The 121,896-nt window shown below is 47.4% G+C and overlaps 4 protein-coding genes and 1 long non-coding RNA gene across 8 annotated transcripts; 3 read left to right on the plus strand and 2 right to left on the minus strand.

Annotated features, from left to right (window-relative positions):
- The first annotated feature begins 9,088 nt into the window (after positions 1-9,088).
- LOC102410234 (zinc finger protein 689) lies at positions 9,089-14,847 on the plus strand. The gene is made up of 3 exons (XM_006070428.3): positions 9,089-9,575; positions 9,786-9,899; positions 11,876-14,847. Exons 1-3 carry the CDS (start codon positions 9,371-9,373, stop codon positions 13,057-13,059), a joined length of 1,503 nt encoding a protein of 500 aa, XP_006070490.3. The 5' UTR covers positions 9,089-9,370; the 3' UTR covers positions 13,060-14,847.
- Positions 14,848-29,365: 14,518 nt separating this feature from the next.
- Positions 29,366-52,856, plus strand: LOC102411901 (zinc finger protein 764). The gene is made up of 8 exons (XM_044935834.1): positions 29,366-32,241; positions 32,555-32,668; positions 33,601-34,119; positions 41,221-41,318; positions 47,572-47,799; positions 47,975-48,206; positions 48,362-48,475; positions 49,247-52,856. The coding sequence occupies exons 1-8, from the start codon at positions 32,046-32,048 to the stop codon at positions 50,158-50,160; spliced, it is 2,415 nt and encodes an 804-aa protein (XP_044791769.1). The 5' UTR covers positions 29,366-32,045; the 3' UTR covers positions 50,161-52,856.
- Positions 52,857-55,121: 2,265 nt separating this feature from the next.
- LOC112581738 lies at positions 55,122-56,642 on the minus strand. The gene is made up of 2 exons (XR_003106329.2): positions 56,517-56,642; positions 55,122-55,354 (listed from the first exon to the last, which is right to left on the minus strand). It is a non-coding gene; the product is annotated as an uncharacterized LOC112581738 (long non-coding RNA).
- A 310-nt stretch (positions 56,643-56,952) lies between these two features.
- Positions 56,953-59,678, plus strand: ZNF768 (zinc finger protein 768). Its single transcript, XM_006070429.3, has 2 exons — positions 56,953-57,272; positions 57,563-59,678. Exons 1-2 carry the CDS (start codon positions 57,185-57,187, stop codon positions 59,158-59,160), a joined length of 1,686 nt encoding a protein of 561 aa, XP_006070491.1. The 5' UTR covers positions 56,953-57,184; the 3' UTR covers positions 59,161-59,678.
- Positions 59,679-66,104: 6,426 nt separating this feature from the next.
- On the minus strand, positions 66,105-114,506 carry ITGAL (integrin subunit alpha L). Of its 4 annotated transcripts, XM_025275590.2 has the most exons (31): positions 114,287-114,504; positions 112,865-112,967; positions 112,050-112,141; positions 111,880-111,947; positions 105,430-105,547; positions 105,175-105,305; positions 104,300-104,445; positions 102,376-102,508; positions 102,066-102,216; positions 96,937-97,010; positions 96,724-96,856; positions 89,788-89,939; positions 87,797-87,934; positions 86,940-87,137; positions 86,666-86,796; positions 83,131-83,291; positions 82,890-83,041; positions 80,147-80,236; positions 77,150-77,206; positions 76,982-77,055; positions 76,320-76,461; positions 74,054-74,164; positions 73,570-73,649; positions 73,378-73,464; positions 71,784-71,859; positions 70,184-70,294; positions 69,879-69,935; positions 69,685-69,783; positions 68,946-69,041; positions 68,003-68,113; positions 66,105-67,513 (listed from the first exon to the last, which is right to left on the minus strand). In XM_025275590.2, the coding sequence occupies exons 1-31, from the start codon at positions 114,339-114,341 to the stop codon at positions 67,343-67,345; spliced, it is 3,498 nt and encodes a 1,165-aa protein (XP_025131375.2). In that variant the 5' UTR covers positions 114,342-114,504; the 3' UTR covers positions 66,105-67,342. The 4 variants fall into 4 exon arrangements, 3 of the variants coding, with proteins under 3 accessions (XP_025131375.2, XP_044791614.1, XP_044791613.1); XR_006548176.1 differs by lacking the exon at positions 66,105-67,513 and having other exon boundaries at positions 69,740-69,783; positions 114,287-114,505; XM_044935678.1 differs by lacking the exons at positions 66,105-67,513; positions 68,003-68,113; positions 68,946-69,041; ... (1 more) ...; positions 69,879-69,935; positions 70,184-70,294 and adding an exon at positions 70,301-70,679 and having other exon boundaries at positions 114,287-114,506.
- Between the last annotated feature and the right edge of the window lie 7,390 nt (positions 114,507-121,896).

Below are 121,896 nucleotides of genomic sequence, written 5' to 3' on the forward strand. Positions count from 1 at the left end.
GGGGGAAGGAGAAGATTGTGCATCAGTCAGTACAACTGTGCAAAGGAGCAGAGGATAAAACTCAGGAGGCTGCAGATAATTTTTGAGTGTCAGCCTTCCACAACTAATCCACATGGGCTTCCCTAGCAGTCCAGTGGTTAAGAATCTGCCTACCAATGCTGGGGACACAGGTTTGATCCCTGGTCCAGGAAGATCCCACATGCTGAGGAGTAACTAAGCCCATGTGCCACAACTAATGAACCCAAGTTCTAAAGCCCGAGCTCTGCAACAAGAGAAGCCACTGCAATGAGAACCTGTGCACCACAATAAACCTCATAACCCTTGCTCATGGCAACTGGAGAAAGTCTGCATAGGGCAATGAAGAAGCAACACAGCCAAAAATAGCATAAATAAATCTTTAAAAAATATAAATGTATAAAAAATGTCTTAAAAAGAACTAATGCACACCTTTTAGAATAAATGTGTTGAATATATGCTCCTTTTACTATGATGAAATAAACGAGTAGAGAAATAACCCATCTACAATCCTATTTTCTGAAAATCACTAACCCTTAATACAATTTAAAAGAAAAAGTCATTAACTTAAAAATACGTATCCAGTGGTAACCTGTACGTAACCTAGAATAAAAATTACAGCTATAGGCAACAGTGAGTGAATTTTGAAGCAAAAGAAGGCAGATGTTAAAATGTGTGTGTGTGTACAAAATGATTCCATTTGTATTATGTTCAAAAAGAGGCAAAACTAATCTGTAATGTTAGAAATTGGACTAGTGGTTATCTTTGGGAAGAGTGGCAACTAAAAGGTGCATAAGAGGTTTCTAGGAAATGCTTTGGTTTCTTGATCTGGATACTGGTTGTGTGGGTGTGTTCATTTTATGAAAATTCATTGAGCTTACACTTAAGATTTGTGCACCTTTGTGTATATTATGCTTTAAGTGTAAAAAAAAAGTATATCTCAATATGTAAATGCTTGGGTAAGGCTTTTCCAAAGGATTTAGTGAAGTGTTCATATAGAAATATGCTTGCACCTACACAAAAGGCTTCCCTGCTGGCTCAGATGGTGAAGAATCTGCCTGCAATGCGGGAAAACCTGGGTTCAATCCCTGGGTTGGGAAGATCCCCTGGAGGAAAGATGGCGACCCACTCCAGTATTCTTGCCTGGAGAATTCCACAGACAGAGGAGCCTGGTGGGCTACAGTCCATGGGGTTGCAAAGGGTCAGACATGACTGAGTGACTAACACTTCACATATAGGATTTTTTGTTTAACTTTTTTAATTTTTAAAAATTAAAAAAAAATGTTATTTATTTATTTAGGCTATGCTGAGTGGCTTGCAAGATCTTAGTTCCCCAACAAGGGATTGAACCAGCACCCTCGGCAGTGAAAGTCCGAACCACTGGACTGCTAAGGAATTCCCTAGAATTTCTATGAACACAGCAGCTACAAAGCCTTTGACTGTGTGGATCACAATAAACTGTGGAAACTTCTGAAAGAGGTGGGAATACCAGACCACCTGACCTGCCTCTTGAGAAATCTGTATGCAGGTCAGGAAGCAACAGTTAGAACTGGACATGGAACAACAGACTGGCTCCAAATAGGAAAAGGAGTACATCAAGGCTGTATATTGTCACCCTGCTTATTTAACTTATATGCAGAGTACATTACCCACTCCAGTGTTCTTGCCTGGAGAATCCCACGGATGGAGGAGCCTGGTGGGCTGCCATCTATAGGGTCGCACAGAGTCGGACACGACTGACATGACTTAGCAGCAGCAGCAAAGTACATTATGAGAAACGCTGGGCTGGATGAAGCACAAGCTGGAATCAAGATTGCCAGGAGAAATATCAATAACTTCAGATATGTAGATGATACCACCCTTATGGCAGAAAGTGAAGAACTAAAGAGCCTCTTGATGAAAGTGAAAGAGGAGAGTGAAAATGTTGACTTAAAGCTCAACATTCAGAAAACTAAGATCATGGCATCTGGTCCCATCACTTCATGACAAATAGGTGGGGAAACAGTAGAAACAGTGGCTGACTTTATTTTTTTGGTCTCCAAAATCACTGCAGATAGTGACTGCAGTCATGAAATGAAAAGACCCTTACTCCTTGGAAGGAAAGTTATGACCAACCTAGACAGCATATTAAAAAGCAGACACATTACTTTGCCAACAAAGGTCCCTCTAGTCAAAGCTGTGGTTTCTCCAGTAGTCATGTATGGATGTGAGAGTTGGACTGTAAAGATAGCTGAGTGCCAAATAATTGATGCCTTTGAACTGTGGTGTTGGAAAAGACTCTTGAGAGTTCCTTGAACTGCAAGGAGACCCAAACAGTCCATCCTAAAGGAGATCAGTCCTGAGTGTTCATTGGAAGGACTGATGTTGAAGCTGAAACTCCAATACTTTGGCCACCTGATGCAAAGAGCTGATTCATTGGAAAAGACTGTGATGCTGGGAAAGATTGAAGGCAGGAGGAGAAGGGGACGACAGAGGATGAGATGGTTGGATGGCGTCACTGACTCAATGGACATGAGTTTGGGTAAACTCTGGGAGTAGGTGATTGACAGGGAGGCCTGGCATGCTGAGGTCCATGGAGTTGCAAAGAGTTGGACACGACTGAGTGACTGAACTGAACTGAACTGAGCAGCTACAAACTCAAGCTGTCACAGATGGGTTGTGTTGCTGATTCAAATTCAAGTGTAGCCATTTATGCAGTGATTTTCCAAAATGGCAAACAATTCTCAGCAAAATTCAAAACTAAACAAAATACAATCTTCCCTCCATATACACAGGCTTTCCTGGAAAGGTCAGGATTAAAACTGTACTTGTAAGTTTGTGCTTCTATATAAAGTAAATCCAGGTTCTGTACTTAGACAATCACAAACCTATTTTTACCTACAGAATGTCCATGGAGCATTCTGACAATGATGGGGAACAAAGGACAGTTTTTCACTGAGCAGGACTATCTGGTTCTGAGCAAGACAACTGATACCCTTGGGCCCACCCTTATCTATGTTTATTAGAAATTGACCATTCTCCCACTGTGGAATGTAAGCATCTTGAGAGGACCTTTGCCTGTGTTTTTTCACAGATTTATCCTAAGCTACAGGATACAGAATAGACTGGAACTGGCAGGGAAAAGCCATGAGAAGGAAGGACTAGGATAACAGGATTTTACATCTGATATACTAGCAACACGAATGAAGTGTAGTTGAATAATCAACTAAAATGTTTAGGAAAAACAACAAGCTCTCTTGACTCAACAAATATGTGAAAATATTTAGCAGCCAGTTAGATGTGCAGGCCTAGAGGAGGATTTCTCAACTGCAGTTGGATGCCTGAAACTTTGGAAAATTTACATTAAAAATACAGGGTGTAACAAAGAAGACAGAAAGATGAGCTGAAAAATAAAACCAACAAAACAAAAAGGGATTCAGAAGCCCCTGGAGGAAAGTGGCAGAGTGTTTTAACAAAGAGGTTGGCAGGACTTGGAGAGAATTGCTTTAGCAGAACAATAGGACAACAGCCTGTTTGGCATGAATTTGTCCTAGGTGGACAGATGATGAAAATGTAGATGTAGCCCAGTAGCCAGTAAGAAGGGGAAAACAAATAATTTTTTCCCATTATTTCAATATTTTTGAGAAACTGCTGTGCCCGGAGTAGCTGTACAGGAGAATGGTTAGGATACATGGGCTTGAAAATCAGATACATTGGATTCTATTGCTTGTCCTTCATTTAGCAGTGTTGGGCTTCCCTGGTGCCTCAGCGGTAAAGAATCTGCCTGCAAGGCAGGAGCCGCAGGAAGCGTAGGTTTAATCCCCGGGTGGGGAAGATCCCCTGGAGAAGGAAATGGCAACCCACTCCTGTATTCTTGCCTGGAGAATCCCATGGATAGAGGAGCCTGGTGGGCTATATAGTCCATGGGGTCGCAAAGAGTCAGACACGACTGAAGCGACATAGCACACACAAATGTTACAGTAAAGAGGTTCTTACTCGACTGAGCTTGAGCGCCCCCATTCCTAAAGTCCATGGAGTCGCAAGAGTCGGACACAACTTAGCGACTAAACCACCAAACCGCACAGTTGCTGGCACATGGTGTGGGTTGTTTTTCTTGTTACACTATAGTTATTAGATGCTCAGGAGCAACAAAAACTAAATTCTGACTTTATCCACTCAGCTCTCAGAGCGGTGGAGAAAAGGGAAGAGGGCTCTTCTGTAAGTCACTGAAGTCCAGCTAGTGTGTCAGGGACTTTATGCCAAGACTGTCAAGAAATGGACCGTCTCAGGGCCAAGATGTCTCAGAAGGAAAAGCCCTAGTGATTAGGTCGGAAAGAGCACTGGACTTGGAGCCAGATAGACCTGGGTACCAGTCACCCAGTCTCAATGTTTTTTTTTTGTTTTTTTTTTTTAATCTTCTTATTCTTAAATAGGGCTTCCGTAGTGGCTCAGACGGTAAAGCGTCCACCTGCAATGCGGGAGACCTAGGTTCGATCCCTAGGTTGGGAAGATCCCCTGGAGAAGGAAATGGCAACCCACTCCAGTACTCGTGCCTGGAAAATCCCATGGACGGAGGGGCCTGGCAGGCTACAGTCCTTGGGGTTGCAAAGAGTCTTTAACAGGGACCACACTCCCTGCCCTCACATGGAGCATTGCTCAGGGTTAGATGATTCTAATGAGAAGGCTGTTTTGCACCTGGAACAATGTAGAAATTTCATAAAGGTGCTCAGTTCCATAAAATTGGCATCTCTCAGGACAGGAACCCAGTTCATTTTGCTGTCAGGACGCACTCTCTGAGGCCTTGGGGGTCAGCAGAACAGAGTCGACGTAGAATCTCCCAGAGGGCGCTGACCAGTGCGGGCTCCCTGCATAGTAACCTCCTGGGGACGCCTGCTGCAGATCTGCGAACCCGGCCCCCTGTCAGGCGTTACCTAGCAACAGCGTCCTGGAGGCTGGCCCAGGAGGCCAATCAGCGTGGACTTCGTTATTTCAGTGATGTAAACAGTCCAATCACTGGGCGTTGTCAGAAGACACGTCTTCCAGCTAATCTCCGCAAGCACCAATGAGGGGTTAGGAGTTTTAAAAGCTGGAGCTAAATATTTGGAGCTGGCTCTTATTTGATAAGATCATCTGAAGGAAACGAATGACTAGCTTCCGACTGTATTTGAATGATGGTTGTGAAGGCAGTCGCCGCCATATTCTCGTAGGGCATTTTCCGATACCTTTGTTCACTCTTGAGTCCTAGAGTGACCCACGACGCTACGATTCCTCTGTTTTGGCCGCAGCTTGGCCCCATGCGTAGCCAGATCCGGGCCGACTCAGACGCCGGGTCTAGCAGGGCAGTGCTCCTTGGCTCGGAAAAGAGAGTGGCCCTTGGATTGGGGCATCCAGGACTTGGGGACTGGAAGAATTCAAGCGCCGCACCAGCACCGTTCCGCACTTGAAGCCCAAAGCCTGGATCTCGCCGAGGAGGCTGTGAGCTGTGAAGGTTTACCGCCGCGGCCGAGTATTTCTTGCAGAAGTGAAATCTGAGGCGCAGAAGGCTCTTTACCGAAAGTGATGTAGAGACCTACGGCCACCTGGGGGCGCTCTGTGAGGGCCTTTCGTGGTCTCCCTGTGCCTAATTTTGCTTTTTATTCGTCTATTCATAGCGTACCTAATTAAGCGAGTTCTTAGACGAGAGCCGCAGAAGCGGATTACTCAAACCGGGCAAAATGCCTGAAGGGGAGAGGAAAAGAGGGCGCAGTGAGCTGAAGCTTGGGGAGGGGCTGTCCTAGAGTGTCTAGGAAGCCTTTTATAATTATTTACCACGATCATCTTGCTATGTCTATGACTGCTGCTGCTGCTAAGTCGCTTCAGTCGTGTCTCTGTGCGACCCCAGAGATGGCAGCCCACCAGGCTCCCCCGTCCCTGGGATTCTCCAGGCAAGACATAGTTTTTTTTTTTAACGGCTTTATTGAGATATTATTCACACACCATATAATTCACCCGTTTAAACGTACAATTCAATGGTTGTGGGGGTTTTTTTTGGTATATTTAGAGTTATGAAACCATCACCACAATCAACTAAGCACATTTTCATAACCCCTGAAAGAAACTCCTCAGCCATCACTCCTCCTTCTCTCCTCCCTCAGCTCCTGGCAACCACTAATCTGCTTTTGGTCTCTGTAGATGTGCCTTTTCTGGACACTGCATGTAAAGGAAATGTAAAAGATTTTGTCAAATTCTTTTTGCACATCTGTTAAGATGATTCTGTGGTCTTTATTTTATTGACACATGATGTATTACATGAATTAATTTTCAGATGTCATGCCAACCTTGCACCCCTGGGGTAACTCCCATCCAATCATGGTATATAATCCTTTCTATAACCCCACTAGAATGACAAAAAAGAAAACAAGAAAGAGGGGAAAAAAAGAAAAAAAAAAAAAAAAACCTTCCTATTCCCGTGGCCTCAGCCCATGATAATCACCCAACCACCATGCTACTTTGTTTCTATGAAACTGGCTACTTTAGATACTTCATATAAGTGCAGCCATACAGTATTTATCATTTTGTGACTGCTTTATTTCACTTAGTATAATGTCCTCAAGTTTCATCCAAGTTGTAGCATGTTGCAGAATTTCTTAATTTTTTAAGACTGGTTAATATTCCACTGTTTGTAAACACCACATTTTCATTATCCATTCATTGGTCCACAGATACTTGGGTTGCTACCACCTCTTGACTATTGTGGATAATGCTGCTATAAACACGTGTGTGCATAAATATCTCCTTAAGACCCTGCTTTGACTTCTTTGGAGTATATACTTAAAGTGGAGTTGCTAGGTAATAAATTCTATTTTTCAATTTCGGAGGAACTGCTATACTGTTTTTGGTGGCACAGTGGTTAAGAATCTGCCTGCCAATGCAGGAGATGCACAAGATGGGGGCTTGATCCCAGGGTCGGGAAGATCCCCTGGAATAGGAAATGGCAACCCACTCCAGTATTCTTGCTTGGAGAATTCCATGAACAGAGGAGCCTGTCGGGCTACAGTCCATGGGGTCACAACAGTTGGACACAACTGAGTGACTGAGCATAGCTAGTTCACCTCTGGACTTGATGGCTTCTTATAACCAAATCACAACTAGCTATACTAATCATTGAAATTTGTTCTCTTTTTGCTGTTTTCAAATCATGTATGCTTTGTGTCTCTCTGCTGTGCTGTGCTTAGTTGCTCAGTCATGTTCCATTCTTTGCAACCCCATGGACTGCAGCCCATCAGACTCCTCTGTCCATGGGGATTCTCTAGGCAAGAATACTGGAGTGGGTTGCCATGCCCTCTTCAAGCGGATCTTCCCATCCCAGGGATCGAACCCAGGTCTCCCTCATTGCAGGCAGATTCTTTCCTGACAGAGCCACAAGGGAAGCCCTGTCTCTCTGCTGTACTATAATCTTATTAGTATTACTAGCTGTATTACTTATAGCCTATCTATAAGATTGTTGCCTCTTGCATTACCTAATGTATAACCAGGCCTCCAACAGAATTAATGGTGGCTAAATGTCTTGAGGCAATTGATCATATATATATAACTCTATATTAAATAATTGTAACAGTGTGACTCTAGGTATGAAGAAGCAACAGGGGAAAACATTTCCTGGTCCTATTCCAAAAATAGCACATTGGGTGGCTGATCAATAAAATCCTCCTCTGACCTAGGAATGAAAATTCCTGGTGCCATGGGACAAATTGATCATGAAATGCCTCTTAAACCTTACTTGAATTTATGACCAAGAGGGGGCCCTGTATGGGGGGTGGGGTGGGCCCTGTATTGGGAGTTCCCTGGTGGCCAAGGGGTTAGAATTCCAGGCTCTCGCTTGTGTGGCTAGAGTTCAATCCCTGATGGGGGAACTGAGATCTCACAAGCATGGGGGGTTACACCCCCCCACCCCCACCAAGAGGGCCCTACGGAAAGGGAAGATACCCTGCTATTCATGCCACAATGTTAGCATGAATAAATGAATAATGCATGAATGAATAAACCGCAAATGTTGCCCACCATCAAGCCATCAGCCACTAAAACCGCCAAGTCCCCCTGCTCCTGTCCTAAGGGGCACCCTGAGGGGAATTCAAGACGGAAAAATACAGGAAACATTCTATTCTTTAGGTACTGGGCTAGATAGATACAATAAGTTGCATATCTAAAGAACAATTTCAACAAGTTCCGATGCTCTTCCAACAGAGAAAAGCACAATATCATTAATTTGAAATGTCGGGTTTTTTTTTTTTTGTGATCAGCAATAATCTTTTGATTTTATAATTATATATATATATATATATTTCCAAAATATAAATATTTCCAAAAATATTTCCAACAAAATCTGTTATATATACTGGCTCCTTCCTCGGAGCAGTTCCTCAGAGCTATCGGAGAGAATATAGTCCTCAGTTAAGGTCCTTGAATAAAATTCAACTCACAAGTTTTAGGCTGGTGCGTTTTTCTTCAGTACCACAAAATCTTTGTTCCTTCTGCTTACTAGCAAGTACCCTCTGAGTTTTTCCTCATCGGTAAAACCAGGATGATAACCATCACTTCACACAGAAGTAGCAAAAAATAAGTTACAATGTGTAATATGTTGGGCGTGGTACCTGCGCACAGGAAACACTAACATTAATTCCCTTCCCCAAAGGGCAATAAGGAACTAACCCACTATCGGAAGAGAAAGCCAGGAAAGACAACCCAGGGAAATCGCGGCCCCCGGTTGGCCAGAGTGGCTCCGTCGCTGAAATTCTTCCTTCCCTCAGCTGGGCTGCACCTCTAGGGAATAGGGCCCGTTCCTGACCCCCGACAGGTTCGGCCCTTTCTGCCTCAAGACTCCTGGCACTCATCCGACCCGAGGGTCCAGCTTTTCTGCCCTTACGCTTCCGTTGGCTTCGTTCAAACTGGCCGCTTTCGGCATCACCCAATCAGAATGCTCGATCTTCGGCCGCCGCCCAATGAGCACGTGGAACGGAGGGGCGGAAAAGGGCGTGAAGCCCAATCGCAGCGCCATCACACTTGAGGGCAAAGAGGTTAGGCAGCCCGCATGGCGCTCCGGTCAATAAAATCGATAGCTGGAAGCTGCCTGTGTTTCAGGCAAAGGCGGTGCAGTAGCGGCGCCGCCATTTTCCCCGAAGGCATCTTCCGGTGCCTTTCACCCAAGTTCGGGCAGGAGTTTCCTGAATAACAGCGAAAGGTTTCCGTTAGCCCCGCAGGCGGCTGATTCCGGTTCCCGCCGGGCCTCCCCAGCACGCTCCGCACGGGTCTGGCGGGGGCTCCCAAATCCCCGGCCCCTCCAGTCCCCAGGGGCCGACGCTGGGACGGGCAAGGCCGTGGTGCCGGCTTCTCGGGTCCAATGGCGCGGCCTTCGGCTCCGCTTCCTGCGCGGGGACCAGGAGAGGCCAGACCCGGCCGGAGAAGGGGAAGGAGACCGAGGGCGGTGAAGTTCGGGGACGTGGCCTTGTACTTCTCCCGGGAGGAATGGGGGTGTCTGCGGCCCGCGCAGAGGGCCCTATACCGGGACGTGATGCAGGAGACCTACGGCCACCTGGGCGCGCTCGGTGAGGCCCGGCCCAATCTGCTTCCGCGGCCCGAAGGGATGGAGGAGCTGGGGGTGGGAGGAGGCAGGGAGTCTAGAGGTCCAGGGTCCTGGCCTGCGACCAGGTTGTGTCAGGGGAGGAGGACGGGGGCTGGGCAGATGATGCCACCGGGTAAATCAATCTACCCAGCATTGTGTATGAGCTGGGCCTGACTGGTTCTCCTTCCCCCAGGGTGCGCAGGTCCCAAACCAGCCCTCATCTCCTGGTTGGAACGAAATACCGATGATTGGGAAACGGCTGCCCTGGATCCACAGGAGTGCCCAAAAGGGGTAGCAGTCCAAAGAAGTGAGTGAAAAATGCCTCTGGAGGGCTTGCAGCCTCTAATGATGACTCAGTCCAGAGTTTTTCGGTGCCGAGGGGTGGTAGCTATGACCCCATCTGGAATGCTCTATTTACTGTATTTATTTTCACAACTTCAGGGTTTTTGTCTCTTTGATGGTGTCCAATTCCTGTTGTCAATGTCTAAACTGACCACATGCAGTTGTCTGTTGTGTAAATGGATCAGTGAACTTTTAAAAAGAGTTACCACCCTCTTGGGGCTTCTCAGGTGGCTCAGTGGTAAAGAACCCACCTGCCAATGCAGGAGACCCTGGTTGGATCCCTGGGTCAGGAAGATCACCTGGAGAAGGAAATGGCTCTCCATTCCAGTATTCTTGCCTGGAGAATCCTATGGACATAGGAGCCTGGTTTGCTACGGTCCATGGAGTTGCAAAGAGTCAGACATGACTGAGCAACTAAACCTCCACCTCCACCACACTCTTGCCTCCTTCCCAGGATTCTGCCTCCAGCCTGTTTTAAATTGGGCTCCAAGAGAGCTTATAGGGCTTCCCTGGAAGCTCTGAAGGTAAAGAATCTGCCTGCAATGCAGGAGACCCAGGTTCAATCCCTGGGTCAGGAAGATTCCCTGGAGAAGGGCATGGCACCCCACTCCAGTATTTTTGCTTGGAGAAATCTGGACAGAAGAGCCTGGTGGACCGTGGTTCATGGAGTTGCAGGGTCAGACAGGACTGAGCAGCTAACGCTGAGAGAGCCTATAGCTCTGAGTTTTCCAGGTTTGGATTGAAAGGATCCAATGGGGAAGAGTGGTCTGGCGTGCACTGGCCTCTTTTTGCCCTTCTGGCCAAGTGACCCCGATCAGTGCAGGATTCTTTAGCCCTCAGGATGAAGCAAGGCTCTGATTAAGGCCATTCAGGTAGAAGGAGCCCAGATCCACCTACAGGGGCAGATGCAACTCTGGGCTGGAGTTTCTTTGCCAGGTTCTCTAAGAGCAGGGATTTTGCTAAGTTCTGACATACTTCCTTGCTTAAAACTTTTCAGTTTAAAAAAAAAAAAAACAACTTTTCAGTTTTTGCCAAGGCAGTTGTCAAATGGTTAGCAGTTATATGTAAGTCAATTGGGGAATTTGGTGAAAATACCCATTTCTGGACCCTATCCCAGAACTATTCATATACTCATATAGATGTGTATGTGTGTGTGTATTTTCAATAGCCCCAGTTGATTTGGCTGTATATTTAGGTTTGGTTCTCAGAGTGTGGTCTCAGACAACCACCAGCAGCAGCAGCATCACTTGGGAGTGTATTAGAAAATGGAGAATCCCAGGCCCCACCTTAGACCTGCTGAATCCCAAATTGGGAGTAGGGCCCAGCAGTCTCTTTCATGCCTGCATGCTCAGTCGCTGAGTCATGTCCAACTCTGCGACTCCATGGACTGTAGCCCACAAAGCTACTCTGTCCATGGGATCCTCCAGACAAGAATACTGGATTCAGTTGCCATTTCCTCCTCTAAGGGATTCTTCCCAACCTGGGAATTGAACCCTCATCTCCTGAATTTCCTGCATTAGCAGGCAGCTTTACCACTGTGTCACCTGTGAAGCCCTAATGTGTTTCATTAAACCCTCCAAATGATTAGGATCACAATATAATTTGAGAAGCATGGACTTAGAGGGCCTTATGACCTAGTTACTGCCAGATCATACCTCACTTGTTTTCATTTCCTGCCTTAAATTTAACCTCTTCAAAAATGTTTTAGTTTTTATAGTCAGCTTAATCTTTCCAAGAAACCTTCCCTGACTTCTCCAAGCTGGATTAGGGGCTTCGGTAATACCCTCCATATTCTGGAGCAGTATGTCTCACTTAGTTGGTTGTCTGTGTCACTGACACTCCTTGAAGATGGCGTTGAGTCTGATTGTTTTATAACCTGTAACACTAATAGGAAAGAGTAGAAGCCCAGTATTTGTTAATTTCTCCTTTGTGTCCATATAGAAACCAGAAAGAAGAATGAAGAGAAGGAAGTATTCCCACCTAAGGAGGCGCCCCGAAAGGGGAAGCGTGGCCGGCGGCCCAGCAAACCCCGCCTGATTCCCCGGCAGACCTCAGGAAGTCCCATCTGCCCTGACTGTGGTTGTACCTTTCCCGATCACCCAGCCCTGCAGAGGCACAAGTGTGCCCAGAATCTGAAAAAGCCTTACCCTTGCCCAGACTGTGGACGCCGCTTTTCCTACCCGTCCCTGCTGGTCAGTCATCGGCGGGCACACTCTGGGGAGTGTCCCTACGTTTGTGACCAGTGTGGCAAGCGGTTCTCCCAGCGCAAGAACCTCTCCCAGCACCAGGTCATCCACACAGGCGAGAAGCCCTACCACTGTCCTGACTGCGGCCGCTGCTTCCGGAGGAGTCGGTCCTTGGCCAATCACCGGACCACGCACACGGGTGAAAAACCCCACCAGTGCCCCAGCTGCGGGCGTCGCTTCGCCTACCCCTCCCTGCTCGCCATCCACCAGCGCACACACACCGGAGAGAAGCCCTACCCCTGCCTGGAATGCAACCGGCGCTTCCGCCAGCGCACCGCCCTGGTCATCCACCAGCGCATCCACACGGGCGAGAAGCCCTACCCATGCCCGGACTGCGAGCGGCGCTTCTCGTCGTCCTCTCGCCTGGTCAGTCACCAGCGGGTACACTCTGGGGAACGTCCCTACGCCTGTGAGCACTGCGAAGCCCGCTTCTCGCAGCGCAGCACGCTGCTCCAGCACCAGCTCTTGCACACGGGAGAGAAGCCGTACCCCTGCCCGGACTGCGGCCGCGCCTTCCGACGGAGCGGCTCCCTCGCCATCCACCGCAGCACTCACACGAAGGAGAAGGAGAAGTTGCACGCGTGTGATGACTGTGGTCGCCGATTCGCCTACCCCTCACTGCTGGCCAGTCACCGGCGCGTCCACTCGGGCGAACGGCCCTACGCCTGCGACCTGTGCTCCAAGCGCTTTGCCCAGTGGAGCCACTTGGCTCAGCATCAGCTCCTGCACACAGGGGAGAAGCCCTTCCCTTGCCTGGAGTGTGGCCGCTGCTTCCGCCAGAGGTGGTCTCTGGCGGTCCACAAGTGTATCCCCGGCGTCCAGAACTGTGGCCCTAGATCTGCCATAGGGGCGCCTAGCCAGAAAGGCCAGGCCCTTTAGAAGGGGAGGGACTGTGTAAGTTCATTTCACTTCATGGAGGGGGCCCAGAAAAGGGAAGGAGCCCCCTGATCATACAGGTCAGAGTCAGAACTAAAACCCTGTTGCTACACAGAGCTGAAGTTTAGTGTATTCTACCATGCTGGCTGCCTTAATACCTGCGTCTAGAACAGACAGCCTCAGTGACAAGAGGGGACATTATGCGGTAAAAATTTTTCAACGTGCCCTGTCCTAAAGGACTTGTTGTGTGTGGGGTATCAGGCTAAAGGTTCTCCCCATCTAATTTAGGGGCTGTGTTTTCTAGTTTGTGCATGCAGTCAGGAGGATCCCATTCATGGGGTGCAAGATCTTCCCCCTCCTCTGCCTCTTCTTCCTTGCTAGGTTTGAAACAAACTTGGTTTAGCCTCCTTTTGACAGTATTCCTGCCAAGTGATCTGCCCTTTAAAACCTCCCTTAATGCAGCTCTCTACCTCACAAGGTGGGTCCTTTCACTGTGGCATAGCTCTGACCTTTAGAAGGGCCTTAAGTACTACATTGTCCTTCCCTGGAAGCCTTGCCCAGAATATGTTTAAAACTTGATCTACGTGGCAGCCCTTCAGAAAACTTAATCACAGATACGTTTCCATGTTTTCAGGTTCAGTTCAGTCGCTCAGTCGTGTCTGACTCTTTGCAACCCCATGAATCGCAGCACGCCAGGCCTCCCTGTTTTCAGGTTAAATAGCATTAATTTGGTCAATCTTTCCTAAAAGACAGGCTTTCAGTTCCCACACGTGATCTCTCCCCAGGCAGGTGCTGGTTTTTCGATGTCTTTTTAAAAAAGTCATACAAAACAAGCCAGCATCATAGTGTGCACTATACCCCCTTGGTCTGTACTTGTTTGAAGAGGTCTAGATTGTACTGGATTTGGAGGTGGTGACAGTGTACCAGGGCTTTATTGGGTTGCAGACACCTATATATCTAAGCTTTTTCTTTTTAAACCACATGCTGTGAAGCTAAGTCTTCTGCATCCTGCGTTTGGAAGTTTGGTTCGAGGTAGGTCTGGGACATAAGCACAGTGAGCTTTGGGAGACTGATTTTAAGGAAGAGCAGGGTGGGGGAACTGTGGTCTAGCAGCAAGAAGTAAAACCAGGACCAGCTTGTACTTTATCTGATGGATTTGAATTTCTTGGGAATTGGGTCTCACTCCTCCCTAAGTCTCATGAGAATAAGGAGACACTAGTACAGAACCTTCTTTTGATTCCTCTGTCAGCATCTTTCATGAAATGAGGCGAGGCCATTCAGGGAAGTTAGAAAGTTAGGTAATTGAATATGAAGCAGAAGTCTAGTCATCAAGTTATGTTCATCCCTGCCTCCCTCACAGAAGCTCCATATGGCAGCAGCAACATGTTTTAACCTTTGATATGCCTTCATGGCACCCATCCCTAAGTATTTACTCAGTAAAACTTTACTGAATTAAATAAACAAGGCCTACCACTTGGCCTTGGGGAGCTGCACCAAATTGGAATTTCCAAACATGATGTATAGTCCAACCTTGGAGTTGGTCATCCTCCTGCCCATTGCTTCTTCCCTCATTTCTTCTGCCATCAGCCCCAGGGATGTGTGGCTGGGGCAGAGTGTTTGTAATTACCTCTGTTCTGGTTTTTAGCAAGTTGAATTGTAACTGTTTCTTCTTGGATTGATGGGCTACCCCCAAAGCAGAGGTGTATCAGATTGGGATTCATTAAAATGTCTGATGAGTGACTATGTTCCTTGTGGAATTATTGTTTATAAAATATAAATCTAGTTCCTTGACTGAAGAGACATTTTTATAGTTCTGATGGAAACCTTGCCCTTCCCTAGCAGAGACCTATTAGAATTCTGCTTCGCCTTCTGTTGTAGAACTGATTCTTTTACCTACTTTTATCACCAGGCTAACCCAACTATTTCCTTTCCTAGGAATTTTAGAAATTTCTTTGGACCTCAATTGTAACTCATAAAATTTCAGAGCTGTTGGTAGGCAATCCCAGTATGTGGTCTGTAGAGGGCTGAGATGAGACAAGTTCTTAGGTTTACCTCATCAGTCCCAGGATCCCAACTTCAGCTGGTTGATCTTCAACCAGCTGTAGCCAGGGGGAGAGCTTTTGTTTTTGGCTGTGCCATATCGCTTGCGGGATCTTAGTTCCCTGACCAGGAACTGAACCTATGACCCTTGCAGTGGAAGCCTGGATTCTTAATCACTGGACCGTCAGGGAAGTCCCTGTAGTCAGTTGTTGATCCCAGTATTCTTCCAAGTAATTCTTTCTTCTGCTTCTGGTAGTTAAGAGTTTGTTACTTGTGACCAAAAGAATGAACTAATCTACAATGCCATTATGGATCTATCTCCCATCTGTCTTTATGCCTGTGTGTGGGCTATGAAGGAAGACAATTACAATGCTGCTGAGAGGAGCCAGCCTTTCCACTCCATCCTCAGCTGAACTTTCAACATTATTGTCTTTCATAGGTCCCAAACCACTGACTGCCTTCTCTTTCACTAAGAAAACAGGGTGTCAAATAAGAATTCCTGTAACATTCCACTCTATTGTCACTCCAAAAGTTCTGTGTGATCACTTGTTCTTACTTGCTGTCAGGGGAGGCCCCTCATACAGTGCTTCCCAATACAGGTATGCCTGGATTTCCTCTACTTCTGCCCCCTCATGGACTTTGCTCCATCTATTATTCTCTTAAGTTTTACATTTTCAGAGTCTTGTTTTTTTATTAAGGTACAAACATACCTTAAAAAAAAAATTCATTATTTATTTGGCTATACCAGGTTTTAGTTGTGCATGCAGGCTCTAGTTCCCTGACCAGGGATTGAACCTGGGACCCCTACACTGGGAGTGGAGTCTTGACCCCTGGACCACCAGGGAAGTCCTAGTTTCAGAGTCTCTTTTCTGGAACATACATACCAACCTATAAACATGCTAAAATCTGTCTTTAAAAACAATAAATTTCCCTTGGCCTCTGTCCTAATCTGTTTTCAGCTAAATTTCTTGAAACAGTAGTCTACATTCACTGTATCCACTCTGTTTATTCTTTGGCCCATTGCCATAGTATTCTAGCCACTTTGTTAAGCATCTGTGATGTGCTGTGTACTGTGTTAAGCACTTTATATACATTCCTGTCTGTAGTTCTTACAAGAACTCCATAAAGCCAGTGTTAGGAATTGCTCCTCCTTGGGGCTCTCATGTTGCTACACATCTTGTTGCGTATGCAAAAATGCAAGGCCCTGTCTTCAACAAATTCTCAGATTTGTGTCAGTTCCAAAGCTGGAGCCTTTTGATAGGAGGTTGGGTCCCTGTGATGAAGGACCTTGTTACATTGGCAAAGGCATGCTGTAAGTCTTCCTACTCTTTACCAAATATACCTGCACCCGTTTACCAGGGTGGCTGGGCATGGGAGAAGGAAAGTAACTAGAATTTTCAGGGTTCTAATTCTTAAGAGATCCAAATGAGAGAAATTTTATTAAATAAGAAAAAATGTTCTTCCAGAAATTAACCCTAATAGTTATGATTAATTGATTTGCAACAAAGGTGCCAAGACAATTCAAGTCTCAATCTTTTCAACAAATGGTCCGGGGACATCATAAGAAAGAAGTTGGACCTCTAATCATATACAAAAATTAACTCAAAATGAACCCCAGAACTAAACGTAAAAGCTATAAAACTTTGAAGGAGACATAAGTATGTTTGTGATTCTGGATTAGGAAATGGTTACTAAGCTATGACACCAAAAGCACAAGTGACAAAAGAAAAAACTGATTAACTGATCATCAAAATCAAAATTTGGGGGGAGTTTCCTGGTGGTCCAGTGGTTAGGACTGTAGTGCTTTCACTGCTGTGGCCTGGGTTCAGTCACTGGTTGGGGAACTAAGATCCCGTAAGCCATGCAGCACAGCCAAAAAAACCCCAAATTTTAAAAACCACTTTGTGTTTCAAAGGACATCTTGAAGACTGAAAATCCATAGACTGGGAGAAAGTATTTGCAAATCACAGATCTGAAATGGAATTTGCATCCAGCATATATTTTAAAAACTTTTACACTGATACCAAAGACAGGCAAAGACACTACAAAAAAATTACAAATATCCTTTGTGACTATTGACATAGAAATCTTGAACAAAATACAAGCAAACCAAAGCAGTACACTAAAAGTTTTATATACCATGACCAAGTGGGTTTTATTCCTGGAATTTGAGAATGTGTCAACAGACAAAAATTAATCAATGTGATATGTCACCTTAATAGAATGAAGGAAAAAAACCCCAAATCATCTCAATTAATGCAATAAAAGAATGACAAAATTCCACATCTTTTCACAATAAAAACACTTAACAAGAAACAGAAGGAAACTCACTATGATAAAAACCATACCTGAAAAACCCACGGCTAATAACATACTCAGGGGTCAAAGACTAAAAGTTTTTCCCCTGGAATTAGGAACAATGTCTGTTTTTGCCACTTCTAGTCAATATTATATTAGAGGTTCCAGGCAAAGCAAGTAGGCAAGAAGAAGAAATAGGCATTCAAATTAGGAAGAAGTAAAATTATCTCCATTCACTGACAACATGATCTTATATCTAGAAAACCCTAAAGATTACACACAGTAAGAGCTAATAAATGAATTCAGCAAAGTTTCAAGATACAAAATCAACACACAAAAATCAGTTGCAATGAACAATCCAAAAAGATAACTCCATTTACAATAGCACAAAAAGAATACTTAGGAATAAATGTAACCCTGAATCACAGTCTCGATGGTGATGAAGCTTTGAAACTAGAGACGTGGTGGTTATACAACATTGTGAATGCACTAAATGCTGCCTGACTGTACACTTTAAAATGGTTAATCATGTTTTGTCCAGGCAATACCCAGCTTGCTTCTCTTTTTCTTTTCCTCCCAACATTTTACTTTTAGAATTTTCAGTGAACACCCATATACTCATCACCTATTTTCTACCCATTAGCATTTTACTATTCTATTCTTTACTATTCTTTATCACATAACTACCTATCTTTCTGCCAGTCCACTTTATTTTCTGATGCATTTCAAAGACATTGTCATCATCAGTACACTTCGCCCCTAAACATTTCAGCATGCATGTCATCAACTAGAGCTCAGTATCTGTTTTACATATTTTTGAGTCAAACTTACATAAAATGCACAAATTTTAAGTGTATTTTGCTGAATGTTGACAAATGCACCCATCTGTCTAACCCAACCCCCTATCAAGACACAGAACATTACCATCCTAGAAATTTCCCTCAGGCCCTTACTTAGTCAATCCCAACCACACCCCACCAGAGACAACTACTGTTCTAATTTTGTCCCAACCATACATTCATTTTCCATTATATTAAACTTCATATAGTTGGTATCACAGAACATGTATTCTTTTGTCTAAGGCTTCTGTCATTCAGCATGATGTCTTTGAGAACTGCTTCTCTTTTAGACCTCCAATTTTTGAATTCAGAGCTAGGAGGATGCTCCCAGACCCATTAAAAAAAAGCAGAACTATACGTGCTGAGGAGAAGGCAATGGCACTCCACTCCAGTACTTTTGCCTGGAAAATCCCATGGACAGAGGAGCCTGGTGGGCTGCAGTCCATGGGGTTGCTCGAGTCGGACACGACTGAGCGACTTCACTTTCACTTTTCACTTCCCTGCATTGGAGAAGGAAATGGCAACCCACTCCAGTGTTCTTGCCTGGAGAATCCCAAGGACGGGGGAGCCTGGTGGGCTGCCATCTATGGGGTCGCACAGAGTCGGACACGACTGAAGCGACTTAGCAGCAGCAGCAGCATACATGCTGAAATTGAGCACTACACAAGAGATATAAAGTGAAAGGGGGAAAAAAAGCAGTGAAGTGCGATTCATATGGTACTTGTGAAAAAAAAAGATGTAAGCTTTTATATGCTTAAAATAACTCAGGAAGGACACAAGAAACTGGTTATAGATGTTGCCTCAAGGGATGGGAAAAACACTAGAGATTTTTTTGCTAAAAAACTGAAGCATAATACACATACAAATAAGTTCACATATCACAAGTGTACAGCTCAGTTTTCACAAACTGAATACATCTGAGTAACCAGCACTTAAAACAGGAATTAATCTGTCAGCACCCTAGAAACAAAAAAGATAACCCTCTATCACAATTCTTTAGCAGGGGACTATGCTGGGTCTTCCATGCTCTGTGGAATTTCTCTAGTTGTGGAGTATAGGCGCCACCCTCTAGTTGCCGTGCTCAGATCTCTCATTGGAGTGGCCTCCCTTGTTGCGGAGCACAGGTTTCAGGGCACACGGGCTCCAGGAGTTGCAGCTCCCGGGCTCTGGAGCACAAGCCGAATAGTTGTGGGCTCAGTTGCTCCAAGGTATGTGGGATCTTCCTGGCCCAGGGACCAAACCTGTGACTCTTGCATTGGAAGGTGGATTCTTTACACTGAGCCACCAGGAAGCCCACTTCTGTTGTTTATACTCTGGTTTTTTGGCCATGAGGCATATGGGATCTTCTGACATTTTAACTGTGTCTTGGTGTGGGTCTCTTTGGGGACATTGTGTTTGGGACTCACTGCTTTCTGGACCTGGTTGTCTGGTTTCTTTGCCAAACTAGGCAAGTTTTAAGCCATTATCTCTTCAAATAGGTTTTCTGTCCCTTCTTTCTCTCTCCTTCAGGGACCTCTCTAATGCGAATGTTCATCTGCTTGATGTTCCCTCAATGGTCCCTTAAACTATCCTCATTTTTGTTTTGTTTCCTTTTCTTCTATAATTGAGATTTTACTGGTTGTTTTGAGGATCAGCGCACAGATGTTTCAATTTGTACACAATTCTTAAGGTACATACTAAAAATCTAAAAAAATCATTTAGTTGTGATTCTTTTCTGAACAGTATTCCAGTGACTTTCCAGCTTGAAATTTAGAGGCAAGTTTTCCTTAACAGGATGTGCTTAGTCGCTCAGCTGTGTCTGATTCTTTGCAACCCCATGGTTCCTCTGTCCGTGGGGGTTCTCCAGGCGGGAATACTGGAGTGGGTAGCCTATCACTTCTCCAGGGGATCTTCCCGACCCAGGAATTGAACCAGGGTCTTCTGCATTGCAGGCGGATTCTTTACCAACTGAGCTATCTGGGAAGCCCCCTCTACACTCTATCCACTCTTAAGTTTCTCTAACACAAATATTCCTATCAGGGGAGTTTACTAATATCTAACCCTTGACATTTATAGAAGAAATGCCACATCCAAATTTGCCACTATGCAAAAAATGTTCATTGAATGGAATTTAATGCATTGAGCTCATAAAATGACTTGCTCTCATTTTGTCACAAGAAAAATGCCATCTCCAGTAAGAGTGTTCCTGACCTAGGAAGCAGCAGCAAATGAGTCACCTTGGAACATGATTTGCCATAAATGACAAGATACAATAACTGTAAAACCCTATTATCATAGTGTACTTACACGTATACATTTACTGATGATATATAATATAAACAATACACTACATGCACAATATACTATAACTGAAGTACTAAACTATCTCCACCAAGGGGAAAAACCGTACCTCATCAACAATGGTAAAAAAAAGAGCAAAGCAGAAGCACAATTACACTAAAAAAACCATTAAGGCTCCTTCCATCCTTATGTTCCATGAAACATACAACCCAATGATACTGCAAAAATGATAAATATAACCTAAAACTAATCAAATTTTGATGAACAACATTCTCGCATTAATTTTAAAGATAGGATTGCTTTTATCACTTAGATTTCTTAAGATTTCAAGAGGAATAACAACACTACATGTAATGATCAAGAGTTCAATCCAGAAAGAAGATATAACAATTATATATGCACCAACACGGCTATGGACGGAGGTTCATGACATTGTGCAGGAGACAGGGATCAAGACCATCCCCAAGAAAAAGAAATGCAAAAAAGCAAAATGGCTGTCTGAGGAGGCCTTACAAATAGCTGAGAAGAGAATAGAAGTGAAAAACAAAGGAGAAAAGGAAAGATACACCCATTTGAATGCAGAGTTCCAAAGAATAGCAAGGAGAGATAAGAAAGCCTTCCTCAGCGATCAATGCAAAGAAATAGAGGAAAACAACAGAATGGGAAAGACTAGAGATCTCGTCAAGAAAATTAGAGATACCAAGGGAACATTTCATGCAAAGATGGGCTCAATAAAGGACAGAAATAGTATGGACCTAACAGAAGCAGAAGATATTAAGAAGAGGTGGCAAGAATACACAGAAAACTGTACAAAGAAGAATCTTCACGACCTAGATAATCACGATGGTGTGATCACTGACCTAGAGCCAGACATCCTGGAATGTGAAGTCAAGTGGGCCTTAGAAAGCATCACTACGAACAAAGCTAGTGGAGGTGATAGAATTCCAGTTATGGAATTCCAGTTGAGCTACTTCAAATCCTAAAAGATGATGCTGTGAAAGTGCTGCACTCAATATGCCAGCAAATTTGGAAAACTCGGCAGTGGCCACAGGACTGGAAAAGGTCACTTTTCATTCCAATCCCAAAGAAAGGCAATGCCAAGAATGCTCAAACTACCGCACAATTACACTCATCTCACACGCTAGTAAATTAAAGTTCAAAACTCTCCAAGCCAGGCTTTAGCAATACATGAACCGTGAACTTCCAGATGTTTAAGCTTGTTTTAGAAAAGGCAGAGGAACCAGAGATCAAATTGCCAACTTCCGCTGAATTCATCGAAAAAGCAAGAGAGTTCCAGAAAAACATCTATTTATGCTTTACTGACTATGTCAAAGCCTTTGACTGTGTGGATCACGATAAACCGGAAAATTCTGAAAGAGATGGGAATACCAGACCACCTGATCTGCCTCTTGAGAAATATGTATGCAGGTCAAGAAGCAACAGTTAGAACTGGACATGGAACAACAAACTGGTTCCAAATAAAAAAAGGAGTATGTCAAGGCTGTATATTGTCACCCTGCTTATTTAACTTATATGCAGAGTACATCATGAGAAACGCTGGGCTGGAGGAAGCGCAAGCTGGAATCAAGATTGCAGGGAGAAATATCAGTAACCTCAGATATACAGATGACACCACCCTTATGGCAGAAAGTGAAGAGGAACTAAAGAGCCTTTTGATGAGAGTGGAAGAGGAGAGTGAAAAAGTTGGCTTAAAGCTCAACATTCAGAAAACGAAGATCATGGCATCTTGTCCCATCACTTCATGACAAATAGATGGGGAAACAGTGGAAACAGTGTCAGACTTTATTTTGGGGGGCTCCAAAATCACTGCAGATGGTGACTGCAGCCATGAAATTAAAAGACGCTTACTCCTTGGAAGGAAAGTTATGACCAACTTAGACAGCATATTAAAAAGCAGAGATATTACTTTGCCAACAAAGGTCTGTCTAGTCAAAGCTATGGGTTTTCCAGCAGTCATGTATGGATGTGAGAGTTGGACCATAAAGAAAGCTGAGCACTGAAGAATTGATATTTTTGAACTATGGTGTTGGAGAAGACTCTTGAGAGTCCCTGGGACTGCAAGGAGATCCAACCAGTCCATCCTAAAGGAGATCAGTCCTGAGTGTTCATTGGACTGATGTTGAAATGCCAATCCTTTGGCCACCTGATGCGAAGAGCTGACTCATTGGAAAAGACCCTGATGCTGGGAAAGATTGAAGGCAGGAGAAGGGGATGACAGAGGATGAGATGGTTGGATGGCATCACGGACTCAATGGACATGAGTTTAGGTAAACTCTGAGGGTTGGTGATGGACAGGGAGGCCTTGCATGCTGTGGTTCATGGGGTTGCAAAGAGTCGGACACGACTGAGTGACTGAACTGAATGGGTTTCCCACATGGCTTAGTGGGTAAAGAACCTGCCTGCCAATGCAGGAGACACAGGAGATTAGGGTTTGATCCCTGGGTCAGGAAGATTCCGTGGAGGAGGGCATGATAACTCACTCCAGCATCCTCACCTGGAGAATCCCATGGACAGAGGAGCCTGGCAGGTCACAGTCAATAGGATCGCAAAGAGTCTGACACAACCAAAGCGACTGAGCACGCACGCACACACGCACCCAACAAAGGAGCACCTCAGTGTGTAAGGCAAATACTAACAACCACAAAGGGAGAACTCGACAGTAACACAATAATAGTAGGGGACTTGACTACCCCACTTTCACCAATGGACAGATCATCCAGACAAAAAATGAATGAGGAAACACAGGCCTTATGTGACATTTTAGAAGAGCTGGACTTAAATGACATTTAAAGAGCATTTCATCCAAAAGCAGCAGTCTACACATTCTTCCCAAGTGCACACGAAACATTCTCCAGGACTGACCACATGGTGCACCACAAGGCGAGCTTTGGTAAATTTAAGAAAACTGAAATCATACCAAGCATCTTTTCTGATCGCAATGCTATGAGATTAGATATAAACTACAAGAAAAAAACTCTAAAGCACAAGCACACCGTGGCTAAGCAATATGCCACTAAACAATCAATAGATTTCACTGAAGAAATCAAAAAGGAAATAAAGACCTAGAGATAAATGAAAATTAAAGTACAGGGGTCCAGAACCTATGGGATGCAGCCAAAGCTGTTCTAAGAGGAAGGTTTACAGCAATATGACCTTACTTCAAGAAACAAAGAGAAATTTCAAATAACCTTACACCTAAAACAACTAGAAAAAGAAGAAAAAACAAAACCTAAAGTTAGTAGAAGGAAAGAAATAAAAAAGATCAAAGCAGAAATTAATGAGAGACCAAGAAAACAACTGCAAAGATCAATGAAACTAAAAGCTGGTTCTCTGAAATGATAAACAAAATTGATAAACCTTTAGCCAGACTCACCAAGAAAAAAAAGAGAGAGAACTCAAATCAGTGAAATTAGAAATGAAAAAGAAGTTACAACTGACTCCACAGAAATACCAAGGATCCTAAAAGACTACTATGAGCACCTATATGACCAATAAGGGATTAGTCTCCAAAATTTACAAACATCTCATGACATCTAACAGTTAAAACGAACAACCCACTCAAAAAATGGGCAGAAGACCTAAGTAGATATTTCTCCAAAGATGACATACAGATGGGCAACAGGCACATGAAAAGATGCTCAACATTGCTAATTATTAGAGAAATGCAAATCAAAACTACAATGAGGTTATCCCCTCACATCAGCCAGAATGGCTATCATCAAAAAAGCCACAAACAATAAATACTGGAGAGGGTGTGGAGAGAAGGGAACCCTCCTACCCTGTTGGTGGGGATGTAAATTGGTATAGCCACTATGGAGAACAGTATGGAGGTTCCTTAAAAAACTAAAAACAGAGCTACCATATGACCCTGCAATCCCACTCATGGGCATATCTCCAGAGAAAAACATGATCTGAAAAGATACATGCACTGCAATGTTCACTGCAGCACTGTTTACAACAGCTAAGACATGGAAGCAGAGGAAGCAACCTAATGTCCATTGACAGCGGGCTGGGTAGAATAGATGTGGTACATACATACAATAGAAAATTACTTAACAGGATACACCTACCAATATCTTCAAATGTTGATATGTTGTCACATCATCAGTTCAGTTCAGTCGCTCAGTCGTGTCCGACTCTTTGTGACCCCATGAATCGCCAGGCCTCCCTGTCCATCATAAGTCCCACTAATTCACAATTTAGTATCATATACAATACATACTCAAGTTTTTCAAGTGTTCATAGCACATAACAAAGTTACTAGGAAAATTATACTACCATGACCCAAGATGTTATAGAGTGCACAAAATTCTGACCCGAGAGCCAAGATCAAGGAGTGGTTTGCTTTGGGAAACAATTCTACTCAAAAACAACAGGGAAAGAGAAGAAATTTAAAGTGTTCAATGAGACTGTCCTGGCAGTCCAGTGGCTAAGACTCCATGCTCCCAACACAGGGGGCATGGGTTTGATCCCTAGTCAGGGAACTAAGATCCTTCATGCTGTGTGTCACAGCCAAAAAAAAAAAAGAAAAATAGCGTTTACTGACTCGATGGACGTGAGTCTGAGTGAACTCCGGGAGTTGGTGATGGACAGGGAGGCCTGGCGTGTGGCGATTCATGGGGTCGCAGAGTCAGACACGACTGAGCAACTGAACTGAACTGAAGACATTAAATGCACTACTGACTCCAAATTGCCATTTAATATGCTTCCCAAATTCAATATAATAGTATTTTCTGGTTGTACTGAAAAAAAAAAAAAAACCAGCAAATAATTTCAACTTTTAAATAAAAATTATTTTATAGCAGCAACATGGATGGACCTAGAGATTGTCAAACTGAGTAATGTCAAAAAAAGACAAATATATGATGTCACTTATATGTGGAATCTTAAAAAATGGTACAAATAAACTTACAAAACAGAAATAGAGTCACAGATGTAGAAAACAACCTTATGATTAGGGGTTGGGGGGAGGGAGGGATAAACTGGGATTGACAAAGACATACTATGTATCAAATAAATATCACAGTATACAGTATGGTACAGGGAACGCCACTCAATACTCTGGTTTAGCCCTATATAGGAAAACAATCTAAAAAAAGAGCGGATATATGTATACCTAAGTCACTTTGCTGTGCACCTGAAACTAACACAACAGTGTAAATCAACTAAGCTCCAATTAAAAAAAAAGTGCTTGCACTTTAAAAATGAAGTAGGATTTCTACTTTCTTAAAAATACTACTAGAGCTACTAAAAAACTTTGCATTTACAAAATAATTGATAAAAATACTCCTCTGGATTGTATGAGAAGGTAGACAGGGACCACTGATAGACTAGGGTGTGTGATATTAATCACACGTAACTTCTTTCTTTCCTTGTTTTCAGTCTCTCCATTTGATGCAGGTAAATCTTTAGTCTTTTGGGTGGCCATTTCCACCTGTTTTCCCTTTGCTCCCTTTTTCCCTTTTGTATCTGAAGATTCATCCTTTCCTGTTGCCTTTTTTGGCTTTGTTTCCACTTTGGCAGGAGTAGATTTAGTTGACAACCTCCCAGGTCTCCTCTTCGGCTCCTCCTTCCACACCCCCGATGAGCAGCTGACCTTCCTCTGGGGCACCCTGGCAGCAGAGTGGGCACGTGCTGGGAGTGGGGAGAGGAGTCTGGAAGCTGGTCTGCCTGCCCATGGCTGCTCCTTCCCCTGCCGGAGCAGCTGGGACACCTCATGGGCCCTGTTTTTGTTTTTTTTTTTTGTTTGTTTGTTTTATTCTCTTTCCTTTTTGTTGTTCTGATTGAGTGACTTTTAATACCCTTGTCACCCAGATCACCGGTCTGTTTTTTTCCCTTCTCTGACTTCCTGCTGGTTTCCACTAGTGTATTTTGGTGTCAGTAAATGAATTCAAAAGTTCTAAATCTTTCTTTTTTATAGTTTCTAGCCCTTTGCTGAAGGAGGCTTACTCTTCAGGTCAGTTCTCAGAGACGGCGGTTCTATATGTGGTTGTAGTTTTGGTGTGTCCTCCACAAACTTGATATGAAACTGAACAAAATTTTTAAGAGATGGTCTGCTTCATTCCCCAGTGTTATTAATCATTTATGAGCTGTAATTTGAATACAGGCTTTCAGTTCGAGGCCTGTCCAGTTAGTGTTATAATTACAATAACAACTATAAGCTCCTATTTATTGAGTACTTACTTTGTGCAAGGCGCTATCCTAAGCACTTGGCTGAAATTAAGTTCAACCTAAGGACTCCGGAATCCAGCTCTGCTGCCCCTTGAGCAGTCACTTGCCCCGTCACTTACTTTCAGTGTCTGTAAAAGGGGAGACATCTGAGACCTTCGAGCATGGGCCAGATCAAATACAGGTTAGGAACCTATTTCCACAGCCCAAGGAGCCAGCCCTGCCCGAGTACCAGGGCTCAGCGTTGGGATAAGCCTCCCTCCACTCCCTTACCTCCAGAACCCGCCTCAATCTTGCCCTTGGGCTTTTACCCACCTCCAGTTCCCGGATACCCTCAAGAGATCTCAAGAGAGTAGCAGAAAGGAGTACCTTTACTCCATTAGAACCTCTCTCTTAGATGCCAGAAAGGCCAGATCAAGAGCGATCTCACGGCCTTTCTATGCCGACCACCTTCAGCTCTGCGTTACTGTACTCTCGGCCTTTTAAACAAACCGCCCCAGAAAGTCCAATCCGAGTCCTTCGTCTCACGGCGACCCGCGCTGTCCAATCAATGCACGTTATCTATAGCCAGGGTTTTAAGCCTTCCGGTTTGTCTCCTGGTACGTAGAGGACAGATTGAAAAAAGCCCGGATGTTGACGTCGGAGAGGCGCCATCCAAGTTAAGGGCAGGCCTGTGGGCCCTTCTGGCCTTTTTCTGAGGCCGGGCGGAAACAGCTAACAGCATTTCCACATTTCCCAGAAGCCTCTCTGCGAAGCACAGAAGTTTTCCGTGGTGCTGCCCCCAGTCCCGTTGAAGGTGGCAGATGTGCCCTGGGAGGCCGGGACCCAGCGGACGAGGGAAATCAACCGAGGGGCCGGGAGGTTCGGTGGATGTGGCGGGGTACTTATTCCTGGAGGAGTGGGAGTGTCTTGCGGCCTGCCCAGAGGGCCATGAACCTGGAGACTTACAGCCTCCTGGCCGCGCTCCTTGCGGCCCCGGCGGCCCAGCAAGGACGCTGTACTTTGTGGGAGGGGAGGACTGATGTGCCCAGAGGCGAGTGGGTTGGAAGTGTGGAGCACTGGGCAAGCGTCCTCAGCTCTCCTCTCGGGTTCTCAACGAAGCCCGGTGTTTCCCTTTGAAGTGAAGTGAAAGTCGCTCGGTTGTGTCTGACTCTTTGCGACCACATAGACAACTATACAGGCCATGGAGTTCTCCAGGCCAGAATACTGGAGTGCGTTGGGTAGCCGTTTCCTTCTCCAGGGGATCTTCCCCATCCAGGGATCGAACCCAGATCTCCAGGATTGCAGGCAGATTCTTTACCAGCTGAGCCACAGGGACCCTTTTAGGAGGTAGTTAAGACCCCCACACCTGCTTCTACCCCTCGGTGGAAGGAGAGGTGCCGACTCAGGATCCAGATCTCAGCTGCTGTTAGCAGAAACGAGAAAAAGATGAACGCCTCCCCTACTCCTATCCTTTGCACGCATTCCCTTCTCCAGAGCCCCTCCGTGTCTCCCTGAACCTCATCTCCAGAAAGCTTCCTTTCTCACTGTACAGTGGCCCAAGTGAGCGAAAGTCGCTCAGTCATGTCCGACTTTCTGCAACCCTGTGAACTGTATCCAGGCCAGAATACTGGAATAGGTAGCCTTCCCTTCTCCACGGGATCTTCCCAACCCAGGGATCGAACCCAGGTCTCCCACGTTGCAGGCGGATTCTTTACCAGCTGAGCCAGAAGGGAAGTACAAGAATACTAGAAAGGGTAGTCTAGCTCTTCTCCAGGGGAATCTTCCCGACCCAGGAATTGAACCGGGGTTTCCTGCATTGCAGGCGGATTCTTTACCAGCTGAGCTATCAGTGAAGCCCTGGTATCACGGAAGTTATCGGGGAAGCACAATGGCCCAAGAGAACACCTAAATTAGGACTAGCAGCACTCTTGGGCGGAGAAAGCAATGGCAACTCACTCCAGTACTCTTGCCTGGAAAATCCCCTGGATGGAGGAGCCTGGTAGGCTGCAGTCCATGGGGTCGCTGAGTCGGACTCGACTGAGCGACTTTACTTGCACTTTCATGCATTGGAGAAAGAAATGGCAACCCACTCCAGTGTTCTTGCCTTGAGAATCCTAGGGACGGGGGAGCCTGGTGGGCTGCCGTCTACGGGTCACACTTTGTCAGACACGACTGAGGCGACTTAGCAGCAGCAGCACTCTTGGGACTGCGTTGCTGCCATCTCTTAGGAGGGCACCTTCAGCCACCTGCTCTTAGTGTTCAGCCTGAAGGCTGAACCCATTTCCTTTTTTTGTTTAACTTTTTATTTTGTAGTGGCTCAGGTGGTAAAGAATCTGCCTGCAATGCAGGAGACCCAGGTTCCATCCCTGGGTCAAGAAGATGCTTGGAGAAGGGAATGGCTACTCACTCCAGTATTCTTGCCTGGAGAATTCCATGGACTGAGGAGCCTGGCGGGCTACAGTCCAAGGGGTCACAAAGAGTGGGACACAATTGAGCGACTAACACTTTCAGTTTAATAGCAGATTAACAATGTGATAGTTTCAGATGGACAGTAAAGGGACTCAGCCATACATATACATGTATCCGTGTGTGCCTGCTAAGTCGCTTCAGTCGTGTCTGATTCTTTGCGACCCTATGGACCATAGCTCCACCCCCAGGTTCCTCTGTCCAAGGGATTCTCAATGGATTGGGTTTTCGTGCCCTCTTCCAGGGGATCAAACCGGTGTCTTTTACATCTCCTGCACTGGCAGGTGGGTTCTTTACCACTAGCGCCACCTGGGAAGCCCCTAAGTGTATCTATTCTCCAAACTTCCCTCCCGTCTAGGCTGCCACATAACCTGGAGGAGAGTTCCCTGTGCTACACAGTAGGTCTGTCTTGGTTATCCATTTTGAATACAGCAGTTGAACCCATTTTCTGAGGCTCCTGCTCACACTTGGAAACTAATTCACCTAACTGGCTTTTCTTTCTGGATTATTTCCTCCCTTAGAGTGTTCTGCTTTCTGAACTGCAGCTGGAAATATGCTGGGGAATTTTTAAGAAGGAGTATATTACTTGCGATTAGAGTTGAAATCACGGCATATTTATCTTCCATCTTTATTTTTACCATAATGTTTGTATGTGTCAACAGTTGAGAGGTCTTTTTGACCCATTGAGATCTGCTAGCCCTACTTTAGAACAGGAAACTCTTAAAAGAATAAACACAAGGTTGGTGGGACTAAGTATGTCTGCATGTAAGGAGTGGTGCTGGAGGCTCAAATATTGGTATCTCTTGACCAAAGTCTTCTTCTCTGAATATGTTTTCCAAAAACGATTATTAATGGGAACTGCGGGTTACTTTTACTTTGCCACATAAGCTCTTCTGAATTGGTAGACCTGGATTCCAGGTTCAACTCAGTCCCCACTAGCTGTGTAGCCTTAGGCATGTATTTTTAAAACATCTTAGTTATTCTTGGCTGCGCTGCTTCATTGCTGCACGTGGGCTTTCTCTAGTTGCAGAGAGCTGGGGCTACTCTCTAGTTGCAGTGGGAGGGCTTCTCATTGCGGTGGCTCCTTTTATTGTGGAGCATGGATTCTAGGGCGCAAGGGCTTCAGTAGCTGAAACACATGGACTCAGCAGTTGTGGCTCGAGGGCTTCATTGCTCCACAGCTTGTGGAATCCTCTCAGACCAGGGATCAAACCACTGTCCCCTGCATTGGTAGGCCTGGATTCTTAACCACATCCAGAGACATCCTGCCTTAAGTAGATTACTCAACATTTCTGAGCCTTAGTTGTCTCACTTGCAAAATAAGACCAATTTCACTTCACAGAGTTGTCTAAGATAAAATGTGAAGGCATCTATCTAGGCATATCTTTATGATTCAAAGAATGAATAGCAGAGCTGCCTCCTCAACATTTTAGTGTGAAAAATTTTCAACATTTCTAGAGTTTAAAGAATTTTATAATAAGACTTCTCTGGTGGTCCAGTGGTTAAGGATCCACTTTGCCAACCAGGGAACTCCCGGTTGATCCCTGGTTGAGGACCTAAGAGCCCACATGCCACAGAGCAACTAAGCCAGAGCGCTGCAACTACTGAGCCCAGGAGCCACAACTAGAGAGTCTATGCACTGCAAAGAAAGATCCTGAATGACGCAATGAAGATCTCCCATGCCACAACCAAGACTCAACACAGACAAATGAAGAATTTTATGGTAAACACTCATATGTTCATCATGGTGTGGTTGCTCCCATGACACAGGCAGGATCTTAGTTTCCCAACTAGGGATCCAACCTGGGCCCCCTTGCATTAGGAGCGGGGAGTCTTAACCACTGGACCACCAGGGAAGTCATTATATTAACTTTTAAAAGCCATGCACAGTAATCATTTCGGAAAAACTTGAACCGAAATTTGGGTGGGAGGGTGCTCAAGAGGGAGATTATATATATATTATGGCTGATAGCCCTTATTGCACAGCAACACCCAACACATTATAACGCAATTTTCCTCCAATTAAACACACACACACAGGTAATTTAAAACTTCCTAATTCCAGCTTCACCAAGAACCTTCCTACGTCGACTCCAGTCCAGAGATCAAGACAGCCGAGCCGCTGGTGCAAGGAGTCGGGTGTGCCCCGCGGCGGGGGAGAGAGTAAACCAGTACGTGGTCTCTACCTCGGCGACACCGGGTTAGGACAGGTGTGCGTCTTGCCGCAGGAGCCAGGACCCGCTTCCGGATCCGCGGTCGGGAGGTGTTGGGGCCGTTGGGACACAGTGCAGGGCTCCACAAACGCCGAGGTCCTTGGTGGGTTCCACATCCGGCTCACCGAAACTTATGGGCGAAAACGCCGCACAACCTCTGTCTCGCGGCTCAGCCGCTTCCTGCTGTCGCGGCCAATCACCCGCCGCCGTGCGACGTGGGCACGGAGAGTGCTAGAAGGCCCGGGGCCTTCCATCTTTATTGAAGGCAAGAAAACTACCCTTTGCCTTCCAGTGCTTTACAAGTCCACCTGCACAGCCATTGTATTTAAGGGCAAGTGAAAGATGAGAAGCCAGACGGACGCCATGTTTAATACGGTCAAAGGACGGCGCCCTTAAGGGCAGACAGAATTGAAGCCACGGTGTCGCCATATTTTCTAGAGGCACCTTCCGGGTCCCTTAACTCTGGTGTGTGTCCAAGCTGCCATGAAGTGAATAAACACCGAGGCGGTGTATTTGTCCCCATCAGAATCCCGAATCCCAGCCCTGCTACTTCGGTTCCCTTGGCTGCGTACGGAAGCCGAGGCTGGGCGGGGCCTCGGGCTCGGGAGCCCTTCTTGTGGACGACGAGAGCTGAGGCCGGGCGCGGGGACCAGGCGGCCGCTGCTCGGGGCTGGGAGGCCCCATGGCGCCGCCCCCGGCCCCGCTCCTGGTGCTGAGACCGGGGGAGACCGGGCCTGGTTGCAAGAAGCCCTTGGCCGTGAGGTTCGCGGATGTGGCCGTGTACTTCTCCCCGGAGGAGTGGGGGTGTCTGCGGCCCGCGCAGAGAGCCCTGTACCGGGACGTGATGCGGGAGACCTACGGCCACCTGGGCGCGCTCGGTGAGGCCCCGGGTCAGAGCCCCCCTCCTGCTTCACTGGGGTTCACAGGGGAGATCAAATAAGGACCCGGAGGATTGTAAGCCTTAATCCCGCCCTACCCCACCAACAGCACCAGCCATCTCCCATCCGTAACGCTTCAGGTACCCCCTCGGGAGTCCTTCCATCCCACATCCGCTTCCTTCTGGAAAGCGCACTGCAGACCCAGTCCAGATAGAGCCTAAACTTCGAGGAGATGCCCTCACCCTGACGTGGGGGGCGCCGTCTTCCCAGGGCAGCCTCTCAAGCCAGCACCGTGATCCCTGTTCTCTCCCAGGATTCCCAGGCCCCAAACCAGCCCTCATCTCTTGGATGGAACAGGAGAGTGAGGCTTGGAGCCCCGCCGCCCAGGATCCTGAGGAGGGGGAAAGCCTGGGAGGAGCTCTGAGAGGTGAGGGATGGTCCCAGGTCTTCCCTGCCTGGCGTTCCAGAGCTTCCTGTCTAGCAGTGTTTCCTTTCAGATCCCCACCTCCGGCACCCCTAAAGGAATGAAAGAGCCAACCGATGTTGGATTCTAGCTAAGGAAAAAAAGGCAGACCTGATACAAAGTTTTCAGAACTTGAGACCAGAATAAGAATCAGGAGCCCAGACTCCCTCTCCTAGAAACGCTGCTCATTCTCTCATTTTCAGGAAAAACTAAAACTCCCTAAGAGGTAAAGCACCTGCCTGCCAATGCAGGAGACACAAGAGACAGGGATTGGATCCCTGAGTGGGGAAGATCCCCTAGAGGAGGAAAATGGTCACCCACTCCAGCCAGTATTCTTGCCTGGAGAATCCCATGGACAGAGGAGCCTGGTGGGCTACAGTCCATGGGGTCTCAGAGTTGGACACAACCGAAGCAACTTGGCATACAAGAATGAAAACAGCTTCAGGTCTGCCTTTTACATTCCTCAAGCAAAGCAAAGTGGTACAAGAGAAAATACCCAGTAATTGACAGCTTGGCTCTTCACTCCCCACTGGCCCTCACCAGAATGCTCCTCAGCAAATGTCTTTTCTCCTCTGTAAATGCCTTAACCCTAGCAAAAAAAATGAGAAACCATAAAAATAATAGCTACTGCTTATTAAGCATTTACTAAGTGATGTTTCTACTCATGTAATCCTCCCAACAACCCTGTGAAGTAAAGAAAGCATTATGATTCGCATTTGACACATGAGGAACCAAGGCCCACCTAAGAGATTTGAACCCTGCTTATGGTTTTTCAAAGCCTGTGTGTTATTCAGTGGGCAGTACCTTTCTGGCACTTCCCTGAGGAAAAGCATCCTATAACCTGAGACAATATAAGCAAATGTGTTTTAAAAAGGAACTTGATTCCTGTTTCCTAGGAGCTACCCCCAACAAAAAGGAAGAGGAACCCGAAGCAGGACTAGGAGCCAAAGCACCGAGAAAGGCTCCTGGGAAGGAGAGGCCTGAGGAGCTGGTTAAACACAACCCTGGCACGACCGTCAGCAAAACCTCGGCCAGAGCACAGCCACCCAGACAGGCTGTCTGGGACCAGGGTGCAGGTGCTCAGTCCCCAGACCCTGTACCCAGCGCGGATGCTCAGGCCAGCCAGCGGCGCCACGTGTGTGCAGACTGCGGCCGGCGCTTCACCTACCCCTCGCTGCTGGTCAGCCACCGGCGCATGCACTCGGGTGAGCGGCCGTTCCCCTGCCCCGAGTGTGGCATGCGCTTCAAGAGGAAGTTCGCCGTGGAAGCTCACCAGTGGATCCACCGCTCCTGCTCTGGGGGGCGGCGGGGCCGGAGGCCCGGGATCCGGGCTGTGCCTCGGGCCCCGGTCCGAGGTGACCGGGACCCTCCGGTGCTATTCCGGCACTACCCGGACATCTTTGAGGAGTGCGGGTGAGCGGCTTCCGCTGACAGGGTTTGAGCCAGACCTCGGCGCTGAGGACTCACTGGGTCCCAAGGGAGGCTCCTGAGTCAGGGCTTTGGGACCCACAGTTCATCCCTTGGGCTTTCCTCAAGGATCCCTCAAGTTTCCAAGCTTGTAAAAAGAGAAGTGCCTGTAAAAAGATTCAAATAGATTAAACTCGACACCCCCTCTCTCCCCATCTTTCAAAAAAAAAACAACAAAAAACGAAGAGAGTGAGATGCTGGACTTTTCTCAAAGTGTTATCTCAGTGGCAGGTGCAACTAAGATCAAAACTGTCTACGAAAATCCCCACTGCTTATCTGCAGCAGAGGTAAATGCCGAGGGGGACTAAGGCTGAGGAGGAGGCCTCAGATGGAGGGCCTGGTCAAGCCCTAGGTAACTGAACCAACAGGAGGCCCATGCAGTGAAGTGCGTGGAAAGTGCACAGAAGCACCAGATGCAGACCTCATCTCTGTAGCTTGCTCTCAAGGCACAGCTGGTAAGTCGCCCACCCTCCCTGAGCCTCAGCTCCCTCATCTGTAAAATGAGGATCAATAATATCTACCTCAAAGGGTTACTGTGAAGATTGACATTGTAACAAGATAATATGTGTGACAGAGTAAATGTGCAATAAACATTTGTTGAAAGAGTGAAAATGACTATTGATATTTTCCACTTCAGATCATGAAAAGAAGTCTGCTAATGAAGCAGGGATGGGTATCAATAGCTGTGTTTCCAGATGAGTCACCTGGGGCTCCAAGTTTCACTGCTACAAGGCAGCAAAGCTGGAAACTGGCACTGCCCACATATTTCTACTACTTCCTATGAGCAGTCAGATTTGGGGAGAACACAGATCAGGGGCTCAGGTAAGAGTGAAGTGAGGGAGCCAGCCTTGCCTGTCATGCAGTCTCATCAGGAAAGTGAGAGCCCCACCGTAGCCAGAGACCTTTCACTGAGAAAGGGCTGTCCAGGGACTTCCCTGGTGGTCCAGTGGTTAAGACTTTGCCTTCCAATTCAGGGGACTAGGGTTCAATTCCTGGTGGGGGAACTAAGATCCCACATGCCTTGTGGCCAAAACCCCAAAACATAAAACAGAAGCAGTGTTATAACAAATTCAATAAAGACTTTAAAAATTATCTAAATAAAGAAAAAGGTCTTAAAAGAGAAAAAAAGTCAACATTCAGTGACCATATTGAATGACTTCTGTTGGAGACACTGCCAGGTGATAAGGGAATCCCAAGATGAGGAAGACTAATTTCCCTCATTCAGCAACACCATCTGTGGGATTTTGTGTACGGCTCCAGGGACACACTGATTCAGGTCCAACATTCAAAAGATTGATTGGGGCTGTAATGGAGGAGTCCAGCGGCACCACCATCCTGGTTGGTGACATGCCAGGAACTGCAACTTGGAAGAAAAGGAGTGGTTGTGCTCCCATAGCATTATGTAAGAAATGGTTGTAGTGAGATTTTTCAGGCAGAGGAAGTAGTGATGGAGGCTTATTTCCTAGAAAGGATAAAAGACGGACACAGTGTGGAGTGGAGGTTAGAAGCATGGGCTCTGAAGTCAGACTGTCTGCCTTCAGATCCTGACTCAGCTGCTTTATAACTGTGAACTTGGGCAAGTCACTTCTTGCTCCAAGTCACCTCTCTATGCCTTACTTTCTTCATCTATAAAACCTGGATAATAATAGCATCTACCTCATAAGACTGATGTAACGATTAAATGAGATAATACAGGATGACGCCTGGTACATCAGAGTTTAACAAACATTGGTTATTGTTGTTATTCAAACACAACACAAAATAGTATGTGAGCAGGACCAAGAGGAGACATGGGCAGGTCTTCTGAATCAAGGAAGTCTTCCTAGAGGAGGTACTTCCAACTGTCCTTGAAGGATGAGAAAGATTTCAACCAGGATGGGCATGTATAGGGAATGATCAGCAGCTCCACTTGATTGAAACATAAAGACTGAAAGTAAAGAATAATGGATACCAGATGCAGCCAAGAAGCGGGAGCTATCTGGGAGGACCACAGATCCTAGTGGGGGATCTTGAGGTTCACCCTGTAGCCACTGAGAAGCCATAGGAAGTCCCTAAGTAGGAGCAAGTTCCTGCTGTCAGAAACTGTCATAAAATGTCTTTGTCTGGACTTCCCTGGTTGTCCAGCAGTTAAGACTCCAACTTTCCAATGCAGGGGCTGAGGGATTGATCCCCGGTCAGGGAACTAAGATCCCACATTCCCTGTGGCACAGCCAAATTAATATATATATAGGTCTTTGTCAAGCTGTGTGCAGTGTGACCCATGAGAGGAGCCTGGGCATGAGACATGAGAAATCTACTGGGCAACTGCTCCCAGGTAGAAACAATTAGTAGTGGGACCAAGCTAGAAAGCAAGACTTTTTTTTTTTTTTTTTTTTGCAGTTGTCCTTGTCTGCTGACCTTGGAACTGGAAAGAAAGGTACTCCTGAGAGACTTCTGTCATAGAACCTGCATGGTTCAGTGAACTGACCAACATGAGCTGTGAACAAGTAAGTCCCAGAAGTTTCAAGTGTGGAGAGCGGCAGCAAAGGAGCCCAAGCACTGGGGGAGGGTGTGAAGGTCCAGGGGTGACCAGTACTAGATGGGGTGAGTTATGGGGGGCAGGGGGAGAACTGAGAGGAGGAGCCATCAAGGAGAGGGGAGCAGAACCAGACATAATGTGTCAAGCAGAACTGCCCAGGTCAGCACTTGGCACAGAGCAAGTGCTGTCTACTCTTTCTCGTTTATCCAGTTAACACATATCTACTAAGACTGGAAGAAACACAAACTGGAATCAAGATTGCTGGGAGAAATATCAATAACCTCAGATATGCAGATGACACCACCCTTATGGCAGAAAGTGAAGAGGACCTCAAAAGCCTCTTGATGAAAGTGAAAGTGGAGAGTGGAAAAGTTGGCTTAAAGCTCAACATTCAGAAAACAAAGATCATGGCATCCGGTCCCACCACTTCATGGGAAATAGATGGGGAAACGGTGGAAACAATGTCAGACTTTATTTTTCTGGGCTCCAAAATCACTACAGATGGTGACTGCAGCCATGAAATTAAAAGATGCTTACTCCTTGGAAGGAAAGTTATGACCAACCTCGACAGCATATTCAAAAGCAGAGACATTACTTTGCCTACAAAGGTTCGTCTAGTCAAGGCTATGGTTTTTCCTGTGGTCATGTATGGATGTGAGAGTTGGACTGTGAAGAAAGCTGAGTGCCGAAGAATTGATACTTTTGAACTGTGGTGTTGGAGAAGATTCTTGAGAGTCCCTGGGACTGCAAGGAGATCCAACCAGTCCATTCTGAAGGAGATCAGCCCTGGGATTTCTTTGGAAGGAATGATGCTAAAGCTGAAACTCCAGTACTTTGGCCACCTCATGCAAAGGGTTGATTCATTGGAAAAGACTCTGATGCTGGGAGGGATTGGGGGCAGGAGGAGAAGGGGACGACAGAGGATGAGATGGCTAGATGGCATCACTGACTCGATGGACGTGAGTCTGAGTGAACTCCGGGAGTTGGTGATGGACAGGGAGGCCTGGCATGCTGCGATTCATGGGGTCGCAAAGAGTCAGACACGACTGAGCGACTGATCTGATCTGATCTCTGATAACGCCCAAGCACTCAAACGACATACTCGTTTCCCATGACTTGACCTCTAAACACAACCCTATTATGTACTTTTGGTAAAGAATCCACCAGCAATGCAGGAAACCCTGGTTCGATTCCTGGGTCGGGAAGATACCCTGGAGAAGGGCTAGGCTACCCACTCCAGTATTCTGACCTGGAGAATTCCATGGACTACACAGTCCATGGGGTTGAAAACAGCTGGACACAACTGAGCAACTTTCACTTTTTCTATTATGTACTTTTAATATTTAGGGTCCATGTTAATGTTTGACAGAAAACAACAAAATTATGTAAAGCAATTATCCTTCAATTAAAAAAAATTAATTTAAAAAATAGTTCAGTTCAGTCACTCAGTTGTGTCCGACTCTTTGTGACCCCACGGACTGTAGCACACCAGGCTTCCCTGTCCATCACCAACTCCCAGAGTTTATTCAAACTCATGTCCATTGAGTCAGTGATGCCATCCAACCATCTCATCCTCTGTCATCCCCTTCTCCTCCCGCCTTCAATCTTTCCTGGCATCAGGGTCTTTTCCAGTGAGTCAGTTCTTCACATTAGGTGGCCAAAGTATTGGAGCTTCAGCTTCAGCATTAATCCTTCCTATGAATATTCAGGACTGATCTCCTTTAGGATGGACTAGCTGGATCTCCTTGCAGTCCCAGGGACTCTCAAGAGTCTTCTCCAACACCACAGTTCAAAAGCATCAATTCTTTGGCACTCAGCTTTCCTTATAGTCCAGCTCTCACATCCATACATGATTACTGTAGCTTTGACTAGACGGACCTTTGTTGGCAAAGTAATGTCTCAGCTTTTTAATATGTTGTCTAGTTTAGTCATAGCTTTTCTTCCAAGGAGCAAGCATCTTTTAATTTCATGGCTGCAATCACCATCTGCAGTGATTTTGGAGCCCCCCAAAATAAAGTCAGCTACTGTTTCCACTGTTTCCCCATCTATTTGCCATGAAGTGATGGGACCAGATGCCATGATCTTAGTTTTCTGAATGTTGAGTTTTAGGCCAACTTTTTCACTCTCCTCTGTCACTTTCATCAAGAGACTCTTCATCAAGTGAAGTTCTTCTTCACTTTCTGCCATAAGGGTGGTATCATCTGCATATCTGAGGTTATTGATATTTCTCCTGGCAATCTTGATTCCAGCTTGTGCTTCCTCCAGCCCAGCATTTCTCATGATGTACTCTGCATATAAGTTAAATAAGCAGGGTGACAATATACAGCCTTGATGTACTCCTTTCCGGATTTGGAACCAGTCTGTTGTTCCATGTCCCGTTCTAACTGTTGCTTCGTGACCTGCATACAGATTTCTCAGGTAAGGTGGTCTGGTATTCCCATCTCTAAGAATTTTCACAGTTTGTTGTGATCCACACAGTCAGAGGCTTTGACATAGTCAACAAAGCAGAAACAGATGTTTTTCTGGAACTCTTGCTTCTTCAATGATCCAGAGGATGTTGGCAATTTGATCTCTGGTTCCTCTGCCTTTTCTAAATCCAGCTTAAACACCTGGACATTCACGGTTCACGTACTGTTGAAGCCTGGCTTGGAGGATTTTGAGCATTACTTTGCTAGCATGTGCAATGAGTGCAATTTTGGGGTGCTGCTGCTGCTGCTAAGTCGCTTCAGTCGTGTCCGACTCTGTGTGACCCCATAGACGGCAGCCCACCAGGATCCACCGTCCCTGGGATTCTCCAGGCAAGAATACTGGAGTGGGTTGCCATTTCCCCCTCCAATGCATGAAAGTGAAAAGTGAAAGTGAAGTCGCTCAGTCATGTCCGACTCTTAGGGACCCCATGGACTGCAGCCCACCAGGCTCCTCTGTCCATGGGATTTTCCAGGCAAGAGTACTGGAGTGGGGTGCCATTGCCTTCTCCGCAATTGTGGGGTAGTTTGAATACTTTTTGGCATTGCCTTTCTTTGGGATTGTAATGAAAACTGATCTTTTCCAGTCCCATGGCCACTGCTGAGTTTTCCAAATTCGCTGGCATATTGAGTGCAGCACTTTCACAGCATCATCTTTTAGGCTTTGAAATAGCTCAACTGGAATTCCACCACCTCCACTAGCTTTGTTCATAGTGATGCTTCCTAAGGCCCACTTGACTTCAAATTCTAGGATGTCTAAATAAAAAAAAAATATTTAGAGGTCATCATTTTAATTTTTTCTCTCTACATGTAATACAACAGAATGGAATCACATACCCACTCCATTATTCTTTCTGGGAAATCCCATGGATAGAGGAGCCTGGTGTGCTAAGGTGCATGGAGTCACAAAGAGTCAGACATGACTTGGTGACTACAGAACAACAGTGGAATGGCATAGGTGACCAGAAGAAGTATTTCTGACTTCCAGGTCCCTGCTTCTTGCCCTACCCCACATACAACTGCATCTTCATGACCTGGCCTAAAATCCCACCTCTCTCAGGTTGCTGAGATTGTGTCTTCAGTAACCCATCATGTCATGGGTTCTGGAGTCAGAACCCTCACTAGCTGTGTGGCCTGAGGTAAGGTCATTCCCCCGGGCTGTGGTCTACTGATGCAGAAGGGTACTTATCTCTTAAGTGTTCTGAGGGATTAAATGAGTTAACAGGCAAATGCACTTAGAACAGAGTCTGGCATGTATTAATAGTAAGTGATTGATCAAGGTAAGCTAATAAATATTATTGATGTCTTAGTCACATCACAGAACCAACTGCAGTTCTTGTATAATTGGCCACTGTTCTGTTAGGACAGCTTGGAATTGGAGGCACAGTGAGATGGAGCCTTGAAAGCAAATGAGTCCTGTCATCCCTTAATTCATCTCACGTTTTTAAACTTTTTTTTTTTCATCTAACTTTTTTTACTTCAATCATGACTTAATAACTTGAGAATCCAGTTCGTTTTCACAATGTCAGCAGGGACCCGTAAATTCGAAGCGTTAATGTTGCATTTCTGGAAGGCGTCTGAAGGAGGCAGCGCCAGGAGGAAAGGCTGTATTAGGAGTCTGAAGACCCAGAGTCACTAACCGTCTGCCTGACCTTGGGTCTTAACTGGGCTTCAGTTTCCTCTTCTGTAAAATGCCTGAACTCTAAGGCACTGAGAAGCATGCGTCCAGTGTCCTCAGTAAGATACAGTAAATGTGTGAAAATATGATAGATGTCTCTGCAGGGCGTAGACAATCACTGTAGGGAATATTTAAGAAACCGTTAGTAGAGGTGGGGGCTGGAGCAGAGGACATTCGCTGAATATTCTTGTGTAACCTTCTAGATGAAAAATAAACAAAGATCTGATAAATAAATTAGTTTGCTAAAAAAATTTTTTAAACACCAGGCCACTGAATAGGCCTTCTTTCGCGGATTGAGAAGGGGACGTCTGTTCGTACCACCCCTGATTCCTGGCCCTGTGGCCACTCTCCCTCGCGCCGCGCACCCGCCTCACCTTTCACCCGCCAGATCAGAGCGCGGACGCCGAAGCAGCTGCGGCCATCTTAACTATGGGCAAGAGGCCCTTGCAAGGCCACCGGCAGAACAGCAAGAGAAGACAACTCGAGGTGGGAATAAACCAGATCATCAATGCCTTTCTCTAAAATGGACGGTAGAGTGCCACCGCCTCTTCTGAGGGCGCCTTCATTTCTTGGCCCACGGACCAATGAGTTCGGTTAACGGGCCGTTTCCCGCCGTCCTAGAGGGACCCCACCACAAGCTACTTCCGGTTGCCTGGGCCTGGAGGGACCGACCCCCACCCTGCACCGGAGGCCGAGTCGCTAGTGTCTCTCCCGGGAGAAGTGGGGGTGGCCGTATGACTCCACCCCCGGCTCCTGATCTGGGCGCCCAGCGGTGTCGGTGAAGACCCGGCGGGAAGAAGGTGGGAGAAGGCCGCGGGCATCGTGAAAGTGGCCCTATATTTCTTCCCCGAGGAGTGGGGTGTCTGCGGTGAAAAACCTGCACCTGGGCGCGTACGGTGACACCCAGCGTTCCGGATCTCCGAGAAGGGAAGGGAGTGGGTGGGATGAGCTGGGCTGGGTGTCTGACTCCACTCCTGCCTCATGATAATTGGTTCCGGGGATCCTCTCCAGATCAGTCTGATTGAAATTCATGAATTACCCTCCACTGTTAGATACCAATACTGGCTCCCCAAGACTTGTGCAAAAACTCAAGAACCTGTACTGGCCTTCAAGGCCCATAATACTCTTAACATCTTCCTCTTTCTCTACCAGCACGCCATTTCATTGGCTCCTGCCAAGTAGAATCTTTGTTTTTTGGACATGTTTCTAGCTTAGTCAGTCTTTGTTCTGCTATTCTGCTCTGTTACACACTACCCTCCAACTCTCACATCCTTCACTGCCTTTCTCAGATGCCATCTTCAAGAAATTTCTTGGGAGAGGGATGAATTTGGAGATTGGGATTGACAAATACACACTACTATATATATTAAATAGATAACTAGAGCTTCCTTGGTGGCTCAGTGGTAAAGAACCTGCCTGCCAATGCAGGAGACATGAGTTCAGTCCTGGTCTGGGGAGATCCCATGTGCCGAGGAGCAGCTAAGCGCAGGTGTCACACCTACTGGAGCCTGCTCACTCTAGAGCTTGTGCTCTGCAACAAGAGAGGCCACCGCATTGAGAAGCCCTGGCACTGCAACTAGAGAGTAACCACCACTCACCGAAACTGGAGAAAAGCCCTCCCAGCAACAAAGATGCAACACAATCAATCAATAAATAAAATTTTAAAAATAAAATAGATAACGAATAGGGACCTACTATAGAGCATAGGGAACTCTACTCAATACTCTAATGATCTATATGGGAAAAGAATCTAAAAAAGAATCAATGTACATGTAACTGATTCACTTTGCTGTACACCTGAAATTAACACAACACTGTAAATCAACTATACTCCCAATACAAATTTATAAAAGAAGGAAAGAAAGAGAGTAAAGAAATTTCTTCTGGAGCTCTTCTGCCCTATACTGGAAGTCTCCAAACTGTGGCTCTGTGTCCATCTCTAGCCCTGAGCACAATCTGCCCAGAAGTCCTCTCTGCACCTTTGCCAGCAAAGCTCCTACCTGGAATCTCTCTTAAAATATCTAGAACAATGCCTGGCACATATGAGGTGCCCAGTGTGCTGTGTGCTTAGTTGCTCAGTCGTGTCTGACTCTGTGACCTCATGGACTGTAGCCTGACAGGTTCCTCTGTCCATGGAGGTTCTCCAGGCAAGAATACTGGACCAACGTGCTGTGCCCTCCTCCGGGGGATCTTGCCAAACCAGGGATTGAACCCAGGTCTCCCACTTTGCAGGCATGTTCTTTACTGTCTGACCCACCATGGAAGCCTGAGGTGCCCAATACATTTTCATTAAATGAATGCAAAGGTGCCCTCAGGCTGCACCTTCATCCCCACACCACCGAGTGCAATCATGGTTTGCCTTTACTTATAACTTGGCCCAGTGCATGCCTCTCTGTCTTTTAAATGTTTATTTTATTTGGGTGCTCTGGGTCTTAGTTTTGGCAAAGGGATCACATGGACTCTAGTTGTAGCTCACAGGCTCAGTGGTTGTGACTCAGGGGGCTTAGCTGCTTCAAGGCTTGTGGGACCTTAGTTCTCCAACCAATGATTAAACCTGAGTCCCCTGCATTGTAAGGCAGATTCTTAACCACTGGACCACCAGGGAAGTCCACATAGGTAGTGGACTTCCCTACCTATAATAAGAAACGTTTATTGAATGATTAGCATTCTGCCCCAGTTTTGTGAAAAGTGAAAGTGTTAGTCACTCAGTTGTGTCTGACTCTGTTGTGACCCCATGGACTGTAGCCCACCAAGGCTCCTCTGTCCATGGAATTCTCCAGGCAAGCATACCCGAATGGGTTGCCATTCCCTTCTCCAGGGGATCTTCCCGACCCAGGGATTGAACCCGCATGTCCCACATTATTTCTGGCAGATTCTTTACTGTCTGAGCCACCAGGGATCCCCAGTTTTGCCAGACCCCAAACCAGCCCTCATCAAATGGTGGAGCAGGAGACCCAGCTGTGGGGAATAGATGCTCAGGATTCCCAGGAGTAGGAAGTCTGAAAGAAAGCCAGAAAGATGAAAAGTAGAAGTGACGTCCCAGTTCCAGCTGGAAGGGAAAAACATTTATTGAGTGAGAAACACCCTCTGCATGTTCTTTACCACTGACCTTACTAGTTTTTGCTGATCTGAATTTATGACACCCACTGGATATTGCAATCTTGACCTTCTCTTTCTCACTTAATTGGCTCTGAGGCATCCAAGTGGTCCCATGATTAGGTCATACTTTATGAATCATCCAAAGGTCAGTGGCCATGTGTGAATTCAAGTTTAAGAGGGAGGCAGTTTGAGACTTCCCTGGCAGTCCCGTGGTTAAGATTTTGTGCTCCCAAGGCATGTCCCACAGCATGGCCAAAAAATAAAAGTTTAGGATGGAGGCAGTTTATCTGTCTCTCAGGTCCCTGGTCCCATAAGAGCTGCTCCTCTGGTTGAGAGTATCTCCTCAGTTGACCCTGGAGTGTGTGGGAATGTCCCTGATCTGCAAGCCCTCAACTGGCCAACACAGTCTAGAAGGGGGCTTCCAGGGACTGGGTACCCACTGAATGCTTCTGTCTTAGTGAAGTTTAGTTCTATCAGCCTGAACATGAGTAGATCTTGGAGAGTTAACAGGGAAAAATGTAAGTTTTGAATCTGTTTCCCAGCACTCATTCAGAAAAGTGATACATTTGGAAGGGGTCAGCAGAAGGAGTCTATCTGGGAGTTGTCATGAGGCCCTACAGTCAGAGACACTGATGTGGTCTTTGAGCCTGTGGCCAAGGCTTCCTGTAGTCGGGGTTTTCCCAGGCCCTCAGCCTGTGCCCAGCTTCAACACCTGGCACTGAGGACTTACCTTCATCCCCATCCAGAGTGCAATTATGCTTTACCCTTATCTTCAACTTGGCCCAGGGCACTCTTTTTTTTTTTTTTTAATATTTATTTTATTTTATTTGGTGGTGCCAGGTCTTAGTTGTGGCATGTGAAGTCTTTGTTGCAGCATGGGGGATCTAGTTCCCTGACCAAGGGTTGAACCCAGACCCCCTGCAGTGGAAGCAATGGAGTCCTAACCACTGGACCGCCAGGGGAGTCCGGGCCCAGTGCACTCTGGAGAGGGACCCTTCACCTGCAGCTGGTGCTATACCTCTCATGCTATTTGCTGACTCACACAGGCAAGAAGTCTTACTACTGTCCCCACAGTGGAAGGTGCTGCAGCCAGAGGCCACTAGTAGACCCACCAGCCTGGTGCCGTGGCCCTCAGGGTCCCATCTAGGGGAGCAGACTCTGCCCTAGGCTCTTCTCCAGGAGGGTCCAGACTCCCCTGCAAGTTTCCAGCACTACCCAGGGCTCTCTTCCAGGTCTGTGTGTGATGGGGATGGGCACTGACAGGTGACAAAAAGCCTTCAGTCTTAATGGAAATTTTCTATTGTCTTTTTTGTCTTTCAGGGGGCCTGAGAGGCGAGGAGGACAAGGGCCCCTAGTCAACTCTGTGCCCTTAGTCGTTGTCCTCTACTGGCCACCCTCCAACAAGCCTCTCTCTTTGGCCAGGCTGACCCCTCCCAAGTTTATGTCTTCCTCTTCCCTTCTTCTGTTGAGACTTTTTTTTTTTGGCTGTGCTAAATCTTAGTTGCAACACGAAGGATCTTCGATCTTCATGGTAGCACGCGGGATCTTTAGTTTCAGCATGCAAACTAGTTGCAGCCTGTGGGATCGAGTTCCCTGATCAGGGATCGAACCCGGTCCCCCTGCACTGGCAGTGCAGAATCTTAACCACTGGGTCACCAGGGAAGTTCAGAGATTGGTTCTTTACTTGCCCAGCTGCCCTGGGGAGAAGCAGCCACCAGATACAAGGAGTCTGCGAAGGTCTCAGGGAGGCCTTTGGAAGGAAGGAGGCAAACAGACCAAAGCTTCAGAGTAAGCCCCTGACCAGCAGATGCGAAGCGCATGTCCATGAAGTGTGTGAAATGCAGTGATTGATTTATCTGGCCAAAGGAAAAATATCAAGGCTTCTTCAGTTCAGTTCAGTCACTCAGTCGTGTCCGACTCTTTGCTACCCCATGAACTGCAGCACGCCAGGCCTCCCTGTCCATCACCAACTCCTGGAGTTCACTCAAACTCACATCCATCGAGTCAGTGATGCCATCCAGCCATCTCATCCTCTGTCGTCCCCTTCTCCTCCTGCCCCCAATCTCTCCCAGCATCAGGGTCTTTTCCAATGAGTCAACTCTTCACATGAGGTGGCCAACGTACTGGAGTGTCAGCTTTAGCATCATTCCTTCCAAAGAACAGCCAGGACTGATCTCCTTTAGAATGGACTGGTTGGATCTCCTTGCAGTCCAAGGGACTCTCAAGAGTCTTCTCCAACACCACAGTTCAAAAGCATCAATTCTTCGGCGCTCAGCCTTCTTCACAGTCCAACTCTCACATCCATACATGACTACTGGAAAAACCATAGCCTTGACTAGACAGACCTTTGTTGGCAAAGTAATGTCTCTGCTTTTCAATATGCTATCTAGGTTGGTCATAACTTTCCTTCCAAGGAGTAAGCGTCTTTTAATTTCATGGCTGCAATCACCATCTGCAGTGATTTTGGAGCCCAAAAAAATAAAGTCTGACACTGTCTCCACTGTTTCCCCATCTATTTCCCATGAAGTGATGGGACCAGACGCCATGATCTTAGTTTTCTGAATGTTGAGCTTTAAGCCAACTTTTTCACTCTCCTCTTTCATGTTCATCAAGAAGCTTTTTAGTTCCTCTTCACTTTCTGCCATAAGGGTGGTGTCATCTGCATATCTGAGGTTATTGATGTTTCTCCCGGCAATCTTGATTCCAGCTTGTGCTTCTTCCAGCCCAGCGTTTCTCAAGGCTTCTTAGGGCAGGGTATATTTATGAAGGCTTGTGGGAAGCACTGAGTAGGCAGTCAATAAATGTGTCCAGTGAGAGAGAGAGAGCTTGGAGGTAAAAATGATGAAGAGAGTTGGTGCCATCTGCTAAGACAACACCCCAGGGGCAGCAGGCAAAGGGAAATAAAGGATGAGTTCAGCTTGAGCTTGCAAAATCCGAGGTGTTCATGGGCCATCCATGCCAGGGCACGGTGGCAAGTGGCTCTGGGACCAGGAATTCAAGGAACTTGCCTTGAGCCAGCGGAGAAGGCGATGGCACCCCACTCCAGTACTCTTGCCTGGCAAATCCCATGGATGGAGGAGCCTGGTAGGCTGCAGTCCATGGGGTCGCTAAGAGTCGGACACGACTGAGCTACTTCGCTTTCACTTTTCACTTTCATGCATTGGAGAAGGAAATGGCAACCCACTCCAGTGTTCTTGCCTGGAGAATCCCAGGGACGGTGGAGCCTGGTGGGCTGCCGTCTATGGGGTCACACAGAGTCGGACACGACTGAAGCGACTTAGCAGCAGCAGCAGCCTTGAGCTAGAGCTAAATGGATGTTCGGGAGGCGTCCTGAAGGGTACGCGGGGAGGGGGTAAGCTTACAGAAAGAGAGTCCTTCCGACCTTTCTCAGACCTCATCCTACCCTCCTCCGGCTGCCCCCACGATCTCCTGAAACTGAAGTTCCCAGAATTTCAATAGCTTGATCAAGTTTCTTTTATCCGCTCCATTCTTTTACCCTCAACACTGGGGGAAGACTGCGGTCACCTAGCGATGGGCCAGCCACGAAACCTAACGTCTGAAATCACCGCGCGGAGCGGGCCGGGGTCGGGGCTGGAGGTCGCTGCTCCAAGTCTGGGCGGGGCCGCGGCGATTCCTTCAGCGCGGCGGGCGCGGGGACCCGGCGGGGAAGCTCGGGCGCTGCGCCTCCGAGGCCCGGCACCGCTCTCTGGAGAACGCCGGCCCCCACCCCCCGTGCCCGGGCCGGTGGCGGCGCCTTCCCGGGCGCCCTGTAGCCGCCGCGGCCATGTTGGCTGAGGGCTCGAAGACAAAGCCACCTGGAGACAGCCGAGTGGCGTCATCCGGGCACGATGGCGCGGGAGCGAAATGCGTGGGGCCGCGTGGCCGCCATCTCTTAGGAGAGCACCTTCAGCCACCTGCCCTCAGTGTTCACCCATCCCCGTGGACCCTCGAGGGGCCGTTCCTACTCTCCCGGCCTCCCCGACTCTTGAGCCCGGTGGGGGAGCGTTCTGGATCTCGGAGGCTCCGTGGACCCTGGCGGGTAGGGGTGGCGCCGGCCGGCCGCCCGGATGGCATTTACGATGGCGCCGCCCCCGGCCCCGCTCCCCGCGCGGGAACCTAACGGGGTCAGGCCCCAGGGGGAGACATCCGAGCCCGTGAGCTTCGCGGACGTGGCCGTGTACTTCTCCCCGGAGGAGTGGGGGTATCTGCGGCCTGCGCAGAGGGCCCTGTACCGGGACGTGATGCGGGAGACCTATGGCCACCTGGGCGCGCTCGGTGAGGCCCCACCTGCTCGCCTGTGCTCACACCCGCGTCCACCCCGCCCAGCCTCTGGATCCTGCAAGTGGAGTGGGAGGCCCCAGGAAGTCGGGACCCTGGGCGGCGGCCTCCCCCGCAGCGTGGGCTTTGCGTTCTCTCCCCCTTCCCTCCAGGCTTCCGAGGCACCAAGCCAGCCCTCATCTCCTGGGTGGAGGAAGAGGCAGAACTGTGGGGTCCAGATGCCGGGCCTCCTGAGATGGGAGAGTGTCTTACAGAAGCAGACACAGGTGAAGTAGTGGGGACTTCCTCTGGGTCCTACCCATCATGTTACCCTCTGCCAACTCCTTACCTGTTCGTCAGTTTCCTGCCTGAATTGCTTTCCCAGCTAAGGTTATTATTATGCCTGATCCCTGCCTAGCTTCTGGATTCAGCCTAGAAAGGGCCCGAGAGTGTGACCCAGGCATCCCTGCCTCTCTACTCCCCAGCTCCTCCGAACCTGAGCCCCTGACCTCTAGCTGGTCTCTAAGTTCCTCTGAGCGCCACATCACCCCCACCTGTTTGCCTGTTCTCTAGCTCCTCCACCACCTCCTGTGTTCACTTTGCTTTTGTTATATTTTTGTTGCAGCCTCCTTTCTCTTGGCTGGTACTGTTTTGTTCCTCTGGTTCATCCTGTCCTCCTGCTGCACTTGTGCCCAGCCCCTTTGAACTTGGCAATGCCCAGCCCCTTCATGCCTCTCTTTGTGCTGTTCCCGCTGCTAGCTGCATACTTAACATCCAGTCATGCTCTGTGATCTAGCTCAATTGTCATCCCCCCGACCCCCATTTCCCCAGCTCCCAGAATGTACCTTGCCCCTGTCCTTCCTTCCCTTTTTGTCTCTACAGTTTTTCTTTCTGTCCCATGCGACTGAGGGTAAAGTGTAACTTCTAACTTCCCTGCCCGTACCCAGCTGAGTCCCAGAGGCAGCTGTATCTAAGAGGCTTCTCTGACCCCATAGTGGGTGTGGGCATCAAGGACCAGGATAAGCTGAGGTCTGAGCTCTCCCCTTGTCTCCCAGCAGGTTCGGAAAACCAGGCAGAAAAAGGACAAAGAGGAGGGAGGGAGGCACTGAGGAAGATTCCTTCTGTGGACGCTCAGCTTCCCGGGCTGACGGCTTTCAAACCCCTCTCTGCTGGCTTTCCTTATGGTTGGCAGCAGCCACCGAAGGTACCTCGCCGGGGTCGTCCGCCACTCTCTGCCCATCCCCCTGTCCCCAGAGCCGACCGGCGGCATGGCTGCTACGTGTGCGGGAAGAGTTTCGCCTGGCGCTCCACCCTGGTGGAGCATCTCTACACCCACACGGGCGAGAAGCCCTTCGGCTGCTCGGACTGTGGCAAGGGCTTCAGCCAGGCGTCCTCTCTGAGCAAGCACCGGGCCATCCACCGTGGGGAACGGCCCCACCGCTGTCCGGACTGCGGCCGGGCCTTCACCCAGCGCTCAGCGCTCACCACCCACCTTCGGGTCCACACGGGCGAGAAGCCCTACCGCTGCGCCGACTGCGGCCGCTGCTTCAGCCAGAGCTCCGCCCTCTACCAGCACCAGCGGGTCCACAGCGGGGAGACCCCCTTCCCCTGCCCGGACTGTGGCCGCGCCTTCGCCCATGCCTCCGACCTCCGGCGCCACGTGCGCACCCACACCGGCGAGAAGCCCTACCCGTGCCCAGACTGCGGGCGCTGCTTCCGGCAGAGCTCGGAGATGGCCGCCCACCGGCGCACCCACAGCGGCGAGCGCCCCTACGCCTGTCCGCAGTGTGGCAGGTGCTTTGGCCAGAAGTCAGCCATGGCCAAGCACCAGTGGGTCCATCGTCCAGGGGCGGGGGTGCGCAGGGGCGGGGGTGCCGGTGGGCTGCCTGTGCCCCTGGCCTCTGCCCCAGGGGACCTGGACCCCCCCGTGGGCTTCCAGCATTACCCAGAGATATTCCAGGAGTGTGGGTGATGGCTTCATGGGTGACAAGGCCAAGGGTGAAGATGTAGACATTGTCTGAGGCCCAAGATGGCCTCAGGGACCTCAAACTCAGGCAACTCCGGGGAGGTCACAAAATTCCCAGAGGGCACTGGACCTGGGGGTGGCGGGTGAGGACCATTTTATCTTAGGCCTTCACCAGTTTCATCTGCTGAGACCTTGTCCCCTATGGTCCCAGACTCTAGAGCCCCCTTTGTTGAGTCAGGGCTGAGGTAAGAACCCCCACTAGACTTCCACTATGGGAAAGGCTGTTTCTCAGCTTAGGTGTAAGAGGACTGAGGTGGAAAATTTTGTTTTATCCACTGACTTGACTGCAGAAGTTAAAAACTGATGGCCAGGTACTGAATCTGGTCTCCCAACAGCCTTTTACATGTAGTTTTAGACCAGCCAGCATTTTTAAGTGTTATGAATTATTTGTTAAGATGTAAAAATCAGGCTATTTCACACACACAAAAAAAACAAGTTTCTGGCCTCTTGAAAAAATCCAAAGATTTGGCGACTTGACCTGAGTTCCCACAAAACCACCACTGACAGGAGCTGAGAGGCCCCTTTGAATGGAGCCCATGCTCTTCAGTTCAGCCCACCTGCCAACTCCTTAGCACTTCCTGACCAGTGTCAGCTGCCACTTGTCATGTCTGTTTCTGGCAAAGCAGGCCCTCTCCATCTGGCATTTTCTACTCATTTACATGACCTGTTGGACTCCTATAGTCATTTTTTTAACAATATGTATTTTTAATACATAAAAATATGTATTTATTTATTTGGCTGGTCTTACTTGCGGCACGCAGGATCTAGTTCCCCAACCAGGGATCAAACTCAAGCCCGCTGCATTGGGAGCACTGAGTCTTAGCCACTGGACCACTAGGGATGCCCCCTCCTATAGTCATTTGAGTTTACAAACTAGTCTATGGCATTCAGTTGTTTTGAATCAGGGATTCAGGTAGAGAGCACATTTGTGAAAGGGCAGCAGGAGAGAAGTAAAAGCAGGCTTCTCTGTTAGATCTTGGCTCATATTGCATTTTATGGTTTACAAAGGACTGTCTTGTCCATCAACTCAATTCACCCTCATAATTGCCTATGGAAGGAAGCATCTGCTTGGAGAGGACAGATCATCAGGAAGAGGCAGTTAGGACTGAATCTTTTCAGTATTTATTTATTTGGCTGCATTGGGTCTAGTTGTGGCACACAAGCTCAGTAGTTGTGGGGCACAGGTTTAGTTGCCCTGTGGTATGTAGGATCTTTGTTCCCAGGCCAGGGATTGAACCTTCATCCTCTCCATTGGAAGGTGGATTCTTAACCAGTGGACCACCAGGGGAGTTCCAGGACTGAATCTGTTGCCCCAAACAAGTGGTGTCTCCACCTCGGCACCCCTCAGCTGACCTACACTTCCTGTTTCTGAAGAAGGACCCAAGAGCCCCTGTGATGTGTCAGATCTTTATTCCCTTCTTGGGCCTCCCTGGGAGAGCCCTATGGCTTAGGCTTTGCCACTTTAGGCTCAGATGGGAAGGCCTCATTACAATTTTTTTTAATGGCTTTATTTCATTTAATCTTTTGCTCTGTGGCATGTAGGATCTTTGTTCCCTGAGCAGGGATCAAACCTGTGCCCCTTGCATAGGAAGCGCAGAGTCTTAACCACTGGACCACCAGGGAAGTCCTCATTGCATTTTTGAACTGAAAGAGATCTTAGGCTTTCCATCCTTGTGCAGTTGGGGACACAGACTGGGAAAGACTGAGTAACCTGCCCAAGATCTAACACAGGGCGAGAGACGCTACGATTCTGGGTTTCCTTCTGTCTTCACCACACCACTCCTGAGTTCCTTGCCAGTGTCTCAGCCAGGGTTCTGGAGGCATCTCCCAGACAGGGACAGAGCAGCCCAGTGTCAGTGAAGCCCAGGTACAGGATGAGTGACAAAGCCAACAAGGCAAGGGAAAAACCAGCCTGAGAGGAGAGTTCCAGGGCCAACAAAATCAAAGCTTGCATCTTCACTCTCTAGGATCTCCATCACAAGCAAAGGGGGACCAGAACAGGAACATTTGGAGTCAATAGCCAGAGGGAACTGTGCTTGTCTATATTCCCAAGCTCTGCACAGAATCCCTCCCCCATCACCCTGCGACTCTATTATTCATCTACCACTCATTTCTTTGTGGTCAGAGTCCAGCATTGCCCAGGTGATGGAAGCAGCCAGCCATGGACAGACAGACTTTCCTGCCACTGGTCAGGACAACCTTTCACCTCAAGTAGGATTAGCAAAGGCTTATGTCCTCGGTTGCCTTCTGACAACTCAGCCCTGTGTCTGGCCTAACTTAGGAAGAAACCAGATCTGTCAACCTAAAGGAACTTCTAAAGGAAGAGCTTGAAAATTTGGGGAAAAGACACTGTTGAGGTAAACTGATGAACTGACTTGATTCCAACCTAATTGGCCCCACCAAGACCTCTCTTAGCCTTAAGTTCACTGGGAGAATCTGCCAACTGTCACAAGGGAAATGTGGGAGTGAGGAGAGGCACCTTGGCAGTAGTAGCTACCTTTTAATCCCCTAAAGAAGCCATCCTTCTGCCCTTCAGCACTGCCTGAGGAACTCACAGCCTGCAACACCAGTTCTCAGCTCAGCCTCAAAACCAGATCTAGACCCTGCCCTGAGCTTGCAAATTAAAAGTATTGTAATTACTATTTTCTCTTGAGTACTTTGAAGTTTTCAAGGCTTGCTTAGGGCCCCCAAACCAAATCCAACTCCTCTGCTTCCTGCCCTCCTGACCCAAATTTCCTCCACTTAATGAATTTTTGAGTGTCATGGAACACCTAAGCCTCAATCTTGCCCCCTTCTTAGCTCCTCACTCCTTGGCACGGATTCTTCCCCCCGGCCCGACCAAAGATAGGGCTTCTCTTTAATTATTGGCTACACTGGGTCTTCACTGCTGTGCATAGGCTTTCTCTAGTTGCAGCAAGTGGGGGCTACTCTCTAGCTGTGGTATATGGGCTTCTCAGTTCAGTAGCTTTTCTTGTTGCAGACCATGGGCTCTAGAGCATGCAGGCTCAGTACTCGTGGCTCACAGGCTTAGTTGCATCCGAGGCACGTGGATCCTTCCCAGACCAGGGACTGAACCCGTGTCCTCTGAATTGGCAGGCAGATTCTTAACCACTGGACCACCAGGGACCTACCATAGGTCTTTGAGGCTCAGTCCACGAAGCAAGTTAAGCCAGGAAGAGGGTTTTTCTAGGGCTTCTTTGGTGCATCAGGAGAAATGCTAATCTCTACTAGTGAAAACCTGAGCCCTATCCACATGGTCTATCCCTAATGTGTCCAGGCCATGTAAAGGGTATTGATTTGAGCTCCAAAGACCCCCTAAGTCTGGGCAGGGTCGGGGGGGGGGGTGCGATATTTGTTTATGTGTATCTTTCTAGGAACATGTGCAAAGACATTTATAATTCAGAGGCTAAAATCTGCCCCAGACCAGTACTTTTCAAAGTGAGGCCTTTTTGCCGCAGAATTATATGCAGTATCTTTTCAGAAAGCAGCTGTCTCCCTGGGCCCTGTCCCTAGTCTGTTGAATCAGTATTTCCAGGGATGGAATCTTATGCCTGCTAAAGTTTGAGAGGACGACTGCTCTGAACAGAAAACTTATTTTTCTGGCTGCTCTTAGCTTTACAAGTGTAGGGGTTGGTCTCTGGGCATGTTCCGAATGTGTCAGGCCAGACGATGATCTTGCCATACACACAGACTCCCATTTCCTTTGTTCTTCCCAAAAGGGCCTGTGCCATGACTGGTCTTTTCCTGGATACCTTAAATCTTGAATATACCAGGACATCACTTGTAGCATCTGACAGAAGGACTTTTACTTATTTTTTTAAGGGTTTTTTCTCTTTTTTTGACTATTATTTATATTTGGCTGCACTGGGGCTTTGTTGCTATGGAGAGACTTTCTCTAGTTGCAGCAAGTGGGGGCTACTCTTCGTTGAGGTGTGTGGGCTTCTCATTGCTTCTCGTTGCAGAACATGGGCTCTAGGGCACCTGGGCTTCAGTAGTTGTGGCACACAGATTTAGCTGCTCCTCAGCACATGATCTTCCTGGACCAGGGCTCAAGCCCATGTCCCCTGCATTGGCAGGCAGATTCCTAACCATGGCACCACCAGGGAAGCCCCAGAAGGCCTTTCAGAGGGTTTGTCCGTTGCATGCAGGGAGGAAGCAGATCACAGAGGTGCCTCTCTCACACTGAGAACCTACCTTGAGTGTGGGCCAAGCCACCATAAACCAAGGCTACCCACTGAATAGCTCTGCCTGGTGCTGCTGCACACCACGGGATGATTCTGTGGATAAAGTGGTTGCCCAACTCAGGACACACACACTCAGGGTCAAGTTGGAACCCTCATCAGAGGCTTCCCTGTGCTTCTAGCCTGTCACTGCTATGGGCGTGTGTCAGGCAGGGGCGTGTGTCAGGCAGAGGCTGGCTGCCTCTCGAAGGCCCACTGATGAGAGAGGACAGGTGCTGGAGGAGGCTGCCTGGCAGTTGGTCATGTACTAACAGACTGAATTTCCATGTGGAAATACTGGTGCCAGAGCCGACTGAAGCCCTGGCCCCACTCCTGCTACTCATGGGGCTCGAGGCCTGTGCTATGAAGAGTCCAGGCAGTGGACCACGTCAGAGCTGGGGCTGGAGGGCTCACTGTACACTTTGCAGGGGACAGCTGTTCTCTGGTATGAATTTCCTGGTAGGTAAGAAGGTTGGAGGTCAGAGAGAAGTGTCTCTGTCTCATGAAGCTCCTTTGTGTGTTTTGGCAATGATCAGAAGGTGCCCCAGGTCCCACTCTTCCCATAATCACTGCACTTGTAGGTTCTGCCTGTGGACCCTCTAGTGCTGGGCCCTGTGAGCCGTTCTCCACAAAGCTTTTTGGACAGACATTGGGATGGGAGAGAGGTATGGAGCTGGAAGCTGATACTTTGGAGGGCAGAAAAGGACTTCTGCTTTATTAGTAGGAAGGTGTCTGTCTGTGATTGTTTGTAAGCCGGTACTGAGAACTGAGATTGCTTCTCTCCAGGCTTTGCCCATTAGCAATTCTCCAAATTCTTGTTCTCATCTCTTTTCAGGAGAATGGAAGATGTCATCTTTCCTCCCAACCAGTTTCCTTCCTTCCTTTGTCTGAGTAGGCAACAGAAGAACAATCTATGGCTCCTGCATCATTCACAAAGGGAGAATTTGGTTCATTAATTGTCAAGAACACTAGTTTTAGCAGCAAGGGTAGAAAAAGGTCAAGAATTGGATTCTATTCAGTTGTCTTTCCAGGATCACTTTTCCTTTGATTCAAAGCTGCACCTATGTTTCTCAGGTCCCTTTCTCTAGAAGCCTCTATCCAAGTCAGACAGTGGAAAATTTTTAATTGCCTTAAAGGCCAGATGGTTCTCTATCCACTTCCCCTCCTGAACTCTATTACTCTCACCTGAAGGAATTCTCATAAGATCCTTGCCTCCCTGTGAGAAAATCCAGGAACCAGGGACTAAAGCTCCAAGGGACTGAGTTAAACTCAGGCTTCGGAGCAGGTGGAGGGGAGAAGCAGGTTAACAGAAAAAGAAGCAACCTTCTTTCTGCAGCAGGATCCCCCCGAACCCAACCTCCTCTGCCCCGGACTGGCCTGGAACCTGTGAGAAAAAGAAAACTGCTGGGAAGGGGAGAGAGGGGAGCCAAGGGTGTCTGTCCTCAGATCCCTGTCTTTCATTCTTCAGAAAGATAAACTCTAATGAAGGGTAAATGAGGGCGGGAAAAGCCCTGAAAGTACAGGTCAGAGAAGACGAGACACGCCAGGACCTCCCTCGCACTCCTCCCGGGGGCACTTCTGGTGCACAGAGGTGGAACCGGCCTGCGCACCCTGCAACCAATCAGAAAGGTGCCTCACGTTCCCTGGCGACCCTTAAGGCTTAATAGGTGGTGTAGTGGTAAGAGGCGGGATGGTGAGAGCACGAGCTCCACCAGCCAATCGCGGAGCTCCCTGGGAGGGAGGGGCGGTGCCTCTGGAAACTGGAGGCGGGGCTGTTTCCTTGGCAACGATCCTAGCCCTCCCAGAGCGGGGGAAGGGTGGAGATTAGGAGAAGCAGCGAGATGCGGGGGGCGGGGGGGACCAGGAGGAGTGAGGGTGGGAGCGCCCGTATGGGGGAGTGGAGTTCGAAGAGGGGCGTCCCGGACTCAGGAGCCTCGATGAGGCTAAGTCGGGGGTGAGGGTAGGGGGTAGGTCTGTCCAGGTTCCCGAGACGCGGCCAGAACTGACCCCAAGGCCCGGGAGGGGAGGGGAGCTAGACACCGCCCCCGCTGGCGCCGGGAAGCGTCGCTCCTTCTCGCTGACCTTGGTCTCTCTTGTTGCCTCGCCCTTGGCCACAAGCACTGACGGACGCAGGGCCCAGGAGACGGACAGATAGGCCCTCGGGCGGACGAAGACCTACGACATAGGCACATAAACTGCCCGAGCCTCTCCCGCGGGCTCCAGGGCGCCCAGTCTTCCCCTTACCTCGACGTCGGGGCCATCCTGCCCAGGGTTAATGCCAACGAGTTTCCACCTCCAGCCGCTCCTAGAGAGGCCGCGAAGCTAGCCGGCGGGGGAAACTGGCCGCGGACGGACACTTCCTGTGCGGAGGGGAGGGGGTCGGCCAGCCGCAGCCCAGCCGGGGGCTGGGAGGCCAGACGACGGGGTCTCGGGTGGGGACCGGTATCGGGGGGCAGCAAGGCGAGTCGTGAAGCCCCTCACTCCGAGGCCACGACGCCTGGGGGCCTGCGAGGACCCCAGGGCAAGCCGAGACCTTGTGGGTGGGGGCGGGGCCGCGGGTAGGGGAGGGGCCCGGCGGGCCGGAGAGGCCCAGGGTCAAGACGTCCGGCCTCAGGGGCCGGGGCTGGACAGCCGGGTCTCCTGGCCGGCGCTGAGCGGGCGGGCGGCGAGGGCTCGGGTCTTGGGGCGCTCAGACCAAGTCGCAGGATCGTCCACCATCGCCCCCGCCGCCGCAGTGGGAGCCGGCGGGGATGGAACGGGAGGCGTCGCCGTGGGGCCTCGAGCCCCGAGATATGCAAAGTCCTGATGAAATGGGGAGCCCTGAAGGGTCCCTCAAAGGTGAGGGAGGGAGCGCCCCTCCGAGAAGTGTGCCTGGGAGCGGGAGAGGGGGCTGTGGTGGGTGGGAGGAGACGAAAGCAGGGGGCTTGGACACCTGGGACTTGGAGGAGGCGGGGTCGGGACCCGGTGGCCTGGGTTTGCTGAGGGGGAGGTGGGAATTTCAGCACTTGCCCAAGGGCCAGCGACCCTGATTGAGGAGGAGGGAAAGGTTTGTGTCAATTAATGGTGGGACCCAGTAACCTTCCAGGTCCCACACAATCTGGGTTTTTTGTAATTCTCTGATCCTGCAGGTAACATGAGTGAGAATGAGGAAGAGGAAATTTCTCAGCAAGAAGGCACTGGAGACTATGAGGTCGAAGAGATAGCTTTTGGGCTTGAACCCCAGAGCCCTGGTTTTGGGCCACAAAGCCCAGAGTTTGAACCCCAAAGCCCCAGGTTTGAGCCTGAAAGCCCAGGTTTTGAGTCCCGAAGCCCTGGATTTGTGCCCCCAAGCCCTGAATTTGCACCCAGAAGTCCTGAATCAGATTCTCAGAGCCCCGATTTTGAACCTCAGAGCCCTAGGTATGAGCCCCAAAGCCCTGGGTATGAACCCAAGAGCCCTGGATATGAACCCCGGAGCCCTGGGTATGAACCCAAGAGCCCTGGGTATGAACCCCGGAGCCCTGGATATGAATCTCAGAGTCCCAGGTATGGGACTCAGAGCCCAGAGTATGAACCCCCGAATCCGGAGTTCAAAACCCAAAGCCCTGAGTTTGAAGCTGAAAGTTCCAAATTCCAGGAAGGTGCAGAAATGCTTCTGAATCCTGAGGAAAAGAATCCCTTGAGCATCCCCTTGGGAGTCCACCCCTTGGACGCCTTCACCCAGGGGTTTGGGGAACAGCCTGCAGGGGGCATGCCCCTAGGGCCCCCATTTGAGATGCCCACGGGGGCCCTGCTGGCTCCACCCCAGTTTGAGATGCTCCAGAATCCCCTGGGCCTGACGGGGACCCTTCGTGGTCCGGGCCGCCGGGGTGGCCGGGCCAGGGGTGGGCAGGGCCCAAGGCCCAACATCTGCGGCATCTGTGGGAAGAGCTTCGGGCGGGGCTCCACCCTGATCCAGCACCAGCGCATCCACACGGGTGAAAAACCCTATAAATGTGAGGTCTGTAGCAAGGCCTTCTCCCAGAGCTCTGACCTCATCAAACACCAGCGCACCCACACGGGCGAGCGGCCCTACAAGTGTCCCCGTTGCGGCAAGGCCTTCGCTGACAGCTCTTACCTGCTTCGCCACCAGCGCACCCACTCTGGTCAGAAGCCCTACAAGTGCCCGCACTGCGGCAAGGCCTTCGGTGACAGCTCCTACCTCCTGCGGCACCAGCGCACTCACAGCCACGAGCGGCCCTACAGCTGCCCCGAGTGTGGCAAGTGCTACAGCCAGAACTCCTCCCTGCGTAGTCACCAGAGGGTACACACTGGGCAGAGGCCCTTCAGCTGTGGCATCTGCGGCAAGAGCTTCTCCCAGCGCTCGGCACTTATCCCCCATGCCCGCAGCCATGCCCGTGAGAAGCCCTTTAAGTGCCCTGAGTGCGGCAAGCGCTTTGGCCAGAGCTCGGTGCTCGCCATCCATGCCCGCACCCACCTGCCAGGCCGCACCTACAGCTGTCCCGACTGCGGCAAGACCTTCAATCGCTCCTCCACGCTGATTCAGCACCAGCGCTCGCACACGGGCGAGCGGCCCTACAGGTGCGCCGTGTGTGGCAAGGGCTTCTGCCGCTCCTCCACGCTGCTGCAGCATCACCGGGTCCACAGTGGGGAGCGGCCCTACAAGTGCGATGACTGTGGGAAAGCCTTCTCTCAGAGCTCCGACCTCATCCGCCACCAGCGGACCCATGCAGCCGGCCGGCGCTGACCCGGGGCCCCGTTGGGGTTGGGGAGCTGGGAGGCAGAAAAGAAGGGGACAGGGAGCTACAGCAACTTTGTGAGAGAATAGTGGAGACTCTGGAGGAGAAAAGAGATTCTAGGAGGTGAGGGGGCCAGGGTGGAGGAAGTGACATGCCCTGGAGAGTTGTGGTAAATGGGCTATGAAGAGGGGTTGGAGGGAGGCCAAGCTGGCAGCCGGAGGCTCTGGGAGAGATCGAGAAAGAGGTCAGTGAAGAGCTGGCCTCAGCAGCAGCATGCCCCTTGGTGGAAGCCTGGCTTGGCAAAGAGCTAGATGGGGGTGGGGGGAGGGGGGGTCGGGTTACTTAATTAGATTGGGTAGCTTAGACTGGTAGCTACTGAGACCCTCATTGAATCAGGAAGGGGTGAGGGGAGGGATGGGGCCCAAAGTGGGGCCTGGCTTCTGAGCGCAAACCCCAGCCTCTCTTGTCTTCCTCAGGCTTTGGAGCCCCTGAATTTGAGTTCAATAAAAACCTTTATGTGGTAAAAGAGACTTGTCTTTAAATTTTGTGTGTGGATAGTGCCCTGGGCATTGAGAGACGCTGGGTCATAACGGCAGCCAACGAAGCCATAAGGCCTTGTCTGGGAAGTGCTTTTATATTCAGCGTTTCACCGGAATCCTATAATCCGAGGCACAGGAGACATGACTTGCCCATATCTGCTCAAGTTCATGTCCTGTGCTTTGAATCCTGCACAAATGCGAAGGGTGTGAGAAAACTCTCAACTTTGTTCACAAACACAGAGGGTCTGTCCTTGGGCCAGAAAACAGACCCTGATTCTCATATCCAGGCCTAGAGCCTGCATTCCCGCATTCCTGGGCTCCCAGCACCCAGCTGGGCCATCCCTTCCCCCTCCCAGCTGGAACCTCTAGCCACCGTTCTGTACACACTGACTGACCGTGTGTCAATTACAGGGAGTGTCTCCAGTTCCAACCCCACCCACAAGGGAACATACCGGATCCAGTATGAAGGTTAGACAGCTTCAGGCTTCAAGACCCTCCCACCAGGCTGGTCCTTTTTAGGACCACCTTGTTACTACCCCACCTTTCTCCTCCTTTCCTATCTGAGTCTCAGCCCTCCCAACACTCGACTTCTCAGGAAATGATGGGGAGTTGGTGCCATCAGTCTGGGGGATTCTGGAGTGTGGCCAGTCATGACCTTAGTTGAGGAGGCCAGGCTGCACCTCAGGGAATTACCCAGCTGCCGGACACATCCTGAGATGAACACTTACTGAGGGCTGGGCAGTGCCCTGTGAAGGAGACATTCAGAACATGTCTGCCGGGCACCACCTGCCCCCAGCAACTCAGCCTCACAGGCAGGTGGGGAGTCATTGCTCCATGACACCTCTAGGGCCCCAGGACCCTGACATCACCCTCGGCCCCATGCCCATCCTCATAGCTGCCTTAGAACTTGTCAAAAGCAAATAACCTCTCTAAGCACATTTCAGTCCAACCTCTTGTGATCTATAAACTCTGGAAAGGGGCCCCAGACACGTAGTTCAGTAGTTTGGTGTGTTTAGTGGTTTTCAAAGTTTATATGATTTTGGATACAGAACATTACTTTTCAAGTGAAATCTCAGTTTTTTAAAGGCCTTTGTAAAATGTATGCATATTTCTGTACAGACACCCTACTATACACAATTTCAGATAGTAAAATACTCCAGTTCTCACATCTAATATAGTTCATATATGTTGAACAGAACTGCATTTGAATATCTGACATGATATCACATTAGTAGACATTTACTGCAACATTTATTTCAATTATACAATTCAATCTCCTTATTTTGGAGGTGGATTTTTCTTTGGCTCCAAAATGTAGGCACTTGAAAGCTAGAAGGCCTTGGGCACAGTGCCTGTGGTGTTCAACTGTAGCACCACAAAGTAGCCTTGGTTTTTTTGTTTTTTTCTTTTTGGTCACATGGTTCGTGCCAGATCTTAGTTCCCCAACCAGGAACTGGATCTGTGCCCTTGGCAGTGAAAGTACTGAGTCCTAACCATTGCACTGCCAGGGAATTGCCAGTAGCGTAGGTATTTAAAATCGGTTCAAATGAGGATGGAGATGTAGATGCTCAGCTCCTACCCTTCTCTTCATGACAGCTCCGGGGGTACCTTCAGTTGCCAGATGGAGCAGACCAAACCCAAAAAGGACATGTGTGTTCTCCAGGATCAAGGTGGAATGGATAATGGAAGATATTGGTCTCCAGCACCAAGTCTCTTGACTCTTGGTCAACCTGTTGCTTTTTTTTTTTTAATGGTCATTTTATTTATTTATTTACTTATGGCTGTACTGGGTCTTTGCTGTTTGCATGGGCTTTTCTCTAGTTGCAGTGAGCGAGGGCTTCTCTTTGTTGTGGTGCTCAGGTTTCTCACTGTGGTGGGGAGTGTGGGCTCTAGAACTCTGGCTCAGTAGCTATGGTGCATGGGCTTAGTTGCATCTGAGACATGTGGAATCTTCCTGGATTAGGGATCAAACTGGTGTCCCCTGCATTGGCAGGCATTCTTATCCACTGTGCCACCAGGGAAGTCTCAGCCTGCTGCTTCTACTATGCCCTCCTGCTTCCCTTGTGGCTCAGCTGGTAAAGAATCCTCCTGCAATGCAGGAGACCTGGGTTCGATCTCTGGGTTGGAAAGATCCCATGGAGAAGGGAAAGGCTACCCACTCCAGTTTTCTGGCCTGGAGAATTCCATGGACACAGTCCATAGGGTCGCAAAGAGTCAGACACGACTGAGCGACTTTCACTTCACTTCACCTGCACAACAGACCAACCACTTCTGTCCACCACCATTAGTCCTTACACGCTAGGAACAGTGCTAAGCAGTGTACACGTGTTACTTAATGCTCAGAGCAGCTCTGACCTATTATTCCCATGTAGCAGATGAAGAAATGAATCCCAGAGAGGATAAAGAATTTGCTCTACATGACACAGCTAGGAAGCTGAAGAGCCTGGATTCCATCCCTTCCTAAAGATACTAAGGGCTTCCCTGGTGGTTCAATCGGTAAATAATATGTCTGCAATGCAGGAGACTCAGATTTGATCCCTTGGTTGGGAAGATCCACTAGGGGAGGAAATAGCAACCCACTCCAGTATTCTTGCCTGGAGAATTCCATGCACAGAGGACCCCAGTCCATGGGGCTGCAAAGAGTTAGACACAACTGAGCGACTAACATTAATAATACTAAGAAGTTATTTACATTTTTCACTCTCTTTCTCCCACAAGGAACAGTTTTCTAGAAGCTGCTTGACATATGATAATGTATGTCATCACTTTGATGGCTTGCATGGAATGTGGACTTGGGTATTCTTATGTTTTAAATTTTTCTCCATTTTAATTTCTAATTGGATGAAACCAATAGATTTAACCCATATACACTTAGGGTCACTGAATCAAACCATTATGAAATGATAGCTTACAGTGAACAATGTCAAATTTGTGATCTCCGAAGAAGATTTAGCTTTGGGATCAGGGACCAGGCTTGATTACTCAAGAGCTTTTGTGTAGCAGAGTTTTATTAAAGTGAAAAACGACAGAGAAAGCTTCCGACATAGACATCAGAAGGGGGAGGGAGAGTGTCTCCCAACTAGTCTTATCAAGGCCTTATATACTTTAACAGACCCACTCCCATAACATAAATCTTAAATTAGCAAGATTAGAACTAACAATAGAAAAGTCTTACTAGACCCACTTCCACAATATGTTTTTTAAGATAACAGGTTTAATCAGAAGGTTCTTAAGAAGGAGAAACATGTTCTCGAGCAGGATACATTGTTGTTATATAAAGATGAGTTGTCTTGTGTAATCACTGACTCTGGGCTTAAAGAAAATAACGTTTTATGTGACTAAGCCAAAGCAATGTAGAAAAAAACAAAAAGTTTGTCCTTTTTGTCCTCCTCCCTCTAGTCAAGGCTATGGTTTTTCCAGTAGTCATGTATGGATGTGAGAGTTGGACTATAAAGAAAGCTGAGCGCTGAAGAATTGATGCTTTTGAACTGTGGTGTTGGAGAAGACTCATGAGAGTCCCTTGGACTGCAAGGAGATCAAACAAGTCCATCCTAAAGGAAATCAGTCCTGAATATTCATTGGAAGGACTGATGCTGAAGCTGAAACTCCAATACTTTGGCCACCTGATTCGAAAAGCTGACTCATTTGAAAAGACCCTGATGCTGGGAAAAATTAAAGGCGAGAGGAGAAGGGGACAAGAGAGGATGAGATGATTGGATGGCATCACCGACTCAGTGGACACGAGTTTGAGTAAACTCCAGGAGTTGGTGATGGACAGGGAAGCCTGGTGTACTGTAGTCGATGGCGTCTCAAAGAGTCACAGCTGAGTGACTAATACTTTCACTTTGGATGAAAACATCCACTTTTTCCCTCATGTCACATCATATTGCCTCCTCAGAGAGACTTTCCCGATCACCTATGAAAAAGGGCCCTTTCCTTCACCCCCTAACCCCTTACCTTACTTCATTTTTTTTCACGGCCCAATTCCTACCTAGAATCACATTTGTACTTTTTGCTCTGTTTCCCACTGGAGTGAAGGGCTTCTTGAGGGCAGGGACTTGTCTGTTATGTTCACCATGTCCTCAAACTCAGCCCAGGGCCTGACACAGAGTGGTCAGGTGGTCACTCAGGATTGGAAGCTGTAGTTGGTTTTGCCAGGCTGCTACTTCCCCATGGCTTTCTGAGCCAGAGAAGCCGTGAATAGAACCTGAGTCTTGCTTCACAAGGCTTATGGATCATTCCATGTACTTTTAGTAGTTCTGTGATACTCCTTTTTTTTTTTTTTTTTATACTCCTTTTTTTTAAAACTTGGTATGATGAGGCGCCTGGAGAATCCCCATGGACAAGGAGCCTGGTGGGCTTCAGTGCATAGGGTCGCACAGAGTTGGACACAACTGTAGCAATTGAGCATGCACAAGCATGATGAGATTTAATTTTAATATTATTATTTTGGCCATGCCACATAGCATACAGGATCTCAGTTCCCTGACCAGGAATGGAACTTGTGCCCCTTGCAGTGGGAACTTGGAGTCCTAACTACGAAACCACCAGGGAATTCTGTGATATGCCTGGTCAAAACATTTTTTTCCCCTCTTTGGGAAAATGAGCCTCACTTCTTCCTTCTTGATGTCTTGCTTTGGAGCCAGACCTATGGTTCCTTGGGGGCTGGATCAGAAGGGTATTGATGAAGTGGAGAGGCTGGCAGGCTTTGAAAGACTGTTCTGGGCTTTGTGTGTCTGGCTCAGGAATGTCCACTTACCCTGCTGTAGACAGAAAGGAGCCATCGAAGGTCACTGCTTGGGGAACAAAATGTTGCTTCTCACCTCACAGGTCTGGGACGGGAGCTGGCTGTAGGATTACTCAATATTCCCCTGGAATCCTACTGACCACAAGAGGGCAGCAGTGACCAGTCCCGTCTGTTCCTTCTGAAGGTAAAGGCCTTCAGGATCAAGGCCCTACAACCATTGATTGCTTTTTTAAAAAGAGGGGGCGGCGGGCATAAATCGACAATACCTCAATAAAAAAATATATTTTTTAAACAACTTCCCTGGTGGTACAGTGGATAGGAGTCTGCCTGCCAATGCAGGGGACATGGGTTCAGTTCTTGATCCAGGAAGATCCAGCATGCCTCGGCGCAAGTAAGCCCATGTGTGGCAACTGCTGAGCCCAGGCTCTAGGACCCGCAAGCTGTAACTACCGAGCCTGTGCGCCGCAACTACTGAAGCTCGCGTGCCTGGATTCTGTGCTTCTCAACAGAAGAAACCACCAAAATGAGACGCCTGTGCACCGGAAGAAAGAGTAGCCCTGATTTGCTGCAACTAGAGAGGGCCGATGCGCAGCAACGAAGACCCAGCACAGACAAAATAATAAATTAATAAATAAAATTTAAAAGAGGGGTTGTCTACCACCTCTGTTTCCCCAAAGCCGACCTGGGATACTGGTGAGCTAGCTTCTTTATTGGGAAGCCTGCTCTCCCACTCATGGCCATCAAGCACTCGGAATCTGCCCAGGATCCACTGGCATCATCACCGGTGACCTGGCTCGGGAAGCCATGGGGACGTAGCAGCCTGGCAAAACCAACTGCAGCTTCCAATCCTGAGTGACCACCAGCAGCCACCAGACTTCCTTCCAAGGCACAGGCTCATCAGAGACCCCTCCTCTCCCATCCCCTCTCCAAGACTAAGCAGACTGCAACCCACAGAGACAGTTGGGCTTTTAATATGAAAACAGAAAAATACCAAGAAGGAAGTTGAGAGAACCCCACCCTTTACTATCCAAGCCACACAAGAGACTTCCTGATGTCCCATAACCCTTGCCTTGTACCAAGTGGAAAATAATCTCCAAGCAACAAGTAAAAAAAGGCATGGTGTGTGTGTGGGGGGGTAATGTCAGTGAAAGTCTATTGTCACAGCTTAATAAATGTTCAATGCCTCTCCCTAAGCTGTTCCTCACTTTCTGTGCCTCTCTCACTGCTTCTTCTTTTTTAAAAAATATTTATTTATTTATTTGGCTGTGCCAGGTCTTAGTTGCAGCACACAGGATCTGTACTTGCGGCATGTGGGATCTTATTACCTGATCAGGGATTGAACCTAGGCCCTCTGCATTGGGAGTGCAGTCTTAGCCACTGGAACACCAGGGAAGTCCCTCTTGCTGCTTCTCTTCAATTAACTCACAATATCAGGCACAAGTCAGTTTCTGAGGGTCATCATGGCAAAAAAACAAGAAAGAAGGGGAAGGAGGGGAAGAAGAGGAAGAAGGGGAAGAGGAAGGAAGAAAAAGAAAGGAAAGAAAACAACAACCAAAAAAAATCTGACTGTTTTGGGCCCACTTAGTGGAAGGGTTGAGGAAGAAATGTACATTTAATTGAGTCAGGCTGGAATGTTACACCAGTACAAAAACATCACAAAATTGGCCAGAGTTTCACATTTATTTGCTAAATACATATAAGCATTGTGGTTGACACTGGGAGCCAAGTCACTGGACATAGTTTCCATCTTTGAGCTCACAATCTCACAGCGGGGGCCATGGTAGGGTGTGATGGGGTGCTGGGGTTGGGGGCTGTGGAATGAGGAGGCAGGTGCCTGGGGAAGGCTGAGCCTCAGTGGATGAGGTTGCCAGGGGGCCCACCCAAACTTTTTTTCCCTGTCTTCCCACGGGCACCCTCACTAATGCAGTGAAACTGTGCCAAGCACCTACTATGTATCTGGCTCTGTGATATCACCAGGGGTCCCAAGGTGAACAAGACAGCTATGATCCTCACCCTCATGGAGTTCATCGTTTAATTTCAGAGACAGAGATGAAGTAAATCATTTAACAATTAACAAATATGATCAGTGCTATGCAGAACAAGTACAGGCCACGTAGGCATGTATATAACATGGGAACCCAACTGAGCTGAGGTTGGGGGGGTGGTGCTGCTTTGCGAAAGTGATGTGTGAGCTGAGAACTGAAGGCTGAGAGTTAGGCAGGAGGAACGTGAGAGGAGTCTGAAGTGAGAAGAGTCTGGGTGAAGGCAGTAAGCCAGTAAGGAGCCATGCAAGTGAAAAGGCTGGTCACCTCAGGAAGGAAGGCGGGACATTTCTAGAAGAGTCTGGGAGGGAAACAGGGGCCCAATTTTGCAGATTTTGGAAGGCATATTAAGGAATTTGGTTGTTAGTCAAAGGGTTTGCAGGAGCAATGTAGTGACACAGAAGAGATTTGCTCTGGCAGGAGAATTAAAAGCTGACAGGATTCCAGGGAAGGCAGGGCAAGGTTCTGGGGAGGGGGCCGTGGTCTGAGGTCCCTGAGGACATCCAGGCACAGGTGGATATGACAGCCTGGAGAGTTACTAGGTCCTGAGATGACCATTTCTCTAAATTTAGATCAGATGTTCTCTTCCAGGGGAGGAAACTAACAGGGGCCGGTGGGAACCAGGACATGTGATGATAACAAGGCCTCACCCCTGTGGCCTTCCTGGTGCACCCCTAAGTGGATCTTTAGCACAAGCCTGCACAGGAGGCAGGCAGGAAAGGGCCCATATTCAAGATAGGGAAAATGAGGCTTATGGAGGAGCAGTGACTTGCCCAGGAACACACAGTGAAATTCAGGTAGAGGCAGCCTGGTACCAGGCACCCCGAGTCCAGTCCTGGGCCCTCTGCATATGGGCTGCACCTCAATCTCCACCACTTCTGTCCTCATCCATCTTCTGGAGGGGCTCCAGGCAGCTTGAGTCCTTGCACTCTTTCTCCAACTCCGGCTGCCCAGCATCTTCTCCAGGGATTTCACTGGAAGCATCTACGTTCGCCTCCATCTTCTCTTTCAGGTTCCGTTTGAAAAAACCAACCTGTAGGAAGACAACACTGGAGTGAACAAAGAGCCAGCAGAGCCCTAACTTCTATCCATCCTTCAAATCCCAACTCAAAGGCCACCTCTCTTGAGAGGCCTTCCTGGACTTCCCTAGCCTAGGTTAGGCTCCTGTGTTACAGGCTGCAGAGCACGTTCACGTCCCTCTGCCGTAGAGACTGGGAGCATCTCAGAGGCATGGACCATGTGTGTGGTCTGTGCCTCTGTATCAGTGCCTGGCCCTCAATACACGGGAGATTCCTTCTTCTTCTCCCTGGGTACCCAGGTCTGGCTTTGCCAGTGCTTGTTGAGGGATGGGGCAAGTCTTGCTTGCTCTTTGGGCCTCAGCAGGCTTATCTGTAGAAGAAGGAGTAGGCTGATGTCCCTTCTGGCTTTAATACCCTCTTGTCTTGGTGTTCTGCTCCCTGACTCCACTCAGTTCTGCTTTCCATGGCCTGGTTGGGTGCCCGTTCTTCCCAGAAGCTCCTACCTTGTACAGAGCTATGAAAATCAGGAACAGCAACAACAGCCCCCCAATTCCGCTCAGCACGTAGAGATAGAGCATCTCTTTCTCATATACAAGTTCAACCTTCATGACAACCTGTGGGAGAGGAGAGACAGAAATGCGGGGAGGAAGCTGTTCGCATCCTGGATGCGACGTGTGAATCTGGCCTCAGACCCTAGGTCTTAGCTTTTCCCACCTGGATTGTGTCACGCAGAGCATGGGGCTTGGGCCCAGACCCTCCCTCTCTAGTACATCTCCCACTGCAGCCACTGTAGTGAACCAGCAAACCTGCACCTCAGGCCCCCCCCTTAAGCCCTTAAAAGGCTTCGCTCAGTCCCAGGATGAAATCCCAACTCAAAGCCTTCCGGAATCTGGCTTCTATTTACTTTTTCAGCTATCCCTTCCCTTCTGCTCTGAGCTCTCTGCTCTTACTTATTTTTATTTTTTTCCTTTTTTTGGCCATGCATCACAGCCTGTGGACTCTTCAGCTCCCAGACCCGGGGTCGAACCCACACCCCCTGCATCGGCTGCGTGGAGTCTTAACCACTGGACTGCCAGCGAAGTCCCTGAGCTTCCTGCTGTTAAACCCACCTCGCCCGCTCTCTCAAAGCTGGGCCCTGCACGTGCTACTCTCTCTGCCCAGAGCACCTTCCCATTGTGCCCCGCCTGCAGGGTAGCGGCCCCTTGGCTGAGCTGCCGTCAAACTCATCCTGGCGTTGTGGTTGGTCTGTCTGCCCACCAGCGGTGGTGGGGAGCTGTGCCAAGGCCCGTGGCTCTGGCTGAGAGGAGCTTCTTACAGCATTAAAGCCCCAACCTTCTCCTCCATGGCTTCCCACACTCGCAGCTTCCGCTCCCTAGCTCTGCCCTGGGGCTCCTCCCACCCCTCAGCTCTCCCCTGTTCCCAGGTCTTCTGAGGAGGCAGAGATACCTGGGCCATGGAGGCGTTCCTGCCATAGAGGTGAAAGTGCTTGCTGCTGTTGAAGGAGATGGAGAGGGAGCTACAGAGGCTCAACATGGAGGAGGCCTGTGGGAGGCAGGGGTGCAGGAGGGGCAGCCATCAGGCCAGAGGGAAGGAGGACTTAGGACCCCCTGACTTCTGCCCCCCAGTGCAACTCAAGGGGCAGAGGCAGTGGAAGGGTCCTGGTGGGCACGCTGTCTCTACTCCACTCTCCTGGAGTGTCCTAACGTGCTGCTCGTTACTGTGGGAAGGAGGTTTTTCCTACAAAGAACTTGTAAGAACCATCCGTGAGTGAGTGAGGGATAGTCACTCAGTCGTGCCTGACTCTTTGAGACCCCATGGACTGTAGCCCGCCAGGCTCCTCTGTCCATGGAATTCTCCAGGTGAGAATAATGGAGTGGGTTGCCATGCCCTCCTCCAGGGGATCTTCCCGACCCAGGGATGGATCCCAGGTCTCCTGCATTGCAGGCAGATTCTTTACTGTTTGAACCACCAGGGAAGCCCTAAGAACCATCGGTCGGCCCATGAAAACAGTCCTGCAAATTTTAAACAAATGTTGGTCCTATTTCATCTGCAACTGTGTAAATGTCAGGGACATTTCCTCAAGACAGAACAAAAAAAAGGCAGGTCTGCTGGGAGAACCCACCCTCACCTCTTGAGCCCAACCCCCCCAACCATTTGGGGTCTGTGGCCAGCGGGTGCTTGCTACCTTGATCGTCCCCCTCAACTCCACCGTCCCGTTCACTTGGACAAGGATCTCTTGCCTGAAGTCGATTGGGCAGCGGAACTCGGTTCCAAACGAGCAAGACTGACAAGAAGAAGGAATGCAGAGGGTCAGGGAGGTCTCTTCCCACCTACCCCCTGCCCAGCCCCTGCCTCAGTTGCTGAGGTCACGGCCAGTACCTCAGCCACTTCAGATGGACTCTCCAGATTTCTGGGGCTGCAGTTGACTGGAGGCTCCTGGGAAGGAGGAGTCAGGGTCTTCAGTTAGTCCAGAGCTGAGAGGATGCTGGCCCCTTGAGCCCAGACCCATCCATCATTCCTCCTCACCTCTCAGATACCACCTTGTCTCCCAGTTCTCCCCTCCTTGGTTCTTGGCAGGTTCAATCAGTCTCACTACCATCTCTACCCATCTGTCACCCTTCATTCCCCCTCAGGAGCTCCCCCTCACAGACCTGGATGCCCTTCCCTCCTCTGGGCTGACTCACCATCTGTATGCTCCACGTGTGGGTGATGAGCCCCTCGCTGTGCACCCGTGGTACCCTAACCAAGGCCTCCAGTGGGGGCATGTTGTCATAGTTAGAAGGCTGGATCCTCACCTGGTACAGAGGACAAGGGGCTGCAGAGCCCTGAATGCCACCCCAACTGTCACCCCAGATCCAATCCTCCTTGGCTGGGGCCCAAGGACCCCCCTCTTCATTAGGCAGCGGGCCATGGTCATTCACACCGTTACAGCTTGGGTTCTTCTCTGCTTCCTCCATATGGCCTACCCTTGCCCATCCTGCAAGATACTGCTCAGACATCATCCCTGAAGGTCTGGCTGACTCCCCCACAGCACTTTTGTTCCCCAGCAAGATAGTAAACCATCTGCTTGTGTGTGTGCTGTGTGCTGTGTGAGGGCAGCTGCCGGGGATCATTTCACGTGCACTTCGTATAGCCATGACATAGTACTCAGCATATAACCAGCCTCGCAAGAGTTATTTTCTGAATGAGTGAAAGAGGAAGGACATTTAACAAGGACGGATGCAAAAATTATTTGCACAATGCAGGTTGGCAAAGACATTTTGGCAAGTGCACTGGATTGATTTAAGAAACATTTCCTGGGAGCTCACAGGGGGCTTAGTGTTTAGGATTCCAGGCTTTCACTGCTGTGGCCCAAGTTCAATCCCTGGTTGGGGAACTGAGATTTTGCAAGCAGTGCCTTGAGGCAAAAACAAATACAATCAAACAAACAAAAACCTAGGTTCTCTCTGAAAGACATGAATTGGATTCCGTACCTGAGAACACAATTAGCAGATCAAATGTCTACATAATTGAATCTTAAAATAAATGGTAATTTTCTATTTCAAAAAACCAAAAAAGCAATACAACATTGGAAATCAATTATGCACGAGTGCGCACTAAGTTTTGCGACCCTATGGACCGTAGGCTGCCAGGCTCCTCTGTCCATGGGATTCTCCAGGTGAGAATACTGGAGTGGGTTGCCATGCCCTCCTCTAGGGGATCTTCCCAACCCAGGGATCTAACCTGCATCTCTTATGTCTTCTGTATTGGCAGGTGGGTTCTTTACCACTAGTGCCGCCTGGGAAGCACATATCAATCATACTTCAGTAAAATAAATACAAAAACCACAAATCAGTGACTTCCCTGGTGGTTCAGTGGTTAAGACTTCGCCTTCCAGTGTAAGGGGTGCGGGTTGATCCCAAGTCAGGGAGTTAAGATCCCACATGCCTCAGGGCCAAAAAGCCAAAACAAAAAATAGAAGCCATATAGTCACAAGTTCAATAAAGACTAAAAATGGTCCACATCAAAAAACATTTTTAAATATAAAAACAAAACTCAAAAAACTAGGTTCTTTCTTAGAGTACTTGCGTTCTAGAGTTCTGTGATTCCAGAAACAATTTATCCAGGGGTGGAAAGGAGCTGATGAGTATGCTGCCACCGGGAGCATTTCAGGAAAGGATCACAGAAGGTGGAGGGCTGGGGTCCTTTAGGGACAGGATCTAGTTGGTCTCTGCTGCATACTTAGTTCTTGGGATGGGGCTGCGCCTGGCACTTCTAAGGACTCTTTCACATTGAGGTTCATACCTGGTAAATGTGCTTGACATGGTGGATCTTGGAACTCTTGGGGGTGAAACTGATATACAGCGTGGAGTTTTCCTGGCTGTGGAGAGAGAGGAGCAGCTGGAGACGATGGAGAAGACAGCAAACCAGTCACGCGGGGGGCCCCGGGCAGGGGAAGCCTTGGAGTTGCCAGCCACTGTTCTAGAAATGGTGCAGGCTCGGTCTCACATCATCCCAACACTGCTCTGCTGTTGCCCTTTGGAAATTCGGGCTCACGGAAGGGGTCGGTCTTACTCAGAGTCCTGCAGTGGGGGACCAGGGCAGGATCACAGAGGGGTGGCCTTTGGAAATGTGTTCTCCCCACTAGACGCCACCTCGCTGGGGCCTCCGTTGTCCTCTGGACCCCACTGCTCATCTCCTAGAGAACTACACCAGCCTCTGGACCACTCCCCACTCCATCCTTCTAATGAGCTTCCTAATCTTGTCATGCATTTCCTTTGAATCCATCAGTGGTTCCCTGGTGCCCACAACGAGTTAGGTCCAGTGTTCCCCCACAGCCAGACCTGCTTGTGTCCTGGTCTGCCTGCTGACTGCTCCCCGCTCACACCTGCCGCCTCTGGGCCTGCCCACTCCTTGCTCCCCGGATCGGCCCCACTGTTTGCTGCCTCCGTGTTGCCCCCTCCACTTGTCTCTCTGATAACCACGGATGCCTTCCTTCCTGGCCCAGATCTGAATCACTTCCACCCCCATCCTCCAGACCCCAGTTCAAGCCCCTGTTCCCCACCAACCCTTCCTTCCAAGTCTCCTCCAGTCCACATCATCTTTCCTGACTCTGATTCCATATCACGCCTCAGACAACATTATTGTGTGTGGCGTTTATATTCAAAAGCACCAGGGACTCCGGATCAGACACCATCCTCGTCCTTATCTCATTCAGACTTAAAAATGCCACTTCCCTTTTCTGGCCTCCTCCCCTTTTGGTAAACGAGAAAATCCAACAAGTGAGCCCTACGGGTCCTTCCTACCACAACATTCTGAAACTCATTTCCTCTGCGTGTACATGAGTTTGGGCTCTCCTACCTGACCATAAAGTCTCAGTGGGCAAGGGTCATGGTGAAAACTTTTCTATCTCTTCTAGCTCTGCTGGCCCCGGGGAAGAGGGAATCTAGCACAGCTGGAAGTAGTAAAGAGCTTGGCTGGGGTTTGAAGTCAGACAGACTCAAGTTCAGATCCTGGGGTCAGTACTTCGTAGTTGTCCACTCTGGGCAAGTTCCTCCCTTCTCTGGGCCTCATGGTTCATAAGTAAATGGGACAAAGGCAAATGGCTGCCCCACGAGGTACTGAAAGCTCCCGGGAAAGTCCCCAGCTGTGCATTGCAGCTGGTGCAGAAGGTAACAGACACCAGTTTAGTAAGTTTCCATCTGACTCAGACTCAGAACTCTCCAAGGGCCTTCGCTCTACTGAGTACTGAAATCTGCTGGGGTTGTGGCTGGAATCAGTTCTTATCACCCCTGGGCCTCTAGGGGGTGGGAGGAGGGGCAGCCCTGGGAGGAAGCTGGGGCCGTGGGTGGGGAGGCGGAGGCGGGAGGAGAAGGCGGGGTGGCCGCTCAGGACTCACTCCTTGGTGAGGACGTTGATGGGGTACATGACGGGGATGCTGGTGGTGGCCGAGTTGTCCTCCAGGAGGCTTGAGTCCTCATTGTCGCTGCAGGGGGCAGGATAGAAGGCAGTGTTAGGAGACGGCTTGGCCAGGACCGTGAGACAGTCTGAGGCCAAGGGCGGGTGGAGACGCAGGTGGGGATCTGCTCACCAGCTCACATTGGCTTGCAGCTTGATAAAATCCCCCCAGGAGCCTTTCTGCAGCGTATTAAACATCACTTGGATATCAACCTGGCAGGAGAGGAGAGGGGTATGAAGAAGGAGGGGGCCTGGGCCTCAGGGGGCTGCCTTGGCCCCTCACAGCCCCATGGGCCCACTGCCATAGTTATAGGAACCTCCCTGGGCTGGGTACTTCATCCCCACTGTGGAGATGAGGATACCTAGGTTCCGAGTGATTAAGTCGTGTGTGTGCGGTCACAGTACGTATGACCCAACCCTGGGTTTCTCCGATTCCAAAGTCCAGCTTCTCGAACACTACACAGGACACCTCTGCACACACTCTCTTGGGGGTAGGGGGTGGGGTACACCTGGCCTTGTCCATCACCTTCCCCTCCCTCAGAGCCAGGAGCTCCCTCCCTCCCCTCCTGAGCTTACAGCCCCTGGCCGCTGGGCTCCTGGGGGCTGGAGGCACTCACCATGCTGTCTTCTCCGAAGATGGGAGAGCTCACATTGCAGGAGAGGGCTCTGCTGTGCAGTATGGCCTCCTCAGGGAGCTCCTCGCAGCCCACAGGTACATGGCTGTGGGGCTGGGGGTGAGACGCGAGAGAAGGAGCTTTTTAGTGGGCAAAGCTAAGAGTTCCCCAAAGGCCACTAACCTCTCAGGGCCCACCTCCTCCCTGCCAGGGCACGTGTAGAGAACAGTGGGGCCAAAGAATCAGGAATTCAGTATAAAGATGTTCACTGTAATGATTTTGCTCATGGTCCAGCATTTAAGAATCCTTCTGCCAATGTTGGAGACGTGGGTTCGATCCCTGGTCCGGGAAGATCCCACTTGCGGGGGGGCAAACAAAGCCTGTGCGCTGCAACTACCGAGCTGGTGCTCTAGAACCCACGTCTCAACTCCTGAAGCCTGTGCGCCCTAGAGCCTGGGCTCCCCAACAAGAGAAGTCACTACAATGAGAACCCCGAGCACCGCAACTAGAGAGTAGCCCCTGCTTGCCGCAACTAGAGGAAGTCCACACACAGCAATGAAGATCCAGTGCAGCCAAATAAATAAAGTTTTAAAAAGATGTTCATATATGTATGACTGAGTCCCTTCACTGTTCACCTGAAACTACCATAATGTTTTTCATTGGCTATACCCCAATACAAAATAAAAAGTTTAAAGTTTGGGGAAAAAAATAAAGGCATGGGAATATTAAAAAAGATGTTCACTGCAATACTATTTTTCCTAGGGAAAAACTGGAAGCCATCCAACAAGCCAAAGAGAGGAATGGTTCAGTGAATTGAGGTACAATCACAGGAGAGTTAAAACGCTGCTACATCCACACATTCAGTAATCATTTCCAAAATGTACTTGATCCTGGGCTAAGCAGAACAAAACCCTTTATCTTCATGACTGTCTGGAAGGGACAGATTTCAGCTTAGATTGGGAAGAAAGTTAGACAGGAAATAAGGGTTCAGGCAAGTCGAGTGACTTTCCCACAGTCTCATAAATAGGTAACCTTGACAGGAATCAGGTAGGAACTTGAACACAGGTCTGTTTAACTCCAGATCTCAAGTTCTTAATCACTCTACAATGTGTCCCTTAAGGAAGCACTCAGAACTTCATAGTGGTCCAATGGTTAAGAACCTGCCTGCCAATGCAGGGGACATGGGTTCCAACCCTGGTCCAGGAAGATTCCACATGTGAAGGAGAAACTAAGCCCATGCACCACATCTGCTGAAGCCCGCATGCCCTAGAGCCAGTGCTCCGCAACAAGAGAAGCCGCCGCAATGAGAAGCCTGCGCACTGCCATGAAGAGGAGTGCCTGCTCACCGCAACTAGAGAAAAACCCGCGCGCACCAACAAAGACCCAATGCAGCTATTAAAAAAATAAATAACAATTTTCAAAAAGAAGCAGTGAATGTTGCTGTACAAGAATAACTCAAGGGTCCATCAACAGATGAACAGATCAGCACAATGTGCTATATCCTTGTGATAAAATATTAGCCTTAAACAGGAATGAAATTCATACGCTATCCCAGGGATGAACCTCAAAAACATTAGGCAAAGGCGAAGAACATTATGCTAAGTGATATAAAACACAAAAGAACAAATATTGTATGACTCAAAGTATACAAAATATCTAGAGATGGCCAATTCATTGAGACAGAAAATAGATTAAAGGTTACCAGTGGCAGAGAGTGGGGAATGGGAATGATTGCTTGTGGGTACAGAATTTTTTTTGAGATGATGGAAAACTTTTTCAGATAGATGGGGGGATGGTTGCATGAACTGTGAGTGTACTTTTTTCTTGTTGTACACCTTCAACTTATACAGTGCTTTCTGTCAATTATATCTCAATAAAACTGGAATAAAAAAAAACCCAGGCCATTCCTCGAAAACACGTTGGTCACCTTTAGGAGGAAGGTGGCTCCATCTCCCGGAATCTGTGTACTTTTTGGTCCCCAGGTCCTTAAGCCTCTGTCACACTCTCTATCTCATGCGACCTTCTCTCTAATCCCATGACATCCCCAGCTTCACCTCTTGTTGACAAATCTGAGGCTCACAGAGCATGAACCTTGTATCTTAGGTCTCACAGTTCATGGGTGGCCATCAGGCTGAGAACCCAGATGTGGTCTGAAGACTTCCACCCACATCTTCAGGCTGTCCTGGCCGCCTGGGGCTCCAGGAGGCAGCAGATGCTGCAGGACTAGCCGGGAACCTGGTCTGTGGGCAGGCCCTGCCCTCTCACTCACCTTGAGGATCTCCACTTTGCGGAATGAGAGTCCCTGGGGGAAGCTCAGGGTGACCTGGACCCAGTAAGCATCTTCTGCTGTGTTCCTCAGTGTCAGCCTCACAGAGAGGCTGGCGGAGGGGGTCAGACGCAGGATTTTGGATCTGAGGGGAAATCAGGGCAAAGTTATGGGAGTCCATGAAAGAAACAGGATCAGAGGTGGAGGCTTTCAGAACTGAGGGATCTGATAGGCCAGAAAAAAGAAACATAGCAAAATATGCTCCTATGCACAGGCTTTAAGTTTTGCCATCTCCTCTATGCCTGATAGGAGGGCTGCAACGAACCAGCATTTCTCAGAGGAGGAATCTAAGGCCCAGATGACAAATAAGAGTCAGTGTCCATGGGGGTCTTCTGACCGTCACTTCATACAAATACTACTTCTTTTCTTTTAAAAAATATTTATATATTTATTTATTTTTGGCTGCATCAGGTCTTGGTTGTGGCATGCGGGCTTAGTTGCCCTGAGGCATGAGAGATCTTAGCTCCCTGACCAGGGACTGAACCCGGATTCTTAACCACTGGACCACCAGGGAAATCCACCCTGTGTTCCTTCTATAACCAAGAGCTGCCTCGGGAAAACATTGGGTGAAACAGGAGGGCCAGGCGGTGGGAAGCCTTACAGACCTCATGTCGGAGAAGGCCAGCTTCAGGTCTGCCTCACAATTCTTGTCCTCTCCGCAGTTCTTCTCAAAAGGAATCTGAAAGGCCAAGAAGAAAGGACCTGGAGGCTCAGGTCTCCACACCCAGGAGGGCTGGCCCCCGCCTCTCTGTCTGCCCCTCTGCCCCTCTTACCTCCTTGGTCTCCAAGTGTGGTGAGGGTTTCAGGATGGGCGGGATGTCCCTGTCCAGCTGAGCATGGAGGAGTGGGAGACAGGGAAGGTGGTTGAGGCAGCAGAACTGATAGAGGAGAGCTGCAGCGGCTCAGAGCTGGGGCTCAGCTGGGGTGGGGGGTGTGGTTGCATCCCTCCCAGGAGCCAAAGCCTTCCCAGTGTGGGCCCCAACCTCCCAACTCAGCCCGAGGCCGCTGTGCCACCTTCCTCTGGAGGCAGCTCCTTGAGGGAGGCTCAGCACATGTGCCCACTTCCCATCCTGGCCAGGAGATCTGGGCCTTGACCATGCACTCCCCTAGCTTCCCCCAGCCCAACTTCTCTGCTTGCAGGAACACCTGGCTGCACAGCATCTAGGCTCTTCTGCTGGGGAATAGCTCTTCCTGTGGTTCTTTTCTGTGAGTCCCACTTCCCTTCTAGAATAGCTCTCCAGCTCTTATCAGATCAAGACCAGTTTTTTCAATGTTTCTAGAATTTCTGCTTGGGACCAGACTCCCACGTGCATGCGTGCTCAGTCACTTCAGTCTTGTCTGACTCTCTGCGATCCTATGAACTGAAGCCCTCCAAGCTCCTCTGTCCATGGGATTCTCCAGGCAAGAATACTGGAGTGGGTTGCTATTTCATCCTTCAAGGGATCTTCCCAACCCAGGGATCAAACCCGAGCCTCTTACATCTCCTGCATTGGCCACCTGGGAAGCCCCCAGACCCCCCCACACCAGAGAACAAAACAGACACCCTGCCCTTCCTCCCAATCTGGTGAGAGAAAGGGCCAGGCACCCTCAAGCGTGAGGGTGGGACAAGTACAGGATATGTTTAGAGGGTCTAGAAGGGGACTCTCCCATGCTTGGAAATGAGGGAAGCTTCCTGAAGGGATGGCATCACAACTGAAATATTATAAAGGATGAGGAGGAGGGAGCCAGGTGAAGAGGATGGAGAGAGAGTAAGAGAGAACAATTTACACCGAGACCAAGGCAAGAGAGACTGCCCGTGTAAGGTGTAAGGAGCAGAGAGGTGCTCAGACCAGCTGGGGTGCCACCTGTCAGGAGGTGTCCAGATGCAGGGTCCAGATTCCCTCTGGCCTTGCAATTCATATTAGGCAGTGGAGGGTAATGGGGTCACAGAAATATTTTATGGGTGATCATCTGTATGTTCTAAGAAGACTCCAGCTTCCTCGACTTCTGAGCCACCTGCCAAGCAGCCTTTGACTCTTCCTTAAAGGCAGGGATCCTGGCATTCTGTGCTGAGTGCTTTCGCCTACCCTCAACATTCACGCACAAATTATTCCCACCACCCACCAGAAACTACAGTCAGTCCCCAAAGGGGCATCAAGGGCCTCTGTCTTGCTCAGTTGTCCTGACAGAAGCTAAGCCCACCTTCCCATTGTCTCCAAAATTAAAACCATGCCTCTCCTCCCCACAAAGTCCACTCATTCTGGGAGATCCAGAACCAGTGACAGTTCCCCCAGGAAGCCTTTTTGACAGCTGTGACCTCAGGTCTCTTTTTAACCCTGAGTTGCCGCCCCACACAGTTTGCCTCTTTTTTTTTTTTTTAACTAGTACCTGTGGGAGAAACTGCTGGTTGTCCCTATACATCCTGAGTGCGTGGCAGGTTGGGGAGTGGGGCACTGGCAAAAACCACAAGAGAGTCGCCATGCTTAGCAGTCACCATGCTCCAGCTCTGAAGGGGCCTCACAATGCTGGGACCCACTTCAGAGAACAGACAGTCCCGGAGTTAAGACAGAACCTGTTTGTGCCAGGGGGAAAAAAATCCAAGGATCTTGGTTGGTGGCTCAGTGTTGAAGAATCTGCTGCCAGTACAGGAGACAGGGGTTCGGTCCCTGGTCCGGGAAGATCCCCCAGGCTTTGGAACAACTAAGCCACAACTATTGAGCCTGTGCTCTAGAGCTTGGGAGCCACAACTGCTAAGGCCCACGCCTGCGCCCTGGAGCCCATGCTCTGCAGCGAGAGAAGCTACTGCAAAGAGAAGCCTGAGCACCACAGCTAGAGAGTAGCCCCCACTTGCTGCAATTGGAGCGAAGCCTGTGCAGTGGCAAAGACCCAGCACAGCCATAAATAAAAAAAAATAAACAGCTTTGGCTGGGTCTGTAATCAACCAAGAATATTCCTTAAAAAAATAAAAATCCTCATCTTCAGGCTTCCAGGCCCAGGTTCCTTCCATCAGACCCTGCTCCCTTCTAACAGAAGCTAAACCAGTGGCTGAGTGTCAAGGATTTCAGAAGAGGAAACCAGGCTGGGCAGGGAGCATGTGATCAGGTAGACAAAGATAGACAGGGTTTTCCTCTTCTTTTCCATAACAAGGGCACCCCAGTGAGGCTCTGCGGGAACTACCTGCCCTCAGTGGAGTACCCTTCGTTGAGGCTGATCAAGGTGCCCTGTTCTTCCACAGATAAGGGATGATCCTAGGCCTTCTGGTGTTCTTTCCCTGGAATTTGCATCTCACAGAAATTTGCCTCCTGTTAGAAGCCTAATGGGACTTCTCAGGTGGCCCAGGGGTAAAGAACTTGCCTGCCAATGCAAGAGACCCTGGAAGAGGAAATGGCAACCCACTTCAATATTCTGGCCTGGGAAATCCCATGGACAGAAGAGCCTGGCAGGTTATACAGTCCATAGCACTGCAGAGTCAGATACAACGGAGCAAGAGAAGCCTAATGAAGTCTGAAGCTGATGCACTGAGGGACTGGGAGAAGATTCACAGAAGGGGCGGTGCCCTGGGCAGCCCATCTGTTATTTCTTCCTCTTGAGAGCCCCTAGAGACTCTCCTCACTCTGGTCCCCATCTTGCCAACCCCAGTTTTCCAAATGTCTTTTAAGTACAAAACTCCTATAGACTCCTTCCTGCATATTTCATTTCTACTGCTTGAATCCAATACAATACAATCCTGCCAAATTGAATTTCTATTCTCCCCTGTTTATTATCAGTTCCCTCAACTCATCTGTTCTTACCGCCCTTGGGTCCCTCGGTGTCCCTTCTTCCTCCCAGAGAGAGTAACTTAGGGAGACGTTGATGGGAGAGATGAGATCTTGAATGCATATCTGAGAACAAGAACACACCCCTTGTCACGAGTTTAACCTTCACCACACTTCCAGTGAAAGACACACCTTGTCCATACTTTATAAATGATGGAATTCCAGCAGCTAGTTGTCTGAGAACTTACCAAGGGAATATGTTTACTACACATCAGGTGTTTGTGAAATGCCTGACTTGCTTTTCTGCAGTGTTCATCCTTCAGCCCCAATTCCAAGGCGGATATCAGCCCTCAACCACGGTGCTTTTCCTCCCTGAGTCCTAACAGAAGCCCCCAGATCTTTGTCAAACTCATCTAGGCAACAACTATCAAAGTTTGCACACAAAAAAAATACTCTGGAATAACCAGAATATCTTAGGTCCTTGAGAACAGGAGTGGGTCTTAGTCTTTTTAAAAAATTAATTAATTTGGACACCTTGGGTCTTAGTCATAGCACCCAGGATCTTTAGCTGTGGCATGTAGGATCTTAGCTCCTGGACCAGGGATTGAATCTGCGTCCCCTGCATTGCAAGGGGGATTCTTTTTTTTAATTTATTTAATTGTGCACTTTATTACTATTATTATTTTTTAAATTTTTTATTGAATGATAATTGCTTTACAGAATTGTGTTGTTTTCTGTCAAACCTCAACATGAATCAGTCATAGGTATACATATATCCCCTTCCCTTTTGAACCTCCCTCCCATCTCCCACCCCCATCCCTCCCCTCTAGATTGATACAGAGCCTCTGTTTGAGTTTCCTGAGCCATACAGCAAATTCCTGTTGGCAATATATTTTATATACGGTAGTGTAAGTTTCCATGTTACTCTTTCCATACATTTCACCCTCTCCTCCCCTTTCCGCATGTCCATAAGTCTATTTTCTACGTCTGTTTCTCCATTGCTGCCCTGTAAATAAATTCTTCAGTACCATTTTTCTAGATTCTCTATATATGTGTTAGAATATGATATTTATCTTTCTCTTTCTGACTCACTTCACTCTGTATAATAGGTTCTAGGTTCATCCACCTCATCAGAACTGACATGTGTTCCTTTTTGTGGCTGAGTAATATTCCATTGTGTATATGTACCACAACTTCTTTATCCATTCATCTGTCGATGGGCATCTAGGCTGCTTCCATGTTCTAGCTATTGTAAATAGGGCTGCAAGGAACAATGGGATACATGTTTCTCTTTCAGGGTATATGCCTTCAAGGGTGATACTTAACCACTGGACCACGAGGGAAGTCCAGAGTCTTGGTCTTTTATGTTATTATTAATACCAGTGCCTGACACTTTCAGTTCAGTCAGTTCAGTCGCTCAGTCGTGTCCGACTCTTTGCGACCCCATGAATCGCAGCACGCCAGGCCTCCCTGTCCATCACCAACTCCCGGAGTTCACTCAGACTCACGTCCATCGAGTCGGTGATGCCATCCAGCCATCTCATCCTCTGTCGTCCCCTTCTCCTCTTGCCCCCAATCCCTCCCCGCATCAGAGTCTTTTCCAATGAGTCAACTCTTCACATGAGGTGGCCAAAGTACTGGAGTTTCAGCTTTAGCATCAGTCCTTCCAAAGAAATCCCTGACACTTTGGAGACATTCAGATTGTACTTAGGTAACATTTTCCCCAACTTGAAGAGGTAGGTGTCATTATCCTCAAATTATACACAAGGAAAATGAGGTGTAAAAAGGTGACACGTTTCCCTAAGGACCAGAACTAGTGAGTGAACCCAGACCCTTCCAATTTCCAAGCCTAAAGTCTTTCCATGATGTCGCAATGCCTCTTCTCTGGCTAATTTCTGTTTAAAATGTCTAAATTCTATGGTGGGGATTTGCAGTATGAGACAGACAAGCTCTGAATGAAGTAAGATTGTGAGCTGATAATTGTTGAAACCAGGAGATGGATATTTGGGATTTCATTGAACTATTTTTTCTACTTTTGTATGTCCAAAATTTCCCTTAGTAAAAAACTAAAAACAAACTTACACACCAATTTTATACTCAGTCTCTTATGAAATACTTAAGAGACCAGGATAAAATTTAATATCAATCCTATTTCACACAGGATGGTTGTCAGCAAACTGAATTTGGATATTTTAGCAGTTATTTAAACTAATAACTTAAAAAAATTCTTTTGGGGATGGATGCTAATAATAAATGACCATGTATACCTGGAAAATAGTGACACTCCACCATGCCTGAATATTCCATAGGACTACATATTCTGTAGCCATTAAAAATAATCTGGGGATTTCTCTGGCAGTCCAGTGGTTAAGACTCTGAGCTTCCAATGCTGGGGGTAAGAGTTTGATTTCTGATTGATTGGGGAACTAAGATCCCACATGCTGCTCCGTGTGGCTTCCCCCCCCAAATCAATAAATCTGAAAGCTAGACTGCAGCATTGATATACAATATGTGAAAAGAGTATGGGGAAAACGGTAAGCATTTTACAGTGTAGTCATGTTAAAAATGCCTGTGGACGTGGATTAAGGACTCTAAGATAACATGCTGAAGGTATGGTTACTACTATGGTACAAAGAGGAAATGGTAGGACTGGGAGATCAAGGTGACCTGTGACCCTTGCTGGACAATGATGGAGCTGAGCCTGGCACCGGGGCTGCCTCCCGCTGAGGTCAGCTCATCCACCCCTCCCCTGCCCCAAGCAGCCTTGCTGGTTCCTTACCGGGAAGTGGAACCAGAACATAAAGCAGGACTTGACAGGGGTGACAGCTGTGTTCCCGCTGAGTTTGTGTTTCCCTCCTGGGAACAACCCCCGGCTTCGGGTCCGATGGCCGTCCAGCTGCAGAGTGTAAGTGAGGTTGGCAACCAGGTGCCCTGGGCAGGGTGGAAAGGCAAGAGGTGAGTGGTGGCGGATCCTGGGGCCAGGGGCTGGGATTGGGGGCCACCCGGAGGACAGCACTGACCTTGGAAGGTGGAGATGAGAGACTTGACCTGGAAACAGACGGTGAGGTTAACGCCTTCCTTCTTCTGGTTGCTGGTGGAATAGGAGCACTCGACTTCATGCACTGGGATCTCAGCTGGGGAGAAGGACACGCTTGTGATGATGTCCACCACAGGCCGGGAGCTGCAGGGCAGGAAACAACCAACACTCTCCCTTGGCTTCAGCTGCCACCCCCAATCAGACCTGGGGCTCCAGCAGAATCCAGAGGATTTCCCTTCCCTACTGCAGACCTCATTGTCACTGTCTCTTTGCAACAACAATAATAATGATCATTCATTAGGGCTCCCCATAATGATAATTCATCCTACCAGCTTTCCAACCTATTTTCCATACAGAAGAGTGAGTTTCTAAAGAAAGAAGTCACGGAAATCCCTGGTGCCTCAGTGGTTAGGGCGCCAAGCTTTCACTGCCAAGGGCCCAGGTTTGATCCCTGGTGGGGGAACTAAGATATTGTACTACTTTCAATGCCAATAATCTTGCAAGGATGCCCCATGATATTCAGAGTAAAAACCAAACTTTTCACTGTCTGTGTCATACCACCTGCCTCTCCAGTTTTACCACCTACCACACTGACCCTCTTTCAGTTCCTTATACACATCATAGGTTTTTTTTTCCAGTAATTTTTTAAATATCTTGGCCCAACTTATTTATTTATTTTTACATTGTGGCCTCAAGGCATGTGGGATCTTAGTCCCCCAACCAGGGATCAAACCTGTATCCCTTGAAGTGGAAGCTTGGATTCTTAACCACTGGACCACCAGAAAAGTCTTGACATGTTATTCTTTTGCCTGCCTTATAGCCTTGGCACCTCCTGGGCTTTCGACATAGATAGCTCCTATCCCAGATTTCTGCAAGCCTGGCTCTTTCTTATCTTTCAAGTCCCAGCTCCTCAAACAGGCCTTTCTTGGCCATCCAACCTATTGTAGTTCTCCCCTGCTATTCTGTCTCACAGAACCCTGTTCATGGCCCTAGTGGCACTTACCACAATTGTAGTTACCTATTTATTTTACATTTTTATTATACGTTCCCCCCCACCCCATACACCCTGCAGTCCATGCCTGTTTCAGTACTGAAGACAGTAGGTGCATCAAGTATTTAGCATGACGTCATTCACTAGGTGACATTACATGAGGCTTCCAGTGACTCTGAAACATGCGTCAGGCAGGAAATGCCATTACCATTTCAAAGATGACTAAAACCTTGAGGTCCTGAGAAGCTAAGTGACTGGGGTAAGATGACCCAAGAAGTCAATAACTGTCTTTGACTTGAACCCAAATTACCAGGTTCTAAAGCTATCTAATTTTCAAGAAAATTAGAGATACCAAGGGAACATTTCATGCAAAGCTGGGCTCGATAAAGGACAGAAATGGTATGGACCTAACAGAAGCAGAAGATAATAAGAAGAGGTGGGAAGAATACACAGAAGAACTGTACAAAAAAGATCTTCACAACCCAGATAATCACGATGGTGTGATCACTCACCTAGAGCCAGACATCCTGGAATGTGAAGTCAAGTGGGCCTTAGAAAGCATCACTATGAACAAAGCTAGTGGAGGTGATGGAATTCCAGTTGAGCGATGTCAAGTCCTGAAAGATGATGCTGTGAAAGTGCTGCACTCAATATGCCAGCAAATTTGGAAAACTCAGCAGTGGCCACAGGACTGGAAAAGGTCAATTTTCATTCCAATCCCAAAGAAAGGCAATGCCAAAGAATGCTCAAACTACCGCACAATTGCACTCATTTCACATGCTAGTAAAGTAATGCTCAAAATTCTCCAAGCCAGGCTTCAGCAATATGTGAACCGTGAACTTCCAGTTGTTCAAGCTGGTTTAAGAAAAGGCAGAGGAACCAGAGATCAAATTGCCAACATCCGCTGGATCATGGAGAAAGCAAGAGAGTTCCAGAAAAACATCTATTTCTGCTTTATTGACTATGCCAAAGCTTTTGACTGTGTGGATCACAATAAACTGTGGAAAATTCTGAAAGAGATGGGAATACCAGACCACCTGATCTGCCTCTTGAGAAATTTGTATGCAGGTCAGGAAGCAACAGTTAGAACTGGACAGGGAACAACAGACTGGTTCCAAATAGGAAAAGGAGTACGTCAAGGCTGTATATTGTCACCCTGCTTATTTAACTTATATGCAGAGTACATCATGAGAAATGCTGGACTGGAAGAAACACAAGCTGGAATCAAGATTGCCGGAAGAAATATCAATAACTTCAGATATGTAGATAACACCACCCTTATGGAAGAAAGTGAAGAGGAACTAAAAAGCCTCTTGATGAAAGTGAAAGAGGAGAGTGAAAAAGTTGGCTTAAAGCTCAACATTCAGAAAACGAAGATCATGGCATCCGGTCCCATCACTTTATGGGAAATAGATGGGGAAACAGTGGAAACAGTGTCAGACTTTATTTTTTTGGGCTCCAAAATCACTGCAGATGGTGACTGCAGCCATGAAATTAAAAGATGCTTACTCCTTGGAAGGAAAGTTATGACCAACCTAGATAGCATATTGAAAAGCAGAGACATTACTTTGCCAACAAAGGTCTGTCTAGTCAAGGCTATGGTTTTTCCTGTGGTCATGTATGGATGTGAGAGTTGGACTGTGAAGAAGGCTGAGTGCCAAAGAATTGATGCTTTTGAACTGTGGTGTTGGAGAAGACTCTTGAGAGTCCCTTGGACTGCAAAGAGATCCAACCAGTCCATTCTGAAGGAGATCAGCCCTGGGATTTCTTTGGAAGGAATGATGCTAAAGCTGAAACTCCAGTACTTTGGCCACCTCATGCGAAGAGTTGACTCATTGGAAAAGACTCTGATGCTGGGAGGGATTGGGGGCAGGAGGAGAAGGGGACGACAGAGGATGAGATGGCTGGATGGCATCACCGACTCGATGGACGTGAGTCTGAGTGAACTCCGGGAGTTGGTGATGGACAGGGAGGCCTGGCGTGCTGCGATTCATGGGGTCACAAAGAGTCGGACACGACTGAGCGACTGAACTGAACTGAACTGAAAGCCATCACATGCTTCAGTAGGAGGTTTCAGTGTCAGACAGTTGTTGTTGTTTAGCCGCTAAGTTGTGTCCAATTCTTTGAGACTCCATGGACTGCAGCCCACCAGGCTCCTCTTTCCATGGGATTTTCCAGGCAAGAATACTGGAGTGGGTTGCCATTTCCTTCTCCAGGGGATCTTCCCAACCCAGGGATCAAACCCACGTCTCCTGCATTGGCAAACGCATTCTTTACCACTGAGCCACCAGGGAAGCCGGTGTCAGAAAGACTTCAGTTCAAACCCCAATCTGTCACTGAACAGCACCTGTGTAATCTGGAGTAAGACACGAAGCCGGTATAGAAGGAGAGCCAGGTTCACAGGGTTGGGCTGAAGACCAAACGCGCTGATGGCGATAGCATTTAGCATGACGCCAACTACACCACAACTGCTCAAAAGATGAGAGCTGCAGCTATCCCCAGGTAGGACTCAGGAGGCCCATCTTACCTGAGCACGATCACCTGGCCCTCAGCCCCCACAGCCACATCCGCCAGGCCATCCCCGCCGAGGTCCTTCACCCCGTGGATGGAGCGTCCAAACCATTGAATTCCTGAGAACATCTGGGTCCCTTCTATCCGCTGAAGCCAAGAAAGAAATTCATGCAAGCTAGCGGAGAGGGTGGGCAGAAGGGTGGGAAGAGCTGGACTGGGGAGCAGGATAGGGGTTTGAAAGCTTCCAGGGGCCTGGGAATGGGTTTTGATTGGCAGATCAGGATCCTCACCTGACTGGGCCGGGGGCTCAGCCCCCCTTGTTGCCCATTGAAGATGTACACGGCCCCCTGCTCCTCCAGAGGGGCTCCCACAGCCACGTCTGTCAACTCATCCCCGTTGATGTCTGTCAGGGCAGCGATGGCAGCTCCAAATCGCCCAAGGGGGTAGCCGGTCTCCCCCTGCAGCTCTGAGACCATTTGGAACTCCAGCTGGGAAGGAGCAAGGCGACAGGTTCCACCTCAGTCACTCAGCAAGCTTTCACAGGGTAAGGCACTGGATCTGGAGTGTGTGTGCTCGCTTCAGTCCTGTCTGACTCTTTGCAAACCCATGGAACGTAGCCCACCAGGCTCCTTTGCCCATGGGATTCTCCGGGCATGAATACTGGAGTGGGGTGCCATTTCCTTCTCCACTGGACAGGAAGAACACTACAGAAATACGGGGTGTGGTCCTTTCCAGAACTGGAACAGTGCCGTCACACCAACCTGGGTTCAAGTTCCAGCTCCCCCTTTTTTATTTGGCAGAGGTCTAACTGCTGGACCACCATGAAACTCCCCACCCTTGCCGTCGGTGTGACTTTGTGCCTTTGGAAAGTTGCTCAAATTTGCTGAGCTGCGACATTTCCATTCATAAAGCTCAGAGTGTCCCAGAAAGTGATTATGAGACTCAAACGAGGTATCCTACATATAAAAAGTTTGGCACTGGGCCTGGCACACATTTCAGCCACCCCTGCATACTAGCTGTTGTTTGTCATTGTTCTAAAGGTCTGATTAACACCAGGTCAGACAGGATACTTGCAGAATAACTGAGACCTGAGAAAGCCTGGGAGTCTCTTTCTCGCACATTCTGTGCTTAGTGTTCTGGTCCCCACCTGTATTTTCTGGTAGATAAACACCCGGCCTCCTCTCTGCTCCCCATAGTACAGGGGGGCTGCAATCAGCAACAGCTCCGTCTCCCCATCTCTGTCCACGTCAACGCCACACAACTCGCCACCAAAATAAGAGCCAACCTGCAAGGAGAGGAAAATGTTTGAGGAAGAAATCCAGAGCCTTTCTCATCAGCTGCACCACATCCATCCTACTCCAAGCCCTCAAATAAAGGTGCAAGTCCTGGATCCTGAGACAAGCTGGGACCTGCGACACCTCGGGCTTCAGTGTGGCGATGCTTGCGCCTGCACACATCTCTTTGTATTTTATACAAAGAAACTGTGTGAGACTAAATATAACTTTGTATGTGCCTGCAGTTAGGTCAAATTCTGGACCAATGATACAAAGAGACCAAAAAACCTAACTGCGGCTTTTGAGGAGCCTGGAGCAAAAACAGGGGGTTGGGAGCAAAAGCAGGGTAATGCGCATGCCCCCTGCACCCAACACCACCTAAGGAGTGGGCAAACCACCTAAGTCAGCCCTCCAGCCTGACCCCTGGATGCATCCCTACCCTCACCTCATAGAAGGAGCAAGTCTGCCCTCTCTCAGGGAGCAAGCTGCAAGGGAACCTGTTGTTCTTGATCTGCCCTGCTGCATCAAGGACCCCAAAAAAGCCGCGCCTGAGTTTCTTGTCTGGCCTCTGATCAATTTCAATTGATGAAGGAGGCCAAGTAACAATCCAACTTAGAGCCCATATGAATTTAGACAAGCGGGGTTCTTTTTGTTTGTTTGTTTAGTTGTGGCCCATGGGCTTAGTTGCTCTACGGCATGTGGGATCTTCCCAGACCAGGGATCAAATCCGTGTCCCCCCGCATTGACAGACGGATTCTAATCCACTGTACCACCAAAGAGTCCAAATTGGGTTCTTAAACTGGCAAGAAAGTGAAACTGTTATTCGCTCAGTTGTGTCCAACTCTTTGCCACCCCATGAACTGTAGTCTGCCAGGCTCTGCTGTCCTGGGATTTCCTAGGCAAGGATACTGGAGTGGGTAGCCATTACCTTCTCCAAGGGATCTTCCCGAGTCAGGGATCGAACCTGGGTCTCCTGCATTGCAGGCAGATCCTTCACCATCTGGGCCACCAGTTCAGTTCAGTTGCTCAATCATGTCCGACTCTGCCACCCCATGGATTGCAGCATGCCAGGCTTCCCTGTCCATCACCAACTCCAGGAGCTCACTCAGACTCATGTCCATTGAGTTGGTGATGCCATCCAACCATCTCATCCTCTGTCGTCCCTTTCTCCTCCTGCCTTCAATCTTTCCCAGCATCACGGTCTTTTCCAATGAATCAGTTCTTCGCATCAGGTGGCCAAAGTATTGGAGTTTCACCTTCAGCATCAGTCCTTCCAATGAATATTGAGGATTGATTTCCTTTAGGATGGACTGGTTGGATCTCCTTGTGGTCCAAGGGACTTTCAAGAGTTCTCCAACACCACAGTTCAAAAGCATCAATGTTTCGGTGCTCAGCTTTCTTTATAGTCCAACTCTCACATCCATACATGACTACTGGAAAAACCATAGCTTAGACTAGATGGACCTTTGTTGGCAAAGTAATGTCTCTGCTTTTTAATATGCTGTCTAGTTTGGTCATAGATTTTCTTCCAAGGAGCAAGTGTCTTTTAATTTCATGGCTGAAGTCACCATCTGCAGTGATTTTGGAGCTCCCATACCCCCCAAAAAAAGTCTCTTGATGTTTTCATTGTTTCCCCATCTATTTGCCATGAAGTGATGGGACTAGATGATCAGCCACCGGGGAAGCGCCTAAATTGGCAAGAGGGGATGACAAAACACCCCAGAGGCTTTGTGGGGAACAAATGTGACAGTGGTTGGCACAGGGCCAGCACACAGCAGGTGAATGAGTGTTCGGAAGACAACAGAGAGCATAATTAGTATCACACCAGCCCCTTATCGACTGAGGCCACTGCAGCCATGCTCACCTGGATCCCATCTATTTTCTGCATCTGGCTCCAGGGTCCTCCTCTCTTTGGCTGTTGGAACAGCAGCACCCGCCCGACATGCTGGTATCTGGGGGCTCCAGTGGCCAGCAATGACATGGTCCCTCGGGAGGGCAGCCAGGTCACCGTGTAACCTGAGGAGAGAGAGAGGGAGGGGCTTGGAGTCAGGAACACAAGGGCTGCTGAAAGAAGTAAACCCCAGGGGAAAAGGTGGTGGCGATCCTGGGAAGCTGGGTTAGCAGGAAAGATGCACTGAAATCATCAGAAGACCTTCTCCTGAGAAGAGCAGCCATGTGCTCCGAGGAGTACAAATCCTGGCTGCTGCTGCTGCTGCTAAGTTGCTTCAGTCATGTCCGACTCTGTGCGACCCCACAGACGGCAGCCCACCAGGCTCCCCCATCCCTGGGATTCTCCAGGCAAGAACACTGGAGTGGGTTGCCATTTCCTTCTCCAATGCATGAAAGTGAAAAGTGAAAATGAAGTTGCTCAGTCCTGTCCGACTCTTCATGACCCCATGGACTGCAGCCCACCAGGCTCCTCCGTCCATGGGGTTTTCCAGGCAAGAGTCCTGGAGTGGGGTGCCATTGCCTTCTCCGACAAATCCTGGCGCCATGGTCCAAAACTGTAGTTCTCAAACCGTGGATAACACACACGCGCAGACAAAGCAGCCGCATGCTACAGGGTAAACATCTTCCCGAGATTCAGTTCACCTGAGGGTTTGTAAAGGAGACTACCTTCTTTTTAAAGAATGAAATAAAATGGGATTATATTAATAAGAAGAAGGCAAAGTTTGCACGAAGATTAAAAACCGGGCAAGAGAGGCCTCAAGACTGCCAGCCTGCCCTATGGATTTCAGACTTGGCAGCTCTCACACCACATGACCCAATTTCTTTTTTTTTTAAGAAAAAAATATTTATATTTGGCTGAGCTGGGTCTCAGTTGCAGCAAGTGGGGGCCACTCTCCTGTTGTGGTGCAAGGGTTTCTCACTGTGGTAGCTTCTCTGTTTCAGGCACAGGCTCTAGAATGTGGGCTTCGTTTGTTGTGGTGCACCGGCTTAGCTGCCCCACAGCATGTGGAGTCTTCCCGAACCTGGGCTAGAACCTGTGTTCACTGCACTGGCTGGCAGATTCTTAACCAGTGGACCACCAGGGAAGGCTCCAGTTTCTTAAAACCAATCTCTTTATAGATAGATAGATAAGAAAAGAGACAAAAATAATTATGTATCTTTATAAAGATACAGTGGAGAAGGTGATGGCACCCCACTCCAGCACTCTTGCCTAGAAAACCCATGGACAGAGGAGCCTGGTGGGCTGCAGTCCATGGGGTCGCTAAGAGTCGGACACGACTGAGCAACTTCCCTTTCACTTTTCACTTCCCTGCATTGGAGAAGGAAATGGCAACCCACTCCGGTGTTCTTGCCTGGAGAATCCCAGGGATGGGGGAGCCTGGTGGGCTGCCATCTATGGGGTCGCACAGAGTCGGACACGACTGAAGCAACTTAGCAGTAGCAGCATAAAGATACAGATCTAGATATATCCTGTTGGATTTGTTTCTCTGGAGAATGCTGACTGATAAAATAATATGCATTTGTGTATATTACTGTTTACATATATATGTGTATATACGTGCTGCTGCTGCTGCTAAGTCGCTTCAGTCGTGTCCGACTCTGTGCGACCCCATAGATGGCAGCCCACCAGGCTTCCCTGTCCCTGGGATTCTCTAGGCAAGAACACTGGAGTGGGTTGCCATTTCCTTCTCCAATGCATGAAAGTGAAAAGTGAAAGGGAAGTCGCTCAATCGTGTCTGACTCTAGCGACCCCATGGACTGCAGCCCACCAGGCTCCTCCGTCCATGGGATTTTCTAGGCAAAAGTACTGGAGAGAGATAAATCAAAAGTGGCCAATGTTGAGTGAAGTTGCTCAGTCGTGTCCGACTCTTTGTGACCCCGTGGACTGTAGCCCACCAGGCTCCTCCATCCATGGGACTCTCCAGGCAAGAATACTGGAGTGGGTTGCCATTTCTGATAAATTAAGGTGAAAAGTATATGGGTGTTCACTGTACTGTTAACTTTTCTCAAAAGTTTGAAAATTTTTTCATAAAAATTTAATAGAAAAGATTATACAAATCAATCAGCCTGGAGACGTAGCCTAATAAAAATACTGAAATGTAAACATAAAGAGTTGGAGTGACAGAGAATGAGACGGTTGGATGGCATCACTGATTCAAAGGACATGAGTCTGAGCAAACTCTGGGAGATGGTGAAGGCCAGGGAAGCTTGGCATGCTGCAGTCCATGGGGTCCTAAAGAGTCAGACACAACTGAGCGACTGAATGACAAACACAAAGAATAGTGATTGTACAGCTCAGAGAATATAGCCAATATTTCATAATAACCATAAATGGAGCATAATCTATAAAAATTTGAATCACCATCTTGTATACCTGAAACTAATATATTATTGTAAGTCAACCATACCTCAAGGAAAAAAAAAAAGCAGGTGACATGAAAATATTTCCTGCTCCAAAGTATCACAGAGGTTATCTTCATACCTCACAGCTTTTGTGGCGAGGTTTCCTGCCCTCTGTTCCTACTGACAAAATGCTGGAGCAAGTGCTGCAGGAAATTAGATCAGGGATTGTGTGAGAGCCAAGAGCCAGCTTATAGGAATGCTCTGAAGATGGCTCACTAACTCAACTTGACCTTCTTTGCTTATTTTTTTAAATTAATTTGTGTTGGAGTATAGTTGATTTACAATGTTGTGTTAGTTTCACGTATATAGCAAACTGATTCATATACAAATATCCACTCTTTTTTAGATTCTTTTCCCATAGAGGCCATTACAGAGTATCCAGTAGAGTTCCCTGGGCTATATACAGTATGTACTTTTATTTTATATATAGTAATGTGCATATGTCATTCCCGATCTCTCAGTTTATCTCTTCCCTGCATGACCTTCTTTGCTTAGAGCAGTTCAAAGTGAGTGAGACAAAGAGATGTCTGAGATTCTATAGCCCAGGAGAGGAACGGTGAAGAGGCCAAACCACTCTCCTGGTTTCTTCATGTATGTTCCTGAAGCACAGGGATTAAGAACTTGATCTCTGAAATTAGAGAGACTAGGTTTTAACGCAAGTGTGACTTCTTCCTGGCTGTATAATCTTGAGTAAATTACTTCCTTTTTTCTGAGCCTCAGTTTTCTTATTAAAAAAAAAAATGAGACAGTACCAATCTTACAGGGTTGTTTTGAAGATTAAATAAGATCGTGGATGTAAGATGCTTGGCACCATGCTAGTGAAACATAAACTAAGATCTGAAGGACAGTAACATAGCAGGCAATCAAGAATATATTTACTTCTACATATATATAAACACACACACACAGACATCTATGTGTGTGTGTGGGGGTGTGTGTGTATTGTGGGGTGGGTGCCTAACTACAGATTCAACTTTGGCATTATTTCTTCTTATTTAGGGAGCCACCTTGCCAACTATTTTACAGTAGAGTTGTCCTTAGATATCCGTAGTGGATTGGTTCTAGGACTTGCTCCAATACCAAAATTCACAGATGCTCAAAGTCCTACAATTGGCCCTCGATATCCCCGACTTTCAAATCTGTGGCTTCAACCAATCTTGGATCATAAACATGGAACCCGCAGCTGCAGAGAGCCAGCTGGATACTGAAGCACAAAAAACCTCTTTGAAGGCAGCAGTGTAGATGCTGTAGGGTTAGTGAAGTGGTTACCAGCCATAGACCCTGGGTTCTACCTACTAGCTCTGTGACCCTGGACAAGTTATTTAAAGTCCTCTGGGCTTGGGACTTTCCTGGTGGTCCAGTGGTTAAGAATCTGCCTTTCAGTGCAGAGGATGTGGGTTCAACTCCTGGTCGGGGAACTAAGGTGCAACTCCACCCATTTGCTGCAGCTAGTGAGCTTACGTGCTCTAGAGCCCAGGCACCACAGTTCGAGAAAGCCCTCGTGCTGTTGAAGACTCAGCGCAGCCAAAATAAAGAAATAAATAGTCTTCTGGGCTCAGTTTCTTCATCTATAAAATAGAGATGATAAAAATACCTACTTACAGGGTTGCTGGGAAGATAAAATGAGGTCAAAGAAGTTAATAGGTGTCATGCACTCAGAACAGTGCCTGGTGCATAATACTTGCACAAAAAAAAAAGAATGTGTGCGTGCTAAGTCACTTCAGTCATGTCTGACTCTTTGCAACCCCGTGGACTGTAGCCCACCAGGTTTCTCTGTCCATGGGATTCTCCAGGCAAGAATATGGGAGTGGGTTGCCATGCCTGCCTCCAGGAGATCTTCCTGAACCAGGGATCAAACCAGCATCTCCTGTAGCTCCTGCATTGCAAGCAGATTCTTTACCACTGAGCCACTGGGGAAGCCTTCACAAAAAAAGAATACTTGTCCCAAATACTTGTCAAAAAAAGAAAAGGAAAAAAACCACTTGGGGCAGTCCCCCTTAGAAGGGTAGATGCATGATGAATAGCACCAATTTTCCAGAGGAAACTATTTAACAAGATCTTTGTGTTCTGAGAGTTGAATAATAGTCTTTGTGCACTGAGCCCACCCCTAGGCAAGGGTCACAGGTGAGGAAGGGAGGAAGGTGTTGGTTCTAGATCTATGAGGAGGTCATCTATCTGAAGCACTCTATTGCTTCTATCTGAAGCTATCTATCAAAAGCAGTCCTATTGCAGGGCTCTTGAAGTCAGTTTATGCCTTGAGACTGGTTGAACATGAACTAGAAGGGCTATAACCCTGAGTGAAGGACAAGATCCCTCTATTCCTGAGACTGGCATCACCTTGGATGAACAGCATCCCCAGGACTGTGCAGGACAAGACATCACGAGGCAGAAAGAAGCAATAACAGTTGTGAGTTGACCAAACGCATTTCCTCTGTGCTTGGCATGTGGTGAATTCTTGAGACTGAATCAATCCTGGAGTTCCTGGACAATCCTAGAAGAAGAAACCTTGCAGAGGAGGGGCTGGTCCTCCTATTAATGAGGTAGATTTTTTTAAACTGTACTCAGGGACTCTCCTGGTGGTCCAGTGGTTAAGAATCCACCTGCCAATGCAGGCAATGTGGGTTTGATCCCTGGTCAGAGAAGATCCTACGTACCATGGGGCAGCTAAGCCTGTGCACCACAACTACTGAGCCTGAGTGCTCTAGAGCCCATGCTCTGCAACAAGAGAAGCCACCACAGTAAAATGTACTCAGGATTTAATGCATCAGTTCAGCTCAGTTCAGTTGCTCAGTCGTGTCCGACTCTTTGCGACCCCATGAATCGCAGCACGCCAGGCCTCCCTGTCCATCACCAACTCCCGGAGTTCACTCAGACTCACGTCCATTGAGTCAGTGATGCCATCCAGCCATCTCATCCTCTGTTGTCCCCTTCTCCTCCTGCCCCCAATCCCTCCCAGCATCAGGGTCTTTTCCAATGAGTCAACTCTTCGCATGAGGTGGCCAAAGTACTGGAGTTTCAGCTTTAGCATCATTCCTTCCAAAGAAATCCCAGGGCTGATCTCCTTCAGAATGGACTGGTTGGATCTCCTTGCAGTCCAAGGGACTCTCAAGAGTCTTCTCCAACACCACAGTTCAAAAGCATCAATTCTTCGGTGCTCAGCTTTCTTCACAGTCCAACTCTCACATCCATACATGACCACTGGAAAACCATAGCCTTGACTAGACGGACCTTTGTTGGCAAAGTAATGTCTCTGCTTTTGAATATGCTATCGAGGTTGGTCATAACTTTCCTTCCAAGGAGTAAAGCATCTTTTAATTTCATAGGTATGACTAAATGACAACACAGAGAGGTTGGGCTTCCCCGGTGGCTCAGAAGGTGAAGAATCTGCCTGCAATTCAGGAGACTTAGGTTTGATCCCTGGGTCAGGAAGATCCCCTATAGGAGGAAATGGCAACCCACTCCAGTATTCTTTCCTGGAGAATTCCGTGGACAGAGAGCCTAGCAGGCTATAGTCCATGGGGTCGCAGAGTCATACACTACTGAGTGACTAACATACACACACACACACACACACACACACACACACAAGACTGGGCGGTTTAAATAACATTGGTAGGCTCTGAGCTATAGGGATGGTCTTCAGTTGTCTAGTACCTGGGCCAGGGATGATTTAGGTCAGGGCAGATACTAGCCCGGTGCATGAAAGTTAGATAAAGGACTGATCAGGGAGCAGGCTCTGGATTGGCTGGTTGGCCTGTGGAAGTCCTCCTCCCAGGCAAGCAGTTTATTCTACCTGTAGAAATTAACTAGCCCTGGGAGGAGCCAGTCTCTCCAGGACTAGTGAGGCCATAAGATGTCAAAGCATCATAAGACACAGAAAATAAAAATGTGATTAATACCTAGGTGAGAGGTTATTAAGGAAAAAATAAAGACTGTTAGGACCATATTTGGGGCTTCCCTGGTAGTTCAGGGGTAAAGGATCAGCCTGCCCATGCAGGAGACTCAGATCCCATCTCTAGGTCAGGAAGATCCCCGGAGGAGGAAGTGGCAAACCACTTTGGTATTCTTGTCTGAAAAATCCCATGAACAGAGCAGCTTGATGGGCTACAGTCCATGGGGTCAAAGAGTCAGACATGATGAGCATGACTATTCGAGACCCCATGGACTGCAGCGTACCAGGCTCCTCCATCTATGGGATTTTCCAGGCAAGAGTACTGGAGTGGGGTGCTATTGCCTTCTCCGACACACACTCAAGGGGCTGTTAAAGAAAAAGGAAGACTATTATGATCATGTTTATTTTATTTTATTTTTTTTTATGACCATGTTTAAACTGAACTTCTTCATACTGTTGCTTCATTGCTTTCATTATGATTTTGAAAGTCAACGTGAGTGAGTTTCTGGTTCCCCAAACCTGAAAGAATGCAGCAAAAAAAAAAGAAATACTTACCCAAATATCCTGCCCTCGATTCTACTGTCAGTGGTTCATTGCCAACAAATGTACTGCTCTGCAGGTCTGCCTTCAGGTCGAGAAAGCCCCCAGCCCAGTCCTTGGCTCCAACGGCCCCCACAACGCCATGGCCCTGCCAAGAGCGGGAGACGAGTGGGATCAGCTTCATTCTCACCACTTTGCTCTGCCGGCTGCCTCAGGCCCGTCACTCACCTCGCTGAGGTCCGCGCTGATCCCGCTGGAGGACAGCTCCATGTTGAAGGATGTCAGGTCCTGTTTGCTTGTGCCTGAGGGATGGAGTAGGGAGAATGGGCTGAATCTCAAGGAGCAGTGATGCTCATGAAAGGACTGAGAAAAAATCACACAGCGTCTGCCCATAGGCAAGGTAGAAAGAGCATGAACTTTTTGGGGGGCTGTATCACTCACACAGTTTATGGGATTTTAGTTCCCCTACCAGGGATCAACCCTGGGCCCCTAGCAGGGAGGGCACCAAGTCCTAAACACTGGACCACCAGGGAATTCCCAAGAGCATGGATTTTAGAGTCAGACAGGGAAACCACTTATGCCCTGAGTGTCCCCTGAGTCTCCATGGGACCCAAATGTGGATATTCTGTTATCCAACTCAGCACATCTAAGAGGCAGCTCTTGATTTCTGTTTCTTCTCAGGCTTCTCCTCTTCAATGAATGCCACTCCCATCCACCCAGTGACTCATGCTAAAAGCCAGGAATCAACCTTGATTCTTCCCTTTTCCTTCCGTTCTGTTTAATTTCTTTTTGACTGTACCTCAAGGCACGTGGGATCTTAATTCACTGACCAGGCATCGAACCCACATCCCCTGCAGTGGAAGCACAGAACCCTCACTACTGGACTGCCAGGGAAGCCCCTTTGACTTCATTTTTTCCTTTTTCTATGCCGTTTTCCACAGAGCAAGTTAATTCTTTTTTTGAAAAATGTGTATCAGATCCCATCTTTCACTTTCTTAAAGCCCTTCACAACTTCGCATTGGTCTGAAGACTAAAATTCAAACTCCTTATGAGGAACTGAGAGGCCCTGCCTTCCTCTCCAACCTTCTCTCTCCCTTACTCCCCACATGCATTACACCAATCTTTCCCCCTGTTCCTCCATGTCCATCTCTGCCCCATCTCTGGGCCTTTGCACTTGACCTTGTCTCTGACTATAATCCTCTTTGTCCACTCTCCTTCCATAACTGTCTGATTCTCATCTTTCATGCCTCAGCTCAAAAGTCATCTCTGAGTGAATTTTATCCCAATTTAAAAAAAATGGCCTCTCATGGGAGTTCCCTGGTGGCTTAGTGGTTAGGATTCCAGGCTTTCACTCTGTGACCTGAGTCCAACCTCTGGTCAAGGAACTGAGATCCCACAAGCAGGTTGGTGTGGCCACAAAAAAAAAATCTGCATCTCAGAAAGTCCTTTCTTAAAAAGCTTCCTTAATGTGGCTTCTTCCAGTTAAACCTGTATTATCTCTTTATTCATTTCCGTTACAGTACTTATCAGGGCTTCCCTGGTGGCTGAGAGGTTAAAGCATCTGCCTGCAATGCAGGAGACCCGGGTTCAATCCCTGGATTGGGAAGATCCCCTGGAGAAGGAAATGGCAACCCTCTCCAGTATTCTTGCCTGGAGAATCCCAGGATAGAGGAGCCTGGTAGGCTACAGTCCACGGGGTCACAAAGAGTCAGACACGACTGAGTACTTATCACAATCTTTAAACATCCTGCTTCAATCCAGTTGCTCAGTTGTGTTTGACTCTTTGTGACCCCATGGAGTGTAGCACGCCAGACTTCCTTGTCCATCACCAACTCCTGGAGCTTGCTCAAAGTCATGTTCATCAAGTTGGTGATGCCATCCAACCATCTCATTCTCTGTCATCCCTTTCTCCTCCTGCCTTTAATTTTCCCAGCATCAGGATCTTTTCAAACGAGTCAGTTCTTTGCATCAGGTGGCCAAAGTATTGGAGTTTCACCTTCAGCATCAGTCCTTCCAATGAATATCTAGGACTGATTTCCTTTAGGATGGACTTGTTTGATCTCCTTGCAGTTCAAGGGACTCTCAAGAGCCTTCTCCAACACCACAGTTCAAAAGCATCAGTTCTTCGGTGCTCAGCTTTCTTTATAGTCCAACTCTCACATCCATACATAACTACTGCAAAAACCATAGCTTTGACTAGACACACCTTTGTAGACAAAGTAATGTCTCTGCTTTTTAATATGTTGTCTAGTTTGGTCATAACTTTTCTTCCAAGGAGCAAGCGTCTTTTAATTTCATGGCTGAAGTCACCATCTGCAGTGATTTTGGAGCCCCCCAGATAAAGTCTCTCACTGCTTCCATTGTTTTCCTGTCTTACTATCTTTCTTTGTATTTATTTGGTTTTGGCTGTGCGGGGTCTTAAGGGCTTTCTCTAGTTGCCATGAATGGGCTTCTCATTACAGTAGCCTCTTCTGTTACAGAGCACAGGCTCTAGAGTGCTTGGACTCCATGGGTGCGGCACCTGTGGGATCCTACTGGATGAGGCATCGAATGCATGTCCCCTGCATTAGCAGGAGGACTTTCAACCACTGGACCACCAGGAAAGCCCCCTATCTTCCTTTATTCAACCTGAACATGAGTTCTATGTTGACACTATCCCTGAGAGTGTGATTCACAGTGCCTGCTCCATGGTTGCTGCCAGCATTAATCAATAAAATGAAAATAATTACCACCAGCCTGGCAAGGATACTAAGAAGAATGGATTCAGTGATATAGATAAAGGGCCTGTGACCTGTAAGTTTTTAAGAACCATAGCCATTATTATGCAGATGTGTTCATTCACTGAAGAAACATTTACAGTCACTAAATATTTGGTGCCGGGAATACAGTGCTGGAAAAGCAGGCACAATGCTTACTGAGATAGACATCTCAGTATAGTGTGGGAGACAGACATCTAATAGAGAGTTCTTTCTCTTTTTCAATTTTTTTCAGTCCAAGTTTTTGTTTGTTTAAAATTTTTATTTATTTATTTGGCTGCACCGGGTCTTAGCTATGGCATGCAAACTCTCAGCTGCAGCATATTTCCTGATTAAATCTGGGCCCCCTGCATTGGATGTACAGAATTTAAGCCACTGGACTCCCAGGGAAGTTCCTATTTGTTTGTTTTTTAATTGAAGTATGGTCGATGTACTTCCTCCAATGATTTTCCAATGTATTCTTTTTTTAAGAAAAATGTATTTATTTATTTTTGGCTGTTCTGGGTCTCCGTTGCTGTGCAGGCTTTCTCTAGTTGTGATGTTTCTCACTGCAGTGGCTTCTCTTGTTGCAAAGCTTGGGCTCTTGGGTGCTTAGGTTTCAGTCGTTGTGGCTGCCAGGCTCTAGAGCACTGGTTCAATAATTGTGGTGCATGGGCTTAGTTGCTCTGTGGTATGTGGGATCTTCCCATACCAGGGATCAAACCTGTCTCCTGCATTGGCATGCAGATTCTTTACCTCTGAGCCGTCAGGGAAGCCCTCAATATATTCATGACTCCATGGCTAGAATTAACAAACTTGAACTTCCCTGAACAGACATCAGACTTATGCCTCCTGCAGTGGAAGCTTGGGGTCTTAACCACTGGACCCCCTAGGGAAGTCCTAATAGAGAGTTCTAATAGAATGTATATCACAGGGGTGTGATGGGGGACAAACATACAGTGGTTAAAGCAGCACACAGGATCCCAGACTTGGGATCAACAAGGAAGTATCAGAGAGGATGGCACGTAAACTATGATCTGAAGGATGAGTAAGGGCAGGGAGGATAGAGGATAAGAGCTATGACTTACTTAGAGCCTACAAGCTCCCAGGCACTTTCTAAACAGTCATTAAGGCTTGAACTGTGTACCTTAAAGAACATATATTGAAGTCTTAACCCCTAGTACCTCAGAATGTGACATATTTGAAAACAGGGTCTTTACAGAGGTAATCAAGTTAACAACTTACTGAAGAGACATGGTTATACATCTTTTGTTGCTCGGATGTTATTGACAGGAGTGTTTCAATATTCCCTTACATAACAAATTGCCAGCCACAGGCATTAGCTTATGATGTGTTTAAGTGAGGTCATTAGGGTGGGCCCTGATCCAATATGACTGGTGTCCTTATTAAAGGGGTAATTTGGACACAGAAGGACAGACATACAGAAAAGATAATGGCAGACACATAGGGAAAAGACAGCCAGGCAACCAGAATGATGCAGCTACAAGTCAAGGAATGCCAAGGAATGTTAGCAAACACTGGAAGTTAGAAGAGGTGGGGAGGGACTTTCCTGCTGGTCCAGTGGCTAAGACTCCACACTCCCAGTGCAAGGGGACTGGGTCAGGGGACTAGATCCCACACGTTGCAACTAAAGATCCTGTGTGCCCCGATGAAGATCAGAGATACTGTGTGCCTCAACTAAGACCCAGCACAGCCAAATTAATTAATTATTCAACTTTTTTTTTTTTTTTTTTTTTAACGAGGCAGGGAAGGATTCTCTCCAGAACCATGCCAAGGAGCATGGCCCTGTCAAGCTTTTGAGTATTGATTTCTAGGCTCCAGAACTGTAGGACCACCCATTTCTCTTGCATTAAGCCCCTCATATTTGGTACTTTGTTACAGTAGCCCTAGCAAATGAATACAGTGGTTAAACCTTACCACCTTCTGAGATAACTATTACTATTCCCGTTTGACAGAGCAACAAGCCTCAGAGAGGGAAAGTGACCTGCCTGAGGTCACACAACACAGGCAGAGTGAATTCTGCTTGGTCCCATTATATATAACACATGGTCTCTTCACATGATGTGAACACCAAGGCTGTGTCCAAAGCGAAGGGGCTTCCTGGGGGAATCACGTACCTTTCAGCAGACTAGGCTACTTGGGGAAATACTCTCCTGTCTGACAACTACAACCAAACCTTCTCTTATTCTGGGGCAAGAAAGAGGGCCTGTGGGCTCCTTGCACTCAGCCCCTCCCTGCTTGCCCATCTCAAATAATTTGAAGCCCAGGATAAATGACAGCAAGGGAGCTGAGTTATGGAAACAACTATAGTCATTCTACAGGACACAGCTGACACCAATAAGACATAGGTCAGCTCGGAGCCCCGTCCTGGACCAGGCTGAGCTTCAAGAGGAAGACAGAACTTCAAAGGAAAATAGAGGCTGCTCCTATATCACCCTTCCCTAATTCCTACCTGAGGTCTTTTATCCGGAGAACTCTTAGCACAGTGACACATGCTCTGTAAGTGCCCGTGATTATTATTCCACGTGCCTCAAATCTAATGTCCTAGGCGAGGTTCTCTATACAACCCCCAAACCCTCTCTCCCAGGGCCTGCCACTCACCCTCAATGACATAGATCTTTTTTTGCAGCTCAGTGAACAGATCTTTCAGCTTCTCAAACGTGTCCAGGATCTTTACAAACTCCTCCACGGGTTTGGAGGCAAACTGATGGAGCGCCTCCTGACTTTCTTTGGTCTTAAAATTCTTTCCAATCTGGAAGAAATGAAGAGTGAAGAGCTGGCATCTCCAAACTTGCAGAACAATTTCCTACTATTTTCACAAGACCCTGGCCCCAGGGAGAAAGGGAGTGGGGTTCAAGAATAGGAGAGGGAAGACAGGTCCTAAGAAGTAGCAGGGACCTGAGGCCTGTACCCCAATGATGTAGCGGATGATGTCTTTGGCCGCATCAATGTTGTGTTCGTCGGTGGCTTCCCCATCAGTGATGATGATAAGCACTTTGGTGGCATCTGGGCGGGCTCCCAGCTCTTGCCGGAACACTTCTTTCCTGTATCCAGGAAGAGGGGGATGTAAGAGACTCCCCCCAAATCCTCTGAGGCTCCGCCTCACCATGCTCATTAAGTCACTGCCCGCTGATAATGACAAATCCCTCTTCACAATCCCCAGGCAGCTATTTCCAGCCCTCAAAAGCTCTCTTCTGAGCCTCCTTCCTCAGCCCAGGTCACCATATCTCTCCTTCTGAGCCAGTGGTCTTCAACGGAATTCTAGGTAGCCACGAGGTTGTCCCAGAGGCTATGGGCAGTGAGGGGAGACTCTGGGTTTCCTACTCTCCATTTCAACCACATGGCAACTACCCTTCAATCAGTTAGATATGCTGGTGATCTAGGTGAGATTCCAGTGGAAGGATGGGTTACATAGCCAAAGAAAACTGGAAAGGCACTCTTCTAGAGAAAGCTCATTCAACACCACCTGTGCCTTCCCAACCATCTCCAGGCTGCCTGTACATCTCTGCAACAGCAAGTTTCCTAGGGAATCAAAGAGACTTTTTTCCACATCAATCTCCCCCACAAATCATGAGCTCCCTGAGGAAAGAGCCATATTTGATTTGCTGCTGTATCTCTGGGTCCTGAATCGAGTAGGTGCTCAGTCATGTGACAGAAGAGAAAGCAGGGAAGACTAAATTCTGGACAGGTCCAGGCTGCAAATTCCTGCCCTGCCCACAGCCTCCTTCTGAAGCGAGACAGGCTGCCCACAACTTCCCCTGGGACAGCCACTCTATCTGAACCATCCTCTCCTCACCCCACAGCTAACCAAAGATGGACAATTTATCCAAGAGTGGCCATCCCACCATCCCTGACTTAGGGCATGATCTGCTTTGGGCACAGAAGCTGAAAGTCACCTGGAGAGGCCACAGTGTGAGGTGAAGAGATATGAGGGGAGAAGGGGAGAGCTATTAACACTTGGAAGCTGCCAAGGACAGAAGAACCTGATGGGTGGGCCGTGTCAAAACCACTTGCTGCCAATATCTCTGGTTCTATCTCGGATGCAAATGTTTCCCCAGCTTCCATCCACCTGAACACGGTCTATCATGGATCCTGTTCAAGGATTCCCACCCTGGCTTAAGCCACCATCATCTCTCTTCTAGATTGTTCAATAGCCTGCAAACTGGCTTCCCTGCTTCCACCCTTGCCCCTTCCACAGTCTGATCACAACTCTGCAGCTGGAGGGATTCTTTTAAAAACATAAGTCAGATGATCACTCCTCTGTCCAAAATCACCAATGAGAGACTTCCCTGGTGGTCAGGTGGCCTATACTCTACGCTCCCAGTGCAGGGGGCCCAGGTTTGATCCCTGGTCAGGGAACTAGATCCCACATGCAGAAACTAAGACCCGACACAGCCAAAAATAAATAAATAAATAAAATTTTTAAGAAAAGGTCGTGAGAGTGACATTAAAACATATACATTACCATATGTAAAACAAATAGCTACTAGGAGGTTGCTGTATAACTCAGGGAGCTGAGCCCGGTGCTCTGTGAGGACCGAGAGAGGTGGGATGAGGTGGAAGGTGGGAGTGAGGTTCAAGAGGGAGGGGACATATGTATACATATGGCTGATTCATGTGGCTGTATGGCAGAAACCAACATGACATTGTAAAGCAATTATATAACTAAAAATAAATCAATAAAAGGACCTGAACTAAAATTGCTCCACTTGAATTCTTACAATAACCTGTCCCTTGCTAGATCTACCTGTTGAGTTCCTACACCTTGCAACCTGAAGAAGCTAGTAATACCCAGAACAACCAATGGATGGGATCTTTCACAAAAGGGAACTCACGCAACATAGTTGATGGCACCAAAGGTGTTGGTCAACGAACGCATGTGTTTGACTCCAGCCAACAGAGCGTCAGGGTCCTTCTGTCTAATGTAATCCAAGAAAGTAAATTCTGTTTTGAAATATGTAGAAAACTGAACAGCCGCAAACTAGAAAAAAGAAGGGAGACATGAAACTCTTTACACAGCCCTTCCCACTTGTCTGCTCCAATCTCAACTTCTTATCCAAGACCTGGGCAACCCAACTCCACATTCCTGCCTCAAATCATTCTTTTGAAAATGAGGCTGTATAAAAAAAGAAGAAGAAAATGAGGTTGTATATAAACAAACACAGAAATAAATACATTTCAAATCCCTTATAGAATGCTGTCTGCTGGGCTCCGGTTCTCTGGGTTTGCCCACCTCACCAACAGAGATGGTTCCTAGCAGCCATATTTCTGCTGAGTATGAATATGACCCTGCGAAACTGGATACAACTGGCTGGGCTGAAGTTGGCCACTGGACTGAGGTGAGGCCAGTCAAAATCTTTCCTGTGTGAAATTGGAATTTACAGAGGGAGGGGCTGCTTGAGAAGATGATTTAAAAAAAAAACCCAACAGCCCTCCTGCAGCTTGAACATGTGAACTTGGGCACTTTCCACCAGCCCGTGTGATCCAAAGAAGCTGAGAGCCAGTCTGCAGAGATAAACAGAAAGAAAGAAAAGAAGGAAGCAAGAGTCAAAAAGAAACAGAAATATGAATTAGGGAGAATTCTGGAAGCAAAGGTCCAGTAATAGTCATGCCCATAGGTTATAGAGACACATTGTATTAATACTAGATTTTCCCTTTACGCCTTTAAGTAGCTATTGCTACCACCAGGAATCCTAACTACTATATTTACCTGGTAGGAAGAGTTGCTGAGCTTCTTCATCACATCCTTCATGAAGTCCACAGTTTTCTCAAATTCATCTTGCTGCAAGCTCATTGAGCCATCAAACAGAAATACCAAGTCTACGTTGCCCTTTATACATTCTACAGAGGTCAGACACGGAGGGACTTGGTAAAGGGTCTCCAGGGGTTGGCCTGCCCATGCTTGTTCTCATGAAAGGGCAACCACTTGGAGGTATTGCTCCCCACTGGGCCCCCCACTCCTTACCCTGATAACCAGGGTGCCCTTGCAGCACCGGACCCCTCAGATTCTTGTGGATGAGGTAACACAGACCACTTAGATAGATGTTCTGGTCACATGTTCGAGACAGCCCAGGATCACAGGCCTGAAGGAAGCAAAGAGTTTCAAAAAGGTTGAGGTGGGTTTCCCTGGTGGCTCCATGTGGTAAAGAATCTGCTAGCCAATGCAGGAAACACAGGTTCGATCCCCGATCCGGGGAGACCTCACATGCCTCAGAGTAACTAATTCATGTGCCACAACAATTGAGCCTGTGTTCTAGAGCCCAGAAGCCGAAACTACTGAAAGATATGTGTTCTAGAGCCTGTACTCTGCAACAAGAAAAGGTGCTGCAGTGAAAAGCCTGCAACTACAACTGGAGAGTAGCCCACTCAGCAATGAAGACTCAGCCCAGCAAAAAAAAAAAAAAAAAAAAAAAATTAATTAAATTATTAAAAAATAAAACGGGTTGGGGCTTCCTCTTGCTGTGTGTCTTTTGTACATCATCAACCAAGAACAAAAACCTTCATCACATCCTTCATGAAGTCCATAATTTTCTGAAATTCATCTTGCTGCAAGCTCCTTGAGCCATCAAACAGAAATACCAAGTCTACGTTGCCCTTTAGCATCATTATCCCTCGACCCTCATTCCTTATATCCAACTGGTTACCAAGGCAAGGTAATTCAGCCTCCAGGTCTTTTGTATCAGTCTGTTCATCCTTACTACCAATGCTATATGCCAATGGATGCTCGCTGCCTCCAGGATGAAACCTAAACTCCTTAGTTTGGCATTCATATTGTTTCAGTGGGCACTAGTACACATTTCCAGGCCCATCTGCTTCTATTCCCAAAGACACATTCTGCGTTTACACCAAATCAAATGACCCTCTATTCCTAGAATCTTCAATGCTGCCTCCTTTTTGATGACTATCTTTCTGCCAGACTGTAATTTTGAAAGGTCTGGCTTATGTCATAGTCATCTTTATATCTCATTCCCCTTTCCCCCATCAGAACCCAGTACAGTGCCTGGTGTGTAATCATAGCTAAGTAGCCAAACTCCAATTAAATACTGGATAAATATTGGGTTGGCCAAAATGTTTGTTTGCGTTTTTCCATACTGAACCCAAAGGAACTTTTCACCCAACCCTTTATTTCACTCACTTAACCTTCTGTCTCTCATACACCTGGGTCAGAAGGATACTGCTGAGATGAATTGTGAAGAACAACAGACTCTGGCTCAGATAGCAATTTGATTCAAATCCTGGGTCTACCTCCTTAAAACCATGTGATCTTGACAAAGGCTTTTAACCCTTTCCGTCCTGTTTCTTCCTGTGTAAAATGTGTATACTGATCCCTATCTCACCTCTGTCCTAAGGATTAGAAGAGATAACGCAGGGTTTCTCAAGCTTTAGGCATTTGTGTATGAATTCACAATTTATGCCATATGGGCAGATCACACATACTATTATTTATTTAATATTTCATTTAATTAAAAGTTATATTTTTTAAATTGAAGTACAGTTGATTTACGTTAGTTTCTAGAGTACAGCAAAGTGTTTCCATTACATATATATATATATATATATATATATATATATATACATACACACACACATTCTTTTCCATATTCTTTTCCATTATGGCTTATGACAAGATATTGAATATAGTTCCTAGTGTTATATAATAGGACATTGTTGGAAGAGAAGGGATAGGGGAGGAAAGGATGGAGAGTTTGAGATTAGCAAATGCAAACTATTATATATAGTTACCCTATATAATGTATATTATACATAGGATAAACAGCAAGGGCCTACTGTATGCACAGGGAACTATATCCAATATCTTGTCATAAGCCATAATGGAAAAGAATATGAAGAAACATACGTATAACTGAGTCACTATGTTGTATGGCACAAATTAACACAACCTTGTAAATCATCTAGACTTCAACAGAATTAAAAGCAAAACAAAAAAAACCAGGACTTTGTTGCTTAAAATTTACTTTTTACAACTTTAGCCTCATCCTAAGCAATGCATACTGAAAGAGGAATTCCCCAGGTCAGTAGGTGCCCAATATGCTACTGGAGATCAGTGGAGAAATAACTCCAGAAAGAATGAAGGGATGGAGCCAAAGCAAAAAAAAATACCCAGCTGTGGATGTGACTGGTGATAGAAGCAAGGTCTGATGCTGTAAAGAGCAATATTGCATAGGAACCTGGAATGTCAGATACATGAATCAAGGCAAATTGGAAGTGGTCATACAAGAGATGCTAAGAGTGAATGTTGACATTCTAGGAATCAGTGAACTGAAATGGACTGGAATGGGTGAATTTAACTCAGATGACCATTATATCTATTACTGCGGGCAGGAATCCCTCAGAAGAAATGGAGTAGCCATCATGGTCAATAAAAGAGTCTGAAATGCAGTACTTGGATGCAATCTCAAAAACAACAGAATGATCTCTGGTTTCCAAGGCAAACCATTCAATATCACAGTAATCCAAGTCTATGCCCCAACCAGTAACGGTGAAGAAGCTGAAGTTGAAAGGTTCTATGAAGACCTACAAGACCTTTTAGAACTCACACCCAAAAAAGATGTCCTTTTCATTATAGGGGACTGGAATGCAAAAGTAGGAAGTCAAGAAACACCTGGAGTAATGGGCAAATTTGGCCTTGGAATACGGAATGAAGCAGGGCAAAGACTAATAGAGTTTTGTCAAAAAAATGCACTGGTCATAGCAAACACCCTCTTCCAACAACACAAGAGAAGACGCTATACATGGACATCACCAGATGGTCAACACCGAAAGCAGATTGATTATATTCTTTGCGGCCAAAGATGGAGAAGCTCTATACAGTCAGCAAAAACAAGACCAGGAGCTGACTGTGATTCAGATCATGAACTCCTTATTGCCAAATTCAGACTAAAATTGAAGAAAGCAGGGAAAACCACTAGACCATTCAGGTATGACCAAAATCAAATCCCTTATGATTATACAGTGGAAGTGAGAAATAGATTTAAGGGACTAGATCTGATAGATAGAGTGCCTGATGAACTATGGATGGAGGTTTGTGACATTGTACAGGAGACAGGGATCAAGACCATCCCCATGGAAAAGAAATGCAAAAAAGCAAAATGGCTGTCTGGGGAGGACTTACAAATAGCTGTGAAAAGAAGAGAATCGAAAAGTAAAGGAGAAAAGGAAAGATATAAGCATCTGAATGCAGAGTTCCAAAGAATAGCAAAGAGAGATAAGAAAGCCTTCCTCAGTGATCAATGCAAAGAAATAGAGGAAAACAACAGAAAGGGAAAGACTAGAGATCTCTTCAAGAAAATTAGAGATACCAAGGAAACATTTCATGCAAAGCTGGGCTCGATAAAGGACAGAAATGGTATGGACCCAACAGAAGCAGAAGATATTAAGAAGAAGTGGCAAGAATACACAGAAGAACTGTACAAAAAAGATCTTCATGACCCAGATAATCACGAAGGTGTGATCACTGACCTAGAGCCAGACATCCTGGAATGTGAAGTCAAATGGGCCTTAGAAAGCATCACTACGAACAAAGCTAGTGGAGGTGATGGAATTCCAGTTGAGTGATTTCAAATCCTGAAAGATGATGCTGTGAAAGTGCTGCACTCAATATGCCAGCAAATTTGGAAAACTCAGCAGTGGCCACAGGACTGGAAGAAGTCAGTTTTCATTCCAATCCCAAAGAAAGACGATGCCAAAGAATGCTCAAACTACTGCACGATTGCACTCATCTCACATGCTAGTAAAGTAATACTCAAAATTCTCCAAGCCAGGCTTCAGCAATATGTGAACTGTGAACTTCCTGATGTTCAAGCTGGTTTTAGAAAAGGCAGAGGAACCAGAGATCAAATTGCCAACATCCGCTGGATCATGGAAAAAGCAAGAAAGTTCCAGAAAAACATCCATTTCTGCTTTATTGACTATGCCAAAGCCTTTGACTGTGTGGATCACAATAAACTGTGGAAAATTCTGAAAGAGATGGGAATACCACCTGATCTGCCTCTTGAGAAATTTGTATGCAGGTCAGGAAGCAACAGTTAGAACTGGACATGGAACAACAGACTGGTTCCAAATAGGAAAAGGAGTACGTCAAGGCTGTATATTGTCACCCTACTTATTTAACTTATATGCAGAGTACATCATGAGAAATGCTGAACTGGAAGAAGCACAAGCTGGAATCAAGATTGCCGGAAGAAATATCAATAACTTCAGATATGCAGATGACACCACCCTTATGGCAAAAAGTGAAGTTTAGGAACTCAAAAGCCTCTTGATGAAAGTGAAAGTGGAGAGTGAAAAAGTTGGCTTAAAGCTCAACATTCAGAAAACGAAAATCATGGCATCCGGTCCCACCACTTCATGGGAAATAGATGGGGAAACAATGGAAACAGTGTCAGATTTTATTTTTTTGGGCTCCAAAATCACTGCAGATGGTGACTGCAGCCATGAAATTAAAAGATGCTTACTCCTTGGAAGGAAAGTTATGACCAACCTAGATAGCATATTGAAAAGCAGAGACATTACTTTGCCAACAAAGGTCCGTCTAGTCAAGGCTATGGTTTTTCCTGTGGTCATGTATGGATGTGAGAGTTGGACTGTGAAGAAGGCTGAGCGCCAAAGAATTGATGCTTTTGAACTGTGGTGTTGGAGAAGACTCTTGAGAGTCCCTTGGACTGCAAGGAGATCCAACCAGTCCATTCTGAAGGAGATCAGCCCTGGGATTTCTTTGGAAGGAATGATGCTAAAGCTGAAACTCCAGTTCTTTGGCCACCTCATGCGAAGAGTTGACTCATTGGAAAAGACTCTGATGCTGGGAGGGATTGGGGGCAGGAGGAGAAGGGGACGACAGAGGATGAGATGGCTGGATGGCATCACCAACTCGATGGACGTGAGTCTGAGTGAACTCCGGGAGTTGGTGATGGACAGGGAGGCCTGGCGTGCTGCGATTCATGGGGTCGCAAAGAGTCGGACACGACTGAGCGACTGAACTAAACTGAACTGAATCAGTGCAATCCAAGGAATCATGAATTTGAGGGACTTGTATATTTGTTTCTAATAAACCATTAAATCAATGTATAACTATTAAAATGTTAAAGTTGTGTACAACTGTAAGTCATCTTGTGTATGAATGGTCACAGATATTTCATATTTGGGAAAAAAAAAAAACTGAGGTAGCTAAGGTCTTAAAAAGAGCTGATAGTTGGGTCTCAATAAATGCTGCTGCTGCTGCTGCTGCTGCTGCTAAGTCGCTTCAGTCATGTCTGACTCTGTGCAACCCCATGGACGGCAGCCCGCCAGGCCCCCCCGTCCCTGGGATTCTCCAGGCAAGAACACCAGAGTGGGTTGCCATTTCCTTCTCCAATGCATGAAAGTGAAAAGTGAAAGGGAAGTCGCTCAGTCATGTCCGACTCTTAGCAACCCCATGGACTGCAGCCCACCAGGCTCCTCCATCCATGGGATTTTCCAGGCAAGAGTACTGGAGTGGGGTGCCATTGCCTCCTCCGCAATAAATGCTAACTGAATCCAAATCTCTCTGGTGCCTTTAATCTTCCATAGGATCTTTTTTTAAAAATTGGAGTATATTTGCTTTACAATGTTATGTTAATTTCTGCTGTACAACAAAGTGAATCAGCTATACGTATACATGGACCTCTTGGACCTCCTTCTTGTGCCCTCTTGGACCTCCCTCCCACTCCCCTCATTTCACCCCTCTAGGTCATCACAGAGCACTGAGTTTAACTCCCTATGCTATACAAAAGCTTCCCACTAGCTAGCTATTTTACACATGACGGTGTATATGTTTCCATTCTAATCTCCCAATTCGTCCCACCCTCCCCTCTTCAATTGTGTCCACACATCCGTTTTCTCCATCTGTGTCTCTATTTCTGACCTGCAAATGGGTTCATCTATATCACTTCTCTAGATTCCACATACATATGTTAATATATGATATTTGTTTTTCTCTTTCTGATTTTCTTCACTCTGCATGCAGACTCTAGGTCCATCCACATCTCTACAAATGACCCAATTTGGTTCCTTCTTATGGCTAAGTAACACTTCATTGTGGGGTTTCCCCAGTGGCTCAATGGTAAAGAATCCACCTGCAGGTAGGAGACTTGGGTTTGGTCCCTGGATCAGGAAGATCCCCTGGAAGAAGAAATGGCAACCCACTCCAGTATTCTTGCCTGGAGAATCCCATGAACAGAGGAGCCTGGTGGGCTACAGTCCATGGGGTTGCAAAGAGTCAGACACAACTTAGAGACTAAACAACAGCAATATACCACTGTATATATGTACCACATTTTCTTCATTCATCTGTATAGGATCTTTAATTCTTTTTTCTTTCGTCTCCCTTTCCTAGCAAAAGCTTCATAGGTACTGACATCACACTATACAAAAATCTTACCAACAGGTTGTCACTTGTGGGGTCTGTTGCCAAGGTCATTCCCAAGTACTTGGAGGTATAGTTGGAACCTGTGGGCACCAGAAGATTCACCTGGAGAAACTTAGGCAACCCAGGTGTGATGGGGCCAGCCTCGACTTCCTGAGCACATTCCTCCCAAACCAGTTACTCACTCAGTGTGACTGGCAGGCAGTCTCCAGTTTCTGGCTGGCATTGATACAGGTTTCCCATGCTGTTCCCTTCGCTTGGAGCTCCCACGACAACCCTGATGAGGAATTCCACCTGTCAGATGGAGCTGCCCAGGTCTTTACCCAACCACTCTGACCTATTAAGGGGGTTCAGACCTCCTAAAAGATTTCTGGAAGCAATTCAGCCACTCCCTATCCAGGTGGATGCTAAGTTCCCATCTCTTCCTTATTGGATCCCAGAAAAATAATCCAATATGCCAGAATTCTAGAAAGTTAAGGATCTTTTCCATTGACTGTACAGAAAAACAGGCCCAGAGAATGATCTGCCAGAATGTGACACTGTGGTTTCATTCAATCAGCAATCAATTCAAAAGTCACATATGGCTTACCTGCTATGTGCTATGTACTAGGAATGGAGAGGGGTTTTGAGAGAGAAACAAAATCTCTGCCTTGAAGGAGTTCACTGTCTAGTTTGGGAGAGAGTCTGGAATTGAGAAAGTGTGGCAAAGCGTTTTAGGGGTTGTCATATGTATTCTATTAGGCACTTATAAGGCTTTTTTTTTTTTTTTCCACTTTTCACACCACAATGTGGGGTCTTAGTTCCCTGACCAGGGATTGAACTCGGCCCCTGAAGTGGAAGCTTGGGGTCCTAATCACTGGACCACCAGGAAAGTCCCGAGGCGCTTTAACGATGGATGGTTCTCATCCTACTATCAGATGGCCTTACTTGGATCCCACCATGGACTCCTCAAAACAGGAAGGTCCTGGTCAGGGCAAAGAGGGCCTGTGGCAACACTCACCCATTTCCAACTTGCAGAACGCGGTACCCAAAATGCCTCCCGGCGAGTGGAAAGGAGAAGTTTTGCACATGTCGCACATCCAGGTTGTAGCTCCAGGCTGGGGCTGAGAGACCAAAAGCGGGTCAGCCACTTCCGACCAGGGGCTTCTCCTTACCTTACAAGCCCCCACAGTGGCAGGCATTGATTGGCCGCCAGCCACACGCCCCCAGTGTGGTCAGGCCACCCATACCTGGGGCAGGACCAGAAGCTGCCCTCCAACCTCTCCTGGGGGCCTGGACTACAGGACATATGGAAGCAGCAATTCCTACTACCCAGAGCTCTAAAGGACACACACTTCCGACTGGCCTCTCAGCAAAGGAAGGATGAGAAGACAGTGGCACCTAAGGGAGGAGCAATCTGAAGGGGCCCCCCTTGGCGATGGGATGCCGCAAGGGTTCACATCTCCTCACACACCCACTTCTTCCTGGGACATGGGGCCCAGTCGCCCCGAAAACTCAGATCATTAGCCTCAGGCTTCTCCCTGTGAAAGTTGGAGATCCCCTGATTCTGTGAGGCTGCCTCCTTGCTCAAGTAATGCTCCCTAACTTCCCCCACCCCCATGGACCAGTCTCTGCCATAACCATTAGATCTCAAATTCCCCATCACCTCCCCAGCCTCAGTGATCCTTGGTGTCATCTGAAAGGCCCCAAGCTGTCTTTTTTCAGCCTTGCTTTCCTTACAGGTCTTGGGCTTATTTCACACATCTTAAGATGTCAGAGATGCAGGCCTCATTTATTTAGATTAAGAAACTGAGCCCCAGAAAGAGGGAAGGGACTTGTCCAAGATGACAATAAGAGGTAGAACCACGCATAGAACCAGATCCTAGGCCAGATCTATGTGTGCATTAACCATTCCCTCCAAAAAGCATGGCACCCCACTCCAGTTCTTGCCTGGAGAATACCATGGACAGAGGAGCCTGGCGGGTTACAGTCCACGCTGCTGCTGCTAAGTCGCTTCAGTCGTGTCCGACTCTGCGCGACCCCATAGACGGCAGCCCACCAGGCTCCCTGTCCCTGGGATTCTCCAGGCAAGAACACTGAAGTGGGTTGCCATTTCCTTCTCCAAGGTTTGCACAAAGTTGGACACAATTGAAGCGATTTAGCACGCAGGCACATCCCCTTTCTAAGGGCCCCTCCTCCACCTCTCACTGCTGTGACCTTTTTTCCGTCTTTTGCCTGAAAAGACCTTCAGATCCTGCCTGTAGTTTGTTTGTTTGTCTGACTTCATTTTTCTTCCCCTCTCTCCAGGATTCCCTGGGGCCCCGCATTACCTACGGCTCATGCCACCCTTAAATCAGCTGCTCGTGTACTCCGTTCTACAAAGTCCTACTGTTTCCCTCAGCACAGAGGCATGTCGCTTCCCCTCCCCATCTCCCTTGCCTACCAAAGACAAAAGGTCCAGACAGCAGCAACCTCAGCACGATGATGCAGGAATTCATCCTTCAAGCCAGCTGGAGGGAGCCAGCCCAGGTATAGTCTCAGAGGGCTCTTGGGATTTACTGGCGACAGGACTGGTTGAAAGAGGGAAATGATAAAGTCCCAGGGCGTCTTGCAGTGGAACTTTCTCACAGAGGCGCCAGGCTGGTGACAGAATCCGGGGGAGAGGGTTGTGCCTAGGCAGGTTGTGAAACTGTGGGTTTGAGAGGAAGTGTTAGCAGGTTAGACATTTCCTGTGCCTCTTGTATTTTTATATTATCCTGGGGAAGACAGCACGGTTGTGCTGCCCAACAGCTGCGGTGTCTCAGTCCTTCACCAACACGAGAACTTAAGATTCGTTAAAGCTCAGGGGAAGACTGGTCAGATGAACTGTGGTACAACCGTCATGGAATGCATGTAGCCACAAAAAAAGAAAAAGGAAAGAAAAAATAAGATGGGGCGGGGGAAAAAGGATGAGGTAGCTTTCCCTTGACATTGAAAGATGCCCATGATATACTCAATCACTGTTGAAGAAAAAAAAAAAAAGCAAGTTACAGAACAGTGTATTTAATCATTTTGAGTCTAAAAAATAACAACAAAACACTCATTTCCACAGAATGGGAGATATATGATTTGTAAATCATCTGGTACAGGACTTGTATCCAGAATATATAAAGAACTCTGGTGAGACTTCCCAGGCGGTTCAGTGGCTAGGATTCCAAGCTTCTACTGCAGGGGGAGTGGATTTAATTCTTGTTCTGGGGACTAAGATCCCACATGCTGTGAGGTGTGGCCAAAAAAGGGAAAAACAAAACAGAATATATGAAGAACTCTTGTAGCTCAATGATAAAAAGACAACCCAGTTTTTCAAGTGGACAAAGAATTTTAACAGACATTTCTCCAAAGACAGTATATAAAATGGCCACTGAGCACATGAAAATGTTCAACATTATTAGTCATTAGAGAAATGCAAATCAACACTAAAAGATACCACTTCACACCCACTAGGATGGCTAGACTAAAAATGAAAGAAAGAAAAGAAGTAAGGGTTCTTGAGAATGTGGAGACATTGGAACCCTTCTTACTTTACTAGTGGGAATTTAAACTACCGTGGAAAACAGTTGGACAGTTCCTCAGAAAAGTTAAACACAGTTTCAGTCTAGATCCAAAAGAACTGAAAACACGTGTTTGCAAAAAAACTTATGCAAGAGTGCTCAAATCAGCATTATTCATATTAACCCAAAATTGGCAACAATGCAAACATCTACCAACTGATGAAAGAGTAAGCAAAACGTGGTCTCTTCGTACAACGGAATATTAGTCATAAAAAAGCGTGATATGACATCCCCTACATGTGGAATCTAAAAAGAAATGACACAAATAAACTTATTTACAAAACAGAAAGAGACTCACAGACTCAGAAAACGAACTCATGGTTGCCCCAGGGGGAAGGGATAGTTAAGGACGTCGGGAGGGTCAAGAACACACTGCTGTCTTTGAAATGGGTAACCAACAAAGACCCGTTGTATAGCACATGGAATCCTGCTCAATGTTACGTGCCAGCCTGGATGGGAGGGCGTTTGGTAGAGAATGGATAAATGTGTATGTATGGCTGAGACACTTTGCTGTTCACCTAAAACTATCACAACATTGTTAATCGTCTATACGCCAATACAAAGTGTTTTTGGTGTTAAAAGAAATTTTTTTTTTAAAAGAATGAAGTTGGTACCTCCCTGGTGGTCCAGTGGCTGACATTCTGTGCATCCACTTGGGGCTTGGGTTTGGTCCCTGGTCGGGGAATGAGGATCGTATATGTCATGCAGTGTGGCTAAGAAAAATAAGTGAATAAGAGAAAAAATAAATTTAAAAAAATTAGGGACTTCCCTTGAGGTCCAATGATTAAGAATCCTCCTTGCCAATGCAAGGCACCCGAGTTCAATTCCTGGTCTGGGGACTAAGATCCCACAGGCCTCAGAGCAACTAAGTTCTACTGAGCCTGTAAGCTCTGGAGCCTGCAAGCTCTGGAGCCTGCAAGCCATAACTAGATAGTCCACGCACTGCAACAACAACAAAAGATCCCCTGTGCCAGAGCTAAGACCCAATTTGTATAAATAAATACAAATCGTTGAGCTTAAAAAAAATATTTTTGGAAGGTTGAAATATTAGTACATGCTTCAGCATGGACAAGCCTTGAAAATCATGCTATGTGAAAGAAGTCGGGCACAAAAGTTCAGATACTGTATAATTGCACTGAGGTGAAATCTCCAGAACAGGCAAATCTCTAGGGACAGAAAATAGATTGGTGGTTAGAGTGAAGAAATGTTCTGAAATTAGAGGTAATAGTTGCACAACTTTGTGAATATTTGAGAAACTGATGAACAGTGTGTGATTTATATCTTAAAAAAAAAAGAAAGAGGGGAAAATGGAAGTTGAAATCATGAGTGTGTAGAAAATATAATAATCTGAAAGGACACAACCAAACTCCAAACAGTGGCTACCTAGGCAGAATATAGATTACATATTTCTGGAAAAAACATTTTTTTTTTAACAACAAAGATGTAAAACTTGGGTAGCTTTAATTTTATTTACTCATTTCTTTTTGGCTGCCCTGGGTCTTCGTCACTGTGAGGGCTTTTCTCTAGTTGCGGTGAGAGGGAGCTACTCTCTGGTGTGGTGCCTGGGCTTCTCATTACAGCGGCTTCTCTTGTTGCGGAGCACACGGTCTAGGGCACGAAGCTCAGCAGTTGTGGCTTGTGAGCTCTAGAGAGCCGTTGTGGTGCACGGGCTGAGTTCCTCCAAAGCATGTAGCATCCTTCCAGATTGGGGATCAAAGCCATGTCTCTTGCATTGGCAGGTGGCTGAGCTTACCACTGAGCCACTAGGGAAACCCCAACCTGGGTAATTTAAAAATATATATATATTAAAAACACAACAGAATAGAGGAAGTGTACTTGTTTATGGGAAGGGATTGCTGATACACTTCAGATTATCTTCCTGTTGTGAGGAGATCCTGCTCAACCAGTAAGATCACTTCCAGTATTATTGCCTTAAGGAAGGCATTTTTTTTTTTTTGGCTGCACCACAGTAAGTGGGTTCGAACCTGCACCCTCTGTATTGGAAGCATGGAGTCCCTGTCATAACCAGGGAAGTCCCCTGGGGAAAGCTTTTGCAAGCAGATTACCGGTGATCTACTGCCAAGCAGTTGCAATGTGACAAGCTAGCTCTTGGTAATGAGATGATGTTAAGTAGTCTTTTTCAAATTCAGTTAAAATCTGGTAAGTCAGACTGATTTCGTTAATTCTCTGTACAGCAGTTCCAATTTACAGCTAACCAAATTCTTCCGTTTTTTAACTACAAAAAGAATGCACGTTTTAAAATTCAAGCATCAGAGAAGTATATAAAGTAACAGAATAAAATCTCTAGAATAACCATGGGCATCACTGACTCAATGAACATGAGTTTAAGCAAACTCTAGGAGAAAGTAGAAGACAGGGAAGCCTGAAGTGCTACGGTTCATAGGGTCTCAAAGAGTTGGACATGATTTAGCAACTAAAAAACGACAAAACCATTTGGAGTCGTACATTCTTCGTGACAAAAAATTATTCTAGTAGTTAAATGCATACAGATTCTATCTGTCTAGAAAAATTATAATTCTCCTCTCGCCACGGAGCATCTGTTGTTGTTGTTTACTTGCTCAGTCATGTCTGACTGACTCTTTGCAACCCCATGAATTATAGTTCACCAGGCTCCTCTGTCCGTAGGGTTCTCCAGGCAAGAATACTGGTGTGGGTTGCCATGCCCTCCTCCAGGGGATCTTCCCGACCCAGGGATGGAACCTATGTCTCCTGCATTGGCAGGTGGACTCTTTACCACTGAGCCACCAGGGAGGCCCACGGAACATCTAACCCAGAATTAATAGTCAAATGAGCCATCTCCAGTGTGAAGGTTTTCCTATACAGTCCAGTAGTCTCCAAACTTTTTGGCACCAGAGACTGGTTTTATGGAAGACAACATTTCCTTGGACAGGGAGTCGGGTGGGGGGATGGTGATGGTTTCAGAATGATTTAAGAGCATTACATTTATTGTGCACTTTATTTCTATTTTTACTACATCAGTGCCACCTCAGATTATCAGGCATTTTAGATCTCAGAGGTTGGGAATCCTTGCTTCACACCAGCTTCAAATTTTAGATGCTTGAGTTAGGGCTTAAGTTTATAGAAACTTTAAGTGTATCAGTAGCAATGAATAGAGCACCTGGGATGCAAGGAATTCAGGAAACAATCTCAAACTCTCCACTTTTTGAATTATAGTTTATGTGTATGTTTCAGCAGGTGGGTATACTCTTTTGTATATTTATCACGTTCTGGTTTTCAGTTTGAAAAAAAAAAAACAAAAACCCCAAAAGAATCACTTGCTGTCTCCTGCACTGGGCCTCTGACTTCCCAGAATGTGGGGGGCTTACTTGCACTTAGTAGCTTCAGGAAGCTACAAATGTCTCCTCAGTGTTCAAACAGACCAAGTATCTAGAGAAAAAAGGATAAAACTCACATAATGTTGGTCATACATGCACCTCCTTCTAAGGAAGCCACTTCAGCAGCTGGTTTCTGTGTTATGTCATCTTGGCTGCATCACATGAACAGTGTGAAATAGATCCTGTTGTCATGGTGATGGCTGATGGGACCTGAGGTCAAGCCCAGGGCAAAGATGGCCATGGATAGGTTGGACTCAACAGATGCAGCTGTCTCCAGGATGGCATGGTAGTTCCATTTAAGAATTGTTTCATACAGGACCATGGAAATGAGCTCAAACTTATCACCTCACAGAGGCGTGACAAGTGAGATCTCAGATTGGGAAGTTCCAGGTTACACAAAATCCATGAAACTAAGACTGAATCAGTGTCTTGGATGCCTCAAGTCTCTGTGCCCTCTCTAGGGTAAAATGATTTTCATTGTCTTACTTTTCTGTAGGTTCATCTGAAAATGATGAGAAAATATTCTCTTGCTCCACTCAAGAAAGCAAACACGACTTTGTATCATGCTTTTTTTTTTTTGGCCACACCTTGCAGCATGTGGGATCTTCCCCAACCAGGGATCAAACCCATGCCCTTACACTGGAAGTGTGGAGTCTTAACCACTTAACTACCAGGGAATTCCCTATATTATGTTCTTTTGTACCTTCATCATTGATCATTCCATGGTTCAAGTCATCATCATTTTGTGCCCAGAATTTTTTTTTTTTTTTGCATCAGATTATTCTATAATTTTTGGTAAGTGTATCAGTACAAATAATACTGTAATCCTCCCTGATGCCCTCTCCTCAAGGCAATACTTACAATTGTTTGAAGGTAGTGATGCTTTTATATTTTAGTATGTATAAATATCACAATATACATTTTGTGATATTTATGATTTTTAATTGACATAAAATAATTTCCAAACTGTATAAAATGTTCTGTACTTTGCTTTGTTAACTCAGTGTATGTGAGCCCAATCAAAGTAGATATGAATGCATGTGTGTGTGCTAAGTCACTTCAATCATGTCCAACTCTTTGTGACCCTATGGACTGTAGCTTGCCAGACTCCTCTGTCTATGGGATTCTCTAGGCAAGAATACTGGAGTGGGTTGCTATGGCCCTCCTCCAGCAGATCTTCCCAACCCAGGGATCGAACCCACATCTCATGTCTCCTGTATTAGCAGGTGGGTTCTTTACCACTAGCATCACCTGGAAAGCCCAGATATGTATAGCTCTGGTTTATTCATTTTGACAGCTATGTAATATTCCGTTATTTGAATATGCTCACATGTAGTCTTCCTTTTCTTTTTTTTTAAGTCTTCCTTTTCTGATAGATATTAAGTTGCAATGTTTCAATAAAAATCCTGGTATATGTCTCATTCTTTATTCTTTATAAATTTCTTTATGATATATCCATAAGAATTAAAGTCATAAGGCATATATATCTTTAAAAACAATACATAATAATAAATTGTCTTTCAGAGGAATTATGGCAATTCTACCAATTCTCCTTTTCTTTACTTGTCAATATCTCACCGTTTTTTTTCTTGATGGTCTTGTCAACTGAAAAAAAAAGAAAAGTGAAAGTCTCTCAGTCGTGTCCGATTCTTTGCAACACCATGGACTATATAGTCCATGGAGTTCTCAAGGCCAGAATACTGGAGTGGGTAGCATTTCCCTTCTCCAGGGAATCTTCCTAACCCAGGGATCAAACCCAGGTCTCCCGCATTGTAGGCAGATTCTTTACCAGCTGAGCCATAAGGGAAGCACCCTCCCCCCCCCAAAAAAAAAGAAATGCACACCATAAAAGCATCAAATTTCAGTTTTATCTGAGACCTTATTGAATGTTATACCCAGGAGCTGGCCTCTCAGATAGCTCTGAGGAACTGCTCTCAAGTGGGAAGTGAGGAGCCAGGATACATATGACTTTGGGGCTGGGAAATACATGTCGTCAAGCATACATCTAGGTGTGCGTGTGCCCAGTTGCTCAGCTGTGTCCAACTCTTTGCCACTCCATGGACTGTAGCCTCCCAGGCTTCTCTGTCCATGGAATCTTCCAGGCAAGAATACTGAAGTGGGTTGCCATTTCCTACTCCAAGGGATCTTCCAGATCCAGGGATCGAACTCCATTCTCTTAGTCTCCTGCATTGGCAGGTGTATTCTTTACGACTAGCACCACCTGGGAAGCCCATACATCTTGGTAAAAGATTACTAATCTAATCACAAAGCCAGAGATCTTAAATTAATGATTTTACTACTTTTCTACATATAAGAAGATGCAAGCATCTGGGATCATTGACATTCTTCCTTAGACATGCATCTTAATTATCTACATCCCAAACACAGAAAGCTCCACCTATTTTTCTTCTGGAATTCCCTGCACTGTCAGTGGGCAACTGCTGTGGTTTACAACTTAATCCTGTAGAACAGGAATGGTGGGCAACATTGTTTCCATTGTAATGTCTGCTAAGTCACTTCAGTCATGTCTGACTCTCTGTGACCTCATAGACGGCAGCCCACCAGGCTCCCACGTCCCTGGGATTCTCCAGGCAAGAACACTGGAGTGGGTTGCCATTTCCTTCTCCAATGCATGAAAAGTAAAAAGTGAAAGTGAAGTCGCTCAGTCGTGTCTGACTCTTAGCGACCCCAAGAACTGCAGCCTACCAGGCTCCTCCATCCATGGGATTTTCCAGGCAAAAGTACTGGAGTGGGGTGCCATTGCCTTCTCTGTTGTAATGTCTAGGTGTTTTTAAAGTATTTATTTGTTAAAAAAGAAATGCAAAAAGGCAAAACTGTCATCTGAGGAGACCTTTCAAATAGCTGAGAAAAGAAGAGAAGTGAAAGGCAAAGGAGAAAAGGAAAGATAAACCCATTTGAATGCAGAGCTCCAAAGAATAGCAAAGAATGGTAAGAAAGCCTTCCTCAGTGATCAGTGCAAAGAAATAGAGGAAAACAATAGAATGGGAAAGATGAGAGATCTCTTCAAGAAAATTAGAGATACCAAGAGAACATTTCATGCAAAGATTGGCACAACAAAGGACAGAAATGGTATGGACCTAACAGAA

The sequence above is a fragment of the Bubalus bubalis genome, chromosome 24 (assembly GCF_019923935.1).
Source record: "Bubalus bubalis isolate 160015118507 breed Murrah chromosome 24, NDDB_SH_1, whole genome shotgun sequence".
Lineage (NCBI taxonomy): Eukaryota > Metazoa > Chordata > Mammalia > Artiodactyla > Bovidae > Bubalus > Bubalus bubalis.

Bases quoted from the DNA above. Each gene is read 5' to 3' on its own strand.
- ITGAL (XM_025275590.2), bottom strand. From the start codon at position 114,341: ATGAATTCCTGCATCATCGTGCTGAGGTTGCTGCTGTCTGGACCTTTT. The intron at 83,042-83,130 runs GTCAGTGCTGTC...CACCCTGCCCAG, and splicing joins TCTCATCTCCACCTTCCAAG to GGCACCTGGTTGCCAACCTC. The intron at 70,295-71,783 runs GTATGAACCTCA...CCTCTGTACCAG, and splicing joins ATGTCAAGCACATTTACCAG to GTGAGGATCCAGCCTTCTAA.
- LOC102411901 (XM_044935834.1), top strand. From the start codon at position 32,046: ATGGCGCCGCCCCCGGCCCCGCTCCTGGTGCTGAGACCGGGGGAGACC. The intron at 32,669-33,600 runs GTGAGGGATGGT...CCTGTTTCCTAG, and splicing joins CCTGGGAGGAGCTCTGAGAG to GAGCTACCCCCAACAAAAAG. The intron at 48,476-49,246 runs GTGAAGTAGTGG...GTCTCCCAGCAG, and splicing joins TCTTACAGAAGCAGACACAG to GTTCGGAAAACCAGGCAGAA.
- LOC102410234 (XM_006070428.3), top strand. From the start codon at position 9,371: ATGGCGCGGCCTTCGGCTCCGCTTCCTGCGCGGGGACCAGGAGAGGCC. The intron at 9,576-9,785 runs GTGAGGCCCGGC...TCCTTCCCCCAG, and splicing joins CGGCCACCTGGGCGCGCTCG to GGTGCGCAGGTCCCAAACCA. The intron at 9,900-11,875 runs GTGAGTGAAAAA...GTGTCCATATAG, and splicing joins AGGGGTAGCAGTCCAAAGAA to AAACCAGAAAGAAGAATGAA.
- ZNF768 (XM_006070429.3), top strand. From the start codon at position 57,185: ATGGAACGGGAGGCGTCGCCGTGGGGCCTCGAGCCCCGAGATATGCAA. The intron at 57,273-57,562 runs GTGAGGGAGGGA...CTGATCCTGCAG, and splicing joins CCCTGAAGGGTCCCTCAAAG to GTAACATGAGTGAGAATGAG.